This window comes from Uranotaenia lowii, chromosome 2 (assembly GCF_029784155.1).
Source record: "Uranotaenia lowii strain MFRU-FL chromosome 2, ASM2978415v1, whole genome shotgun sequence".
In the NCBI taxonomy this organism is placed as follows: Eukaryota; Metazoa; Arthropoda; class Insecta; order Diptera; family Culicidae; genus Uranotaenia; species Uranotaenia lowii.
Window position 1 is genome coordinate 249,437,926 of NC_073692.1, and position 144,179 is coordinate 249,582,104.

The window sequence follows — 144,179 nt, forward strand, 5'->3', positions numbered from 1 at the left end:
TCTTGGAACTTTATGATTTCAATAAAAAATTTTAATTTCCGGAATGGATTTTTTTTTCATTTTGATTCTTTAAAAAAAACTTCAATTCTGAGTTCTGAGTCAAATTAAATGTTCGATTACGTTTTTTTTTGCTATAATTCATGCTGAATATTATCAAATTTTCGAAGGCGATGCCAAAATGTTAGGGAAACATGGAAAATCGAGAAAGCGTAGCTTTTAGTCGTAAACGACCGCTTTTTGATGACTATTTTGTGGCTAAAATTCATATACACATCTGGTCAAGCAATGTAACATCTCATCAGAAATTGAGCTATAATCCCATACAAACTTTGTTGAGTGACTCTTCTCCTAGTTTTTTTCAAATAGACTGAGAACAAATTCTAGCAACTACACTACAAGCTTCTGATCGACACACCGAAAAAAGCATATTCAAGTTTCGCATGCTTGAAAATTTGCTATTCCTTCTGGGATTCCCCATGGAAATCTTTCTAGTTCCTTTTTGTTCGACTATTTTGTGAACAATCTTTGTGAGCTTATCAATTCTGAATCCTTCTTTATACGATAATCTGATAATTTTCTGTTCAATTGCAAAATAGTTATATAGACTGCCTGTCATGACAACAAACAGTACCGTAATCCGGGGTATGATTGATCACTTTTTTCAATATTTTTCGATTAATTTTCCTGTTAAGGAGAATGTGGCATGTTCCATATTTTTAAAACCAGTACTGGCCTCCTATGAACGTAAAACATGGTTGCAGAAATTTATTTGACTACTTTAAATTTGATTTAAAAATCGATTTAGTCTCTGTTCAGAATTTGATGTATTGGGGTTACATTGATCAGTCTCCATTTTGCCGGTTTTAAAGAGTTTTCTTGACCATAAAGGATACAAAACACCTTCATAATTGTTCACAAATTCTAATTTAACAATTTAATCTTGCTTTTTAACGTTTTCTTTTAAAAACATTTATAATCGAAAAAGAAACAATGATGCTGCATACATCTAGGGGCTAAAATTATAATAATTGCTAAATAGTTTTAGCTTCAAAATACAAATGAAATTTTACCTTCACACATTTCCCTAGGCTCTTCCACTATTTCCAATTCTATTTTTTCTTCAAAGCTAGTCATTTGATAGGATTTCTATCCATTTGTCCAATAAGGGCTTACTGTGGCTTACTCTTGGAAAATGTCCATCCTTTATAAATATCGAAAGTTTATCATTGAATGACTAGAAAAATAGCACTATAACTATGCATATACAAAGAATAAAAGTTGTTCTTTCACATTCAACCACTCGTTTGCTTCTGAATACTTTTTGATATCATCAGGAGAGTTGTTTGTTTGCGAGCCTTGGAAAAAAATGGATATTTTAAGATATAGAAATTACATTTTTACTAACAGAAAACAATATCCATTACAAACCAAATTTCGCCTATTTGATACTCAATTAATAGGCTTTCAAACGTAGAAAACAGTTTTCAAAAATTTAAGCTATAGACTTAGTCATTGATGATAATGTGGAAAAATTCATTAATGTAAAAAGTTACCCGGGTGATCAAAGTTACCCCGTTTTACGGTACTTAAATATCTGAACGCTTGTGCCAAGTGAATGTGATGGAAGTGGAACTAAAAAAAAGTGAGATTCTTATTAACGTTCGATAAAAGCTTGATTTGGAAAACTCATCTCCACAAAGCTAGTTCCGTGATAATTCTTCCAAATGTTTCATATGAACGATATTTTTACGTGATATATCCTCAACGTTTAAGGAGCAATTAACTTTTAAGGATGCAGACACTTTCTCTTAGACATTTCTGAACCATAAGCGCGCGTTCCAATCATCATTCCATACTGAAGACCCACGAGAAAAAAAAAACTAAAAATTGAGTTTAGAAAATCGGCTGATTGAAAAAATGAGATACAGTGTCAAAATTTAAAGTCTTTAATTTGAGATGAGATTCTACCAGAAGATCCAGGATAGCGGTAGCTTTCATATGGCCCCTTATATTTAACGAGTTAAATATCGAGCAGCTTTGAACGGTTGAAGCTAAGGGATTGAAATCAAGAGAGAATTCTTTGCATTTGGAGTGGTAATGATCAAAATTCCACAACTGCTTCACAAATTGCAACATTTTGCAACAATTAGCACATTTTCACTCTCTCTGAGCACTGGTTTCTCTCATTTGAACTCAATCCTTTTAATTCTCTCTAAAAAATTGCCACAAATTACCACCAATTACCACCAGTCATTGGCTGCACAATTTGTGTGATCATTGACGAATTTTCTCCCTTCATTTCAGTTCCCCGCGTTGAAGCGCTTCATTCGATCGGCAGCGATAAAGTTACTCGAGTCGATGTAAAAATGCAAAAGCGATGCTTGACATACCATATATTCTTACCATATTCTTACCTTCTCCGGCAATTGATCATATTTGACGTCACATCCGGAAATATTGAGAGCATTGTCCTGTGTCATACTCAGTGGGGCTTGGGGCCATTGAGCTCCTAACCAACAAATAGACAATTCTGAATAAAAGAAATCTAAAGCACAATTTATCTTAAATCTGGACGCATTAAAACGGATTTATCTCGGAGCTATGTGAACAAAATAAAAATGTTAACTTTTCGGCGAACACAACTTATCAAAGATTGGACACCCTGTTCACTGACCTCAGCGGCCATTTTGTTCCACCATCTCTTCGTCTTTGTTGCATCCCGTGCATCTTACCATTCTTCTCCATCTTCTACTTGACCATTGCCCAATATTTTTAGATAGGGTGGAATTGAGGGCAGTTGGGTGGGTTGATGTCCTTTTCGACAAAATCCTCTCCGTTGTCCCGATAGCACTGTAGTACCTATTTGCTGTATTGGCAGCTTGCCAAATCTGGCCAAAACATTACTGGTCCATTGTGAAATATAATGTACGAAAGAATATGATTTTTCAGGCACCTTCCTTATACATTTTAGAGTCTATGGTCTTGTTTGTTACAGAATCGGGCTGTAAATACCATGTTAAACACTTTCTTGCAAAGTTATAAAAATTTTGGCCTGGAAGATGCCCAAAATCCTTCTAATTGTACGTTTCGTCATCCATAAAGATGCAATACGATCTTATAGGGCCAGTAAGCTTACTGGCCTGATAAGATAGTATTCCTTCGCGCAAACGAATCCTTCTTACGGTGCACCGCTCGGCACTTCAAACTGTTCGAAACAAATAAAGAATCCTGAAAAGGTAGGGGAAAACTGTACAAGACGCACCAGCGGGGTAAAATGGCCCATGCCATTCTTTCTCAAAAATACACTATACTATGGCTTCGAATGATGTTTTGAATTTGAATTTGAATTTGAGCTTTAAAACTTTTTAGAAAACCCGCATATCAAAACAAAATGCCATTCTTTTTATTTGCTGACTCCCAAATAACGAAAAGAATGTATAATTATAACCAATTTCGTCCTTGTTAGAGTTAAAAAGGTGCACCAATTTTTGATAAGTTTAGCAATAGTATATGATTTTTTTGCCAAAGTATGGTTAATTTACAAAAATACGATGAACATGTAATTAAACATTTGATGTTTCAATTATTACATTCCGTATAATCATTGTTCCATTTCTTATCGCCCTTTCAGTATGGTGCGTTCTGTCCACTAGTTTTGGCTTTCTACTCCGCGGTTTGTTTTCCGGCTGTTTAAGTTTTTTACAAAAATATAATCAAAACCGTGTTTTTATTGTATTCTTTCTGTTTGATAATACGTAAATCTGATCCCTGAATCGTAGTAATCTTTCAATTCGGTTCTAAGATGATTGGTATCGCTGTAAATAGCGATTATGCTTAACTGGTGCGTCTTGTACAGATTTCCCCTAACTACTCATGATTCCAAATTTGCGGAGATATTCCGGCTGGATTGCACCCACAGTCCTTTTTCATATCTGTTTTCTACTCGTTTGATGTCCTGTCCACTAACCCGCAATAACAGAATTAAGCTATTGTATAATTACATTTTCATGAAGAACTAATGAAATGAAAGGATACATATCTTTAAGCTATCAAATGGCTTCAGTCTAGTATTTTATACCGACCCATGTACATGCACATAAGGGTAATAATAACAACAACACGTTTGCTAAAACAATCAAAGCATATATTGAAGGTGGATTTGTTTCTTTCAGTCAGCTTTTACCGGTTTCTATTATTTGAGAACAACGATGATTGACACATTTATTCCACCGATGGTGATCGCATTTTTCCTGACTATCACTGGTACACTGGCTTATCCGGCCATTCGATTTAAGAATAATTAGACAAATTTTAAAATAAAAACACCAGCGTAATATAAAACATAACAATTTTACCACCGGTGTTAAAAAAAACCCATAAGTTGCCAACAAGTCATGGCTTACTCCTTTGGTTTCTAAAAGAAATGAAAATATCAATAAAAAAAATCTATACTGAGGTTGCAAGGAATATTTGAATTGTAGATTATAATCTATTTGACAATTCTCAAATGAAAAGTATCCTCAACATCATGAGTAAATATAATTCCGCAAAGTTTCAAGTCTTGCAGTCGTTACTAAAAAATTTCAATTTATTCTGTTTTTGTTTAGGCAGTAAAATTAAAGCTTGCGCTGCCGATCGCTGCGCTAAATTACTTTGTCTTACTTTGATCACTATGGTTTTTACGTATCTCAACATCTTCAATATAATTGTTTTATGCCATTTAGCACAGAAGGCTTAAAACATCGATAACAGTATTTTTTTGTTTGGACTCAATTGAATCTTTCAACGTTTTTTCAAAACCAAATACAGACCCCGTTCGATTTTGGCAACATACTCGAACATTTTGTGTTGCCAAAATTGAATGTTGCCAAAATCGAACGGTATTTTTTCTTAATTTTTTTTCTATCATTTTTACAGAATAACTATTTTTTATTATCGTTAATGTTATTTTTAGTCAATTTCCGACAATTTTAGTCCTTTTTTTTATCATTTTTTCACATATTTTGATGCATTTTGCACTACTCTTGATTTGTTTATAATCTTGGTTATTTTTGTCATATTTGCTGTTTTTGTCATTTTTATCACTTTTTAGTTGTTTCTTTTCACTTTTAGTCTTTTGTTTGTATTGGTTTTTTAATTTTTTTAACTTTTCATCTTTTTGTCATTTTGAGGTACTTTATCATTTTTTTAAAAAACTTTTGTTCTTCTTGTTGTATTTTATCACCATTTCAAAACATAAAAACGTATTTATGGTGTTTGTTTCAATTATATTGGTCCTGTTATAGGGAAAACTAAAAGGTAATGTTGCTTTTAAAAACCGTTCGATTTTGGCACATGTGCCAAAATCGGATGTCGCCAAAATCGAATGTTGCCAAAATCGAATGTTGCCAAAAACGAACGGGGTCTGTATACTCAAAAGATGGACAATGTTTTGCTGCATACATTTAGGGGTAAAAATTGTTCAACAGTGGCACAACGAATTTTGGTTCATTTTTCTACTGTATATTATTGTTTTAATTGGTAAATGTTTTACTAGTGTTCAATATCTGATACCTGTTCAATATCTAGTGCTTCTACCCTATCTACATATTTTAGACGATCCTCTTGATACAACTAGGCAATAGCTTATGGTGTTTGTCATTGATTTATTTTTACAGATTGGATTACTATATTTACAACACCATATCAGCCTGCAATTAACGCTATTTTCATGCTGTCAATGCGTTATCGAAAATTCAATGTTGTCCGGCCATATACAAGTTTCCGATCATCAAACTCCAAATTATATATTCAAAGTCAGAAGTTCATATAGATAATTTCATTTCATTTTGTTTGTGTATTCACACATAATCCTCGTTTTTTCGCTTGCCGCGAGTATGCTACACTTAGAAACACAATTCAGATGTTATAAATTTAATGATGAAACTTTGTTCGGAAAAATTAAACCCAACACTTTGGGTAACTCGAAGATAATAGATTTGTAGAATGTGGTCCAGTAAATTCTGAGGTATGCCGGATTTTGTTTTTTCCCGGCTTAAATTTGCTAGCGGTCCTTAATCTGCTAAGTTCTCAACATTTTAATCTTTATAACGCTAGGGGCTAATAATTTCGAATACATCTTCAAATCGAGTTCCAATTTATATTTTAGATATGAAATGCAAGTTGGAGATCTGATTTTAGATGCTCGGGATAGTCAGGTGTGGAATGTTTGGAAGGTATAACTCAAAGTGACGAAAGTTTATTTCTAAAGCATTAAAATGCATCGTGCTCCGGCATTTTTAAATCTTAAACCTTAAAAATTAAAGTTATAAGTTTACTTAAACCTTGAAAAGTTGTGAAGGATGTTTTAATAATGCCAAGAAATTTTTACATAGCTTTAATTGTTCTTATACAAGAAATATCGTATGTACTTATATGTTTTGTTGTATTTTTTCTTACGCACATTTTGAAGAAATTTAAAAAAAAAGTAAACAAATGGGTATTGCCAGTTGTACGTTCAGTTTTCACGTAGGGGAGATGGGGGCATAATGGCCACCTTAAGGAAAACGGTTATTTAACCATAGAAAATAGCTATAATATGGAGGTTACATTATTGTTTCGTGTTCAGACACTTGAAAAGCCTATTCCCTAACGGGCTGAAACGTGAAAAACTAGATGAAAACGGTAAAAAATGCATTTTAAAAAATTTTGCCAAAAGCTGAAAACCAGCCACTGTGGAGGCATAATGAGAACCCCCCCTGAGGCAGTATGAGCACCATTAATCAGAGCAAGATGTGCGTTTTTGCCGGGGAATCTGGCAGCGAATTCAATTCGATGAAGTCAGGTGAGTCGTAGATTCATCAAACAAAGCAATAACAAAATAATCTAGGTCTGTTTGTAGAATACAAACAATTCACGCACGCTCATACATTAAGTGCTTTGTTCGGAGGATGATGCTACTAGCCGTATAATGCAACAATAAAAAAATCGATCTTGAATTGTGAATGGAAAAAAATCACCTCGAACAGAAATCTAACTCTAGGCTTTTTATTACCTCTCCGACACCTTATCAATAGGCTAAATTGTCGGATGAAAACTAGTCAAGGTGTGGCGCTATAAATCAATTTAAATTCGCTGCTAGATTCTACGGCAGAAAAGGCTCATTATGCCTCGATAATATGGTGCTCTATATGCCCCTAGTCAACAAATTTAAGTAAAAACGTGTTTTTAAATTGATAAAAGTGAAAAATCAAAAATTTTATGATGGTAAAAATTGAGAAACAATGTGTACATCATGTTGCAGTGCGTACATTATAGATCAAGGTTATTTTAAGATCATAAGAGCTTATTTCGTGGTGCTCAAAAATTATAATATTTTCGTAACTTGAGAACCAAGCTAGTTTTTTTTAAATATCTCTGTAAAGATGATAAGGAGATTCCTTTTTTTGTGAAAAATTAATACTATAGGAAGTACGAAACAAATCCTCATGAAAATTTATTTAAGAAAATACGCACTTTCGTAGAAAAGCGTAGTTCTCATTATGCCTCGGGTGCTCGTTATGCCCTCATCTCCCCTAAATATGCATTTACCTGTGAGTGCCATGAGAGGTAAATCACTCATTGTGCCGTATTTTTCGTTGAGGTCTGCTAAGAGTTGGCAAATAAAACCTATCGCGTTATCAGCAGGGATTTGTGATTCACTTATTGAAACAAACATGCTTTAAAACTCATGTGTTTTTGTATGCTCACATTTTATTTCCTTTGATACAATATATTCATATCTAAAATTGTACTATAAGTAATTGATCTCCGGGTTCTACTCAAACGGCTACAAGCATACGTCAAACACATGAATTGGAAAAATTATTAGGAAAACAAACGCTATATCTTTCTTTAAAACCAAAATTTATTCGTAATATCTCACTTGCATCTTATAGAAGAGTATTTGTCAATTCCAGAGAGAGTTGTTACTTTACTAAGGACTACTTCCTTCGAATAATGCTCTAAATTCACCACTTTTTGGCCTTGGTAAACTCATTCTTAAACTTTGATTTAACTCGGTTAAACTTAAATCAGAATGAACCTTTTTTAAACTTCCGCTTTCGTCACTGGAATGAAAAAACAATGCAAAATAAATCAATTAACAGAAAAAAATGTTTAAAATTTAAACAAACTCACCTAAAATTATTTAAATTATTTTCAGCTTCGACTGCTAATGCATTTACCACAGCACTTATTTGATTAGTTTCTGCATTTGCCGATTCCGATTCCTCCTTATGAGCCATAATATTTGGATTTTTTCCTATTTTGTTAAGCCTGTGAATGAAAGGGGTAGAGTGTTCAGAAGGGCTTAAACAAAAACGCAATTGACGTGCCAAGATGACAAACCTCTCAGCTGCTACAGTCTCCATAGTTTTCCTCATCAATGGGTATTGGTCCAGAACAGCATTGAAATGATCAACACTCAAAGAGAATAAATTGCAGTAGGTTTCTGCGCGAACACTTGCAACTCGCCTAGCGTTAGTTAGAAGACATATCTCTCCAAAATAAGATCCATCTGATAAAGAAGTTGCAACCTGTGGAGTACAAGACAAAACAAAGCAGATTTTAGATTAAGATCAAATGCTGGTCATGTGTAAGCTATGTACCTCTCCATTCGCCATTACGATATCCACGATTCCTTCTTGGATAAAATACATTTTTGATCCTATTGTTCCCTCCTTAATTACAATATCACCTACAAATTGAAAGGAAAACAGTTTTAGAATTGAGTTTCCCAATGTATATGGGAATGTTGTCGAATTACCAGGTTGAAATACTTCATATCTTAATTTAGTTACTACATCTGATACAAAATTAGAGTCAGCATTGGCAAAAAAAGGCACTGAAGCAACCAAAGACCTGTGAAAAAAGAAAGACAGAAGTCATGAGATTTTACTATCTGTTTCAAAGAGTAATGAAAGTCGACATCTGTAAATGGAAAGACTTTGCTCAATTATTCTATAAATCACTTACCTACAATTGTAGTTTATCACATCTTCTCTTAGTTTTTCACTTAGTTCGCCTAGAATGCACTCTTCGTCGAAGAATTTCCCTTGATATCGATGCTCAAAATATTCTGTGATTCTTTGCCGCATGTCTCGTGGTAATTTGCGATACGCCATGTATTCTTCGACTTGCTTCACCTAAGAAATAATATGGAAATGTTGGTCAGGTTTTCAGAATATATTGTATGTAATGTATCTTAACGATCAGGAGAAAGTTAAGTCAACATTTACCTTTTCACGATACTGTCGCCTGCTGGAGTCTAAGCTTTGGATCAAATTTGTCGCGTGTCCGAGAAAAAGTGCATAGCAAGTTGCTCCAGATATCATAGAAAGCATTGTCAACCACATGTCTGTAAGCGATTGAGGCGGAAACCTGTGAAAAGTATTATTTTAGATATAGAGTTGGAATTTAACCTTCAACGTTAGGTTTAAAAATGCTTTCATTTATTGATTCATACTAAACGTTACTCAAATGTACTACTTGGGAAATTTTTAAACGTCATATATTCATTTTTTTCAGATTCTAATTGAATAAGTATTTAATGTTTTCCCGTACATCGATACAACTAGAAATTATAACTTCGTTTACAAACTTAGAACTGGATTATAGTAGTTTCAGATTCTATATTCAGATTACAAATTCAGATTTACTTTGGCTGTTTTAGATTTTTCAGATAAACTATTGGTTAGCAAAGGAAATGTATTCAATAAAATTCAGGTTTTACCTGCCATATCCAATGCACAGCATATGAGACATCGCCTTAAATAAAGCCCATGAATATTGCTCCAGCCAGTACGCCTCCTGAAGACAGAAAAGACACATAAAAAGATAACAAAAAATAGAGTAGAGATATATTTTTTTTAACAACACGAAACAACTACGTAAGAACGCCCGGAACAATTCAGTCACGCACTGGAAAACCATTCTGTTTGGAAGTTTTACTAACCTGTAGTTCATTGATAGCCACCCAGGAATTCGACGGAAATCCTTGCAGCATAGGAACTAAGAATTGCAAACATCCACTCCAGTGTCCTATGAGCAACATCATACAGATAAGATTGAATATCCGCATAAAGACGGAAGCCATATTCAGGAACTAGAAGTGGAGAGTAGATAAGCCGTTAGCTATTGATCACGCTGGAGCCGATTGATAGCTGGTGATAATGCATTCGGATTAATCCGTTAAGCATGATTTATTGTTATATATTTTTAACAATATTGAATTACTACAAAGAAAGTAGCTATGCATTCTCCGGAATTTTCATACAGCATATATCCAGAAACATTTACTTCATGCTGAGTCTGAGGAGCCAGGTGTTGGAATTGTACAATTTTATGTTTCTGTTTGCTGATACATGCGTGGTTTTGGTTTGTTTTGTATTAATTTCCGTTACTGGAATATGTTTGATGTCAGAAAAAGACGACTTACGAATACTTCTAATTCATGCATCTAATAGAATCACGTTCTATATGTAAAAAATGCTCGAATCACACACCGCTTTGAAAGGCATTTTTATTCGGGAAAAATTGGTTAGGTTTCTGAGAAGTGTTAGATTTAGTGTCATTGCCTGTACTAGGAAATGTTTATCTAATTGAAGTTTGTGTCTTGCAAGATAAATAGAATTGAAAGAAGACAATTGCAAATCTTGCACTTAAGAAATCGGCCAGTGCAATTTCTATCTATCACTAAACTGGAGTTGCCCTAAGTTTATTCATAGGTAAGGTTCAAATTAGAATATAATCTTTCCAGTAGAGGGAGCAAAATAAAATTAAATAAGGATACATGAATTAATAGTTTACATTTTTTCGCATATCCATATACCTACTGTTAAATTGGACGTTAGGACGTAAGTTGACCTTAATAGTATTATTGTTAGAATATATTTTATCATATACCACGGTTTATTTGAATTTTCTCCAAAAAAGATTATTATAGACAATTGAACCGAAAGTGAAAAGCAAAATATCCCCAAAAGTTGTACCTAGTAAAATGGTAAGATAGCTAGATTCTTTAGGTATACTACTCCGTTGCTTGCATTTGTATTAGTAGGCCAACCAAGTAAAAGTTATAGAAATTCCACAGAAATGTATGAGGAATTTAAAAAAAAATAGTTTTTGGATAAAACTTCTTATTTTTTAATTTTTAATTTTTTTATTTTAATTTTTAAATTTTAGAATTTTTAATTCTGCAAAAAAATATAACGACGTTCACCAAAGTATTTTTAATGTAATAATTTGATTTGCCGTCAAGTTAAAAAAAAATTGTTTTGGGTAAAATTTCTTAAAACTTATTTTTTTTTGTTTTTGTTGTATCTTAAATAAAGAAGCATTCATTACTAGTTGTAACAAGTTATATGGCACGCATATTTTACAACTAAATTTGAAAAAATACTTTCCGAAAATTGAAAATTTTGCGGAAATACTGCTAGATTTCCAAAGAAAAACTGTCGCGAAGTCAGAATATTGAAAGCTTTTTAGCAAAAATTTGTTAAACAATAATTGTCCCACAAGTTATTTCAAGGAATGCGACTGATATAAATTTAAACATTTTGTTCAAAATCCCATACATATCGTTCGAAAATTCATATCTATTTCTGACCCTGCCTTTACACAGCTCTGTGGGTTGAGGGTTGAGGTTGAGGTTAATAATATACCTTCGCATTTACCTATCTTAGTAAAATGGTACCCGATGTTTAAATTCTTCAGTATCCAAATATATAGTGTGTGTAACTTAGTAACCCAAGTCTCTCGATATTCGAATACTTACCGTTTTATTGCCTAAAGTCATCAGGCAGAATGGAACACAAGATCAAATCGGAAAATTGCTTAAACTAAATAGAACGCTACCTAAGATTAAGTAGATATGGGGTCCTTTTCGAATTTCTCAAACCCTGGGACGTAGGCCAGCATCTATCAAGACTGCCAAGTGATAGATGATTCCATATAATGACGGCCCACCTCAACTACCTAGTACGCGATCTAACGGTGTTCCGTGGAACCTTCTGTTTTCATCAAGAGAAGAACCGCCTCTGGGTAGTAAACAAGCTAAATTGAAACTGCCTAGATGCAATCGAAATTTATGTTTTTTTATCGTCGTCGCTTGGGTTGTCAAATAACATGTGTTGGTTTGAGTGAAACCGTTTGATTGAAAACAATTGAATTTCCGCAGCGCAGATGTGTGTGTGTGATAATTCAAGTTAACTTTTAAATGAATAGGAATCAAGTATCAATGTGTGAAATTATCTTTACCGTTTAGTTTCACGGAACCCCGTAGATAGCGCTGCGGAAAGGGATCCAAAGTCAACCTTTAGTTGACATTCTTGATAAAGACAACTGGTCTTCGCCTAAGGACTAAAAAGTTTTGTTATGGCTCAAAACTTGTCCATAGTTTTATGAAAATTTTAATTTGACATTTACACGAGTAAATTTTACCTTTAGATTTTTATGCAAAAATTTAAAATTTCATCTGAAAAACGAACATGATTTTTCTTTTAATTCTTGCACCGAGCCATCTAATCGTTTTGTGCCAATTTACAATTACTCTTAAGGAAATGTGCTGTTGAAGAACTTTGCCCTTGACCGTAATTTAAAATCTCTTCTGATAACTGAGCTATAATTATTTGAATGCTGGTGCATACATATATCCTTTAGCATTGAAGGCGGTTCAATAAAATTCGCAACACTGAAATTCGAAGGAAAACATCTATGAGCAAATTCGTCGAGCAATGTATCCTTCGTTTCTGGCGTTGCGTTTTTAATTGAACTGCCTTCAATGCAAAAAAGACATAAACCCTTTTCAACAGGCTATACACGGTTATCCAAAATGGTAGTAAGTAAAGGCCTTCGACAAAGTTGTTCAGCATAAAATTTCCTTCGGAGAATTTAGAAATTTAGTAATGTAAACGTTATTATTTTCGAATTCTGCAAAAAAAAATTGATGATTTTTAAACCAATAAGAAACTATTGAGTCCTCAGGGTGTGATTTTTTTTAAATGATCCCAAATCGGCTCAGTCTCATGGAATCAGAAAAGGTTGACACTAGATTTACAAATTAAAAATTTTAATTTTTCCGAAATCTGAGGTCCAACGTGTTATTTTTTTAGATTTTTCAAATGAGAATAACAAATTAACGAAAATCTAAGCCTTAACCCTTTCCTTCCCATGGTAGCACAGGTGATCCACAACTTTGCACAGCTCACATTTGAACTGGGCGCTTTGGATCAACACCATTTTTTCACCGAATGTGTAGATATGAGTGAAGAAACATTGCACGAGATTTGAAGTAAATTGGTTCGCTAGGTTTTGCTTGGCAGATCAAAATCTGCAAGGAAATCGGATTTTTTTCGAATTTAAATCAAGTCCTCATTTGTTGTTCAATAACTTGACAAGTTTTTATAATTTCTTTCAAATAAAAATACTGACGTACAGAAGGTTGGTTATGCAAGCAGAATCAAATGATGGTTTACTTAGATTTCAACTAAAACATATAAATTTTTGAGTAAGTAAAGTGGATTACTGGTGATACACTGGGAACAAAACGTACTTTTCTTCTTGTGAAGCTTCTTATGAATACTCATGAAAATCATTTCGTCAACAAAAAAATCGCTTCAGGATAGTTATTTCATCTGCTTAAATGACCACATGTCTCGAAATATTTGTAAAAGTTCGTGATTTTCTCGAAAAACGGCATGTTTTGTTATCCTTGCGCAAAGTGTCATGCATGGCAGCCATTGCTCAAGGCAAAAATGAAAATTTCAAATATTTCAATAAATAGACTTTCGAAGGATGCGTATACCGAAGAAGTTTTTTATCAAATAGGATCGTATTAGTTTGTGTTCAATGAAGTGATGAAATTCCATGTTTTTTGCAATTATTTCCTGTTTTTCATTTGCACCCTATGTGTTGTTATCTTCCCAATGGAGCACATATGATCCACCTCAAAACCCAAATTTATCAAATGGATCATTAAAGTAGGCTTAAATTATGCATCTTTTGTTCTAGAACTTTAGCTATAAATCCATATTTCTATTTTTAAAACGTGAAAAACCTCGTGGAAAGGAAAGGTTTAATTTGGCATTCTGTATCCCAAAACTCGCTGGACAAAATTGTATCAATTTAGTCTTTAAGTTATCGAAAGTTTTGTGTTCAATTTTGAAGAATAAAGTTTTATTATTAAATTAAAATATAAAATTTGGTTATGCTCCGAATAGTAGAACATTCGCGACAAGCGAAAAATTAGAATTCTCGCATTTGGTCCACAGTATGTTAAGGTAAGCTAGTTTTGTTTTAAAGATCTATATGAAAATGTTTTTGTTTTTGGTTTTGCTTAAATGTTTTATTTGCATGCAATGCCAACTTAATTTCATATATGGAGCTTATTGTATTGTATTCTCTGACTATAAGAGCAAGTTCACTGGTGTTGGGAAAAAGTGGTAGAAATTTTGACATTTTGAAAATTTTTCCATGCAAAAATGTTTTCAAGATCTTTGTGCATTGTATTTTTTACAGCACTGTTTCTATTTCAGCCGTTTGTGATAGAAATATTGCTATTTTTGTATCACAGCATGCGAAACTACAACACGTGTTGTTAAAAAACTTGAATGCCACAGATCTTGGAAATGTTTTTGCATGGCAAAACTTTCAAAATGTGCAAAAAGTGACAAAATTTCTACCACTTTTTCCCAACACCAGTGAACTTGCTCTAAGTTTGCTGAGAACTGCAAATTTATTGGAGGAGGTGGAAACAATTTCTTACGTCCAAACAGAGAAGTCTTTTTCATGAAAAAACCTAGCAACGCTCCCCACAAAAATCGAGCTATGCTCTGACATATTGTTATAACGAGAAGGTAATTAACTTTTGAGATTGAACCCTAATTGTTATACTTGCTATCTAGAATTTCGAAGGTCTGTAAAGATAAAACAACTCTGCTGGAAATACATAACTGGAAATCGACAGGTGTTATCAAACATACTTTGCTATGACTCTAAGTTTAGTTAACCATTAATCCGTACGGCGCGACGTTTCAAATACGAAGCGAAATCCGTTCTATTTGAGGCGCTTAGAGCCAGAAATGTTTAAGTACAAAAATCATAAATTTAGGAGAACTACACGATTTTCCATACATTAATCATCATCTGGTGCAAATTTCAGATTTTTAGTATTTTATTTTTATTTTCGTTTCGACTTTAAACTTCCAAAAAAAATTTAAAAAAAAACGGGCAAATCGAAAAGTTTAAAGCGAGTTTTCTCGAATATAGATTTGATGCAGCTCGGCTATAGAGTTGTTTTTGACATTTCTTACGCACACTTGCTTAGCGTGTACTGATGAACCGGGACTATTAACCTCAAAAACTCTCGGTATAAATTTCAGTGCAAAAACTGGGCAGCCATCCGACGAACACTGTCGTTTTTGAGATCAATGTTCCCAAAATTGGAAAGTGGCAAATAGGACTATACTGCGTTTAAAAAAAGGCTCTCAAACTTTTCATTATTGTAGCTTAAAAATAACTTGATATCATTTATTTAATGATTCGGTATGACATAAATAAGTTTATTATAAAATCATTCGTTCATCAAAGATGAAAAATAATAGAGACATTTGTAAATTTGTTAATTAGAACGTACTCAGTATTTGGAACAATACTATGTTTTTAGGACAGCTCAAAGTCGATTGTTTAAACACAGATTTGTAGAGCACCCGATCAGAAGAAAATATCATAATTACTACATGAAAGTTTGAGTGCAAAGCAGGAGATAATGCAACCTTGCGTACAAGTACTTGAGTCCAAAGTAAACATTGAACGAAGATTTGCATGCAAGACTTTTTGTTATAAATTGAGTTATTTTAACATCCTACGACTACATTATATCTCATTTTGATATGAAAAAAAAAGAATATCAAAATATCTCATCTTGATATGATTTGGTTTTTCTCTTCTGATCGGGTATGCTTCTGCTCGATGGCTCAAGGCAAACTGTAAGAACTTTTACTTTGAAGCATGTAAACCTCGTAATAGTTTCATGTTGTATTTTTGATATAGACATGAAAACTATGATTTGTTTTTAATTTTCCCTGCTTTTACGATCTGAGGAAAAAACAGAGTTGTAGATGGTCTTGGTGATTTTTAGAAGCTCATTTAATGATGAATTTTTTGGAAGCAATAAACAAATGTTGTGTAGCACAACACACAAGCACACCTTGAATTTTAACAACTTTATATACAACATTGCATTGCCAGCGCTGATTTGCCGAGAAAGGAGTGATCTATTTCAAACTTGGCTTGCGTTTCTCAATCTTCCAGCTACAGAGATAATATACAGTACAGAAGCATAAAAAAGAAGCAAAAATTTTATAACAGAATTTCATGCAGCATGAACCACCGATACTGTTTTCTTCCACGAGACTTATAGTATTAAAAGTTACAGTTTAAAACAGAAGAACTTTCTATTTGGTTTCGATTGGAGTTGGTTTAGCTTCATGCTCGAAAAAAGACATATGATTCATATTCATATATGATAACTCGCTGTTTCCATTATATACAAAAAGTAAGAATTATTCGAACTGACTAGGTAATATTTATTGATTCATCGATTGGCTACACACTTTCTAAGCCGTAGGAAAAAGCTTTACAGCAACGACATGGCAGTTCGAGATAAGTGGACGCAAAATTTGCCATGTCACAGTGGTGGAAAGCAATAAACTCGAGATAATGGATCGACAGAACATCGATTGTTCTTAAAATCATAAAAACAAAAATGTTATTGGAGTTTAGGGATAACTTCAAACTGGAATGAAGTGTTTAAAAAATAATAGTATAGTCAACAATCACCTAGTTCATGAAATTGATAGTTAGAAATCAATGGAAAAATTGCAATCTGAGTCTCCATGCTGAATCTCCAACATGCTCTGAACACAGGAAATAAAGTCAATTTAAAAAATTTCTCACACATTTCTCACAATAATATGATTTGTTTCTTTTTTTTTTATCTTGCTTGCTTTTTTTTATACGGCTCAAGCATCTTTGTACTTTGGAAAGTGACTTTTCTCCGTCTATGGCGACCGATGAACAATAGTCATAAATGTAACCTGATTCTATCCCTTGCCCATATTTTAATTTCTACCAAAAAATTTTTTCTGTAATTCAAAACCTCCGCGAAATTTTTTGTTTTCATTCCATTCTCTTTTTCATCGTTGAATAAGTTTTTGAAACGTGATCTGCGCCGTTATTGATGTTTGAAAAGAGAGCATCAGTTTCAGTCAGTTTTCGGCACAAAAGCTAAATATTTAGTTTGCTTATTTTGTGAAGGAGGTTTTGCTCCTAAATTTTGGCTGAGGTAGCGAAATTGAAAATTTCCGCTTTTGTTTGGTTCTGCTAATTGAATACATCTAGCTTCTATATATTGTAGGTATATTTGTTTCAAACTGATAAATCATCACTAATAGAAATATGATTTTTGACATTTATCAAGTTGAGGAATCATTTGATATCATTCTGACTCCAATATGAGCTCTAAGCAGAAATTGTCACTTCGAATGGTCTCAGTAAAGGGAGTGCATAATGGAATCAGATGAAAGGAGTATTCATAGAAGAGAAATCCAACAAAAGTTGTTAAACTTTTTAAATATTTTCAACATCCTTTACTCAGCTTTTTGATTTTAAAGTTTTTGACATATTTCGTTTTCACAATAAAGTTGCACAAATTTATAAAGATGCACGTTTGGCAAACTTCTGTCATAAGAATTTAGCATTTCTATCCTGCAAGCTTGAAAATGGTTTAAACTGGTGGAAGATTTTGCACCGGACTAGACACAATGACCAATCTAGACTATGTCTGTAAATAATTTGAGTCAAAAGAATTGAGATGATTGAAATACTATAGATCCAGTATAAATGTGTACTGTAAATCCATGTTATTTAAATAATCGGTTTTCGTTATATTGAACCACAATTAGCGATAATCGATTAGCGCTTTTAACTTGAAGCGATAAATTTTTCAGCATATTTAGCGGTTTTATTAAGGATTGCTATATTTGAACACGTTAGCGATTTAATTAGCGGCGCTAGTTTTTCAGTTCGCGATGCCAAACACTGGTTTCAATCATTGTGAATGCGTGTGAAAAGTCTCTCCCTGGAAAAATAGTTGAACAACCAGAAAAACGCCCCTGAGGAAAAATATTGAGAAAGACGCTGAGAAATAAAACGCACCTTTAGTATTTTTTGGTAGATTCTCAGCTTTTCGAACTGCTTTAAGTTTTATGCAAAAACTGTGAATGTCCGTACAGCACAATTTTTAAAATCAAAACATTCATAACGGACAGTTTTAAACTGAAGTTTTCACAAAAGATTTTCATTTTTTCGTGTCAATTTGTTCTCTTTGAAGACCAATGGATAATTCACGCCAAGTTTTTGTAAACATTTTGTTGGAATTCTAATGAGAGATCTCTGATTCGGAAGGTTTGTTTATCTAGTTTTAGAAAACCCGTATTCAAAAGAAATCGGCCTAAGAGGACTAAAGTTATTGATAAAAATTGGTTTTTCATGTGTCTCCCGAACAAAATGTATCAAAATCCCATAAAAACTTCAGGCTCGTTGAGCGACTCCTTCCCGTGATCCGATCTGTCCCGAATTTGGAATGAGATCTTGCACTAGGCCTAGGATCAATTTTAGCCTGCAGCACATAACATTTCACAAGTTTGATATTTTCCGTACAAATTTGTGACAGTTTTGTATGCAATCATTCATAATTTTCTAGGATTTGACATTTAGTCCGGTTCCTTGACAGTCAAATGTCAGGTTTGTTATGGGTCCACAAAATCCCGCAAGTTGATGAATTGGTAAGCTAAATTCTAAATTTGACAATTGTAAATTTGCCTGTTGAAAGAAAACAAAAGTTTTCATCACTGGAGCAATCATGTATGGACAAGATTACAAGCAGAAATGTGTTCAGGAGATAATTTTCCCGTTTATCGAAAGATATTGGGCAATAGTCAAGCGTACATTCAATCAAACAAAACATCATCTGTGGTGGAAAAAATGGCCGATACGTTTGATGTATCCACTGTGTAGAAATTGATGTGAGGTATTCGACAAAAAATTCAAAAATTCATCAAAACTGAAAAAAAACATTTTTTTGGTATTTTTAGTCACAAAAATTGACTTTCCGGGTTGGGATTCCGTTTTTAGGAAAACCGGTAGCTTTATGTGGAATACTCAGAGTGTAAAATTAATGCATATTTATAAGCCACCTAAAATAAGGTTGCCAGTATCCGGAACAGGCAAACTCGGGATTTTTCATCTAAAAACCTGGAAAATCCGGGCAATATCCGGGCGAATTTGGCCAAAATCAAGGAATTATTCACTAAAAATGAAAAGAAAAAAAAAACACTTGAAAAAAAATAATTGAAAAAACATTAGCGGATTTTAAATCGTCTTTAAACTTGCACAAAAAATCTTTTTTGTTCGTAAAAAAAATAGGAACTCAATTTAAGATTTGTGTTTAATTTAGCAAATAAAGTGAGTAAATTCGGGCAAAATCCGGGATTTTTTCAACGAAATCCGAGCATTCGAGCTGAACCGGTTTTTGTCAAATATCCTGGCAAGTCCAGGTAAAACCAGACAATTTAGCAAGCTAATGTAAAACATAATTTTTCACTAGGATGTTCCAGTAATTTTTAAAAAGGGTGGTCCTGAAAATAATTTTAAAACAAAAATAATAATAATAAAAATTCAATTTCACTGAGTCATAAACAAAACGAAAAAATGATTGAAGGATCTAACACATAATAAGTAGAAGTGACCAGAATGATCCACAAATCGTTGCGCGTCAACACGGATGACGGAACATTTGTGTAAGGGGTGTTAAATAAAAAATGAGAATGTTTTCAATACCTTTCAGTAACTCAAATAAAGAGCGTAAAATTATCTTTCTCCAAGAAAAATTGTTCTTTGGGCTCCCTAGAAACAGTAGGCGTGTTTGGTTTTGCTAGTTTGAATTTAGTCAAAGCAAAGATGGCGTCGAAACAGCACGTGCTCCGCGAACGCATTGTACGGTTCTACGAAACGCATTTCCAGCAAGGAAAAAAAAATCACGGTGGAACATTTTAAGGAAGAATGTACCTGTCAGTACGGTCCTGGGTTCCCGGAACGTAGAGCGGAAGGTCGGAAGTGGTCGTCCGGTGACGATAATGACGAAGCAGAGGAAGACACCGTTTAAAAAGCTGTTTGACAACAAGAACGCAACCAGCATGCATGACGCCGGTCGGAAATATGGCTGCTCCCACGTATTGATCCATCGTACCCTCAAAATGGAAGGAATCGTCTGCAGGAAGAAGACGAGGTCGCCGGAGTACACGGAGGAGCAGATTGAGACGGTTAAATCACAGTGTCGGTGGATGACCAAAAAATACCGCGGGACGTAATTTGTTCTGGCTGGCTGGCGTACCTTGAGGAGAAAAAGATACCGTTCTTGCCGAAAGATCGTAACCCAACAAACTTGCCCCAGTGCCGCCCAATAGAGGATTTCTTTGGCTCACTCAGTGCCTTAGTGTATAAAAACAATTAGAGGGCCAAGGACACGAAGCAACTGACTACAAGAATCCGGAAAATGGACGTAAGTGCCGTACAACATTCTTGTGAGAGCATCGCGACGAAGTTGCGTCGAACATCAGACCACGGCCCTTACTCAAACATTCACTGACATTTTTTTTTTGAAGAAAATACATTATGTTATTAATAAAAAATACTGAAATCGATGAAAAAAAAAACAATTTTTTTATATGTGATTGAAAAAATTCTCATTTTTTATTTAACACCCGTTATTTGATAGAAAAAAAATCTCTGAGTTAAGAACTTTTAACCTCGAAGGTGGAAAGGTTGTACCTAGTGAAAATCCTGCGATGGAGGCTGAAAGACTTCTATAAATTACTGAGCAACGAAAATTGACGTTAGAAAAGCTCATAGAAAACGAATTCCGTAGGTTTGCCTAGGCAAAGCCAATTGAAACTTTATAGGCTTTTATCGAATCGAACTGGAGAAAACATGTAAAGCCGATCGATTCATCGAAATGTATGAAAAAGCCTGTTTTTTTTATCATCGCTAAAAACTACCTCTGTGCTGAATGTCTTAGTCATTAATAGTACGATGTTGTGGGATCACAGGGAAATCATGAACAAATAAACAGATTAATAATTTTAGAATTTGTTTTATCTTCCATCTCTATCATATGATACTGAATATTGCAAACGAAAGGTTTTTCACCATATCGCCAACGTAGTGTTTTCTAATGTGATATTCAAGCAATATTTAAATAGTTCTGTAATCTGTATTATCATCATTATTTATACTAGCCTGATATTTATTCATACTAAATGAGGAAAATCTCATATAATATTTACAATAGATATATCACAAAATTGAAATGTTCATTTTTTAAATGATTAAATTTACAAACAAAAATCCAATTTAGTTTAAAGCTGACATTTCAACTAAATAGGTATAAAATCAACATATACTGTGTTTGCTTACGAATTCGTAAATATTAGTGAGAATTACAACTTTGCAGACGAATATATTATTAAAATAGAACAACATGCGCGACATAGACCATGAACACTTTGAGTTAGAATGGTCCAATGTGAATCAATATAATTAAACGAAAAAAAAACCAAAACAAAGAAAAATTCATACTAATGACCAAAGATAACACCAACAATGATGAACAAGGTTTCTAGTTGGCATCGTCTTTGCATTATCAGAAGCAACAATGTTAACTATCGTTGATAAACATTCAATTTCATGAGCATTATGATTTGTCTTCAACATTGTCGAGCAAACGTGGAGTAGACTCGCATGTGACATACTATCATTTTTTAAATCCATGAATTGAAAATAAAAAATAAAACGAAAAATTAACTTGCGATTTTCAATCTTATTCGAACAAACAAAGTAAAAATAGACAAAACTATTAAGCAACAGGCTCGAAGCTTAAAATATTACCTTAAAAATAAGATTGCTCTTTGAAAAGCCCGTCTGTTCTTTTCGAAAAGATCTTCCTCTTCGATCTGAATGTTTTTTTTGTAGATTTTGTAGGATCTAAAGGGTTATAAAATAGTTAAGGAGAGAGTAGGTATTATTAAAGCAACATTAAAACAATAAAGGAATGAACCTAAAAGCTTGCCTGGAAAGCGAATGTTGATGTGTGTAGAACTGTTTTAATGATTCCTGCAGCATCCAATGAGTGCATTATTGTGCAAAAGATCATCTTCATTTCGGCATTGACATTTGTATGTTGGCAAAATATGTTTTTGTTGTCCTTCAAAGTAATGTTGGATTGTGTCCAATGTACAAAAGCATGATACTTAAAATGATTTGTCATTGGATACTGCAGTGATCTATACTTTAAGGTGAGATGGAGCTTATTAGATACTTCTGTAAATGTTTTTTTTTAATGACAGACAAAAGCGCAACCTTTTTGGATGAATTTTGTTTTGGATTATTTTCGACACTTTATTTACTACCTTGTGACATTCGTGTCTATTTTTGGATGACATGTTAGGCAGAACCCAATATGATTTCTGTGTTGTTTCGGGAGATTATTCATGGCTACTGCCAATCGAAACTATCATAGTCAAAAAAATAAATTTAATCATAGTTATGATGTTGAATTGAAGCACACTCTTTGAACTGGTATTTTCAACAATAGAAGAAAAACACCTGTATTCTATCTGCCCATTTCTTTGAACAGTATTCAGTTTTCATGTACTGTAGGCCCGTATTTCAAAAGTTTGCCAGAAATGGAATATCTGGAACATTTCTATGTGTCTATTCCGTTTTTCGTGTTTGCAGTGAAACACTACTAGCTGGTAGGGCTTCGACCAGAAATTTTTAATAACGACATTTCAATCTTATGAAACTGCTGATGATATTTTTTGTGGGGTTATAAACTAATGATCTTGTATGCCTCCAAGAAGTGCAAATGGTCTTCAGATCGGTCTGGTCATCGTACTCTTTCAAAATGCCCAGAAAACAAAATAACAAGCAAAAAAAAACAAACCTTTACCAAATATGTTTAATCTGGTTTTGTTGTAGCAAACATGTTATGACAATTTCATTCATAGAAAAGGGCCATATTATTTTGGAATTCGAGCGATCGATTTTCTCAATCAGAAATTGCAGAAACGACCTCATCAGAATTTAGTGTAATACTGTGTAGATTGTTTCAAAATTTGTTATAAGTACAAATTTGTGAGAATGAAAATGGTTCATGCCAGAAAGAGAGTTTTTTTTCCATTTATTACTTTCATTTCGAACTTTGAAGGAAGATGTTTAATGAATAGCTCGTAAAGTTAAAATCGAGCCGTGCCAACAATATACACAGTGCATCAAAGTAGGTACATGTGGATTACTATGATGAGGAAGACTTGTGTGAGCATTTTAAATTTGTTGAATTGATTTATTGAAACATTTTATTGATTATTAACACTGCATTATTTTGGATGATAAGCTGAATAAGCTTTCTAAGATCATCAGATCAAGAACACCGAACTTTCTCGTTTGAGATTTTTTGTTACTTAGTTTTTAACTCAATTTTTGGCAAAAAAAGCGCTTGGTCTAGCGCTGAGTGAAAACACATACTGATAATCATTTTCCTTTAACTTCACTTCCTACTTCGGCACACAAACTGTCTTTTCTCATTTTTTTAAAATAAGTTTTCCATGGTTACCATGACAGCATCCATGAGATTAAGCATTTGGGCTTGTTAGGTTCATGTTGTTGTTAGATCTCGAAATAAGTAGACAACCAAAGTTATTTTCCGGAAGCTTACTATAGCGCAAATAACAGACTTTGAAGTTAAAATCAGGTTCTATCATAAAAATCTAGATAGTTTTCAGTCAAGGGTTGTATTTTTTTATCCTCGACGGACCATAGTTGGCCGTGGCTGTTGGTAAAAATTAGTAGTAGGTTTGTACTTCAAAAATATTCCGTTCACAACAGAATTCATAAAATTCACATGGCTGATTGTGGTGTCCGTGGGAGAAAATTTGCAAAATGTTACATCAGCTTTTCAGGAGTAATACCGTTCAAGATAAATTCAATTCTGGGTATGTTTTTAGTTAAACTTCAAGAACAAATTTCAAAAGAAATAAAACGAAGAGTTAACTTCATACTTTTTAAAGCCTTAACATTGTTATTTTTATGAATATACATATACAAATTATGAGGTCGGTAGGCAAAGTTCTGAATCCTGAATTGTTTGATTGTACCGATAAGTTCCGATGGAGTAGATGATATGATACTTATTGACGCGGATGATTGCAAATTTACAGTCTGGGAGGGTAATGAAGGGTTAGTTTTGCAATTAAAACACATAACTTTCCAATGGTAATGCTATAGAGAATGGCGATATATGTATCCAGTTTTGACAGATTCACTATGGCGTTTTTTTTTTGATAACTTATACAATGGAAAGCACAACTTTCGGAGAGGGTTCTAATACAAAATTATCACATTTATTATTATATGTTATGCATTGGACTTCTGTTCACGAACCAATCATTGTATTGTAAGCAAAACAGTGTTTCACGTATAAGTTCAAACATAAATCTTGTGTAGCAGTTTTCTACAAAAAATCAACATGCTGTGTATTGCTCGGTTCATATTATATTCTTTAGCATTGTTGGTTTGTTTAAAGTTGACTGGAATCAAAGTTGTACACAAAAAGCTATTGGTACTTACGTATACTTCTTCCCATTGTGACACATAACGCACCAAGCGTGAGAGTCGCAACAACCTCACTAACGACAAAAGCTTCGCTAGTCTAAGTATTCGAAGTGCTCTGCCAGCGTGTAGAATTTGAAATGAATCTGAAAAGTCCTGCAATCAAAAGAAATGGTTAGTCGAAAGGGTCAAACATCATTTCCATGATTCCACTGTATGCAAAATACAATTATGACGGAATTATTCTTCAAATAACGATTTAATTGTCAGCTGATCAAATTTACTATTTAACTAATTGTGGTTATATGCGAATCAAAAGTGTTGAAAATAATGGAAAATAAAATGCTATACAATTGATTCTAGTTCGATGGGTGATTCGATACAGTTTTTTACACTTTTCGATTTGTAATAAACATACATAACATGTGTTCAATTGATTGATTCACTAGCAACTTCCAGCGGTCAACAATGTCGTTGATGAATTGGTTGTTTTGGACATTAAATATAAATCAGTTTGAATCATTGTTTAGACTTATTCTTAACTTCTTCTTCTTATTAATTTCTCACGGATGACATTACAAGCCTAACGTGTTAGTGTGTTCGTTTTTTATTCTTTTCTCAGCGAACAAGCTCAACTCGGCTGGCATTTTTTATCGTTTGCCCCAAGTAGAACATCCATCGTATTTCAAATCAAACTTTTTAAATTCTATAAATTAGATAGTTGGGTATTAGTTTTGAAGACGAATTGGCCAATCCCATATAACAAGAATGAGCGAGAGAACAAGAAAGTTTGGCTTAAAAACTTGTAAACCTGCCAAAGTTAAAATGTTCCACTAGGAAACAATCGAAGCACAGAAGAAGGGAATGCTTCATTTCGGATGACATCAAAGTCAAATGTGTCTTTTTATCTTTTGATTCCTATCTCTGTTCAATACTGTCCGATTCATAACTCAAGGGATCTCACTTTTTTTCCTTTTCTCTCTGTTTTGTCTGTTGACTACAAGGGCTTTGCCAGCGCCGTTATTCAAGTTGTTGGAGGGAGCATTAGTCAACCAATTGAACCAAACCATTGAACTTTCTTTTATTTCAATCAGCTACATTCTGCATCAAAGTATTTTTCCATGATACTTTTGAATTTCTAGTACTGTCAAATATCAAATTCATGAAACAGAGATAAGATCTTGTGGTTGTTGGTTTAAAAATGCCAGCTTTAAACAAAATCATTAGAGCCTGTTCATATCATGAACACAGCCAAGACTGAATTTTGAATTCAGAAAAGAGTTTGGTTGATTCTTGTCGAAGCGCTACAATTATTTTTCAAGGTGTCATTCATAAGATATTACTCTTCCCTGTAATGTTTGTAATTTTCTCATTATTGACAACATTATATTTTTGAAATAAAAGAAACATAAGCAAATTTGTTCCGTCATTGTATATTGCATCGGCTTTGGTCAAACATGTACCTGATTATTTTTCTGAATCTAGAAAGAAAGGAAAAGAAAACAAAAAAAAAATTACGGTAATATTCGTTAACTTGTCGAGCAGGCAAGTTCATTGATAAATGGGTAATATTAAATTATCTCAAGCAATGCAATAGATTAGAGCTTTCAAAAGAACCTGCTTCTGGGTAACAGATCGCAAAAATAAATGTTCAAAAATTTAAAAAATGACCACATAGTTTTCAGGGTAGATTAAGATTTTCATAAATTGTTTTCAACACATGCCATGGGACTGATATTTACAATGATGAATGAATTCGCAATACAACGGATAAGCTGGTATAAAGAGTGCGATATTTTCAATTCAACTGTGCATTTTTATTATCAAGTGTAATTCTTTGTTGATTACGATTGCAGTTGACAAAAATCTATGTAACATCTACGCATGATTTTGAAACTTATGATCGAATCAACGCAAATAAAAAAGACAACAAATCTGTGTAGACAAATAAGACAAAATATTTCTAGAAGAGCACCGAACTATGTTTTCGTATGTATTAACTTAACACAGATCTGTTGGGGGATTAAACATCAACATGCAGGAATAATTATTCGAATCAAACACAAATAACTTTCAAAATACGTACCTGGTTGAATATGAGGAAAATGTAATCTAGTGGTATCGATGAAATTAAGTCAAGAAAAAACCATGTTTTTAAATAATGTTTTGCGATTAGCTTAGGATCTAATATCACTTGTTCAGCATTATCTTGTTGCATAATGCCTGAAAATTAAAAAAAAAAAATATCAGAATTAGAGCATGTTTGTGACTGTTGTTTAACAGGGATCCGACTGAATACGATAAGCAGCAGAAACAAAGTTACAACTTTTTCAAAAACCTGAACTCGTCGAAAAGACTCTAAGAACAATTAAAGGCAAGCTAATCATTCGATAACTTTATAAACCTTTGAACGAGAAACAAATACTCAGCATTATTTATCCATTATCATTCTTATATGTCAGCGTGAGTAAAACCCAGGAGGAAAAAAAATCAGCGAGAAATCGAAGATTTTTAGTCAATCCTCCCTTTCATCGGAATTCGGAGTTCGGATATGTATTCTCTCTAGGCTGTGAAACAGGAACACATTTTCATCAGAATATAAGAAATTTATGGAATTTTAACTTGGTACAAACATTGAATTTTGATATTTGGAACGAGTCTAAATAAAGTTAATGGAGGCATACTGTTTTTATTGTGTTATTTCGCACATGTGCTTCATTTATTTGAGCTCATATGGAATGATTATGACCCAGTGAGTAATTGGTAATATAAAACATACATCATTGATTATAATATTCCAGGTTGAATCCGGTTGTTATAAATAAAAACTGAAGTTTTTTAATAGATTTTCTTGATATTTTCAGGAATGATTTGAGAAATCTATAAGTTCTCTATACAAATGCTTAGATACCGGCCATGTGAACCTGTCAATGGTAAGTTATCATTGTACGGCATCGCTAAGTTTTAAAACTTAGCTCCGCTTTAGTTAGATTATCTAATTGAGTCAATGTAAGCGATCGCTAAATGTGCTGAAAAAGTAAGCACTATCAGCTAAAGCGTTTATCGCTATCCGTTAATTGATGACTAATTAAGAGGTAAAATAAACAATTATGTTAACATTTTTATCTGATTTATTGTTGTTTGGATGTAACCAGGCAACGAAAAAAAAATCCTAGCACTGGAAAATTAACCCATCAAGGCCCATTAACACTTCATGTGAAAACTAATGTGAAAAATCTTATTTCGTTAACTAAATAACACGACGAAACTAGGTTTCGTTACAAAGTGGAATCGATGAGGAATGGTTTAGAGATGAAATTCCAGTCGGACTCGTTCCCCCCGATTTACTTAGAGAAATTTTAAGGAACACTTTTCGGTAGGCACTACTTACAAGATCGGTGCTCAACTGTATATAAATAAACAAAGAGGAGGATTTTTTGGGAAAAAATATACGAGCTTTTTATGATAGAAAAATTGTAGCCGTCTGACAATTCTTCATAGAACCAGCACCGGTATGCGTTCTGATTCTACGCAATGGGTCACACAAAGGGTTTTCGACTGTAGTTTTCCGTTTGTTGTACGAAATTAAATTTTTCATGCAGAAAACATTGTAAAATTAAAGCATGGATCACACAAAATCTGGACGCATTAAAAAGGGTTTATCTCGAGCATTGTAAACGAAATTAAAATGTTTTGTAATCAAAATGTAGGGTTTTTATTGCACTTCAAAGAAAAAATAAGAAAAAAATTATACCGATGTTGTTTTAATGAAAATTCTAACTTTTCGTCGAGAACCACTCATCATAGTTTGGGCACCCTATTCACTGACCTCAGCGGCCATTCACTGCCCTCAGCGGCCATTTTGTTCCACAATCTCTTCATCTCTGTTGTATCCCGAGTCGTCTAGATCTTCTGCTTGACAATTGCCCAAAATTTTTCGATAAGGCGGAATTGAGGGCAGTTTGGTGGGTTGATGTCCTTTTCGACAAAATCCACCCGTTGACCCGATACCACTGTAGTACGTCTTAGCTGTAGTAGCAGCTTGCCAAATCTGGCGAAAACTTTACTGGTCCTTTGTGAGATCTAATGTACGAAAAAAACGTTTTTCAAGGCACAAAAAACCCGGGGTTTTTCGTCCGCAGCTGCAAATACCTTGCCAGATCAAACACTTTCTTGCAAACTTATCGGCAAAAACGAATTTGAACTCGGCAGGGACATCACCCCGACCAGTGGCTTTGTAAAATTTTTGGCCAGGAAGCCGCCCAAAATCAGATTTCACGGTTTTTGAACCAGACCATGTCGGGTTTTTGACGTGGGTGTCCAAAATTAATTTTCGCCTCGCGGCTTCCATTACGTGTAACTTTATTGGAACAAAACGAATCGTTATGAAATTTTCAGCACTGATAGAGGAAACATTTCCGAACAAATTACTGTCAAAACATTCTAGATCCGACATCTAGGAGCGCTATGGTATAAAAAACAGTGCGTTCCGATTTTGAATGATCCATGCTTTATTAACTTAAACTGTTCACAGGTGTTATTCGACGAGCAGTGGGCAAAATGCGAGGCACGACTTTCAACAGATCCTGTCAACTTATCTGCTCTGTCGACGACATTGATATAGTAGGCAGGTCATCTGCGGCGGTGGAGGAAATCTACCGCAAACTAAAACGCAGGAAGCAGGAAGCTGGAAGGATTGGGTAAATGATTAATACGCCGAGACGAAGTATTGTGAGTTTAAATAATATTTTAGAAACGTCGCTGATGAACTGGCAACAAAACACAGACTTCCTACAATCTAGTACTTCACTCTTTTTTTCTAGCATTCCGTTTAAACGGCACCATTCATCTAGTCTAGCGATGAAGAGCCAAACAGTCAACAGTGCTATGGATCTTCCGGAAAATCTTCAGATCATCGGCGGAGAGGAGTGTATCGGACTGAAGTGTTGAGCACACGTCGTTCACGAAGATTATAAACAGCAGGGGTCCGAGGTGGCTCCCTTAAAAAACTCCAGACGGTGTGGCGAACATTCGTGAGCGCGTGTTTCGTATTCTGGTGAAAGCCTGACGGTCGATTAGATATGACGCAATCCACTCGAGTGCCCAAGCCAGTAATCCTAGTCGATTCAAATTTGCGACCAGTATCTTGTGCGGCACACGGTCGAAAGCTTTAGCAAAGTCAATATAAACTGAATCCACCTGGCAACCTTCCTTCATACTTTTATTCAGTGAACTTACGTAGCACATAAAATTAGTAACTGTTGACCTTTTCTTGACGAAACCATATGGTGGAAAACTACTGGCCAATATCGATATTGAATTCAATATCGATATTGGCCAGTAGTTTTCCTTGTTCTTGTAGTAGTTCTTGAATTCAAATCGATATTGGCCGGTAGTTTTGCACACTGTGACCATTTCCGGATTTGTATATCGGAGAAATAGCCGCAACTTTCCATGCATTAGGAAACGATCTTTCGGTTAACGATTGATTAAGGATACAGCAGATCGGGGCGGTAAAGATGCAGCGTAATGTTTCTAAAGAGCGGGAGGTATTCTATCTGGACCAGAACCTTTAGAAGGATCGACTGTGGACAATTCATAATTCATAAATATCTTGTTCGGCGAAGCACGGTGAAAGCAAATTTACAACATAAGATTGTAACGATGCGAGGTAGTGGCAGTCTGCATCAATACCGACAGAACAATACACATTTTGGAAATAAAAAGTTCGCGAACAAATTGACCGATTCGGTTTGATTGGAGGCAAGACACCATTGAAGCTTACATCTACGGGTACGGGTGCGTTTTGTTTTCTGCCTTTAAAATGCTCCCAAAATGATGATAAATCTCGTTTGAGGTTTTCTTCGAGTCGAGAGATGTCGGTAGAAAAGGTCGTTTAGATGTTTGGATTCTGACATCTAAGCGGTTCAAGTGATTTTCTGTGCGGTTCTTGTTGAAACTTTTGCGAACTTTACGTAGCTGATTTTAAAATAACTGTACATTCCTCACCAAAATTTTTGCAAACATGTATAAAATTTCGAGAAAATTTCAAAATTAATTTTTTTCGAAATTTATACATTGAGTTGAAACTTTTGGTTAAAAATCTTTTCTTCAAAATTTTTGGAGTCATTATCTATTTTTGAAGAAATCCTTAAAATGTAAATTTTTAAGTTTTTATGAATGATCATATTAATGAAATAAAAAAATGTAAGTGTAATTTGTTCGCAAATCTTCCAAAAAAGATGTTTTCGATCCCCAATGATTTTTTTTATAGTGCGTTGGTCTTTTCTTTAATGTGGCAAATTTCAGAGATGCTGAAATTTTCTTTGAAAGCTATAAAAAAAACACACCCTGAAAAAGATTGCATTTGGATGGCATTGATTTAAAATGTTTTTTTTTTATTTTTGTTGCTGTGAATAATTTTTAGTTTGTTAACCTTGATAATCTTTTTGGTGTTTTAAGGTAAAGCTAACGTGTCAGTCGGATCACCTCATACAAGAAAACGACTAGGTATATTACCTGTTCTGAAATTGACAACAATGTCAACTAAAAAAATCGTATCACTTAAGCAATTGAAGGCAATCCATCTCGTACTGAGGTCATCATTGAAAAAAGATATGGCGACGGGCAAAATAATTAAATTAGCCACAAGTAGCAGCAGCATGCACAAGTCCCAGTAAAACCTATGGAAGGGAAAATTTTTAAAAAAAATTGTTTACTAAAATTTCGCGATTTTTTTTATCTTCAATACAAACCGAAATGAACTGCAGGGATGAATCACCCAATGACCGGCCGTTTTCTGTCGAATTCGTTCCTTGACCAGAGCTTTTTTGCTTCCAAAAAGCTTCATGGCCAGGCGATTGTCTGTTGGCTGGAACCATGCTTGTAGTTGGTTCTTCAGGAAATTCGATGATTGTTTTTCCGTTGCCGGTGGTATACTTGGAAGTGGTTCCTCCTTGGGCGTCCCGTAAAGGGACACATCATCGAAGTGTACCTAAGAAAAAGGATTGGGTGGTTTCTGAAGTTGGTTCGAGACCTTAGAATGTTTCCATTGCCATTACCTTTGATTTTGCCATATCGTTTATGTAATCATTAATTAACAAAGCTTCGTCATCTAATGCGGTCACCAGGGAGTCTGTGCAGGTGTTATCAATCGATACCCTTAAATCGTTTTCATTTTGATTTAAAAGATTCGAGTGAAACCTTATGGAATCAGTGCTGGCGGCATTGAACAATCTGAAAATGTAGGAGAAATAAATAAGGGAGTTATACAAATGATTAAAGCAAATGAATTGGTACTTATTATTGTAATTAAAATCAAAACTGAATTGAAATATAATAAAAACTTAAAAATAAAGAACCAGCTATTACCAGTTTTAAATGCAAATCCTCATCGAATAAGCGATTGATTTGAAAAGAAGCATACTTATCTATAAAAATTTACCAAGTAACTCGTTTTGGCTTGATCAAATCATAAAAATAATGACATTTATGTAGTTATCAGCTTTTTTTACACCTAGTCAAATTTCAGTTGAATAAAGCTAAAAATTTTATGAGGTATAGTCTAAATGAATTCGTAGATATTTTGCGCAGCGAAGTGTTTTTTTTTTCGTTTTTTTTCAACTGTGTACCTTAGACCACAAAACTTGTTTCAGTAGGATACTATAAGAGCATAGAAGGTGTAGGACGAAACCATCGCCCGCAATGCTGGGCTAGCACCTCCCAGAGTTTTACCTTCGCTATATTACCTGTTATTAAAACTCTCCACGTTTATGGGTGGAACGTAGAGATATCTGCTTCACTTGTTAAGTAAACGGGAGTCATTTAAGTGACTTATTTTCCTGCCCAGCAAACAATTATGTAGGTATATTTCTAAACAAAGTTTCATATACCGTATACTGGGAGAACTTTGATCACCGGGGTAACTTTGATCAACGTGAAATTTTTGCAGATAATCATCATTAACTAAGTCTGAAGTTAAAATATCTGAAAAAAGTTTTCTACGTTTGAAAGCCTATGAATTGAGTTTAAAATAGATTAAATTTTGTTTGTAGTTGGAGATTTTTTCAAATTACTTAAAATATAGTTTGAAAATTTTTATAAAAATCTCTTTTTTCGAAGACTTGCAAACAAACACCTGTCCTGATAGAACTTAGAAGAAAATGGGTTGTTTCATATGAAAGTTTAACTTTTTTCCATTGTATAGGTAGGGGAGAGTGGGGATACTTGATCCCCTTTTCTTATTTTCACCATATCTTTTTTGAAAAAATTAGCAACTCGCCGTCTCTGACATTTTCTGACAGCTTGTAACTTCAAGTTTCTATGCTCCAAAAATTAGAACGATACTTGAACCCGTTGATGAACAAGAAGCATTTTCGTGGGAGTAAAAAAATTGCGATTTTTCTGAAGTTAGGGGAGACTTGATTCCCTTTTGAAGGAGACTTGATCTTTTATTCAGGAAGCCCTAATCCTTGTATAAAAATCAAACAAAACCCCAAGATAGAATGTTAATTGACTATTTTGGTCATGTTTGTCCTCATTTCACAATTTATAGCAGACATAAGAAGAAAATTCTATAACTTTGTCTCAACGCTAATAACATTGCATACTTAAAGGCGCTATTTTTTATAATTAAGAGAAAATTAATTATTTTTGCTCTTTTCTTCAGACAAATGTTTGATAAATATTAGTTTTTGGATGAATATTAGTAATTTCGTAATCAGCAATCATAACGATCAATTCAGAAGAAGAATATGCCATTTGGAAGGGGGATCAATTGTACCCAACTCTAGGGGATCAATTGTACCCATAATCCACATTTTAGAAAACTTTTTCTGAAAAAAGTTGAGAGTTTTCCATTGCTTTGAAAATATGGCATCATGAAGTTCATTTTACGCTCGAACGATTGATATATTGGAACAAATATTTTTTTCATAATTTTCCCATGTAAGGAACATTTTAAAGTGATGAAAAAAGATCTTCAAGTTACATTTTGTGAAATTTTTCAAACAAAGTTCAATTACTCAAACAATTATTTTGTTAAAAATTTTTAAACTACAAGCATTGTTATTTTGCTCATTTTGGCACATTTTTCTAGAACATTTGATCTTTGTAAGACATTCCAGTTTCGAGATATAGCTAAGGAATCAAGTATCTCCAGGGATCAAGTATCCCCATTCTCCCCTATAGTTTTAGAGTTATTTTTACGGTCATCATATGATATTTTTTGGATATTTGAAATAAAACGGACATTTTCTATGAGAAAACCTGTGTAGAACAAATGGCTAAAAACCCTATCAAATGGTTGAGTTTCAATAAAAAAAAGAACATAGCAACAGTGGGAGGACCTAGGGAATTGCATGACGGTAAAATTTCATTTATTTTTTAGGCCAAAAAATATTGAAAAATGTTTAGAATTTTTGCCCCTAAATGTGTGCAACAACATTGTCCATCTTTTGAGTATATTTGTTTTTGAAAGGAAACGTTAAAAAATTCAATTGAGACCAAACAAAAAATTACTGTTACTGATGCTATAAGCCTTCTGTGCTAATTACATCAGAACAATAATTTTGAAGATGTTGAGATACGTTAAAACCATAGGGGAGAATGAGGATACTGGATCCCTGGGGATACTTGATTCCTTCGCTATACATCGAAACCGGAATGTATTATAAATATCAAATGTTCTAGAAAAATGTGCCAAACAGAATAAAACAACAATGTATCAAATTAAAAAAAAAATGTTTATTAGTTATTGAAATTTGTTTTAAAAATGTTTCCCAAATGATAAAATTATAATAAAAATATTTATCCCAATATATCAATCGTTTGAGTACTATATGAACTTCATAATGCCATGTTTTCAAAGCAATAGTAAACTCTCAACTTTTTTTAAAAAAAAAGTTATCCCAAATGTATGTTATGAGTACAATTGATCTCTAGTGTCCAAAAAGATGAATTTTTCTTCTGAAAAGATCGAGATCATTGGTGATCGGGAAATTACTAATATTTGTCCAATAACTAATGTTAATCCAGTTATTATCTGTTAAATAGGACTCAAAATAATGTATTTATCTAAAAACTAGAAAATGGCGCCTTAAAGTATGCAATGATTTTAGGGTAGGGGACAAACTTTTAGAAATCACTTTGTCTATTACTTACAAACTATGAAATGAGAACTAATATGGCAAAAATTAGTCAACGGACTTTTTATCTTTGGAATATGCTAGATTTCTGCCTAGGGTCAGGGCTCCTTGAATTATGGATCAAATCTCCTTGAGTGAAGGATCTAGCATCCTTGAACTAAAAACATATCACAACTTCTTTAGGGGTTTAACACCACACCACCCCCCCCCCCCCCCCATGAAGATTTTTTCCAAGTAAAATTTTCACCGAAGTAACAGAAAATTACTTGATGTTGAAATGTATTTGAAAATAAATCAGAAATTTTTCTCGCCTACACGGCGGAATTTAGTCTTTAATCACCCTTGGCTTGAGACATTTTGATCTACAATACTATTTTTTTTTGTAAAATCAATACTATTCGACCTTTACGAATTGAAACTAACTTTGATTCTAAATTACAATTCAATTAATCTTTTATATAGCAAGTCAAAGCTTCACATACATAAACCCTACCTCGTCTTCAGAATTGGTTTTTTTAAGAAGTGTAACTGAAAAAAACGAACCATTTTTTTTTTAAATCTTTATTTTAATTACAAATGTTATGCTGATATGCAAAAATCTTCAAGAAACCAATTTCGACTAAATTTTATTAAGTGTTTTTTGCTTTTCTAAATGCTCAACACAACACATAATTTACACAAGGCCACAAAATTTGCATTTTTCGGAGGTGCAATGAATTGGTAATTTAGACTTATTTGGGTACCTTGAATCTGAATATGCAATTTTTCTATCAGCAAGTTATTAAACTGACTTTAAAAGAAGTAAAAAGTATTTGAGAAATTTCTGCATTGTTTATACAAAAACACAAATCAAAAAACTACCATTCAAAAATAAAAGTTTTAAATGAATTCACAACTTTCCTCAAGAATTCAAGTATTTTTGAGTTCTGCGAAAAAAGTTATGAAGCTTTATGTTTTTTTTTTACTATTTTTCATTTATCAAATTTTTAAGAAGTGTTAAACTAAACTGAATTTTAGATATTTTTAAGAAAACATGTAATATTTTTGCAGGTTTCAACAAATGTGTTAAATGAAATCAAGTTTTTTTACACTTTCTACAGTTATGTCAAAAATACTTGTAATGAAATCTTTCCATTTTTTTAATTGTTGAAGTTTACATTTTTTAGATATCATGCGTAATTTTCATCATGATAATAACCTTTCTTTTTTTTCTTTATTATAGAGACTTTCAGCCTCGGGCTAGTTCGTCTCTTTATAAAAATATCCCTTAATTGGATGAAGAATCAGATTTTTTCGTATATGTAGGTTTGTTAGTTTATCAGTTTTCAATGTTTGATTTTACTTAAAACTGAAAAAAATATATATCAAAGCTCCTTATCACCAAAACTCAAAGTGTTCGGCCAAATTTGATAAAAGATTCGAGTTCATAACGCAAAAATATATAAATTCAATCATTGAAAAAAGCACCAACATGCTGTTGCCTTGAGTCATCAAATCAATTATGTAAATTCTTATGGTGAAACGTGTTCATTAAAATAAACCTCATGAAATGTTTAAAAAAAACTTATCTTTTTCATTTTCATATTTTGTATAAATTTTCAAATAAATTAACGGAATTTAAAAGTACAGGTTTTTTCCCCAATTCTTTTATTAACTTGCCGAATTTTTCAGTCGAAATATTCAAATTTTTGGAATAATTTTAACAAATTTGTTTTTCTTATTTTGAATTTTTGTGTACTTGACCCATAAGCCCTTGAGTCTTAATTTTTAATAAGAAAAACAAAGTTTCAACCTTCTGTTCTTTCCTGGACCCAATATTTCAATCGAAAGTGTCAAAATTCTCAAAGTTTGTAACTTTAAACTTTAAAATTTGTGATTGAAAATTTAAAAAAATTTCATCAAATTTTTAAGATAAAATCGTCTTTTTTGAATCAATCATGATTTTTAAATTAATTTTTAAAAGTTTGAAACATGATTTGAAGTAGGTAGCAACTTTAAACTTAATTTTATTGAGAAATGTTAACTAACTTTGTATTTGCTTTGTTCTTACAATATTTGTTGTAACTTGGAACTTCTTATCTTTCAATTTTTATCAGTTTTCATTGATCATCCATTTCCTAACATTTCCTTGTAAGTATAACTGAACATGAAGTTATTATTTTGAACATCGAAAATTAACAATTTAAGCCATTTATTTTTCTATAAATAGGTTTTTTCTCTGACTTCTTTCACTGGCACTTTTCAAATAATAATGAATATTTCTATTCTACTTTCTATCTAATTAAATTAAACCATCAATCATTGAATAAATTCTCCAAAGTTCAAATTGTTTTTTTCAGTTTTCGAAAATTTACATTTTTAGATGGCGATTTTTTGTTAAAATTCAAAACACTACAGCGGAATTTTTTAATCACCTTTCAGTTGAAAGTAAAAAACTGAATTTTAATTAAGATGAATAAAATTAACAAATATTATCATTTTCCTAAAAACTAATCATGATTAGTTTTTTACCTGATTGGATATTTATTTTAGAATCCAGATTTCTTTCAAGCTCTGTGTTTTGGAAACGTTTATTTTAAATTAGCTTAGAAATTCTTTTTGAGAAATTTCCAGTTCAGAATAAAGAACATAATTTTGAAGAAAAAAAATTATCAATGACTTACCGAAAATTTGAAACTTTCATTCCGGTTATGATTTGAAAAATTTGTTTTTTTATCAGTCCAGTTTATTTTTAGTTTGTGTGATAACCATGAGTGAAAAACGGTGTTAGAAAATTCTTTCATTTTTGTGTTGTTAATTTTTGGCATTGCTATTATTTTTAGCTAAATTTGAAATTCGAAACCACAAGCCCCCCCCCCCCCGCCCCCCCGCATGGGCGGATCCTTCGCACGGGCCTGATTCAATACAAGTATTATTCAGATCTTACTTATGTAAATGTACTTAAGTCCCTTGGCATTGATTTTTTGGCTCAAACGTCGTTTTGCAAACTGACTAGTTTTATCATTTAAACTTGATTTCATATGTTTGGAACTATGCTTTTCTGCTCCGTTCCGTTCCGTATGTTGAATAAAATAAAGTACAGAACAATCGAAATTAAAAAAAAAAAAAAAGAGAAGTCCCTGTTCAATTGGTGGTGCATTTTCCAAAATCTGTTGGGACCAGGGGACTGAGATAAACGGAGAATCATCGTCAATGGTCAAACAAATTTTGCAGCCAATGATTGAATTTGTCATAATTTGTTGCAATTTGTTGGAGAGAATTAGAAGGATTCAGTTAAAATGAGAGAGACCGGTGCTCAGAGAGAGTGAAAATGTGCTAATTGTTGCAAATGTTGCAAATTGTTACAATTTGTTAAGCAGTTGTGGAATTTTGATCATTACCATTCCAAATGCAAAGAATTCTCTCTCCACTGCAATCCCTTGGTTGGGACAGACCACTACCGTCAAACGGGGCATCATGCAACAGCAAGGTTAGATGCAACATTTGTATGTCACAGCTTTTAATTTTATATAACGTAGGTAACCGAGTTATCTTTTAACGAATTCAAAATGATGATGACATAATTTTCCACATCTTAAGCTAGTATTTTAATGTTTTTCATTTTCATTCAAAATTTAAAAAATCCATCAATAAATGTAAAAATTTAAACATTTTTCGATGCCGTAAAAACATTACCCAGTTTTAGGCTTAACAGCGAGAAGCCAGAATTTAGAAATAAAATTTAACTTAAAAAAAACTTTACCCAGTATGACAAATTCACTTAATTATGCGATTAGAATTTTTTGTAGTATTTTTTTACCCCTAAATGTATGCAATATCCTTGTGTTCAGAAAAACTGATAAAATGAGATTCAACAGAACAAGAAATGACTGCAATTATTGTTTTTATGCGTAATGGCTTTTATGGCATCAAAAATCACTATTTAGATTTTTCATTAAAATAAAAGTTTGTTTCAAGTTACCCCTTTTTCTAAATATAGTGAAAATCGCTTTTTTTAATTAAAAATAACTGAAGAAACCAATAATTTTTTTGACCACATCTGTATGATGTCCCACTAATCTTAAAACTTTTGATGCAGAACAAGAATAAAGCAAGATATCCAGAATATAAGGCCGGTGATTATCCTTTCAATTCATCTTTTGTTTTTTTTTTTTCAATAACATTGATCAATATTAAAAAAATCAAATGGATTTGAAAAATAAAGATAAAAAAGGTACTTAGCTCTTGATAAAAGATATTTAAATCTTTGGACATCTTCTAAATATTAGAAACTCCACCGGTAGGAAGTAAGATAAGGTCTTGTTTACTTTCGGAGATTTCCACAGATTCGGATCGTTGTCCGAATGGTCAAAACTGACCAGTAAGCAGTAATGATGCTCACAAAACTTACATTAATATATTCTTACCATTTTCGATAAAAATGACAAACTTTCATCCCAAGCTTCCTAACAGCGATGGGCACTTACTGCTAGTTCGGAAAACCGACACTTGTATACATATGTATGATGATGATGATGATGTGTTTTCCAAAAGCGCTGGTCAGCCTCGTATGTGTTTATTCAATCAAAAAATACAAATCGTTTATCCGAATACCAGAACAGTGATTAATTGATGCTCAAAATTAATTATATGGGGGCATGTGTCTTGGAAACAGATTCGCTGCACTGTGTCTGAAAGAGTTTGTATATTCCTCCCCTTCACCGTGTAGTACTGTAGTACCTAAGGCTTTGGCGCATCGGCTTTTGCGCAGCATCAATGGTCTTGTTTTTCGAGTTTCCATCAATATGTTTCGGTTTTTACTTCAATTGATGGTTATTTTGGTTTTACTTTTCTGCTGTAATATAAGCCGTCTGTAATTTTCTTCAATACAGGTAATATTCGAAAATTGATGAACCTCGTGGTCTCTGCAGGGGATCGAGTTATGGGAAATGTATCCATCCACCGGTCTATTTCTGGATGCGATGATTCATTTTTCGAGGGTGTCTATTTCTTATGCTGATATTTTGATTTGATTTTCGATTTTGATGAGACGTTGAATAATGTTGAAAGTATTTTAATTGATTTTATAGGATGATTTTATAGGATGAATTCTTAAGATGTTTCATACGACGTAGTGGAAGCTCACGCGAGAAATGTTATTCTAAATGAACTTCAAGTGATTCTCAGAGCTCAATCGAACTCAAATTTCTTGATTGAAGCACTTACAGTAGTCAGTATTGTATGACGAAATTTAGAGAGTCACGTCACGTAGCTCGCAGAATAAGGTCTAAAGCCTTTTCCTCCGTTGCGGCATACCAGGCGACTTTTCTGCGTTTTTTAAATTCTTTACGGTATCGAAAATTTCTGATCTGTTTAAAGCCTGATTAACATTTCCCGTGAACATGAACGTGAAAAAATCTTATTTTGTCAATAACTCAAAAATGCGTCACAACTAATGTTTGTAGCATGGTGGAATTGATGGGGAATGGTTGAAAGATGGAAATCTAACTGGTCTTGTTGTTTAAAACCTTCTAAAACTGTTTTTATTCCGATTCCCCCGGTTTTCACCGCGGAATTTTCATTTTGGCCGGGGAATCGGAATAAAAAACAGTTCTAAGAGGTTTTAAACAACAATATTCCCCATCGATCCCACCAAGTTACAAAATCTAGTTTAGTCACTTTGTTTAGTTATTGACGAAATAACATTTTTCGCGTTCATTCTCACGAGAAGTGTTCATGGGCCTTCACACAAAACTTTCGGGGCTCCACTTAGCAAAATTTCGCTGTTACTTCCCGTTAGCAAAAATATTTTTTTACTGATGAGTTAGCAAAAAGCTAAATTTACTTGATTTTAGTAATAAAAAAGGTCATTTTACTTGATTTTAGTAAAACGAAGGTTTTTCAGCCGCTTTGTTCACAGACACCAGCCGCCGCGCCAGTAGGGAGAAAAATAAAAAGCTGTCGCGATTAAGTGCGGTTCCGGATGTTCGTTGCTGATAATTCTTGTGGTGGCAAACTCCACAACGAAATGGTAGCTGAATCGACACCGGATGCTTACAGGGTAAGGTCTGATCTTAAAGTGTTCAGATTCTATAATTTCTCAATTTCTAATTTGTGTGTTTGTTTTTTTTTTTCTACCAGGATAAAACTGCAACATGAAGCGCGCCACAGGCCGGTAATGAAGAAGGACCACAACTGGAAATTCAACAAGCTGCATCCGGCAAACACCCCGGTGCTTTCTTTGTCGAAGGTGGCATGGCATTTCGCTCGCCAGTAGGTGCGTTCCCTGAATAGGAAAAGTGTGAAAAAAACATAAAAAATGTGAAAAATAAATCATAAGTGAATGAAATTTGTGTATTTTATTCAATATTCAAACATTCCCCTGATTCTCCAGAGAAAAAATAGAGAAACATGAAATTACGGATCCGGGCAATCATTTTCTCCGGTTTTTGCTAGAAATTTGAGTAAAAACTGCGGCGGCTAACTTTTGTACTCGTTTGCTAAAATTTTAGTTAAAAAATATTGCTAAATTTATTGCTAAGTTTCTAGCTGGTCAAATTTGAGCAAAATTTTGCTAAATTCCAGCCTCGAAAATTTTGTGTGTTGTTACCGATTCATCAAAGTCAACATTCGGTACCAATTCAATGGAGGAATACACTCAGAGGAATTCTTATTATAAATTTCATAAGATACATCTTATGAACCGCTTTTTTGCGTCCAAACTAATTTTTCATAAGAGTCTTATGAAATTCTTTCAATTTTCATACGATGTTCTTATGAAAAATAGAAGAAACGGCATTGTGAAAAAAAGATGAACACATTCATTCATAGCATCAGTTATTTTTTCATCATCTAACAGTTCGAAGCTATCACCGGTTCATAGTTATTATAGTTTTCCTTCAAAGTTAAATGTTATTGTTATCTCCGGAATGGTAAGTTCGATTTGATGTTTTTGGTGTGAACGTTGAATATATTAGTAAACTAAAATACATTATTTGTTTACTTTTCAGCAAGCTGATCGGCAAAAAACGAAAGGTCGAAGATTGAGATGCAGCAAAAAAAAAAAACTTTGATGGAGCCGTCTATTGATGCGCTGCTGATGGTGACCATGAAGGATTTAATTTTAAACAAATTTGGCAAACAATAAAGTGAATGTTTTCAGCATGAAATATCTAGAATTTTTCTTATTAGAAAGTGATTTACTGTTTCCATAAGAATCTCTTATGAAAAGCAACAACCTCTCATTGAAGTAGGCGTTCATCTTCAGAATTCATTCGCGTCATAAGACAATCTTATGAATTTCATTTATTTTTCTTATGGCGCCACTTCATAAGAGAATCTTATGGCATACATAATAGTATTTTTCTGAGTGTACAAATATTTGTTTTGTTTGCGCGTGTTTGTTAATTTGTTTTTGTTAGTTTTGGCTCATTATATGTTTAAAATTTAAATTTAAAGTAGCTATAAAGCAGTTTGCCTAATATGTCGGAATCGGGGTTGATCGTCAAATGGCAGGTGTCAATTTACACATCTGACACCGGACCTAGAATATGCCCAAAAGGAAAAAGCGAGAATCCTGGGCTTATGCGTGAACGGAAGCCATTGGCTCGTTCACTTAATTAGGAACACGGAAACGAGAAACACGTCGAAATCCTCACCGAAGATTTCAAGTAGTTCGGAGTACTATGGATGTGCGGAGTGTCCGGCCAAGTGAGCCGAGGAAAAGGGAGGAACCGTGGCCAGAATCAAGTGAGGTCAGTTTTTACACTTTCGTCAACTTGTGTAACGCTGCGAAGTGCCGGGTGAAATCCCCAACCGTCCTGGGAAGCGTTAAGCCGTTTCCAAACGCTTTGCCAGGTTTTTAAGTGTTCCGTCCGCATTGCTAACATCACCACACCAGAAGCAGCTCCGAGCGACGCCCCTGTGGGCGGTGTAAAATTTCGGGTAAGGCCTGTCAACACTATCGGACCCGCGGCCAACATCTCTATTGCCGGGTTGCCGGTTACTTCGGTCTGGTGATCGGTAAACAAACCACCCACAATCCCGATCCAGCCACCGAGAGCAACATTATCGTCGCCAAGTTTATCCACGAATTCTGGCGGACTGAGTCGAGACAACAGCATACGAGTTCCTGACTGCAGGGATGGCCATCCCAGGTGCCGATGAGATTCCCCGATGACGGCAGAAAAACGGTAAGATTTTACGGAAATGTGCGCCTGGAAGACGCAATAAAAATACGAATATGTAAAACGGACATGCACAGTTTTCGTTGCGTCACATTGTTTCATTTACCCCGTTGTAACTTCTTCTTTTCTCAGCCGATTTTAATTCTGTATTAAACATTGAATGTGGCTTCAAAAGTATGAAGAGAATTCGAATTTTCATTGCAATATTTTTATAATGTGCGTTGTTAACCTAAAAAACTTTGAAATTCCGATGCGTCACATCTTTAAAAATATCTCTAAACATAAGCTCTAAGCGTCCTGACAAGCTGTTCCCTATTCTTAAAAGTTTACGTATGGTTATTGAACAGGTACCAGATATTGAACACAAGTAAAACACCAACCAATTAAAACAATAATACATAGTTGAAAAATTAATTAAAAATTCGTGTGATACTTGATGCATTTTCTACCTCTGTTCAGAATTTTATTAAGAATTTCGGACTCTTAAAGCCACAATCTCCGAAACGAGAAAAGGTAAATGTTCAAATTTTGGCTTGGTTTTTTCGACTGGATGAAGAAAACAGCCAGACAAGTAAAATTTCAAGATAATAATATGAGTGTTTTCAACTAAGTCTTTTTAGATGATTTCTGGAAAGTGGCAGCCTTTATTATCTTTATTTTCTTAAAACATTAAAAATTAAATTTTTCATTCATTGGATCACAGAAAACGCAAATATTTCGATTATTAAACGTTCAATCTTACAGTACTCGTTTCGTAAAGAAATGCATGTACCAGTTATTGAATAAACATCGGTTGGTGCTTGGACTTGGTTGCTAGCACAACCAAAATCGCCCCTGCAAAGCATACTATCAAGCGAAATACCCCTAAATACATATATACAATGATATTCAATGTTTACGTGTTCAATAATTAGAACATTGCCTGTTTAATAGACTGAGTCGATTTTGGGTCATTTTTTAATATCTTGAACCCTGGGGTCTTAAAAGCTTCGTTTCGGTTCAAAACTCATCAATGATTTTTTGCAGAATTTTTAAGTGACGTTTACATGAGTAAATTTGGACTTTTCGGTTTGTATGGAAAAAATGAATATTTTGTACTGAAAAATCATCTTCATTTTTCTATGCAACCGAGCCTGCTGATGGTTTTCGTGCCAAGGGTTTGAGCAATTCAAAAATGACCACAAATCGACTCAGTCTACTGTTTAATATTAGAATCATTGTGTTCAACAAATTTTTCCGGGAAAAAAAATATATCGATTCGAAGCTGAGAAACAAACTTAAGCGACACTATCGATTTTTTTTCCGAAAAACCTTTCGTTATTATTAGGTGGCCACAAATACGGTGAATCACAAACATGCTGTTCAATATTTAGTGTTCTTACTCTATCTCTTTTCTGATGTTTGTTTACTTTTTGATTCTTTTTTCACAGGGATTTTAAACCAGGTAGGTTTATTCATCCCGAAAAAATGTGTATTTACCAAACAAAAGTACATACTGTTGATTTCCAATAGCATTAAATATAAACTTTTTAGAAAGCTACTATGATATACTCACACTCAACTAATAAGAGAAAGAAATCAAAAATAAAAAAAATAATAATTTAAAATTAAAAAACTATATAGAATCAGCTTACCTTCCATTTAATTTGAAGCTTCTTTTCTTCTTCGTTCTGTTTAGGCTATTAGTATTCGGAGACCCGGTGTAATATTGACTTAAGATGTGATTCGAGTAGAGATTGTACACACTGTTACTGTAGCAATTTGGGTTGTTTTGATTATTGTTGTTCTCTGTAGGTGCACTTAGTTGTCTATTAAACTCAATATTTTTGCTATTCAATTCACTAACTTGGGCGTTCAATTCGATAATACCCTTCAATTGATTGGTTTCACTTTGATGGTTGCTACTACTACTACTACTTATGTTTATTGTGTTACTATTGTTATTGCTTTTGTTACGGTTATTACTATAAATATTTATGTTAGCACCAGAACTAGAGCATTTTTTGTCGTAGTTAAGTTTGTTGAAGTTGTTATTTTTATTATTAGATGAATCACTGTTGCTGTTAATCCTTGATCTACTAAAAACTAGGGTGCCGCTACCGTTCAATGATTCAGCTGGTGTTATGGAACAGCCTTGCCGATGTTGAGAAAGTTGTTGCTGATGAAAGTGAGCTAAACTGCTTGATTGCTGCTGTTGAGAACCGACAGCCGTTGCAGTATTTGACGAAGAATTTGTTGATGATATACTACTACCATACTGTTGCACAAATGTGCTGTTGTCTGAGCTTAGACCACCCTGTAAAGAATGGAATGATCCCTGGCACGAGCTTAGCAATGCGTTTTTGCTTAACGAAGGCTTATTGGAGTTATTTAAAGAGTATGCCTGTTGAAGAACACTTTTACATCCATTGAATAGTGGTGAATTTCTTACACTATTGTTTGAATTGTCATTCGATTCACTTAGCATGTGCTGATGCTCCGTAACGTTACTCGTTGTAGGGGTATTCAAGTTGTTACTGTTATCACTTCCGTAATATTTCGCATGATAGTCACTGTTTCCTCCATTGCCTGCATCACTTGCAGAGCCACTAGCAACACTTTTATGACCACCACTACAATTATTGGCCGACAATGATTTAGCACTAGTTTTGATCAAATTAAAGTTCAAATTATTTTCATCCGGAGCCGACGATGCTTTATCCAAGTTATTGTATGTATTGGCTGATGCTTCGGATTCCGATCCCCTGCTTGTAGGCTTATCTGGAAAAGTTGAGAAAAAATAGATGTGACAAAGGAACAAAAAATTCGTTACACAACACACAATGTCAACTATTAATGAATGTGACGAGAGAGAGAGAGATAGAAAGGGAAAAAAAAGAACAAACCACTGCCGAGGATGCAACATTATAACTACACATAATTTAGTACTACATTGTCCTTTTTACCGCCAACAACGCGGTGTCTATAGATGAAACACTTTGGCCCAATCCACTGGGCATGGCATGAGCATTTGTCGATATACTGAAATATTCATACACCCACGCATACACGAAGAAGTAAACAGGGCCCTCAAACGATGCGAAAACTTTATAAAATATTTGTACCTCTGGTCACAAAAGGTGCTTTTTGTGTTGTTTTTAGGAGCGCTGGAATGTGCTAACCGAGAATATTGGATTCCGGCAAAACGCTCCCTTGCTAGGTTATGTAATCTTAGTTGGATGGTTAAAGTGCGCACTATTTGGATCCTGGCGAAATCCTTTTTTTTTTTGTTTGGTAACGAAAAGAAACGCCAAAACCACAGTTTTCACTCATTCAACAAACCACTAACCACAAACATGCCGCCAAACAGAAATCGCGCCTAAACACACGTGATTTTAAATTTATTGCAATTCAAGGTGAATGTCGAGATAGAGAAGAAGAGACTCTTCGCAGGAGGATTACACAGATATGCACTATGTAGGTACACCACGGCACGGATGAATTAAATACTGAGCTTAATTGAGTAAATACGTTTATGAATAAATATGCATATCTACCGAATATGGATTGGGTGAACAATGGTCTAATATTATTAAAGATTGCCAACGGAAAAGAAAGACACATGCAGTCTAATAGCATGAACAAAAGAAAATACAAGCCGTTATCATTACCTGCTAACGTAGTTGTTGCTGAGCCACATTTTGTTGTACCTTGCTGTGCACTACTGTTACTACCATAAACTATGTTACTATAACCAACGTTCACCGAAGACTGGTGCAGCTGATTTTGATAAAGTTGTAGAAACTCGGAGTTTTCCTGACTGAAAATACATAGAGAAAATAACGTCTTTACATGTACATATCAAACAGTCGATCGCATTTCTCCGCACAGAGAATTTCAAAAAAGAAGAGAGCAAACATTATTATTTTATCCAGATGGTTGGTCGGTCGGTCGGTCTGTATTCAAGTTCAATTCTGGAAGACTGGAACGAACGAAATTGGCAAACAACCATCCAGAGAGCAGCACAGCACGGTGGCCACGAGAGCGAGCGAAATCTGCTCAAATTTGCCTTTCCCAGAAGAATAAATAAACATTTTAAATCGAAGCGAAATATGATTATAAAATACCTGTACATAAACAAAGAATATACCGACACCTATATGCATGCATACAGCACGTATTCATCTTTCCCAATTAATAAAACATACGCTGAGACCAGGCAGCGGCGGCTGTGAGTTTACAATGGGATCAAGAAATTTTTAATGTGCACCTTTGAGGCTAGGCGAGGAATATTGACAGCATCTATTTTCGGAACTAAACGGTTCGGTCATATAGACAAATTCGACAATAAATTGCATTAATCGAATCACGAATGTCAATATTGCTGCTGTTAACCTATATATGAATGTAACTGAAACCGACGCTTATTCCTCCCACACTAATTCTGATTATCTGTTCAAAGCTTTCTGATTATCTGTTCGACCGACGAGAACGATGTTGATGATTATATCGGTAGTTCCAAAAGTTTCTAGTATCCATAGCATAGTGGATCTCCTTTGAAGGTTGAAATTGAAAAAAATCTCTAAATATACAACGTTTGAAATTTTAAAATTCAAGAATTGATATCTTGAAATCTTGTAACAATGTTTTGTTCATCTACTCTGAACCTAAAGGGTGATACGGTCAAAATTTGGTCAAGAGAAAACGCGTGTAAATCGGTGAAATCGTTTATTTAAAACATCAAATTAAATTTCTTTTTCAAGTTTAATTAGTATAAAATTCAGGAAAAATATTCAGTTAGGCTTCCGCTTTTCCAAATCCGAATTGCCGGGCCTTACGCTTAACCCCTGCCATCAGATTATGTACAGCCACCTTGTCCACCTTCTTCGCCGCAGAAAGCCAGTTTGCCTTGAATTGCTGCTCGTCCTTAGCAGTTTTTTTGGTCTTCTTTAGGTTCCGCTTGACAATAGCCCAGTATTTCTCAATTGAGCGGAGCTCTTGCGTGTTGGGAGGGTTCTTGTCCTTGGGAGCCACCTGCACGTTGTTGGCGGCGTACCACTCCATGGCCTTTTTACCGTAATAGCAAGATGCCAAATCCGGCCAAAACAGTACGGGACAACCGTGTTTCTTCAGGAAAGGCAGCAGACGTTTATTCAAACACTCTTTCACGTAAATTTCTTGGTTGACAGCTATAAAAATGCTGCTTTTCAAGCCACAGGTACAGATGGCTTGCCAAACCAGATATTTCTTCGCGAACTTTGACAGTTTCATGTGCTTGAAAATATCTGCTACCTTTCCCCTTCCTTTTGCCGTATAAAACTCCTGTCCTGTTGTGTACAGCCTCCGGGATCGCGCTTTGGCCGTCATATTTTGTTTATCATCGCGATTTGGAGTCACTACCTTCTTGTAAGTCGATAGTCCGGCTCGTTTTTTGGCTCGATGCACGGTTGTAGATGATACACCTAGCTTATTTGCGGCATCTCGGAGAGATACGTTAGGGTTTTGCTTGAAACTACCGGCAATTCTCTTTGTCGTCTCAGCGGCTTCCGGTTTTCGATTTCTCCCCGATCCAGACCTCCTGGCTGTCGACAAACGTTCCCCAAACCCTTTAATTACATTTGTAACGGTTGATTTGGCAACTTTTAGCGTTTTTGCCAGCTTTGCGTGCGAGTAGCTCGGACTTTCGCGTAGCGCGAGCAAAATTTTGATACGCTGCTCTTCTTCCTTGGACGGCATTTTGACAACTGAAGAGTGAATTCCAAAATCAAAATAGGAGCAACATTCTACGCACACACACCTTCAAAATGAGGGATGTTCATGTTTTTTAAATACAAAATTGAAAGAAATACGTCAAGTTGATATTGACCAAATTTTGACCGTATCACCCTTTAATCTACTATTATGAATTTTGATTCCGTATTTGAATCATGAGCCCAAATTTCAATTCTAGTTAAAACAGATTTGCGAGCTCGGTATTTTGTCTATGGATTAATTTATGTATTTTGATCGCGGGCAAAAAACTTTCGTTTTTTTGTGTATAATTTTGATTGCATAGATTTGATTAAATTTTCTATAAAACTAGCTAGTATTGTTATGATTACTAGTGAAAAATTTTACGACAAACTGCTCGGTGGTTATTCAGATAACTTCTAATCAAGAAGATCATTGAACAATATTTTTGGGTGCCAAACGCGTATTCTTTTGAAGCTCTTTGCAACAGTCAGTGACAAAAGTTAGTGACCAAGAACAATTTCATCCATCATTTGCCTTGTAAAATGGATGTTTTATGAAATAAACTGTACTGAATGATACCATTTGAGTCTCTTGAGACTACCATGAGCTAATTTTTTTCAAAAAATTTATTACCAAATACGTTAGACTCATTTTAATTCTTATCTCCAACACTTAAAGACTCAAGAGTAAGTAACCTTAAAAGAAAAACGGATAAATTCATCAAAATTTGAAAGTAAAACAAGTCAATACCTATTATCTGTTCTTAGACTAGCAAAAACTATCAAATCAAGCAACAACAATGACCACTTTTGGTATTCTCGAGTGCATATGAGCGTCGTGACGCCTATTAACCTTCCTTTGCTGTTAGGGTCCATATGACCCAAATTGTACTTTCACGAATCGATATCTCAAGAACAGACATGAAATTTTGTGGCTTTTCCTAGAATAAGGAGCTCTACAATTTCTCATTTTTATATTTTTGAAAAGAGTTAACAGAGTCCCTCAGCAAAAAAAAGGACAATTAACCGGTTAGGGTCATATAAGTAGACCCGAATTCTTGTTTTAGCTATAAAATCGAAAATAAAGAACCGATTTTCATAAACGCTACCATTTTTAAATTGCCCAGATGTCCGCTATCATATGCTTTAAAAAAAAATAAGTTTGGATTTTTATCGTCTTCAAAAAACGGCCTTAATGCCAAAAAAAACTTAAAAGTGCACCCATAGAAGAGGTTGCAAAAATCCAATGCCTATTTAGCATATCTCTGTGCCGATAATGCGCTGAAATGTGCACTGTGCCGAAAACGGTATGTTTGAAAAACCGTAACTGGCATAAGGACTCGGCTCCCAACCAAAATGATGACCACTACATTCAAGCGAAACAAGAAAAACCTATTCCTGTTGGATAATTCATCCCAGAAACAAAAAAAATAAAAATTAAAACCACAGCGCCGTAGTGAGAATCGAACTCTAATTACCAATCATAGCGTCTTGCCAGACCGGCATTTTAACCAGTGTACTATTCAAGCTTCATGCAGGACGAGGGATATTTGTCATAGGCTTTCTGTCACCGATCAATCGAAAAAAAACGCACAACGGCGGCTTCCCGGCGTTTGGCCTTCTTTCAATGCATTCCTTTGTCTTGCGATGGAAACGGGAAAGGGAACGGGAGTGAAGGAACGGGAAACCCATTCAATGAGAACTGTGCTTTGCTTACTGCCTGCTATTACATACACACGCTACATATACACTGCTGCCAAAGCCGGGCAGCTTGTTTTGTTATGGAAACGGGAAAGGGAACGGGAGTGAAGGAAACGGGAAACCCATTGAATGAGAACTGTGTTTGCTTACCGCCTGCTATTACATACACACGCTTCATATACACAGCTGCTAAAGCCGGGCAGCTTGGCCGGTGCGTGGTTGTTTGCCGGTGAATTGAAGGAATGTTTTTTTTGTTGCTTTTACTGCATACACACGCACAGCTTGGCCGTGGTTTGCCGGTGCCAGTGGATTGAATTAGAAGGATATTTTTGTTGTTGCTTTTGCTACATTCACACGCACAGTGCTCGGTTCGCTGGCCGCCTGGTGTTGGCCGGTATTTATTTCCATCCTTCTTCGTCTTGTGATGCGATAGGGAGGGACGTGCAAACGTTTTTATTTTGTTTCTTTCAGACATACGCAATTCGGTTAACTTGGGAGATTAATGCCAGTGGGAGCAAATCGAATCAGCACCGGTCGCGTTATCTTCTTGTACCAATGATGCTATGTAATTGACTACACGCCATTGGCACAGAGGCTGAATTTTGGGTGTGGGTGTTTTACCTCAAAGATAACCCATTTTGTTGAAGTCGTATTGAAAAACTTCTGATTGATATGAATTCAGATAGATTGGGAACACATATTTGAACAATAAATGTGCTTGGAACACAGCTGGTTATTTGAAAAATTTCCAATGTTTTTCGAACTATATTTTGATGCCTATCATGGAATTTTTATTAAAAAAAATTACTTTTTTGTTCGATCACATTCATTTCCAATCGATAGGGATGAATTTATAATGAATAGACTGATAGGATGACCAGTTTCAGTAATGAATCATAGACTTTAAACATATTGAGTATCGATTTTTGCTTTACGCTTTTCGTTACACTGAGCACAACTGTTCTGAAACCTTAAATTTCATTTTTAATTATATTATATGAAGTCAAATACGACAGTCAAGAGTTTGAAATCTGCGCATTTGATCCATTTTATGTTGAGATACGGATTAGCGAATATTTGAAACCTCTTTTTGTATGTGTATCGCGGTTCTTTGTGATAAAATATCACAAAAAAAATTAAAATTTAGTTAGTTTCCATTGGTTCTCATGTTTCTATAGATTCAAACAGTTATCAGCCCAGTTTTAAAATATAAGCTGAAAGCACAAGCACAAAAATAATGGATTTCAAGAGAAAAATCAATAATTGTTCTTTTCCATTTATGACATATGATATCAGAAACCAAAGACTTTTTTTTGCTTCAAATGAATCTTTAAATTAGTCAAAGTTTAGCTGATACCGGGATGGTCACGATCTTGGTTCATTAACGTCATCTTTTTTTGAACATTTTGTCTTTCGGCTTAATTTTTAGACACCAAAAAGATTAAAATATTTTTTTTTCTTCATAAACAGATAGTGAACATGTAGACGATTCCAACGTGGAATAATTTATGAAAACAGGTTCAGTAGTTTTGCAGATACAGCCAAAATAGTAATCCGGGTCTAAATGACACTAACCGGCTAAATGTCATTTTTTTTTAACTGTGAAGGAAGATTAATTTAGGTTTGTGGATAATGCAGATACAGACAGTACAGTACACGCTCAGATCTCTTGTCAGAATGAATTGTCATAAAAAAAAATTATATAGCTTATTCTCAACCCTTATGACATTGCATACTTACGGGCGCAATTTTTTATAAACAAGAGAAAATCAATTATTTTAGCCCTCTTCCTTCAGATATGAATGTTAGCTATTGGATAAATATTAGTAATGTCGTAATCAGCAATGACCACTATCCATTGAGAAGAAGAATCTTTTGTACCCTTATATAAAAGATCAATTGTACCCAAAATCAACATTTTAGAAAACTTTTTCTGAAAAAAGTTGGGAATCTTCCATCGCTTTGAAAATATTGTATTTTGAAGTTCATTTTATACTCGAAAGATTGATGTATTGGAATAAATATTTTTGTTATAATATTTCCGTGTTAGGAACATTTTAAAATGATGAAAAAAGATCTTCCAGTCACATTCTGTGAAATTTTTCAAACAATTATTTTGTTAATTTTTTTTGAGCTTCTACCATTGATGTTTTGTTCCATTTGGCACATTTTTCTAGAACATTTGATCTTTGTACGACATTCCAGTTTGGAGCTATAGATAAGGAATCAAGCATCCCCAGGGATCAAGTATCCTCATTCTACCCTATAAAACATTCATTTACTCTCGTACATAATGAGAGATTTTGTCGGCCTAAATACCATATTGGAAGGAGTTATCACGTGGATAACCCAATTTTTTCACGAAAAGTTGCAGGTCATGTTGTAGAATGACCGAACAATCCATTTGGATAATCGTTGAGTTGAGGAACTTCATGCTTTAGGATCTAAAGGCCTAACATGCAATCAATAACATATTTTTTGTTACCTTTTGAAGCGCAGCCGAATTTCACCAGGTTTTCTACACAATGTTTGCAAACTACGAACTCGCTCAGGATAGTTACTTTCGTGAGTATGTAAACCGCACTCAAAGCGAGCTTAAAACGAATCCCGCTGCTTTTTGGTCATATGTCCGTAACCGAAAAAACTACTGCAGGATCCCAGTTGATATGACATTCTCCGGCAAGACAGCAGAAACGTTTACCGACTCCGCAAACCTATTTGCTGAGTTTTTCCAATCAGTTTTCCTGAATGACGATGGACTCACTTCAACTGCATCACTTGAATCTTTACTGTCATACAATATCCGTTTACCTACTCTTACACTTGCTCATGTTGACGTTTATAATGCCCTTATAGCAGTAAATGTTTCGAAAAGACCAGTACCGGACAATTTGCCACTGGTGTTCGTAAAAAACTGTGCCTCCGCAATAGCGATACCTCTAACAAGGATTTTTAATATGTCCCTGTCATCTGGAATTTTCCCGCAGGCGTGGAAAATAGCATCGATCACACCTGTGCATAAAAGCGGCAGCGCATATTCCGTCGAAAACTACCGTCCGACTTCAATCCTTAACTGTTTTGCGAAAGTACTTGAATCTCTAGTGTACGATGCTATATATCCGTCCATAGCTGAGTTAATTGATGGCGCTCAACATGGATTCATGAAAAAACGCTCAACAACCTCAAACCTTATGGCATTTACAAATTTTGTGGTACCAAAACTCAAAAAACGTCAGCAAGTGCAAACTGTATACATCGATTTCTCCAAAGCTTTTGACCGCGTTCCTCACATACTGGTAATAGACAAACTTAGACACCTTGGACTTCCTGAATGGATAACAAAGTGGCTAGCCTCGTATTTGAACTCCCGCTTGGCCTATGTTAGAGTCAACTCTTTCTGCTCTTCGAAGTTTTTGATACCATCCGGTGTTCCCCAAGGCAGTCATCTTGGGCCGTTAATATTCATACTGTTCGTTAACGATTTGTGTGACATGCTGACGTCGCATAAACTATTTTATGCAGACGACCTAAAGCTTTTCCGACAAATTACATCACCGCTGGACAGCATCATGTTGCAGAATGATCTCGACGTTGTTATGAGATGGTGCGGTTTGAATGGAATGTTGGTGAACGTTGAAAAGTGCAAAACAATGAGTTTATCAAGAACCCGTAACGTGCATCAGTATAACTACACAATGGGTGATACCGTTCTTGAAACTGTTGACACAATTAAGGACCTCGGTGTTACCTTCGATAGACGGTTGAGATTTCACACGCCTATCACTACAATAACCGCGAAGGCTTATGCCATGCTAGGTTTCCTCCGTCGCAACACAATCCATTTCAACGACGTGTATGCACTTAAAACACTTTATTGTTCGATCGTCAGAAGTATACTTCCCAAGTAACACACAAAATTCAGATTGGTTTTATAATTTTTGAACGTTAGTTTATAAAGGACGTATAATATCCTTTATTGGTTTAAAAAGCATTTAATGATAACCTTTTTACAACTAGTCTCTAGGACATCTACACGCGTATTATATATCCAACTTATAAAACAATATTAAACTTTTGAGATTTGATTTTTATTAGGCACTTTGAGTGCCTTATAAAACATTTTTATATTTGAAAAGATGAACGATTTGAAAATGTTTGAGTATACCTTCCTATGAACCTGTTCAGATTTATAAAAGCCATTTCAAACCAATTTCTAGTATTCGTGTTCTTATACGGTCATTACAAGTGGCTTAGGTTTTAAACAGGCAAATAAATAACTTTTCGTGGCGTCTATAAACCGTTTATGAGGAACTAAAACTTCTATACGCTGTGAAAGTTTTATAAAAGTTATTCGGTCGAATTATTGGCTTACAACAGTCAGTCGTTTCTCAATCGACAAAAGGTCAACAATGGAAGGTTTTCTGTGGAAAAATCTGTAATTTCGCATCATCTGAGAAAAATAAAGAACGAAATTCATCCCTCCAATTATCAGGAACGGCATGCAGCATAATTTATTACCTGATAAGAGTGCGTAATGTTGTGGAGGAAACTCAGGTGTAAGTGAAGTATTTTGTTTGTTCTCAGCCGCAGATTTGTTTTATTTTTTCGCGAAATTAATCAAAAGATTATCCTAAAATTTTAAAGTGTGCAATAAGAAAAAACATATGGTGCATTATGTTATATTTTTCAACTCAATAAAAAAATGAATGAATGATTTAAAAAAGGTCTTTTAATTATCCGCCAAAAATATTCAAATCAAAAAGGTTCTATAAATGCTTCAAAAAAACTCATTAAGCCTGAAGCAGTTTTGAAGGAAAGACTCCACAAACGTTTATAAAACAAAAAAGTTATTTAAAAGAAAAATAGTTTTATTAGCAGTTTTCAGAAAGCAAAATCGTTTTTTAAGAGTTAAATAACGACTTTTATCAATTTCATATATTAGCGCCATTTGTTAGACAAATAATGGTGAATTTATAAATTATATCTTTCTATTTTTGAGAGTAACTCTTATCTCTCAACCCATACATTATAAACTTAGATATCCTTATTGCTGAGATAATATTTTAAAATTTATTTACAAACCAAAAGATGATTCAATAGTTGAAAGCAAAATTTACCCGATCTATTTAATTGGATTTTTATTGTTTAAAAGAACGATTTACAGCAGGCCCATAATTTTTTCCCCATTTTCTCATACCTATTCGCGGTAAATTTGAAAGCGCAAGTAAATAAACAGTATGGGAGAGTGGGGAATCATGGGCCACTTTTTTTCGTTGTTCCATAACTTCTTCATTATAAAAGATAAAATGAAAATAAAAAATGGTATGGTTTTCTACATTTTTAAGGTATCATGAGAATTTTTTTTTTAATTTTTTAATAAGTTATTTTCCCCAAATTCTGACTGTTTGAAAAAAAGCAATATTTTTTTGGATTTTGAAAAATGGTGGGGAATCGTGGGCCACCAAATCCAAATTGACCAAATAACATGCAAAGTTTATGAGTTGACCCAAAACTGTGATTTTCTAATTCATTTCGTTATTTAAAAGCAATTTCAGATGATAAAATAAAAAAGAGAGCTGTGTATGATCGCATAAATTCCAAAACCTCGCTCGCTAACGTTTTGGCAAAAATTTTATATAGGATGGACAAAATATTTTTCATAACTGTTCATTTGGCATAAGAAAAATTTACAGATAGGTAAAACGTATTTTAAGTTCTGAATGTGTAGAAAAACATAAAAATATAGGTGATTCAAGATGTGTGGCCCACGATTCCCCACAAGCTATGATTTGCAAATTGGTTGCGTTTGTGTGACTTATTGATGTTTCATCAAAAATTCCTTTTCCACGTGAAAGATCATGACAAAACAAAGATCATAAGCGTATGAGAATATTTTTGTTATGTACTTTAGGTTCCTCATCGATGAAATTAGCGGGTGTTTTTTTAATTATGTAAGTAATTTTTTTAAAGTTTTTTTAGCTTAATAAATAAAAGAAGCATATGATGCGTATTTCAGTCAACAACATATAGGAATACATGCTCACGCAAAGCGACGACGATGACAGTTGGTTTGAGATTTTTATCTCAAAAAACATCTGAGATATCAAAAGTGGCCCACGTTTCCCCATGGCCCACGATACCCCACTCTCCCCTATGTATTGAGCATTCCGGCTTAGAAATAGCATTGAATTACCTTAAAACAATTAAGATATCCTTTTTGCTTCGTTTTTTTCATTTTTGATTTGAAGAAGATTCAATTGTTTTGTAAATTATTATTGAATACCCCATTCCGGAGCAGAATTATTTGTAGATGAAAATAATATAATAAATAGGTTTTATAAGCGAAATTCAAACAGAACTCTAAAAGTTGATTTGGATTGGCAAGGTTTTATTATTTGCTCTGCAGAACCTACTGCAGAAGGGCCTTTTTGTGCTACTAAGCGTTGTATTGCAGTTTTATAGATCCTTACATAACCGGACGCGGTTTTATAGTTTTATTTTATAGTTGGTATGGAGTCCCTTATAAAACCTAAATTGTTACTTGGGTTGAATACGCAGCACCAGTTTGGGCCCCGTTTCAACTGACTTTGAATCAATCTCTCGAAGTAGTCCAGCGAGCGTTTGTTCGCTTTGCTCTTCGGAAACTTAACTGGAATCCCGAAGTCAGGACTACCTATGAACATCGATGTAACCTGATTCATCTTGAAACGCTATCCCGTAGAAGAAAGTTCCGGCAGTGGTTATCCACATCTGTCTTACTGAGAGGCAATATTGAAAACAACGATCTCCTGGATTGCATAAATTTGTGTGCGCCCGCTGCGGAATCAAATGCTTCTTTGGATTCCATCTCATCGAACCACGTATGGCTACTACAATCCAATAGACACATGTAACCGGTATTTTAATGAGTGCGCTAGAATTTTTGATTTTGGTATGTCTAAGCAGTTATTTAAAAATAGGTTAAGGCATCTCTTAGAATAATAAGTCTGTGCGAAACAATATTTATTTCGAAGACTAATAAATAAATAAAAGCTTTCTGCAGCATAAAGTTTTACGACCATTGTATATATAACATGACTACAAACTTTTCGTGAAAAATAATGGTTTTCCATGTAATAATTCCTTCCAAAATGGTATTGAATCCGAGAAAATCACTCGATATCGTCAAATTTCAACTTCATTAAGCATTTTAAGAGGCAGTTTGAGAATTCTCTGGAAAACACAAAATTTCAGGAACAATATAAAACCCGAGATCTGAGAGTGTAACTGTATCTGCAAGTCTTAAATAATAGGCGTCGCGACGCAGTTATGCACTCGAGAATACCAAATGTGGTCATACTTGATGCTTGATTTGATAGTTGTTGTTAGTTTTAGTACACATAATATGTATTGACTTATTTTAGAAAAGGTGAAAGAAGTAGTTGCTACTGTGAGGGATAGTAAGCCTTCCTGGCGTGAGAATAAACCCCAAGATCTGTCCCTAGTTTCTCAGGTGAAAATGTGTTGATATGAGATGAGGATGGTGGTGTTTAAAAGTGCTGCTTACGAAAAGTTTCCTGCTCAGCAATTGATATCAGTGGTTGTTTTAAAAAAGTGATGGCCATGTCTTGTTGTTGTGGAAAAATAATTTTTGGGCTTTGGCGATCGCTATAGAAATCTCGGCATGCTGCGACCAGAAAAATGGTTGGCACTGTTTTGTGGGCCGTTTTAAAGTTTACGGATTCTTTAATGCAATAAATATAAGTATCCTTTCATTAGAGAATTACAAGTATCCTTTTCAAATGGTACGAGGTAAGATGTTTTTTACAAATATTAGTTAGCTATGAATTGATGGTGAAATTTTAACATTATGTCAATAGTTCATCTATATCCATGCATCTGGACGATGGATAATTTTCTCTATTCGATTTGTTTTACTTATTTTCTACTCATTATTAGTTCAGAAAAGAAGATATGTTTGTGTTTTTATAAAAAAGGCTTACCATCAGTTTTTGTTTGTATTTTATATAAAAATTTTATCAACACTTATTCAACTTTTTATGAACAATGATCAATTAGGAACTATTTTTGTAAATGGTGATAAATGTAGGGAGAAAAATATATCAATGTGGGTCCATATGTGTATGTATTCTTTTTGGCGCTGAAATCTTTTAGAATGGAAAAATTCTAAGGATTTTGGTGCTGTATTAATAATTTCTCTGCTCTTTCAAATCTTTCCAAAAGCGAGCAATGGCGCTATAACCATGGTCGATGACCTGAGATGAAGGTACAGGGATCCAAAATTAAACAGTGTATGATGGTTAATGAAGAATTTCTTTAATTATTGTATTGTTAAATTTTGGACTTTATGTAGAAAAACCTCATTTCCATCCCCTGAAGGAAGAATCGCAAGGCCCAACACCAAGGAGCATAGAAATATCTTAGCATCTATGTTCCCAACGAATTAATATCAAATAAACATGGGAACGTATGGTACTGTTGTCCACGTTTCTTCCTCCCCTGGTTCCAGTCGTCTCTGCGTCCAATACTGCACAGTGGGCCCGGCCTTGATAAGATGAATAGTGAATGTATTTTTACTATTCACCGGGATGCTGACAAGATCTGGCTGTGTACGTATCATAAGCATAAGCAAGCATAAGCATAAGCACATAATATGTATTGACTTATTTTACTTTCAAAATTTTGATGAATTTACTCTGATTCTTCATACGATTACTTACTTTTGTCTCTTTAAGTTTTGATGATAAGAAATAAAATGGGTCTAACATATTTGATAGAAAAAAAATAAAAAAAAAAACAACCTCATGGTAGTCTCAAGGGACTCAAATAGTATCAGTCAGTACAATTTATTTCATAAAACATCCATTTTATAAAGAAATCGAGCAGAATGATTGTGCAAATTGTTCTTGATTACTAACATTTGTCACTGACTGTAGAACATTTTTTCCTATTTCCTGGAGCCTGCCCTTCAAAATATCCCACAATTTTTCCATTTGATTGTAGTTTTGACAAGTTTGGCATGCATTACGCCTTTAGCAGAAAAATAACAAAATTGGCATCCGACGACCCAATCAAAGTTTTCGCATAATGCCACGAAGCCAGATCCATCAGGAATAGTGTCTGAAGTTCATGAGCCTTAAGCCTAGTTCACAGAGGCAACTGGAGCTGTGATTTCGTTTGCTGAGACTTGTTTATGTTTACATCTTGGTTGCCGAATGTCTCCCATACTTGTCGGGAGACTTGAAACGTGCATCTCATAAAATTTAAACATAAACAAGTCTCAGCAACCGAAATCGCAGTTCAAGTTGCCGAGTGTGAACAAGGCTTTATGATGCAGTTGCTTTTGTGAAATCGTTACATATGTACTGTGACGTGTGACTTACTGAAATAACCGTACCCACATATCATCAGCCATATATATGAATAGTTTGCTATTCATCCTTTTCTTTTGCAACTTCCCAGAGCACCTGGGAGGAACTTGCCAACGGAAAACTTCTGGCCGGAGATTCGCTAGGCACCTACTTTAAACCGACTAACTACGTCTCATCCATTACAAAGCATCATCGTATTATGTACTTTTATTTATTCGACTAAACTGCCTGCGAATAGACGAATAGTAAATTAATTTAGCCCATGTGAACATTACATTACCAGCATGTTTTACTGATAATCAATTATCTCCAAAGCTATCAAACTTTATTCACAAAAGACTGTGTTGCATTTTTTTCGAGTACAGTCCTGAGTTTTCAATTTTGAGTCCTGATTAGCTCTGTTGAGTTTTGATTTCTTTATATTAATCCTGAATTTCGATTCTTCTCTTGATTTCTTAACTAAATAGTTATGATTTTGATCTTTGAATTTTTAATCTGAACACAAACACGAATCTGAATCCTAAATTCTGAATATTGTTTCACTTTTGAATGCTAATCTGAATTCTGACTAATATATCTGATTTGTTATTTATGTTTCTCTTATGTTATTTTGTATTTTTCCTGTTTTCTAAAACGGATTTTAAGATACCTACTTTGTTTTTTTTTTTTTATTTGCCCATTCATTCATTCCATTTTCTTAATTTGTTGGTACGATTTTCCGTACTTGTGAGTATAAATGAAGCTTTGAAACAGACTTAATTCGTTATTAGTAACAACATTTGGTAGGATCTCCGCTACTTTTTTTAAACTGATAACTAATTACCGCTTAATAAGCTTTGTTAATAGAACGGTGAATTCTACTTGCTTGTGCGTTTTAGTTCGAATGGATTGTTGAGCTCTCTTGATTTGGATGTACGGTTTAATGTTTCAAATTTAAAACAATACTTACCTGTTTTGCAGATAATTATTGCAATAAGCTCCCGGTCCACTAACTCGTCTTTGGATTTTTTTAAATGGCATTTTAAATGTATTCAAGCCACGAAAGCGTCCCAAGAATTCCAACTATTCCAAAGAGTTCAACTGCTTCTGGGTACTGTGAATAGATGGAAAAGAAAACATTTTAGTTTGATAAATCATCGTTTTATATTCTGTTTTATATGATTAATGATAAAGTGAACTGCGACTGGACGTATACATTTAGAAAAAAGCATTTAATTTTAAATTTGGGAAAGTTTCCCTCACCAGTATTTTTCCTATAATTACCTCCGGTATTACGCATAATCATGAAAACGTTATTAAATCTTTGAACTATTTATGCAAAATCTCTCTAGAATTCGTTTTTTACATGAATTTCTTCATCCGTCAGACAGAACACTACAGCCGCATTGCATCAAAATACGGTTCTACAGATTGCTATCCTTAGAGCTTAAGTGCCATATTTATAAGAGCAAATGATCGTAGTTTTATTATGGAAAGTTTTGAACGGTGTACAAGAATGTAAATTTCAATTTTTACTTATATGATTTCTGCAAAAAACCTTAAACTTCCACTCGATATGGAAAATCGAATTAAAAAAAAATTACAACGTTTTTTCATGAACAAACTGCTTCTAAACCAATGCAAAGAAATTGGCACAATTGAATGTTATGTAACAGTCCTCGCGATCACTTAATAACTAAAATTACGACACAATTAGGTACTAGTTTTACAGCATAAGCATATAGGAAAAATTCTTTTAAACCATTAAGGACCGCGAAAAAATCTAAGCCGAGAAACTCCAAAATTCGGCAGCCCTTTTCTCAGAAACCACTACACTGGACCAAATTCTATAAACTTAGAAATTTTGAGTTACTAAAAGTCATATGTTTACATATAGTGTAGTGTGGCATTCGACTGCCCCAAATTTGTATGGGCAATTCAAAACCTATGAAATGTTATGCGCTGCAGGCTAACGGCTCAACGAGTTTGTATGGCATTTTCAAAACATTTTGTTCGGGAGAAACATGAAAAACCAGTTTTTCATCAATAACTTCGGTACCCTTTGACCGATTTCTTTTGAATACGGTTTTTCTTAAAGCCTGAACTATGAGAAATATTTCATTCGAAGACTGCATTTCGATAAGATGTTATTAGGCATTAAAATGGGTTATCTTTTTTAAAGGTGGTATTCATTTCTTTTAATGAGTCGGGCGGTCGAACATATTGATACTTCATTAACAGAGATGGATACCATTTAAAAAGTTAGCCCATTTAACTCTTATGGAAATGCAGACTCCGGATGCAATGCATAATTTTTTTAAAAGTCGGGTTATTTAAAACACTCTAATAAAAATTCATTTTTGAATTTAAAACATTTGAGTTATGCTTTACAGAGTAGCTCACTAGCGGCAAGCGAAAATATGAGATATCTTTGGTACCCAATGTTTTAAAGAAAAAACACCAGGGTGTGTCCCAATCAGAATTTTTATTCAAGTTCAATATTAGGAAACTATGACAACCAGACTTCACGAAAACTTAGTGCATGTGTTCAACTTGTGTGTCAAATTTTAGGCACAAGTTCACCTTGAATTTTTATACAATCCAATACATAGGTTTTTCAAAAACAGAAACCCGAGCATATAAGTTGTACCCGAGTGTGTGCACCGATGTTCGACGTCCCTCCAGGCAACAGTTACAACATGTTAGGTGCTTCGACTGCTTCAATGAGTTTTGTTGTACCAATGTGACACTTGAGACTGTCTAAAAGTCTCACGAAAAATATAAAAAATAGTGTGACTAGGCACTAGTAGCCAAACTTCAAAGAGGCATCCTTACTCAGCTTCCAAGCACCGGGCGAAAACTTCACTGAGAAAATAGTTCCTTTTTCATTTGTTGGCAGTGGCACCACACTTAGGGATCCTGGAAAGTTGTCTTTAGTAATTGTACTGACCACACAAGGGCGGGCGGGTCAATTGAAATAAAGAAGAAAGCATATTAAGACGAAGCTGATTGCGACTAGCCGCTGATGTTCCATATCGCGAGTTAAAAAATTTAAAGAAGTTTTGAACTTTTGATATCTTTATTGGAGAAGAGACCATTACGACGAATCATTTCCAAAAATGTTATTGTTATTTAATCAATTTTATTTATGATTTTGTTGTTGTTTCGTTCAATTATCAGAACATTTTTGATCTAGAAGAAAAATCTTTTCAATTCGAGAAAACAATCTAAACAGTGATGGTTTGAATCATTTGACTTAATTTTGAATCATTTGCTTATAACTTCTTTTGAAAACATTTTTCCCAGAAATGATGTTCTAAACTTTAGTAGAACTAGATCTTAGCTGCAACTTTTGTGACCAACACAAACCTGTATCTCTTATGCCTTATGAATGAGAAATCGAAAAGTTTAAATTTTTGAGCAATGATCGTAATCACAATCATTTGGATTAGCGGGTTGGATTAAATCCTACAATTCATACCACATTGAAGATACATATTTATGACATACAAGAAAGTTGTAGCTTAGATCTGTATCTACTAAAGTTTAGAACATCATTTCATGGAAAAATGTTTTCAAAAGAAGTTATAACCAAATGATTCAAAAATAAGTCAAATGATTCAAACCATCACTGAATCTAAATAGCATAATTTCGTAGAAATTCCGTACAAACGTTGCGATAGTCATCGGCCTGTGGCATCTGATACTGTGCGAGTAGGTTATACATCGATTGGCTCTGCTTAAAACAAAGCTCAATCAACTCCATCACACTTCAAAGGTCCGAGCCGTTTCAAATAAACGAATTATAAAAAAACTCCATCACAGCTGTGCCAGAATGTCCACAGTTGATCGCTCCTCGTGTCTGGAATATCCGTTAGGTTCTTGTTGGAGCAAACATGACCACTTCACACTTGAGAGCAGGTATTTTGCAATCCCAAATTGGCATACTGGCGCAACTGTGCAAGAAACAAAATCAACAATAACAAAGTCACGATCGACGGCGACGAGCTGGAGATAGTCGAAGACTTTGTCTATCTCGGCTCACTGGAAACCGCAGACAATACCACCAGTCGTGAGTTATCAGCGGAAGTCGTGTCTACTATGGACTCCACAAGCAACTGCAGTCGAGAAGACTTAGCCCCACACAAAGTGTAACCTGGACACAACGCTTATTAGACCTCTACGGCACGAGTCGTGGATATTGCTAGTGGAGGACCTGCGCACACTCGGAGTATTCGAGCGACGAATGTTAAGAACCACCTTTGGAGGCGTGCAGGAGAACGGAATGTGGGGGCGAAGGATGAACCACGAGTTCGCGCGACTCTACGGCTATCCCAGTATCCAGAAGGTGGTGAAGGCTAGACGGATACGTTTGGCAGGACATGTTGCAAGAATGCCGGACGACAGGTGTTCGCTGCCAATCCGGTAGGAACGAAGCGAGCAGGAGCGCAACGAGCGAGCGCTTGAGAAGCGTCCCACTAGCGTATATGGGATGCCCGAGAAGTTGGAGAACGGTTGCCACGGACCGAGCGAATTGGATGAATATACAAACGTCAAATCCGTATTGTTGTACGAGTGTGAAACTTGGTACAAATACTCGGTGACGACGCGAAAACTGCAAATATTTGGGAATCGCTACCTGCGGAGTACCGGCCACGCTTGGAGCCCTGTCAACTGGATCTCAAATGGGGAACTACATCGCCAGTGTCATCAAGAGGCGATAGAAATAAAGATTCGGGAACGTAAGTGGAAGTGGATTGGGCACACGCTGCGAAGAGATTAGAACGAGATTCGCGGAGAGGCGCTTGAATCGAATCCAGAGGGACATCGAAGGAGAGGCAGACCCAGAAACTCGTGGCCCGAGCCGCCGGGAGGTAATTTGCTTAGAAGAATTTGATGAAAAAAGTGGTTCAACTCTTTGACGTCGTTCTTCAAAAATGGCAAAAAAGGCAGCCCGATTTGCCATATTTTGTAGCCCAGAAATGTGGGAATCTATCCAACGTAAAATTAGAGTGGAGTTATGTGTAGTTTTTTTTTTAAAATCTCTAGTTGAAGTTATAAAATTCAAAATATTTATCGTTTTTTGCAACTAAATTCCATATACAAAATTTCAACTTTATTTCAAATCACAAATTTTTATTAAATAAAGTGTAAAATATGCCTAACAAAAATATAAAAATAATTGCAAAGCAATATATATTCGCGATTTGAGTATCTATTAATTCGTTTTTCAATGTAAGCAAATCTTTGCGAATTTTCCAAAAAAAATTCAATCTTTTCTTAGCATTTCTTTGAGAACTCCGAAACGGGTAAACTTAAGACTATCATTTTTATGGTTTCATTTAGCTTGAAAATGCCGGAACACAATGAAATATTTGGATAGATAATTATGAGCGCTTTAAAAATCGACTTTCTGCCAGCTTTTCTGGGTTTTGGACCACTGTGCTCCGGATCGTCAACAGTGGAGGTCTTTTACCACAGCCCTATGCGCCGGAGAATCTACGGGGGACTATTAAGTAAGTAAGTACAAATTTCTTGTTGAAAATATTTCTCCTAGTTCGCCAGGGAAACCCAATTTGTGCTGCATGTCAAACGACTTTTCTGTAGATCGTGACCGAACTTCTATCTTGTACGCTCCAGAGTTGGAGAATATTTATCAAGATACGTTTTCGTATTGAGGCTTCAGAAAAATAAACTTGAGTACCGTAATCCGGGGTAATATTGATCACTTTTTTCAATGTATTTCGATTATTTTTTCTATTAAGGGGAATATGGCATGTTTTTTATTTTTAAAACCAGTACTGGACTCCTATGAACGTAAAACATGGATGCAGAAATTTATTAGGCCTCTTTAAATTTGATTTAAAAATCGTTTTCGTCTCTGTTCAGAGTTTGATGCTTTGGGGTGACATGGATCAGCCCCAATTCTGACGGGTTTAACGAGTTTTCTTGATCATAAAGGATAAAAAAACACCTTCATAATATTTACAAATGCTAGTTTATCAATTTAACTTTGATTTTTGACGTTTTATTTTAAAAATATTTATAATCGAAAAAAGAACTATGATGCTGCCTACATTTAGGGGCAAAAATAAGTATAATTGCTAAACAGTTTGAGCTTCAAAATACAAAAAAAAACCTTCACACATTCCCTCAGGGCCTAGGCCCTTCCACTACTTCCATTTTCATTTTTTCTTCAAAGTTAACGATTTGATAGAATTCCTATCCATTTGTCCAATGACTATAAAAATAGTCATCCCGTTTGCTTCTAAATGCTTTTTGGTATCATAAGGAGAGTTGTTTGTGTGTGAGCCTTCGAAAAATAGATATTTTAAGATTTTTAAAATTAGATTTTTTACTAACAGAAAAAAAATCAAATGCAAACCAAATTTTGCCTATTTGATATTCAATTAATAGGCTTTAAAACGTAGAAAACAGTTTTCAAAAATTCAAACTATAGACTGAGTTATGATGATAAAGTGGAAAAGTTTATTGTTGGTCAAATTTACCCCGGTGATCAAAGTTACCCCGTTTTACGGTATTTGATATGGAGCCCTTACAGGCCCGTGCGAAAGACCCGTCCATGGAAGGGATTTTCGAAATCCAGATTTAGCTGTAAATAATAACAACATCAAAAATACACAATAAAAGAGAAAATTTCATTCTAAAACCATTTTCTTACTCATGACCATTGCACAAACTGGAAAAATAATTAACTTTACTGATACGATTCAAAATAAATCAGAATCCAAGTTTCAAATCAACGCGATTTCGGGTAAGCTATTAATAAATAATTCGAAAAAGTGATGCTTTTTCTAATCTATTATGTATTAAGTCAATATTTCCGAAATACAGAAAACCAATGCGAATTGAAATTTAAACACCAGAAACCAGAATTTAAAGCTTTGGGCATAAGAATCAGTACAAAGCAATAGAATAAATACATAAAAAAAACACCACAATTAAAAAGATATTAAATTCGAGTTTTAAAATAAATTTCAAATCAGGTCAGTAATAAACCATGATCAAAAGTTGTAAAGCAAAATGGGAATAATTGTTGATTATTAACCATATTAATTTACAGTTCTGACAATCAGCTTTGAGTTAAATCAAATATTTTTAACTGATTAAATAACAAATCTACATGAGAAGAAAAAAACTGATTCTGAAATTGTTTATAATATTTTATTCAATTTAGGAAGAATATTTCAATAGTGATAATGATGATTCATGATCGAAAAAAGTAAAATTCGTCAGTTTTTCAAAAATTTGAAAAGACAAGTATTTCTGACATAACTAAAGTTAGTTTGAAAAAAAAAAAAAGATTTTATTTCATATAATTTTTTTTTTAAATCTGGGAAACGATTCAATTTTTAGTTTTTAAAATATCTTTAATTTGATTAAATTAATATAAGTTCAAAATCTATTATTTCTCAGGATTGAGATAAGTAAACAATTAAAAAACTTTCATAACTTTTTTCAGAGATGTTAAAATTTTTTGGGTCTAGGAGGAAGTTGATAAAAAACTTAATTTTTAAATTTGATTTAAATGCTTTAAAATTTTGTCAAAAAAGTGCAGAATTTTCTTGAATATTTTTTTTTCTTTTTTTTCAAAAGTTTCAGGGCACCAATAGCTCCTAGGTTCTATGCACCTCACAAAAAAAAGAGAATTTTGTGGCCTTGTGTAATTTATCAAAACCCTTTTGAATGTGGAGTTGAAGAACAAGAAACACAAAATAAAATTGAGTCTGAAATTTGTTCCATGAAGAAAATTTCGTAACTGCATAAAAGTAAATAACTTTTCACCCTTTTTCGAAAGTTATCTCAAAAACAAAAGATGATTGAAGAAAATCAATTGCATTTTTCAAATCAGCACCCCTAAATCAATCAATATTAGCTCTTAACTTTTTTGCACCTCGAAAAAATGTGAATTTTGTTGTCTTGTGTAATTTATCCACTTTTTAATTTTGAAGTGTGTTGTTTCGATGTAACTGATAAATCATGTAAAATTGGACAACCAGTGCAATTGGTATAATTTACCTTCCAATCATAAACCAGTTAGACGGGTCTTACGCATCAAAAGTATGAAGGTACACATGCATTTGAACCACCTATTCACTTTCCAATTTTGTGCTTCAAATTATTCGCACTTCATGTCAGATAGTGCAGGCGGGCGGAACAATCGAAAATTTCCTGTCAAACCTGACATCGCCAACGATGGACTGGTTCGATGCGCATATTCAAGACATAACCTTGCTTTGTGAAATGCGTACCTCCAAGGTAGAAAACCTGAATTCTGCAATCGTGAATCGGCTGTTGTGGCCTCAAAAAGTATAAAATTAAAATATACAAATACAAAATTCACCTTTTTCCGAGTTGCAAGGAAATTAAGAGATGATTTTGAATAAACTTGAAATACTTCGGAAAAAATCCAAAAACTAGAATTGACAGACAAAATGTGTCAAAGGATTCAAATTTATTTTTTTTTCTCCTTTACTTTAGATCTGTGTAATTTATGAATCACTAGCTGACCCGGTAAACTTCGTTTTACCTTTAACTTAACACATTTTAGTAAATGTTTAACTTCATCTACGCATCCTTAACTTCTTCGTGCTCGTGATTCAAGTATGCTTCTTACCCGAAAAACCTTACCAAATTTCACTTCATTCCGACGACCGCCCCACAAAAAGTTGGTCAAAAGTGTTTTTTGTTGTTTATACTCAGTCATACGATTGAATATCTTGGAATAAAACTGAACTGAACTGAAAATTTTTTTTAGCCAATTCAATCAACTAGCAGTGATTTTTAAGCTTTCTGATAATAAAAAAGTCGATATCAGTAAGTATCCAATCAGTTTGATTATCTTATATTATCTTCTCAAATATTATCTTCTACCTTGAATAATACAAATATCATCAAAATATGCTGATGAAAATCCTTTTATTTGTTGTCACAAGTCACTTCTAAAACCTGTAATCACATGTTGAACTGTGACGCAATTTGAGTACAAACCGTTTTAATATTCTAATTGATTGAAATATTGAAGCTCCAACAGCCTATTGTTCGTGAAAAATTAAAGATAGAAAAATTGACTGGTCCATGGTGTCAAATGTATTAAAGAAGCAAATAAAATAATCATTGTAAATGTTCATTTTTAAATTTTGTCTTTTGGCCATCAATACTAATGTTATGAAATCGCTTGGTACGTCTTTGTACCGGAAAATAATCACATTTTCGTAGGTGATGGAAAGAATTAGAGAAACATGAGCTATCAAAGAACGAAAGAACATAAGCCGTAAATATCATGAGAAAAAAGATACAACGGCTCATCGGCAGGACTCGCTTTTGGCCATGTTTGTTTTTGTGAAATACTCCTGTGTGAGTCCGTTTATACGTGATGGTGTTACAAAGAAAACGCCTCCATTTTTATATATATAGATTTTTCGGAGATGTTTTAGTAAAAGATTTGATGAATGATATTTTCGTTCTCAGTTACTATTGTTTTTAAACTTTAAGAATTTTTAATGTTTTTTTCGGTTCGCTTTGAACAATAATCAAAACAGATGCTTGTTATGCTGCCCACTATGCATTTTAAATCATCATATTACATATATAAGTCTCATTGTGATCAGCGAAAAAAAATGCGGATAGGCTCAGTATGTTTATACTTTTGGAAGCAAATAGCGGAAGAGTTTCTACAGGGCCAGTAAAAAATAATGGGTCAATGAATAAATAATACAGTAGCCGTACTTTTTCAAAACGCTTCAAAACTGCAACCTTACTTAGTTATTGATAAAATGGAATTACCTGTATAACAAGAGACATTCTACGAAACCAAAAAAAACATCAAACAAAAAAATTCAAGATTAGCTCAAAATTTCCTCCCACAACCTCAATTAATTCCTTCATTTAGTTGCGAATGCTTCCGATGATGCTCGCTGGCACTTTTCCCTTAAATTTTATTGTAGATCCTATAAGTACCATTATTACTAAATATCCGGTACAACATCGTAAAGCTGAGAGTTTTCCCTACAAGATAAATTACATGAGATGTCCCTTTAGGTAGGGCTAGGTGGGGTAATTATGAAAACAATTAGTCAGTTTTTTATACTATCAGCCCAAACAAATAGCTGGAAAGTTACCAAAAATTAATGACTGGTTCCCTTCTTCATTTTGAGATTTTTAGCTTATTTTTAAGTTGCAGCTTGGGGGCGTAAAATGTTTGTTCATAATTACCCCGTCTATTCATAATTTCCCCCATTGTCTATAGGATAATTATGAACACTGTTACTGAAACCACATCTAGACAGTGCATGGTAGTGATTTATGGATTTTTAAAGTTTACTGTTGAGAAGTTATAAGTTATTTTCAGTTTTTCATAGGTGGGAGGCATATTTTTATAAAATCACAGATCCACAATTCTAAAAAAAAACTTACAAAGAATTGTTTTAGGCTTATTTTCAATATTTGAATGGTTATCGAAATTTTGACTGTAAAAAGTAAATTTTAATCATCATGCAATGCTCTGAAAATAAGTGTTCATAACTACCTTGTATCTTGAAAAATATGGGGTAAAAATGAACACTTCTTTGTGCGTGGGTGGAAATTTTTTTTAACAGAAATTCATATCACAATTCATAATTACTTAACGTAAAACTTTCAAAAATAACATTTTATCTCCATTCACATTGAGGAGGGAGTCAATTGATAAGACACGTTTCGAAACGATTTTCATTTCTCTGAGACATGAATTTTGTTAATAACTGTAACTATAAAAATTATATAGTTGGGTTTGAAATTACAACTGTAACTTATCAATAGAACGATAGACTATGAATTTGATCAGTTTTGAGACCCTACAATGACGGCACGTTTAGGCTGTTTGTTCGGAATTACCCCTTGTTCATAATTACCTACCCCACTTAGCCCACTTAGTTTGGAAGGCGAGTATTTTGTACTCTGAAGCCCTAAAAGCGAAAAACAGCTTTTTACAGATGACAATGCAACGGTGGGTTTTGAGGAATTCGTCAAGCTCCAAGTCTACTGAAGCTGTAAATTCACCTGACCAAAGCCAGAAAATTTTTGAGGAATTTTATGAAGAGATTAACTACCGTAATTCATATATGTTACTTTTAATTTATCGGCCTTAGCGGTGAAAAGTGATGTCCTTTTAACCTTCTATCCATCTATATAAAAAATTTCATCATCCCTACTAAAAAAAAGGACATCAATTTTCACCGCTAAGGCCGATAAATTAAAAATATCATTTTTTAGGAATTTTCTATCGATCGATTACTCGATTTTTTTTTTTGAAATTCCATAGTTTTTCCCGGTTTTCCCCCCGGGTAAAAATGATTTTTTTGGTATTTATTATACTCGTTTTTAAATTTAAAATCATGGTGAATTCAATGTAAAGCTCTGAAATGTCCAACAAAAAAAAAAGTTAACAATTTAACTTAGAACCGGTATAAAATCATGACAAATATTTTGACGTCTCTCAACACGTAGTCTTTTCGCATCAAATTGAAAGGTTTTCATAAATTTTTAGAATAAATCCAACGAAATCGACATTGTTTTGCTACATAATTTTAACAATTTGGCAACAACAGTTTAGCTGACTCGATCTTCAAATTTTCACTGTTTTGAGGTTCTTTTGAACCACTATGAATATTTCAGTTTTTCCAGAATTTGTACAGAGTTGAAAAAAATGTACAGTTTATATAGAAATATGTAGAAAATACATCGAAATGTAATATTAAATCGTCTTGTCAAACTTGAATGGGAATTTGTCTTACAAAACTTAAATTCATCAGATTGCAGGGAAATATGTAGTTATTTCTAGTGTAGTTAGTTTCTTAGTGCACTTGCGATTTGAGGCTTCGTTCCTCAGATCAATTTAAACGAAAAACAGAACAACAACAAAACCAACAACATTGAAAAAATATATATATATTCCTTTCGTCAGGAAAATGTAAATCTGCTTAAAAAGTCTAACGCTACCAAAATAATTCTGCATGAACTTTCATGTATTGTTTCAAACATGGACAATTCTTGAAAAGTTACCCAGCCAGAAGATTCGAACCACGACCTTCAGGCAAAGTTGCCGAAATCACAGAAAAATCTATAAAATCTAATTCACAGAATGTTGAGCCAATTTTCATCACGCGGCGCGCACACCAGCATAGAACCATGCCTGCTGTATTAGAATTCAAAATTTCAATATTTGAAAATTTGAAAGCTCCCGAAGTAGACCAACAAGATGATAATAATATCTTGTTGAGATGTGTTTGAGTTACAATTTTGGTATGCTCTTCTAATCGGGTTTTCTATAAGTATCAATGCCCAATGCCTGTTTAGCAAATCTCTGTGCTGAAAATGCGCTGAAAAGTGTAAGGAAGAGGCGGGCTATATGCGCATATTGAGGAAAGCTTTCATTTTCTCCCCATATTCCAATAGATAGGAGTCTGAAAACTATATGTACATGAGCGGACATCTGTTTTATATACGTTAGAGCACTTCTTCTGATAAAATCTCTTACAGCTCTTTTAGCTATATTTATATTTATTAGAAATGGATGTTAAGCATACGTCAAGGCTGAAATTTTGGTGAAATTGTATACACCACTAGTTCTTTTGCATGAAACATAGTTAGGTATGCCATATGGCCATATTTCATGGTAATATTTTGTTCATATCGTATTTTCATCGGATTAGTATGAAGTTCTGTAAGATTATGATTATAGCGTAGATTTAATTTTTCAATGATTAAAAGTAAAAAAATTATGACCTATTTTTTCATATAGGCATTTAACCTGCCTGATATGGGCATTCATAACCTGTCTCTTATTCTAATATCTCATCATTTACAACTTTGCCAAAAGCTTCAATTTGTTGAATTTCCGATTTCCAGATGAATAAGAAAGAAAAAACATTAACATTTTTGTTCACCGAATCTACAGGCACGATAATTAAAGTTCAATACATTTTAACAAAACTGACAAAAATCTTGTTTGAATTTTTAATTTTTATTGGCTTTATATAACAATCTAATTTCCTCACGCCATGTTTCAATAGCGTATAACCCTCAAACTGCACTGCACTGGTTAGATACGTTGAATCTCCAACCATATCGCCAATTGGTTGTATGCGCAACATGCGCATTTAGGAACACTTCCCCCTACTGTGCCAAAGATGATACGATTAAAAAGCGAAATGATGTTTCACATTCAAGTGAAACAAATAAATAACATTTTATGGGGTTTTCATCCTATCGGATAATTCATCCCAGAAACAAGAAAAATAACAAAGTGCCGTAGGAAAGTAATAATCGAACTCCCAACACCATTTTTATATCGTCTTGCCAATCCGACACGATATCGGCGACATCTTAACCAGTGTTGTACTACCTGAGCCGGATGGAAGACGAGGGATAATTGTCATAGGTACTTATTTGACCACTTATACGATTTTTTTTTCAAGTTATTCTTCTACTAGCGGTCCAAATATTTTGCGCACGATTTGACCACCGTAATTTTTTTTTATTAAACGGTGGACAGCTTTTCTAGCTTATAGAAAAGGTTTCAGCCCGTTTATAAATCAGTTAGATGAACCAGTCAGAAAAGTTTACCTATGTGATCACTTCCTCAATGCTCGTTTCAAATAAAGTATTTACAAAAAAAAACTTCCCCAAAGCAATTTTCGAATTGTGCTTGATAAAACCTCTCATATTCTTTAACTTCATGGAATCAATCATCTTCACTTTTATTCGAACTTTAGCCACCTTTAGCTCTCTGTTAGTTCTCTATAGGACTTCTTAAGGGCCCCCCCCTTTATGGTTTAACACTTCCAAAAAATCGTTTTTTTTATTTTTTTATTTTCTTATTGTAAAACATTTCAAGAATGTTGTGTCAAATTCTCAAGTCAATTGAAGCAAAATTGTAGAAATTATAGGCCTTTATCTCCTCCTATTTAATACTGCAAGAAAGTAAGAGCAGAAATTTCAAACGCGTTTTTCTCGAAAGCACATTTTTAAAGTCCGTGGACATCGTCATTTGAAAACTACTAATCCGATTCTTTTTAAATTTGGAACATGTTTTCTACATATAAAATACCAGACCCCAACGTTTTTCTTTTTTGTTTTTTTTTACTTTGGGGAGATTTTACAGGTCAAAAATGGCGGATTTTTTCGTAAAAAATCGTAGTTTTTACTTCAAACAGCCACAAAAATTTCATAAAAAAATTTTTAAGTTAAATAAAAACGTTGGGGTCCAGAAAAACATCTATTAAAATATTTTGCTCTGATTTTTTTACTTCAGATGATTCTGTGCTGAGATACAGTGTCCACCGCAAATCCTGTTTTCTAAAAGGCATCCTCAAAAGTGCTCCGTCACCGGCTCATTTTTCAATATTTTTCTACGAAAAAACTCGCGAAAATGAGTTGACAGTTTGTCACTAAATTTTGCACACGTGAACATTACATTACTAGATAGTTTCAATGTCATCAATTTCTATCCATGCATTCACAGTAATTCACAAAACAAAGTGTTGTCTTTTTTTCGAATACACCCCTTATGAAGAAATTGAAACTCTATTTTGATCGAAATCATTTTAAAATTTTAAATCTTCTCAATTGAAAGAAAAGTTTATGTTTTTTTAATCTGTTTTTAAAATGCTTTGAATACAGCGTTTCAGAAGCTCTTCGGTGCGAAAGAATTGAAGGATCTGTAATTTTTTTTTATCTTTACTGACAAATCGTGGAAAATTCCAAAAATGTTTGGATTTGAGAGGTTTTTTTTTCAATTTGTCGATGTTTTCCAACCTTGACATGTCTTCATTGTTAAGTTTATTGTTTGGAATCAACTTTGGTTTAAAAACTTTGCATTTAGACAATTTAGATTGTTTTTCATTAGTTGGCTGATTTATGAAGCTCAGGAAATTCCTTTAAGTTTTTTGTATACAACATATTTTAGAATTGAATACTGTGAAAAAACGTTTTTGTCTAAAAATCATTCTCTTACACTTCAGTATGTGTATTCCTAATTTCAAACATTTTACCTGCCCTGAAGCTAACGTTTATGAATGTTACACAATCGCACTTTTGTCTTCTTAAGCAATTTATGCCACTCGCATTTTTAACAAGTTTAGTCACTGTTTTCAAGACCATCTTCGTATGTAGGTCGCGATAATTCTATTTGTTTTTTCCCTCTAGAGTCCCGTGAGAATTGTTATATCTATACTATAACGTCCATGTTTAATCACGCAAATCCCAAAAGCAAAACTATCCTTCAAATGTACCATATGTCATATCTGCGTGAAGAAAGGATTCCATGATTTGCAACATCACATAATTCATTCCGAGCCCACATTATTTCATGATTTTGCCAGCCCGAAAGGTCAACAACAATTGTTCCACCTCCACTGGAAAAAAATGTTTCCATGTTACACCGTCCGTCCTTATGGTGAAAATGGTTACGTAATATGCGAAAGTTTCGCCAATTTCACATACATTATGGCGCTAAGTAAGGGATTTTTTCGTTAGACTTACATTGGAACATGATGCATCTGCGATGATAACGCTCAGCGGAGATTAATCGCAATATATTTATTTTGCTTAGTAGGAAAAGTCACAAACAACTATTGCAAATTGATCTATTTCACTACTGCTGATGATATTAGTTTTCACGTAATAAAAACAAAGTGTTGTCAATTCTGTTGATTATGTAATAACATCTTCGTTCATTTGCCTTAACTTTTTCAGCACTTTGGTTTCACACATTTAAATTGACTCCTGTTCCGTGAATGATATTGGATTCGATTTTCTTATTTTATTACACAATGACTGGATCTTTCGATAAAAGAGGGCTGCTAACTTTTCTTTTATCTATTCATGGAGATATACAGATTGCTCTCCTTTCTATCATAACACACAATTCAAACTAATCGATTACTCGAGAGCAAAGTCGCTGCTATATTTCAAAATCGATTTAAAACATCTTCATTTTGTTATTCAACACTAGAACTTTTCCTACACAAATTCACAGCATTTATATTCAAAAAGAAAAGAGATTTTTGAATGTTGAATCGTGATGCAACTGATTTCAGAAATTACTTGAACTATCCAACATCACATAGAAAGGTTCTACACAAGTATCAAACAAAATAAATCACAAGAAGCTGAACAATTCAATTAGGACACTCCGACTATTGGTATTACTCCCAGGAACCAATCAAACACTCTTTGCCCACGGGATGATTCCAGATAGTGATCGATACTCCTGACATATGACGTTTGATTATTTAATCATAAAAATCAAAAAAGGTCTCTAATGTACAGTATCCCGAAAGCACCTTAAAGTGATTTCTATACACGGTGACACACGTACGGAGCGTAATAATGGCGCTCGTGGACTGTATACATTCACAAGGTTGGGGCTCTATTTAGTATTGAAAAGCACATTGTCTGCATACATACAAGCATTGTTGGTGTATGCGAAACCACCCTCACAATGGGCTGTAGACGGTGCTTCAGTTCGTACTTCTCTGCTTCAATACCATAGGCACCCACTACTCACCACCTTCATTATCATTACAAACACACAGCCAGATGTGAAGTGCACTCACGAAATAATTAATCTACCTGTACTTTACAGCATCACAAATAATCTATGGAAGCAGGCTAATTATGTTTCAGACGACGGACGTTCTAATTGTTGGTCATCCGTATATGTAATTTGCATTGTCTCCAACTCCAGTATGAATGAATCAGTCAGTCTCACAAGAGGTGACCCATTCCCAATCCAACAGTGGAAAATAGTGAGCACGTCTGACTGTATGTCAATGGAAACGAATTCATATGGTGGAACGAAAGTATCACCATTAGCTAACAACCCACTGCCTAAGGACCTCACTACTAAAACATATGTCAGCAGGATACGAGACGAGAGAAGGATTGGAACAGCGCATGCGTCGTTTATAAGTACATCTCCCACACAGCTGTAAAACATCTTGAAGATCCTCAAAAGGTGCCCGCCAACTAATGATGATGAGAGTCCTTGGTATTTGGGTACTGAACTGATAACATAACACTGAGCAAAACACTCGTTGAATTATTTCGCAATGATTAAACAAAAAGTTGCTTCAATAATTTGCCTTACCAAAATACAACTTATGATTTAAAATTTACTTCATTTCATACTGGAAAATGGGCATAACGAGCACCGGGGTAAAGTGGGCACCTCTCTTTAATACGAAAATACATATTTTCTAAAATAGATTTTCGATTGGCGCGAAAAACTGACTTGTGGCTTATTTATAGCTCAATCAAACGTGATTTAGGGATGCCTCAAAGTTTCGATTTTGTACCCTAAAAATTCCCTAAAGAAGATGGGAAAATCGAAATTTTAATAATTAACGACTTAAAAATGCATAAAACGTCCAGATCTGGTGGCGCCGATGTGGTCTAGCGGATAGGCTAGAAAACTTTTGTGTTGGTAAGATGTGAACTGACTATATAATAAGAATGTTCAATCAGTTGCCAGTTGGCCAGGAAGATAATCACCGTAATTTATGTTTGTTACTTAATTTATCGGCCTCATCGGTGAAAAGTGACGTACTTTTTAGTAAAAACATAAGAACATCAAGATAGTTAGAAGAAATGAGAGATGGTGAAAATGAGCGGGTTTAATTTATTAGAAGCTTATCATCACATACCACATTTTGTTCGAGCTCGGGTCAACTACTAAGAAGACTAAGGCTAAGAAGGTAGATACAGGTAGAGTTGCATTGTGGTGCTTCTAATAATGCTTCTAGCGGATAAGTAGCTTGAGTTTGGTAACCCAGGCGTACTGGGTTCGATTCCCAGTATTAATAAGGAAACTTTTGGGTTCGAATCCCATAAGTTGCCCACAGGTAAGATGTGTTTTCATTATATAAATAACTATAATTAATATTTCAGAGGAAATGCATCTGGGGTTAATCTGAAGAAACTATTGCAAGCGGTGTTGGATGAAGGTTCGATGCTTCCCTCGACAAACCATCGGCCGTTGAAGCCTGAGAAGCAATTCACAGACATAGACTGGACCTTGCTATCGATGGGGGAACCATACATACAAGACTTAAAAACGAATTGGACGAAGTACTGATAAATACACAGTGCGAAAGGGCCTAAGATCCTGGGAAAAACCTTTGACAGGCGCCTCCTCAACCTTGCCCCACACTGCAGGTAACACTAAGTCGTGTACGCTTCATCGAAATATTCAGCAGAAAACGTACCATCTCAGACCGTCACACTATTTTAAATGCCGGAAATAGCATTGTCACCAAGTCAACGGGCAACGTGCAACAATTTTCAACTTCAATGGCTTCTAAAAAAACCTACATCCACAGATAATCACACCTTTTATGCATCAAAACTTTTAAAATTAGAGGGACATCAAATTGACGTAGTAACTTGCAACAAACTTAGTTTTTAATGACAAATCCAATGGAAACGTATATAAATTCAAAGTTTTTCGTAAATTTTTGATGCCATAAAAAGCATTACGTATAACAGCACCAATTGAATGCATTTTACACCTCTCATAACTTTTTTGATGGTTTTTGCTGCCAGAAATTGCAATATTTTTTTTTGAAAGCGATCCATTCAGTCCCGAATTAGCGCAACGAGTTTTAATTTTGTATGGAAATTTGTATGGGAAAACAAAATTTTTCATTCTAAAATAGCCAGAGATGTACTGAAACTTCCAAAAAAATCAACTTTAGATGAAAAATATTCCTTGATTCTTGCAGTACAATTCAAAGCACAAACCTAATTTCAACCCCAGAATAGTTATTCGATGTTTTACAAAAAAAATCAAAATTATTTTTTTAAATTTTTTGCGTTTTTGTCTGCTTATTCGAAAGCTGTGTAACCATAGGGTGGAAATAAAAAATCTCAATAAACCGCTTTGCATTGCCAGAGAATTTATTGATTTATATAGCATTTTAGCAACATTTCATGCAATGCAATGCATGCTCTAGCAAGCAAAGTATTGCCAATTTAAATACTTATCAATGGATTCAGAATTTTTAGTATGAAATGCTTATAACTTTTTCATTAAATTCTTAGTTGCTTGTCATGCTTGCAAAAAATGGAGCTTAAGGAAAATCAAAACCAACAATCAAAGACCGATTTCATTTCAAGCTTATTTGAATTTTTTAGATGACTCAATGTGCAAAAATTTCTTCTTCCATACAAATTTCCATACAAAATTGACTTTGAAAATTGAAACTCAGGAATCAACCAAATCATTTCAAATTTCACACTGATGCTTGATGACCCAAAAGGCATCGAAAAAACATATGGGAGCAAAAAGTCATTTTTTGCAGCGGTCTAATGCTGCATACATCTAGGGTAGAAAAAAAATCACTAAAAATTCTACTAGCCGAAATCATAAAAATAAATGTTTCGATGAATGAAATTTCAATGCTGACAAACGCGTGATGCAGAACAATCATATTCCAGCACATGGAAACGAAATTTACAAGGTGTCTCTACGATTTGCATTTTGTTGCATGTTACCCCGGACAGGTAACTGAATTATAAAAATATTTATTTAAAAATGTTTGTTGTTTACTCGATGAATATTTTTTCACCAACTGTGTTGGTACAGGATGATTAAACCAGTAGAACGTTTGCAGGTGATATCATTGAGCGTTTATTGGAGATTGTTTAAAACTTTGAATGAAAATGAAAAACTTCAAAATACTATCTTAAGATGTGGGAAATTATTTCATCATCATTTTTAAATACTTCAAAGATAACTGGATTACATTATATACAATTAATAACTAAAGCAGGTCTGTGTATACAAATGTTGCATATAACCCCGCTCTTGCATGATGCCCCGTTTGACGATACTTTATTAGGGGAAAACTGTACAAGACGCACCAGTTAAGCACAATCGCTATTTACAGCGATACCAATAATCTAAAAACCAAATTTAAAGTTTTCGGCGATTCAGGGATCTGATTTATGTCTTCTAAAAAAGAAAGAATATGATAGAAACACGATTTTGATTATTTTTTTGTAAAAAAAAACTAAAAAGACAGAAAACAAACCGCGGGGTAGAACGCCAAATCTAGTGGACAGAACGCACGATACCATAAGGGTGGTAAGAAATGGAACAATAATTATACGAATGTAATGATTGAAACATAAAATGTTTAATTACATTTTCATCGTATTTTTGTAAACTGACCGTACTTTGACAAGAATCATTTATTATTGCTAAACTTATCGAAAATTTTGGTTTTCAAAATACACTTTTTTAAATCCTTATAGGAAAAACGCCTTCAGGTAGGCAACGAAATAGTTTTTTTTTAACTGATATCGCGGCAAACTTTTTAACTCGAACAAGGACGAAATTTGTTATAATGCATTTATCGTAATTTGGGAGAACGGCATTTTGTTTTGATATTCAGGTTTTCTCAAAAATTTTAGCATTCAAAATTTGAGCTTAAACACGTGGTCTTGTGGGCATTCTGCCCAAATTTTGATGTGGTTAATTTTATTTAAAATTTGTGGAAAGTAAGAAAAATATAACAAAATATGTATAGTTTTTCGAAATTGAATACAAGTGTAAAAACGATAAGTTGTGGTTTCATCAAATTGCGCAGGTTGGTTTACCATAAAACCTTATAACTTAACCATGAAAAATAACCAGTTTCACGCTGATTCCATTAATCCTTCTGTTTCTAAGAACTTAAGTCTTTTTGTGAACTTTTCATCTAATAAATGATGAAAAACTTTGTTTGCTACAATAAAAATGAAGAAAAACATCATTCGAAGAAGAAGACGAAAACGAATGGCATGCGCCGTCTTACCCCGCTGGTGCGTCTTGTACAGATTTCACTCACCATTCCACCTCGTTGTCGCACCTACCGCTGTTAAAAAAGCTGTAAGCATTGCAGAAAAATCCAATTAAAAATTATCTCTCTATCGAACGCAAGAGAAATATTTCAAAAATACACTGAACTGCTCTTCCCAAAAAAAGATTGGATAGTTCGCTTAGAAGATCAACAATGGTATAGTTAAAACACTGACAAAAGTTAAAGACTGAAGCTTAACTGGGAGATGAAGAAATGCGTTCGTGCAGAAAATCGTCAAAGAAAGATACAACATATTCAAGAAACATTTTCAAATAACTTCAGGTTTTGTTGGATTCCCGGACACCCCGGAATCCATGGCAACTCTTTTTTCTTCATTTTTAATAGCCGTTTCTTTTTCTTACTGCATCCTAACTCCAGTATCAATTCATCTCTGGAGAATCTCTCGTTGTATAATGACATTTATACAAATAATAAAAAACACACACGTTGTTGATAGATTTTTTTTACCAAAGACACATCATAAATAAAGAGGTAATGTTAAAAAATCTTAAGGGCTCTACATATTTTTCCAAAGCAAGGCCAAAACAAATTTCTAACTATACGTTTTATGGTGGAACATTTGAGATAAGTGTTTGAGCATTATGACACGGGATTTGAAAAACACGACACGGAATGAACCGCTTAACAAGATTAATATGAAATATGGAGAAGGCCCATCATAACCGTTCCTTGATCGGCCGAACCAACCACAATTGAAATAAAAAAACTTTCAGATACAAAGTATCAAATCTTGAAAATGGATAACAACTTAAAATTTCGATTATTTATATGTGGACGAGCTGAAAGCAGTATTGGCGATATAATTGGTGTAAACCTTGAAATCCAGCCGTTGTTGCTAAAAAATAACGAAAAGATTTTCCGCTCGAACGATTGTCCTTTTGTCGAAAAAATAGTCGACTGGTAACGGAATAGTTTCAATTGATAACTGATGAAATAACCAACCTACATGAAAAACGAAAAATGATTTTGAATCTATTTATTATAATCCATTCAAACAGATCGGGAAGATTGCCACAAACTGATAAACACCTGAAATACACCTAGATATTTTTGAAATACAACGATTTGAAAAACAATCTACAGTTTTTAAAAATTTTATAGCTAATATCATAACTATTTTAAATAAATGTAATGTAGTTAAGTATTTGATATTGAAGAATTAAATCTCTTTAACAATTTTGTTGAAGAATGTAAATGGTTAGTTTTACTTTAAAAAAATATCTTAATTTATTTTGATTTAAAATTTCTTGAAAATTTCCGATTTAAAAATAAAAAAGGCAAATTTTTTATTGTGGTCCAAAAAATATGCTTTAGTAACTTTACACTTTTTCAAAAATAAGGACAATTTTTTCTAAATAATTTTCTAAAATCTAAAATTTTCTAATTTTCTAAATAATTCTAACAATTTTTTCAAAAAGTTATACCATTGACCATGTTATACTGTAAACATGAGCTGATAGAAAAACGAATTTCAATTCAACGGCCTAAAACAGTGTTCCGAATATCACTCATTTTCAATGATTGTTCCTGATGGCACTTCGTGACTGAACGTACAGCGATCGGGTTTTGTTATTGATTGCTACTGGACCTATCCGATCATCGTTCGTTCTATTCATCGCTAAAATACAGATCACTTCGCACGATGCTTGTTGTCAAAACAGTGCAGCACCATCAAATTGGAATCTCACCAATGAGCGATGCATACGGCGAATCATGTTGGTCTAAGATCAGAAGTGAATGTATCAGTCATTGAGTAAGTGAGGCAACCGATCATAAGGAAATGTTGTTTGATTTTAAACATAGTCAATTAATAAATTTATTTGATTTTACAGCGTTTTTTTACACCAGTAAGAATAAAATCTAATTGTAGTTGTGTTTGTTAGGGAAAGATGTTCACTTCCGCCGTATTTTCAATTTCAAACAAACCAGGCGGATACTGAGTGAGAGACATTCAGAATGGATCAGTTTGTATCTCACTCATCTCCGATATGCGATAGTTGCAAAACCAATGATTCTGAAAGATGCGACTCGGTTGGCATTGCTGAGTGAAGCGCTGATCGAGATTGCATACCAGTCGGGTGAAGCAGTTGCGAGAGGCGCATTCCTATTATATAGTCAGAATGTTTCAAATAAGAATCGTATCCTGAGTGTTTATTTTGATTGATTTTCGGAACACTGGCCCAAAATCAGTCAAAACCAGTTCTCAAATTCCCTGCTCCTCGGAAAATATAAATGAAGTTGTCTAATTTATTTGGGAGTATGTCTTTTGAAATTTGGAGACGAATTTTTTAAATTTATATTGTTAAAGCCCAAAAGCACTAATTCGTTCACATTCAAACATAAATAATTATAAATATTCCTCGCGTATCCGGATTCGACTATACTTATTATCCCTTCTTGGCTTGGCATAAATTTTTCAAACATCACAGTTGACATGGTCCATAAAACATAATAGAAATGTCTCAAATCACCCCGAGTATTCAGATTCAGAATTTAGATTTTAGATTCAGATTTCAGGTGCTGATTTCAAATCAAGATTTCAGATTCAGATTTCAGGTGCTGATTTCAAATCAAGATTTCAACTTCAGATTTCAGGTTCAGATTTCAGATTCAGATTTCAGATTCAGATTTCAGATTCAGATTTCAGATTCAGATTTCAGATTCAGATTTCAGATTCAGATTTCAGATTCAGATTTCAGATTCAGATTTCAGATTCAGATTTCAGATTCAGATTTCAGATTCAGATTTCAGATTCAGATTTCAGATTTCAGATTCAGATTTCAGATTCAGATTTCAGATTCAGATTTCAGATTCAGATTTCAGATTCAGATTTCAGATTCAGATTTCAGATTCAGATTTCAGATTCAGATTTCAGATTTCAGATTTGAAACTGTTTATGAAACTATTTATGAGTACTAGGAATTACTTGTGCTAGCTCAGTGGCACGAGACTCTTTGACTTAGGCTCAGAGTCGGCGAACCACAGGGTAATTGGAGGGGTTACGCGTTCAACGGTACAGCAAAGGCTCGTTTGTTTTGTCTCATAAAAATTATAAAACTGTATTGTAAGAAAATGAATTATTTATTGAAAGAAAATGAAATCTACTGAAGGAAAATAAAACCGGTCTATTTCAATTTTAAAGTGTGTATTTTTGTAATGTGTAGTGTGGGTGAATGGGGCTTGTGCACTTATCTTTCTGCTTCTGCTGCTGCTGTCGGCCGGCGAGCGCTCGCTGCTGCTTCTCCGCTGCTGTTTGCTGGATGCTGAACTGGGTGGTAGCTACGATGTTGGCGATCAGCGATGACGCGTTGGTCCAACCGCCGAACAAAATGGTGGCTTGAAGAGTCAGTCTTCGGGAAAACTCTACTGACTCCAACGTGGAGTGGGGGGGGATCTCACAGGCGCTTCCTTCCTTGACGTGATCGACCTACCCAGGCTGACCTGATTGGTAGGAACGAGAAGGGCCCTCCTTGGGATTTAGGATCGGGTCTTCCCCGACCCGAGGGATAATCCTCCTTAGCAACTTATGGCCCGCAGACCAGAGGATCTCGACGCTCTTTTACGGGTTAGACGTAATGGGCTACTGGGCCCACTAGGCCGAAGAGTGTGATCGGGGCTACTCAAACGGCTTGCCGCTCGAGTGGCGAGAAAGGGTTTTTTTTTATTAAACGGAAAAAGGTCCTATGAAAGGAAATTCAACAAGGTAAGTGTTGGCCACCGGTATGTGGAGCAGGTTCAACTCTACCTGAATAAGGCTGGTGCCCTGCAAGTAGTCCAAGATGGCCACCGTGACACTTTTCACCACTTTCTTACTCCACTTTATCGGTTTGATCACACTCGCGCCTGTTTTACTAATGACCGTTGCCGGTCAAATTGAAATAAACTTACCCCTTTTGTGCTTTGGCAAAATCGCGCCAGTATCAAAGCATTAACGCCGCAACCATTTTCCTCGACCAACGATGTTGCATGCAATCTCCTTCCATTTGCAAAAGAAAGAATTTTCCTATTGCATTCAACCCACTTTGTGCCATGTTGTCGAGGGTGTTAACAAATTATGTTCTTATTCTTATTTAAATCTAACAATATTTTATTTAACCCTAACAAGAAATAAAACAAATGAACATTCACTCAACTTTACAATGTACCAATTTAAAAACAACAAGAATTTTGTAACAAACGGTTACAGATTCAGATTTCAGATTCAGATTTCAGATTCAGATTTCAGATTCAGATTTCAGATTCAGATTTCAGATTCAGATTTCAGATTCAGATATCAGATTCAGATTTCAGATTCAGATTTCAGATTCAGATTTCAGATTCAGATTTCAGATTCAGATTTCAGATTCAGATTTCAGATTCAGATTTCAGATTCAGATTTCAGATTCAGATTTCAGATTCAGATATCAGATTCAGATTTCAGATTCAGATTTCAGATTCAGATTTCAGATTCAGATTTCAGATTCAGATATCAGATTCAGATTTCAGATTCAGATTTCAGATTCAGATTTCAGATTCAGATTTCAGATTCAGATTTCAGATTCAGATTCAGATTTCAGATTCAGATTTCAGATTCAGATTTCAGATTTCAGATTCAGATTTCAGATTTCAGATTCAGATTTCAGATTCAGATTTCAGATTCAGATTTCAGATTCAGATTTCAGATTCAGATTTCAGATTCAGATTTCAGATTCAGATTTCAGATTCAGATTTCAGATTCAGATTTCAGATTCAGATTTCAGATTCAGATTTCAGATTCAGATTTCAGATTCAGATTTCAGATTCAGATTTCAGATTCAGATTTCAGATTCAGATTTCAGATTCAGATTTCAGATTCAGATTTCAGATTCAGATTTCAGATTCAGATTTCAGATTCAGATTTCAGATTCAGATTTCAGATTCAGATTTCAGATTCAGATTTCAGATTCAGATTTCAGATTCAGATTTCAGATTCAGATTTCAGATTCAGATTTCAGATTCAGATTTCAGATTCAGATTTCAGATTCAGATTTCAGATTCAGATTTCAGATTCAGATTTCAGATTCAGATTTCAGATTCAGATTTCAGATTCAGATTTCAGATTCAGATTTCAGATTCAGATTTCAGATTCAGATTTCAGATTCAGATTTCAGATCCAGATTTCAGATTCAGATTTCAGATTCAGATTTCAGATTCAGATTTCAGATTCAGATTTCAGATTCAGATTTCAGATTCAGATTTCAGATTCAGATTTCAGATTCAGATTTCAGATTCAGATTTCAGATTCAGATTTCAGATTCAGATTTCAGATTCAGATTTCAGATTCAGATTTCAGATTCAGATTTCAGATTCAGATTTCAGATTCAGATTTCAGATTCAGATTTCAGATTTCAGATTTCAGATTTCAGATTCAGATTTCAGATTCAGATTTCAGATTCAGATTTCAGATTCAGATTTCAGATTCAGATTTCAGATTCAGATTTCAGATTCAGATTTCAGATTTAGATTTCAGATTCAGATTTCAGATTCAGATTTCAGATTCAGATTTCAGATTCAGATTTCAGATTCAGATTTCAGATTCAGATTTCAGATTCAGATTTCAGATTCAGATTTCAGATTCAGATTTCAGATTCAGATTTCAGATTCAGATTTCAGATTCAGATTTCAGATTCAGATTTCAGATTCAGATTTCAGATTCAGATTTCAGATTCAGATTTCAGATTCAGATTCAGATTCAGATTTCAGATTCAGATTTCAGATTCAGATTTCAGATTCAGATTTCAGATTCAGATTTCAGATTCAGATTTCAGATTCAGATTTCAGATTCAGATTTCAGATTCAGATTTCAGATTCAGATTTCAGATTCAGATTTCAGATTCAGATTTCAGATTCAGATTTCAGATTCAGATTTCAGATTCAGATTTCAGATTCAGATTTCAGATTCAGATTTCAGATTCAGATTTCAGATTCAGATTTCAGATTCAGATTTCAGATTCAGATTTCAGATTCAGATTTCAGATTCAGATTTCAGATTCAGATTTCAGATTCAGATTTCAGATTCAGATTTCAGATTCAGATTTCAGATTCAGATTTCAGATTCAGATTTCAGATTCAGATTTCAGATTCAGATTTCAGATTCAGATTTCAGATTCAGATTTCAGATTCAGATTTCAGATTCAGATTTCAGATTCAGATTTCAGATTCAGATTTCAGATTCAGATTTCAGATTCAGATTTCAGATTCAGATTTCAGATTCAGATTTCAGATTCAGATTTCAGATTCAGATTTCAGATTCAGATTTCAGATTTCAGATTCAGATTTCAGATTCAGATTTCAGATTCAGATTTCAGATTCAGATTTCAGATTCAGATTTCAGATTCAGATTTCAGATTCAGATTTCAGATTCAGATTTCAGATTCAGATTTCAGATTCAGATTTCAGATTCAGATTTCAGATTCAGATTTCAGATTCAGATTTCAGATTCAGATTTCAGATTCAGATTTCAGATTCAGATTTCAGATTCAGATTTCAGATTCAGATTTCAGATTCAGATTTCAGATTCAGATTTCAGATTCAGATTTCAGATTCAGATTTCAGATTCAGATTTCAGATTCAGATTTCAGATTCAGATTTCAGATTCAGATTTCAGATTCAGATTTCAGATTCAGATTTCAGATTCAGATTTCAGATTCAGATTTCAGATTCAGATTTCAGATTCAGATTTCAGATTCAGATTTCAGATTCCAGATTTCAGATTCAGATTTCAGATTCAGATTTCAGATTCAGATTTCAGATTCAGATTTCAGATTCAGATTTCAGATTCAGATTTCAGATTCAGATTTCAGATTCAGATTTCAGATTCAGATTTCAGATTCAGATTTCAGATTCAGATTTCAGATTCAGATTTCAGATTCAGATTTCAGATTCAGATTTCAGATTCAGATTTCAGATTCAGATTTCAGATTCAGATTTCAGATTCAGATTTCAGATTCAGATTTCAGATTCAGATTTCAGATTCAGATTTCAGATTCAGATTTCAGATTCAGATTTCAGATTCAGATTTCAGATTCAGATTTCAGATTCAGATTTCAGATTCAGATTTCAGATTCAGATTTCAGATTCAGATTTCAGATTCAGATTTCAGATTCAGATTTCAGATTCAGATTTCAGATTCAGATTTCAGATTCAGATTTCAGATTCAGATTTCAGATTCAGATTTCAGATTCAGATTTCAGATTCAGATTTCAGATTCAGATTTCAGATTCAGATTTCAGATTCAGATATCAGATTCAGATTTCAGATTCAGATTTCAGATTCAGATTTCAGATTCAAGATTTCAGATTCAGATTTCAGATTCAGATTTCAGATTCAGATTTCAGATTCAGATTTCAGATTCAGATTTCAGATTCAGATTTCAGATTCAGATTTCAGATTCAGATTTCAGATTCAGATTTCAGATTCAGATTTCAGATTCAGATTTCAGATTCAGATTTCAGATTCAGATTTCAGATTCAGATTTCAGATTCAGATTTCAGATTCAGATTTCAGATTCAGATTTCAGATTCAGATTTCAGATTCAGATTTCAGATTCAGATTTCAGATTCAGATTTCAGATTCAGATTTCAGATTCAGATTTCAGATTCAGATTTCAGATTCAGATTTCAGATTCAGATTTCAGATCAGATTCAGATTCAGATTTCAGATTCAGATTTCAGATTCAGATTTCAGATTCAGATTTCAGATTCAGATTTCAGATTCAGATTTCAGATTCAGATTTCAGATTCAGATTTCAGATTCAGATTTCAGATTCAGATTTCAGATTCAGATTTCAGATTCAGATTTCAGATTCAGATTTCAGATTCAGATTTCAGATTCAGATTTCAGATTCAGATTTCAGATTCAGATTTCAGATTCAGATTTCAGATTCAGATTTCAGATTCAGATTCAGATTTCAGATTCAGATTTCAGATTCAGATTCAGATTCAGATTTCAGATTCAGATTTCAGATTCAGATTTCAGATTCAGATTTCAGATTCAGATTTCAGATTCAGATTTCAGATTCAGATTTCAGATTCAGATTTCAGATTCAGATTTCAGATTCAGATTTCAGATTCAGATTTCAGATTCAGATTTCAGATTCAGATTTCAGATTCAGATTTCAGATTCAGATTTCAGATTCAGATTTCAGATTCAGATTTCAGATTCAGATTTCAGATTCAGATTTCAGATTCAGATTTCAGATTCAGATTTCAGATTCAGATTTCAGATTCAGATTTCAGATTCAGATTTCAGATTCAGATTTCAGATTCAGATTTCAGATTCAGATTTCAGATTCAGATTTCAGATTCAGATTTCAGATTCAGATTTCAGATTCAGATTTCAGATTCAGATTTCAGATTCAGATTTCAGATTCAGATTTCAGATTCAGATTTCAGATTCAGATTTCAGATTCAGATTTCAGATTCAGATTTCAGATTCAGATTTCAGATTCAGATTTCAGATTCAGATTTCAGATTCAGATTTCAGATTCAGATTTCAGATCAGATTTCAGATTCAGATTTCAGATTCAGATTTCAGATTCAGATTTCAGATTCAGATTTCAGATTCAGATTTCAGATTCAGATTTCAGATTCAGATTTCAGATTCAGATTTCAGATTCAAGATTTCAGATTCAGATTTCAGATTCAGATTTCAGATTCAGATTTCAGATTCAGATTTCAGATCAGATTTCAGATTCAGATTTCAGATTCAGATTTCAGATTCAGATTTCAGATTCAGATTTCAGATTCAGATTTCAGATTCAGATTCAGATTCAGATTTCAGATTCAGATTTCAGATTCAGATTTCAGATCAGATTTCAGATTCAGATTTCAGATTCAGATTTCAGATTCAGATTTCAGATTCAGATTTCAGATTCAGATTTCAGATTCAGATTTCAGATTCAGATTTCAGATTCAGATTTCAGATTCAGATTTCAGATTCAGATTCAGATTCAGATTTCAGATTCAGATTTCAGATTCAGATTTCAGATTCAGATTTCAGATTCAGATTTCAGATTCAGATTTCAGATTCAGATTTCAGATTCAGATTTCAGATTCAGATTTCAGATTCAGATTTCAGATTCAGATTTCAGATTCAGATTTCAGATTCAGATTTCAGATTCAGATTGCAGATTCAGATTTCAGATTCAGATTTCAGATTCAGATTTCAGATTCAGATTTCAGATTCAGATTCAGATTTCAGATTCAGATTTCAGATTCAGATTTCAGATTAAGTTTTCAGATTTAGCTTTTTAGATTCAGAATTCAGATTTAGAAATTGTATTCAGATTTCAAATTAAAAGAAAATATACAGATGTTGAAAAGAGCGAAGGAGCATTTTTGCGATGAAAAAATGGTTAACGTACACCATACTTTGCACCGCAACATTTCAATATTTAGGAGAAGTAGGATCGGGATAGAGGTTGCACAATTCCTTATCCTATACATTGAAATATGGTTGAACCTAAATTTTTATTTAAATTATTTTATGAGCTTTTTTTATTTCGGCATATTGGTAAACGTCTTTCGAAATGTCTCGTTTCAAAAAGATAAAAAGCCGACCATAGTCAACTGCAATAAGCTTTTCACTTCGCCCTTTGTGTGTATACTAATGTTAGACGGATTAGTTGCGACTTCTGTATTTATGCACATAGCTCACAAAAAGATGAAAGTTTTAGTAAGTTATTTTTAGCTGAGGCGATTTTCAATGGAATCATGTTTCAATCTCTCATCCTGATGAAATCGTTTTTTAAATTGTCCACTTTTGCTCTTAAAAAACTTATTTTAAAATGTTAAGGCGATAGAAATTTTCAAAGCACGCCCCTGCCAATTGGGTGGTTTTTGTTAGTTCTAAAACCGAATTTATTTTAGTACTGTTGGTTATGCCCGTTGCTACGCATGGCTACTATTTTTCAAGCGTGTAGCACGTAAAATTTTGTAAACAAAAACACCGTTCTGCAAAGCTTGCGAATTTAGAAACAAATTATTGCCGTTTTCGTTTTTCTCCACTGGCGCGGGGCAAAACTTTCTCCGAATAAACAAACAGAATCGTCACCCGGGACGATGCAAATATATGGTTGCTATAGTCAACCTTATGCTTACCCCCAACACTGACAACTTCTACGGGTTGCAACCGCCTGCTTGAGGTTCAAACCTCGGGCAAAACTAGTGGACTTCTGAATTAATAAACGAACACAAAATCAGCAGTTCGGGCAAAACTCGTGGATAACTAGGTTACCACTGGTAATAAACGAAAACACTATATGATGGAACAACGATTTTAGGAGTTATTGTGGCCTTCAAAAATGAAATCTTTCGTATTTTTCGCAGTGTTAGTGCACATTTTATTCCTGTTGTCAATATTCTACATCTATTTCCAATCGCCCATTCAAGCTGATCTTCCCATTGGGCGTGATAGCGATGATTCCGTTGCAAACCGGTACGTATGAATATTGATTCTCCAATGTTAAATTGGTTTTGCAATTGATCCATTTGAAGATGTTTCGGTTAGAGAATGTTCACAATTTGTGAGATTTTATTTTTTGTTTAACTGTTTAGCATTTTACTTCATTATCTTTGATTTTACTCCTGGTAAACTGCCACAGCATGTTTATTTTAAAGAGGTAGAAATGAACTCAGCATTCCTTTACAGGGTGATTGTTTTCGTTGCTGACGGTTTAAGGGCCGAGTCGTTTCTCAAGCACCAGGCTAACAGGACAAAATATTTACAAAGCATTATTAATTCCAAAGGAGCGTTTGGAATATCGCACACCCACGTTCCAACGGAATCACGCCCAGGTCATGTGGCATTATTCGCAGGTAAATGCTACAGTACAGTACCCTATAATCAGTCGGTAAAAATGTATGTATTCCTTTGTAATATACTTTTCTTGATTGTTTTTTCCCAGGGCTATATGAAGACCCAAGTGCAGTTTTCAAAGGCTGGAAAGAAAACCCAGTCGAGTTTGATTCAGTTTTCAACCGCAGTTACTTGTCATTCACCTGGGGCAGCCCGGATATTTTGAATATTTTTTCGAATAAAAATACACCTAGTCACATCTACGCAGACTTTTACCCTGCTGAAGATGAACAATTTTCGCAAACCTCAAACACTAGTGTGTTAGATATATGGGTATTCGACAAGGTCAAACAATTCTTAAAAATGTCGAAAAATCGAGAAACGCTGCAGACCAACAAAAAAGTCGTATTATTCTTACATTTATTAGGTCTAGATACATCGGGACACGTCCATAAGCCGTATTCAAGGTATTTTTTATTTGTCTTATTTCAGATTCACTTTATACTAAGCTGGGTTTGTAGTTTATTTACAGAAAATTTAATGATAGTTGATGAAGGAATCCGTCAAATATCTACGGCTTTAGAAGAAGCTACAAATCATGATGGAAAAACAGCTTTCATTTTTACGTCTGACCATGGGATGACAGATCGTGGGTCCCATGGCTCGGGACAAGCCATGGAAACTGAAACACCTTTTGTGGCTTGGGGAGCAGGAATTCAGCATTGGAAAGATTCATGGGTCAATGATTATATGTAAAAATGTTTGTAAATTTTTTTGGGACATGTCTAATGATTTGCGTTTCAGAAAAACCAAATACATCGACGGAGTTCTAGTGCCATCGTGGGATATAAATCAAGCGGATGTTGCTCCCTTGATCGCATCGTTATTAGGTCTGGCAATTCCGAAAAATAATTGTGGGAAGCTGCCCCGTCAATATTTAAATACTTCAGAGGTAACGGTTATAGTATATACATATTCTTACACTAAAAATCATGATTAATTATTACTTTATTATAGGAATATATAGCTGAGTCTTCTTTGAAGAATACCGAGCAATTATACCAAAAATATTATCATTTGAAACAACAGCATGTTAAAAAGTTATTCGAATGGAAATTATCGAATAAGGAAACCAATTTCAACATTGTGCTAGAGAAACTTCGAAATGATATAACTGAAGCAATGGAAGCTAAAAACTATCAACAAGTGGTATGTTAATTTTTTCCCACGATTTTTATCCTTAGAGATAATTATCAGTATTTATTTTCATATATACAGAATCATTTTTTATATATTTTAGATTTCGCTGGCGGATGTCATGATTGATGTTACAACGGATGCCATAGATTTTTATCACACTTATTACAAGTATGAACTTCTTATTTCGATGACTATTTCGATGGTCGGGTGGATTTGCAACGTCGTCCTCAAACTATTAAATAAGCCTATCAAACTAACTTTCACAAACTCTCCGTACAACATAACAATATGTGGAATTATGTTGCTTATTGTCGTTTTCAATACACGTAAGCTTGCAATTATTACGTTATATATATACAGCCCCCTTTAAAACCAGACCAAATGATCTCAAATTACTAACAACCAACGCCAACATACTACTTTTAATACTTTTTCTTCTTTACTTTAATACTTTTCTCTCCGGTAAACGTATCTACACGTACGTTTCGCTTTCGAAAGTCCGTTTTCTACAGTTCCTTTAAAATATAACCTTTTGTATTTACAGTTCAAGGAACCCCGGCACTGGTAATCTTTTATTTTGTTCTTCCTTGTATCATTTGGATGCCAGTTTTACCAAATCATCAATTACTGACGGAACTGATTAGTTTTAAAAGTGTCAAACGAACGATTACTTTTATTGGATTACTGGAGCTATGCGTAAGTATTATCTGATCTCATTTTGAACGGAATCTAAACTTTCGGGTATTGTAGAATGGAATACTTACTTTCATTTTTTTTTTTTTTTCAAATATCGTCCAGTTAATGTTAATGTCAATTTCTGTTAACAAATATTGCCTAGATACCTTCATTTACAAAATGTCTCATTGTTTTCTGTTGTCAAATCAAAAGTTTTCATTTTTCAATTCAACTTGAACTCGCAATAGGTGTTAAACCGATATTTACGCTCTATTATTTCAGGTGTTTTCATTTTTCCACCGGCAAATACTCAGCTTGTTACTTGTTATGATAACAGTGTATTTGGTGTATTGTCTCAAACAACGTTCCTACAATATCAACTCATGCTGGATCATTGTAATAAGCAATTTAGCTTTGTCTACATTTCCAATGATTCCCGTGGTGGACAAAGATGCACACAACTCACAGCTGCTGTAAGAATATTTCAAAAAACATCAAATACATTTAAAGCACAACATTAAAACATTTCTTTTCTAGAGTTCTCGGTCTAGTCATGTGGTTATTAACAAGTGCCTATATTGTGATTAAATCGTCCGAAAATCTAGTATTTCTGATTGCCCAAAGTATTGTTTCTATTATATTGGCCACAAACATGGTATTTTCAATTATATTCATTGAAAAAGGACATACGCTAAATATTTTAAACCAAACAATGTCATGGGTTTTACTGGGTAAGCAACGCAAATAGTCACTAATCAAATACATAGATCGAGCTCAATTCCGAACTCCTAAAATAAGTTTTACCCATCTCTTATTGTAGTTGTTGCTGTAATCATTCCATTATTGAGTACCACGAATTTATCCAACCGCATTAAAATAGTTATGCTGAACATGGCCTGTCCATACTTAATGTTATCTCTATCGTATGAACCATTGTTCTTGTTGGTTTACTGCATTAGCCTGTACTGTTGGATATTTCTTGAAACCAAACTACAGGCTCAACAAGAGGTTAGTAGTTATTTGAATGCATATCGAATTCCTTTAAAGGTTTCTACGATTTGACACCTTTTTCTAGTTTATGCAACAAAGTTTAATAACCACATCTTTTTCGCAGCTTTCCAGATTTTCATTTCGATCAAATTTTCCTGTTTATAAAATTGTTGATGTAGAAGACATCCGACGTTCGTTTATGTTTGTAAGTACTTGCGATTATTTTTTTTAGTTTCTCGACAATTAATTATTTTCTCTCTTTCAAGGTTGTTTACATTCTAATTTCGTTTTTCGGTACCGGAAACATGGCCACCGTAAGTTCATTTGATCCCAACTGGGTTCGATTCTTCGTGACGACCTTTTCTCCGTTTACCATGGCTGGACTGATTGTGTTCAAACTGATCATCCCTATCTACATCGCGATTTGTGTTCTTAAAAGTTTGCAAATCATAACAGCGGTAAGCAAGATTACTTTTAGCTACAAGAATTTTAATACTATAGTTTAAAAAACACGTACGCTTAAATTACACGACTACCAGTATTTTTTCATACTTTATTATGTCGTGTAGTGCGCCAAATAAATAAGAAATAGTGTAGTTTTGTACTATGCTCAAACATACTTTTCAAGATAATGTATTGTATAAACTCTTACATTGAACATCTATTTCATTTGGTGATCAAACATTTTTAAAATCTACGGAGTTTTAATTTGGTCTGATGTATATTGGACACGGTGTAGGTACATATTGCATTGGTTGAGTGCAAATTTTTTATTCGAACTTTCGACAGCTGACATACAAAGCTGTTGAAAGTGTTGTCATAATCTCCCATAAGCTTCTTATTACGATTTTAATCTATGTTATGTTCTTTTTCAAATAATTTTCAGTTTTACTCCTTTTTTTTAATCAAATTTTATATTCCAGGTTAAAGCGGAATCGTTGTTTTTGCTGATATTCATTGCTTGCGATCTCATGTGCCTCCAGTTTTTCTACTTGATTAAAAACACCGGCTCGTGGCTTGAAATTGGGTCTTCAATTTCGCATTTCATAATCATGGAAAGCACAACGATAATGTTGCTGCTGATGTATGGCTGTGCAAAATTTTCAACAGAACTGTCGCTTGTCGATGACATTATTATCCGTCGAGGCTTGCTGCCTTACAGCAGTAAAACCAATAAAGACTGAGTAAGTAAATAGTCCCCTAATGTTGTTTTTTTTTTTTTCATTATATCACAATCAATGCTTAGACTTTTCTTTTATTTCAAACATTCAATAGAAGTATGTTTTCTCGAACATACTTAGGGGAGATGAGGGCATAACGAGCACCCGAGGCATAATGAGAAGTCCATTTTTCTACATAAGTACGTATTTTCTTAAACAAATTTTCATGAGGACTTGTTTCGTACTACCTATAGTATTAATTTTTCACCCAAAAAGAAATATCCTTTTCATATTTACAGAAATATTAAATAATAACCAGCAAGGTTCTCAAGTGACGAAAATATTATAATTTTTGAGCACCACCAAATAAGCTTTTATGACCTTTAAATCATCTTGATCTGAAATGTACGCACTGCAACATGATCTACACATTGTTTCTCAATTTTCAGCATCATAAAATTTTTGATTTTTCACTTTAATCAATTGTAAAACGCGTTTTTACTTTAATTTGTTCACTAGAGGCGAACAGAGCACTTTCAATAAAGGCATATTGAGCATTTTCTGCCGGGGAATCTAGCAGCGAATTCGACTCGATGAAGTCAATTGAGTAATAGAGCTACAGCTTAACTTGTATCGTCTGACGATTTGGCCTATTGGTAAGATGTCGGAGAGGTAATCAATAGACTCGAGTTCGATTCCTGTTCGAGGGGATTTTTTTTTGCACATACCATTCATGATTGATTTTTTTTATTGTTACATTATACGGCTAATAGCATCAAAGCATCATCCGTCAAACAAAACACCAGAAACATAATGTATGAACATGTGTTAATTCTTTGAATTCTACAAACAGACCTAGATTATTTTGTTTTTGCTTTGTTTGATTAATCTACGCCTCACCGTTTAGTGCATTCATGATCATAAATGATAAAAGAAGAAAAAAAAAATCACCTCCACCAGGAATCGAACTCGAGCCTACTGATTATCTCTCCGACATCTAACCAATAGGCCAAATCGTCAGACGATACAAGTTGAGCTGTAGCTCTATTGCTCAATTGACTTCATCGAGTCGAATTCGCTGCTAGATTCCCCGGCAGAAAATGCTCATTATGCCTTCATTAATGGTGCTCATACTGCCTCGGGGGGTTTCTCATTATGCCTCTACAGTGACTGGTTTTCAGCTTTCGGCAAAATTTTTTAAAATGCATCTTTAAACGTTTTTATCTACTTTTTCAAGTTTCATCCAATTAGACAATAGACTATTTGAGTGTCGGAACACGAATCAATGATGTAATTCACATATTACAGCTGTTCTCTATGGTTAAATAAGCATTTTCCTTAAGGTGCCCATTATGCCCTCATCTCCCCTAACTCGAAAAATGTGTAGTAACATCAGAAATCGTAGGAAGAATAAAGAGTGTTGCCAGCGCCCTGTCGAATCCCTCGATCGGTAGTGTCCGATCATCACACTAAGACGTTTAGACGTTTCGAAATGTCAATCGCTTGTCACGGAATTAGGGGTAAAAAGAAATAGGTTTTTGGAAAGTGACATGGTGAGCAAAGAATGTGAACGAACGAAAATCCGAATCTTCAACTCAAACGTCAAATCCGTATTGCTGTACGGGTGCGAAACTTGTTGCACATATGCGGTAACGACGCGAAAACTGCAAGTATTTGTAAACCGCTGCCTGCGGAATATCATCCGCGCTTGGTGGCCTGGCAACTGGATCTCGAATGAGGAACTACATCGCCGGTGACATCAAAGGGCGCTAGAAATCGAGATTCGGGGACGTAAGTGGAGATGGATTGGGCACACGCTGCGCAAAGATGAAAACGAGATTTGCAGAGAGGCGCTAGATTGGAATCCAGAAGGTCATCGAAGAAGAGGCAGGCCCAGAAACTTATGGCGGCGAAACCTAGCCGCTGAAAACCGAACTGTCGACGATAATCTTGACTGGGACCAGACGAAGACGCTGGCTCCGGATCGTCAACAGTGGAGGTCTTTTACCACGGCCCTATGCACCGGAGGATCGGCGCGGGATGATTAAGTAAGGAAAGTTTGCCTGTGAATTTATAACGAAGAAATATGACCTCCTGGCAATGGATGATAACGAAAGTCTGGCAGAAAGCGAAATTTCTGAGCAAGGAAACGGAAAGCAGCGTATTACCGAATGGCTTGATGAAGTCGAACGATGTGATGGTTTTGAGTTTTGAGACAGCTCGCTCCAAGGAATCTAATGCAAGGCTCAGTAAGATACCAGGTAATTCAAAGGAGATTCGAAACCACGAAAAATTAGCAGTTTCAAGGCTTGGAACTGGACTTCCGAGTGTGGGAAGTTCCCCATTATTTTTCAACCGTCAACCCACGACAATACATTTCTCGATCCTCAGCGCCGGCAAACTTGTCGGGAATTATAGATTGGAAGAATGTTGTGAGAAACTCGTCGCATAAATCAGCATACTCGCAGTTGATAGTTGGAGTCCAGCTCGTAACTGCAAGACTGGCCACTAGTCAGTCGGCAGGCGACCCAGAGATTCCCTAAACAATCCCTAGGGTCGACAAGCTTACTGAATAAAAATGCAAAATGCAGAGAATATTCGGAGGAAGAAACAACTCCACCTTCTTGCTTAGCACATAATTTATTGAGTTGCACAATCCAAGCTTTATTTTTCCCCACCACTTTCATCACTAAACAAAATATGGTTGCATCTGACCTGTTTTCTGCTACCACCTGAATCCAACCCTTGTTGTGGTTCAACCTCGGGTACGAAGATGTCGGAGCCTTGCACCGACGCGGCGATTTGGTAATGACATCCTCGGTGAAACGACTCTTGTAGAGGCGTGGCGATCGTACGGTGAGTTGTGTACCTGGCCCCACCTTGGGTGCTGAACCAGACACGGAGTTGTTGTTGGCATGATCCTAAATTCGCTGGTGGGAATTCAACCCAAACCAGCGACGGATGCGATGCGACAAGACGGCTGATTCAAATCTGGATGTCGGAAGATTTGAATCCCCAAGGCCACCAAGGGATTTATTGTAGTATGGCGGCAGATATAACCTTCAAACAGCGTCGTACAGACGGGAGTCACGAAAATCGAGAATAGCGGGGTCCTAAACTCAGGGTCTCAGGATGAGTAATGGGGTTTATCGGCGAGAGCGAAATGACGGGTTCTACCTGATGTCCAAATATTTCAGCTCCTGGTTTTGTAACGAATTTTTTATTTGGTTCACTGTTGCTTTGCTAGAATTTGAATCCAAAATGCCGATGGACGTTATTATGGGCAGGCTTTAAACTCCAGCCGGTCATTGCTGTGACCTCGCGGATTTTCTTGGCTCGTCTAATCTGGTTGTTTCGCCTCTTCGCTTGCTCAGGTAACTTACGGTTTATAGTGGAACCAGTAGTGATGGCTGCGTGGTTTGCGCCTTCTGGTGAATGGTCTCGCCTTCTAGAAGAATAGTTCAACCCTCAGAAATACTCACTGCATATAATAAACTACAAATCTACGTACAAAATCGCTGAGACCTCTTTCGAGAGACTGGCAACGCTTCCATAACCAAGGATGGATTCCCGAACGCATTGAGTCGAGTCTCTGCCCGGAGGTTGAAAAAAATCGTACAGCTGACTTAAACACATATTTAGTCTCTTCTCGGGTGCGGCTGTTAATCCAGGATAATAGATTATGTCGCAGTAAATCGGCGAAGGAGCTATCAAGGATTTAATCAATTTAAGGCGAGAAGGTCGAGATAGTACGGAAGAGAAGCGAAGAAAGGTTCTCAAAGTACCGAGAACCTTTGCTACTACGTCATTCACTTGTTGAGTCCATGTGCGTTAATGTTAATTCCAAGGTTCTTGACTGAGGTTAAAGGTGGCACAACTAGCGTTCCTTGTTAATTTTCTTCTTCCGATTTTCAGTCATTGTTTACTCCAGCAATCAATCGCTTCGCAACTGAATCCATTCGTTCGCGAGTTGATGACGAAGCTGTTGATCAATGCCCAGACTCAGACCCTTAAGGAAGAATGCTACTAGAAGGACAATTCCCGGGATAAAGACTAAGACCCATTTTTTATTTAAAAAAAAAAAATACACAAATTAAGAAGAAAATAAGCAAATAGTGACATTGATTTGGTTTTTGGGCACCTCTTCCTAGAATTAAATCCTAAAATAATTAATTTGTTTTTAGTTCAGTTTTTTTTTTAATTTAGTTTTAAGACAGCCTTAGTTAATTTTTTTTTTACCCTAATCAGCACTAGGAGTTTCAATTTGACACCACAAGCTCAAATCGTTATCTTTTGGCGTATTAAACCGATTTAAACAAAACTTACATCAAAAAAAATCTTGTAATGTCAGTAAAATATGTTTAGAACATTATATACAGCTAAAGTTACAAGTTTTCTCGTTATTCAGCATGAAAGAAAAAAATCCGAAAAAACATGCCTCACGAAAACTGCTGTAGTTCATATGTTACACGTCCAAAAAAATATTTGCCTTATGCATATGAAAGCTGAAGTTAATGTCTACATCATGAAGATAAGAAATATTTTTTTAAATTTTTTTTTAATGAAATGGTCACAAAAAGTTCAAAAAAGTGGTCTAAAAAACCTACTTTTCATACGATTGCTAGTAAATACTGTTTGAGCGATGGTAGAGTTTTAGAAAAAAATATGACAACAAACCAGGCGCGGATCTAGAGATTGCTCTTAGGGGGGGTGATTTAGTAAATTTTCAAAAAATATGGCCAAAATTTTTCAGTGATTGGGCAAAATAAAAACTGGGACAGGAAAAATGTTGATGATAAAGATGAAGAGAATTCAGCAGCATGTAAATAATGTTGAAGACAATTAAAAAAAAAAGTTTGTTCAAAGAATTCTGTACATCTGTTTGTGGCTGGATAAGTCTTAGGTAAAACGCAGACAAATGTTTTTCACTGGTATGAAATTGAATTTACGATTATTTATCTAGTTGGGGATATGGAATGACCATGGAATGTTTATTTTTATCAGGTTAGAAATCCATGAGCAATTTAACTTTGAAAATCGTACTTTATTTATTTTCAGTCAAAACTAAATCTGTAGGTATGATTTCAACTTACTCAAATGAGCATCTCTGGTTTTATGGTTAAAACTACGTCTTATTAATATTGAATCTATTACAATATTCGGGTAAAAAAGCCATTTACACAAGTTTCAATTATATTTAATTGAAATATTTTCTCTTTTGAGATCCAATTTGCTGGGAGTTTTGAAAAACAAGTCAATGGCTTAGTAACAAGATTTAACAATTGAACAGTTTTATTCACTCCATCAGTGAGGTTGACTACAAAGAGCGAATAGACTTTACAAAGATAACCTTGCTAAGTTTTGGAAAAAAAAACTAGTCAACTGAATGTTTCCAAATGCTTTGCACTTGCGTATCGTTTTTCTTTTTCAGCACTTCGACTTTTCAAATGCTCGGAGTATGGAAATGAAAATTGTGGTGGAGGTACCCAGTGTCTAGTTAAAATGTTAAGCTTTGTGATATCATCAATAAATGAGTAAGGTTTAGGAGCCTTTGGAACAGCACCTTTATCTGTTTCTTAGACTTATGCATGACTATCAAACGACGTTTCTGGTACTGGCGCTTAAAACAACTCTGGATATCGGTTAATTAAAAAAACAATCTGCTGTCATGCTTACGGAAATTCTTTAAAGAGTGAGGTGCAAGCTTTATCCTTTTCGCACGCAAGAAGCCAACACGAAGTTATACACGCGCATACCGTTTATAGGTACTCAATTCAAGAATATTTTTAAGCAGCTATTGAATTCTTACGCACGCCTAAAAATGGTAATGTCAATGTTTAAGATATATTGAAACATGGACAAATTATATTTCATCTATATTGAGTTAAAAAATTTGTGACCATTTAACAGACGATTTTTTTCCGCCTGGGGGGGGTGATCACCCCCATCACCCCCCCCGTAGATCCGCGCATGCACAAACTTTATTAAAATTCTAACATTTTGCTGTCTTTAGGTTTTTGATGCAACGAAAATTGAAACTACTGGAATTTTTCAAAGTTCACTACTTTGCGCAATTTTTTTAAAAATTGAAATTTCATTTCTTTTTGTGGTCCACCGTCAGGTTGTACCCGGGTTTTCAGTGCTTTCACTTTGTTTAGACCAATCAAAAGTATATTCATTGGAAAGCAATTTTAATCTACATTCTAGTGAGGTGCAACAAATCACGCTGTGAGATTTCACAAAAATATGAAAATTATAAACGTAAAATCATTCTTGAATTTCTAGAACTACAAGCAGCGCGTCCAGCAAAACGTGTTTGTTTGCTCTCCGAGTAGGAGGAAGTGTTCCTAAATGCGCATGTTGGGTAATATGCGCATACAGCCGATTGACGATATGGCTGGAGATTCATCATATCTAATCAGTGCAGTTTGAGGGTAATACGCTTTTAACACATGGCATGAAAAAATTAAATTGTTATATAAAGTCAAAAAAAATTTAAAATTCAAACAAGATTTTTGTCAGTTTTGTTATAATATATTGAACTTTAATTATTGTGCGTACAGATTCTGTGAACAACAATTTTAGTGGTTTTTCTTTCTTATTCATCTGGAAATAGGAAATTCAACAAATTGAAGCTTTTGGCAAAGTTTTAAATGAAAAGATATTGGAATAAGAGACAGGTTCTGAATGCCCATATCAAGGCAGGTTAAATGCCTGTATCAAGAAAAATAGATCAGTCTTATAAATTTTTTACCTTCTATCATTTAAACATTAAATCTACGTTCAAATCTTGATCTTACAGCAAAAAGAGAAGAACTTCCTACTGATCCGATAAAAATACAATATGAACAAAATTTAACCCTGAAATATGGCCATATGGCATACTTAACTGTGTTTCATGCAAAAGAATTAGTGATGTAAAAAATTCCACCAAAATTTCAGCCTTGACGTATGCTTAGCATCCGTTTCTACCATTTTCAATTAAATAATTTCAAAATATTGCAATTGTAAATTAAATATAGCATAAAACATAAATATGCGCATTTAGCCCGCCGGTTTCGGAAATCGGCTATTTTGACTTCTTTTATTATAAAATTATTTTCACAAAAACTGTAAGAGATTTTAACAGAAAAATTGCATTTACGTATAGAAAACAGATGTCCGCTCATGTGCATATAGTTTTCAGACTCCTATCTATTGGAATATGGGAGAAAATGAGGGCTTTCCTTAATATGCGCATATAGCCCGCCTCTCCCCTACGTACGGTGGGTGGTGATTTGGTCAGAGAGCGAAGCCGACAGACGAAATAACGATGCGTGTCGTGCATTTCTTCGTCTTAAATAGATTTTACTTTTGTGGTGTCAAAATGACACCCAAAGTCGAAAAAGGGAGTTTCTTTGTCCAGGCTTCCAGGGTTCGTCCATAAAAAAAGTAAAGATGCAATATTGAAGACTTTTGAATTCATTTAGGGTCCCCGAAGAATTTTTTGTATTTTGAAGCTTCTGAAAAAAGTTACAAGCCTTCAAACTTGCAATGGTGTCAAAATGACACCCTAATGCGGATGAGGGTTAAACTAATTTGTAAATTAGTGTCATATTCTGTGGATCTCTTAAAAGGATACATTTCCACTGAGATTCACACGTTAACGTATATGTAGTTAATTTTCTCGTCCATTCCTTCGCATATAGTTTTAAAAAAAGTGGTTCCTAGCATGAGTAGAGTCTTTTTCGCATTTGTTATTTGTATCCTGTTGACAAGCTGGGAACAGAAGCGTCCATTACCAGGGGACTCAATTGAGTTTTTAGGTGTGGGGGAGTGTGAGTTCATAGAACCAGAGTTGTACAAGTGTAAGTCACTAGCGTAGTTTGGCGTATTGGCATTTCATGAAACCTTTTGGTTCTCGTTCAGTTTACAGGATCAAGTCGTACAATTCGTGAACGTGTGATATTTCAACTTATACTCAGGACAATACACTTAAGTAAAGTTGTTATATTACAGAGATAAATTCGCAATTACAGTTATTATTTGCTCAATAAGCTTATGTCATTATAGTTTTGAAATGCAGCTAGACATTAATTTACATCTATTCGTTACGTCTTGTAATCGATTTGTACATCTTTTTGCAAACGTGGCGGGAGTTCTCTATAGATAGCTTCAGGAACATTATCTGAAAGAACAATCAAAATTAATACATCATAGAATGTCAATCATCGAAGGCAAAGTTTTTTCATACCATTGCATCTGTAAACAAGATCAGACCAGATGATCATTTCTTGCGAGAAACAGAACACTCCCAAACGTCCGCCTTTCAAGGTTGAATCGTAAATGTTTCCGGAATCTGCCACCATTTTCTCTCCATCAAAGACTCGCAGACGAATCAAGCCAATTTTCGGACGATGCAACAACAACCACCGGTAGGCCGTTCTTTCCTTCCATCCAACATTTCGTGGATCTTTCCACAAAAGTTTCACTTGATCTTTGGTGTCTCCGGTGTGCCACAAGCTATTACGCAACATTTGTCCTGGTCCAGTATTACTGTCGATGAGCTTCAACTGAATGCCCGGCTCTGCAGAAGCCCTGAACGGCGTTGCCTGCCAATAGGTTTGAATGTTCTTTTTCCACATCACAGCATAGAATTTGTGATTGTCTTGATAGCTGAAAATAAATCCGACGTAATCGTCATCGATTTCAGTATCAACGAAAAACGTTCCTTCGAAATCGACTCCTCCGAAAGCATCGTATCTGGAATTGAAACAAAAATTCAAAGGAATGCTTTGGGAAGGTAATTGAGATTTGTTTTACCCAACGGCAAGGCCCGGATCGCTGTTCTGGGTTTGAACAATTTCGGCACCTTTGTTGTAGATAACCCAGTTGGGATCAATTTGTGAATCTCCCTCAGGATCCAGCACTACGGTTTGGTATGTGCGGAAATCCGTTGAGAAAATCTTAGAATTGTTCGGACAGTTGTCCAAATAGTTTGGAATCAAATCCAAATCGAAATCTTCCTCACAAATATCGCCAACGCCATCATCTACAAAAAAAAACAGAGAATGATCAATAGATGTATGAATTGATCAACGTCCAAAAATTAAAACACACTGTTTGCATCAGTTTGATCGGGATTGTGTACGATCGGACAGTTATCCTCGGCATTGTTAATTCCATCGTTATCGGCGTCAGGATCACACAAATCTCCCCGACCATCACCATCCGTATCAAGTTGGTCAGAATTGGCAAGCTTTGGACAGTTATCTCTACTGTCTTGAATACCGTCCCGATCTCTGTCAATATCACTGTCGCAAGCATCCCCGATAAGGTCGTTGTCAGAATCCATCTGTTAGTTGGATGACATTTTGACAATGTTGAAGCTGGTTATACTGGTAAAAAGTAAATGAATTAAATACCTGATTGAGATTGGCAACAACTGGACAATTATCACAAACATCTCCCACGCCATCACCGTCACTGTCGAGCTGATTGGAGTTAGCTTTTTTAGGACAGTTATCTCTTTCATTAGGTATGCCGTCGTTGTCAATATCGGGATCGCATGCGTCCCCAATTCCATCGCGATCCACATCATGCTGATCGATATTGGCTACGGTAGGACAATTGTCACAAGCGTCTCCCTGTTTGTCTCCTCCATCTTTGTCCGTATCCAACTGATCTGGGTTGTGCACTAACGGACAGTTATCCTATAACAACGGTTAGTTAAATAAAAATCTCGAGACTCATAACTTAACTGAGGTTTAAATCTAACCGGGCTGTTGAGGATACCGTCGTTATCAGCATCCTGATCGCACGCATCTCCAATGCCATCCTTATCAGCGTCCTCTTGTCCGGAGTTTGGCACATTGACACAGTTATCCTGACGACATCTACTGTCCGAACAGCCCAAGTCGAAATCAGCCCATCCATCTAAATCACGATCCAGGCCGCAATGGAAACCGTCACCAGCCCATCCTACCTTACACTTACACCTGGAGGTGGGTATCATAAAGAGGAAAAAACAATGTTATTATTACTGTTACTCAAAAGTTTCAATTATCCAACATACTTGTAAGTGTTGCTACCGGCGTGCCTACATGCGGCATTTTTATCGCACATGGTTCCATCCGGGCACATTCCTTCAACAGCAAAACATCCGTGCGTAGAGTTTCGTATGAAACCTCGACTACATTGACACTCATAGGATCCTTCGGTGTTGATGCACATGGAGTTTGCGCCACACCTTGCGGTTCCGTCAGCGCATTCATTTATATCGTTACATTTTTGCCTCTGCAGTGCGTATTCGAAAGTTGCGGCGTACAGTCCCCCACTGTGAAGACCGCCAAATCCAGCAGGACATGGCTCGCAACGGAACCCGGGTACCAAATTGGTGCACCTTACTCTAACATCGCACGGCTCGACCAAATCACACTGAATTTGTTATAAAAAACGGAATAAAAATTTTGTATCCTGGTAGTTTCACAACCGAGAAGGTTTTATCATAGTATGTAGGTTGAATGAGAAGGTTCGAAATTTGGTAAAATTGACAAATGATTGAAACACACTTCATACCTCATCAATGTCCTGACAAACGGTTCCGTTTCCTTTGAATCCAACGGGACAGGCACCACATTTATAATACGGTGGATGATCAAGTACTGAACACTGTACACCTGAAAGTTTACGCAGATAATAATTTCCCTATACATACAAGTTCAAGCTGGAGCCATACTAACCTGCGGCGCAAACGTTATCTTCGCACACATTCCTCAAACGACAAGTTTTACCGTCTCCTTCGTAACGATCCGGACAGGAACCACATTGGGCACCTTCGGTTGTATCGTAGCATTGAACATCCCTGGAGAAAAAATCAAGGTTATAAACTGTGTCTTGGGTACATGACCTGGCATAGTCTGTTATTGCATCTGTATCTCGTGTTCGAATTCCAATGTTTAAGAACATTTTTGTCCATATTTGCAGATTTCGTTCCAAAGAAAACATTTCATCTTATAAAATCGATGATCTCATATTCAATAGAATATGTATAAAGCACTGTAAAGTAGTCCAGTACATGGTGAATATGATGATGAAGTGTCTCTTGAGGGCGGGTGTCAAAATTTTTATGCGAATCAACGGTAATGTGATTGTTGAAGATAAAATCGACATTTCGTGCGAAAACCTGGAAGAATCCGTGCTGAAAACGGGACATGAAGAATACATTCTGCAGAACTAAGTATAGAAAACATACATGATCCGAACCAATCCACAGTGGTCAAAAATGCAAAAAACGTGATCGTTATAACTTATAACTTTTTTCGTTTTCATTTTAGCTTATTGGTGTCTTCGGAGAAGTTTGTCAGTAAAATCAGCCCTATAATAAAAAACTTTTATTTTTCTGATTAATCCCCCTACAAGTGAGATAAAATTTCTAACTTCTCTGTTATACGTTTTAGCTCTTAAATGTCTTCTACAAACTTGTTTAAAATCAAATTTTCTACAACTTTGTTGCAGATGTCAAGTTTCTAAAATAACTATTCTCTGAGTTATCGGCTAAATAAGAAACTTAACCTGTAAAAATCAGTTTATTAGTAATAAATTTTTTTTCAGTTAATTTTCAGCTTAATAATATGCTCCACAAAATTGTTTGTCTTATTAAAATACACCACTTTGTTGAACATTTCATGTTTATAAAATGTAATACTACAGAGCTATGTTAAAAAGATTACCGAAAAAAGTGCTTTTTCACGCCTTATTTAACAAACACCGGGCAACATCGGGCAGCCCGCTTCAGATGCAAAATGAAGTCAAAGATTTCGTCTACAAGATGCAGGTACAACCGTCTGTATCCACTTGTATCCAAGCGAGATACATCAATTTTACATACATTCTACTACGTGTGTTTTCTTCTAGCTTTTCCCTGCGCGGTGTCAGAAGCAAAGGTTTGGAAGCGCATTTGTATTATTAGCATTAGGCTACAAAACTAAGCTCTCTTGATATAGATTATTAGCACAGAGAACAGACGTACAAGCTCGAACAAAAAATCTTCCAAAAAGTGTGTAAAATTTCAAATGCTGACATTCAAAAAATACGTTAGAAATTGACTTGAAATAGTGCAATCTATTGTGCCGTTCAAAAGTTACAGATCAAATTTTCAGGTGGCCAGTTTTCGAAAAGACCCAGCCAAAAGAAATAGAAAAATTGTTCAAAACTATCGTTGGAAATTTTACACAAGTTTCGTGGGCTAGCTTGTATGTCTGTTCTCTGTGTTATTAGTATATTTGAATAAATCTGCCTTTTGGCTTTTGACAGCGCACGTGACGGTCGTTGTTTCACAGCAGTCCGCGTGGTTTCATTTTTAACCGAGCAGTGCCGTCTATGTCCCGTCAGCGTTTAAGCAGATCCGTAGTGCGTATCTGTTGCCCTCCAGCTAGTAGAGGATATATGGTATAGGATATCTATCTTAATTGAACGCATAATAGGCTGATGCCTGTAATACAAATGCGCTTCCAAACCTTTGCTTCTGACACCGCGCAGGGAAAAGCTAGAAGAAAACACACGTAGTAGAATGCGCTATAGTTTCCTAGAAATCGTTGTTTTTAATGCAAACATGGGAAAGTAAAATTGATGTATCTCGCCTGGATACAAGTGGATACAGAAGGCTGTACCTTCATCTTGTAGACGAAATCTTTGACTTCATTTTGCATCTAAAGCGGGCTGCCCGATGTTGCCCGGTGTTTGTTAAATAAGGCGTGAAAAAGCACTAATTTCTGTAATCTTTTTAACATAGCTCTGCAGTATTACATTTTATAAACATGAAATGTTCAACAAAGTGGTGTATTTTAATGAGACAAACAACTTTGTCGAACATATTATTAAGCTTAAAATTAACTGAAAAAAAGTTATTACTAATAAACTGATTTTTACAGGTTAAGTTTCTTATTTAGCCGATAACTCAGAGAATAGTTATTTTAGAAACTTGACATCTGCAACAAAGTTGTAGAAAATTTGATTCTAAACAAGTTTGTAGAAGACATTTAAGAGCTAAAACGTATAACAGAGAAGTTAGAAATTTTATCTCACTTGTAGGGGGATTAATCAGAAAAATAAAAGTTTTTTATTATAGGGCTGATTTTACTGACAAACTTCTCCGAAGACACCAATAAGCAAAAATGAAAACGAAAAAAGTTATAAGTTATAACGATCACGTTTTTTGCATTTTTGACCACTGTGCAATCGTGTAGCAATCCCTAGCCCCAAAATTACTTCCATTAGCAGATTGGGGACGTTTTCGAACAAAAAGGAAAATAAAATTGATGTCTAGAATAAAAAAGAGCATTTTACTGTCTAGAGGTTTGGAGGGACCCACCACTTCTGAAATATCACCGAAACTTTATATAAAAAAAAAAGTATGCAAAGGTCAGTTAATCATCAAGGCCATTTTAACCCGTTGACGCACAGTGTTTTTTTAACAACACTAATCAAAATCCAAACATCTTGGAAACGCTTGAATATTTTCATGTGATGTTTTGACAAAAAATATCCTGAGACTACAGGAAATTAGCCCATTGTATTTTTATTACGATATTTAAATGTATGTGTATAAGATATCGAACAAAGTAAATATGCAAAAAATTGCCAAAAATCAAATTTATTTATTTTTTTTAAATAGGTTTCGTTTTTATTTCTTTAGATTTGCAAAGTCTAACAATTTTTTAATCTCAATCAATCACAAACACGTTCCTGCACCCAATTAACAAGGTTTGGATGAAATTTGCTACATCGTATTGAAATGAATTAAAAATTTCTAAAATTATTTTTCAACTTTAGTGGGCCATAACTTTTGCAATACTCAATATAACGACTTCAAACCTGTTCAGTTGTGTTATTCGAATTAAAATGTTATTATTTCACTGAATCAATAACTGCTATTCTGATTATAAAAAAAAGTCATGCATTCAAGCGTTAACTTATGGTTATTTGTATTCTGTCATTTTTTATCAAATAAACCATAAAGTGGATTTTTTATGTCATATCCTAAAAGGATGCAATTCAGTAAACTGATTGCTAATGAGTTTAAAAAAAATAAAAAGACAAAATTTGAATTGTTAAATGATCTTAAAACTATATGCTTTTGAACAAACTCATTTAAATCCAAAAAAATGAGAAACTGAAATTATCAGCATTTTAAGATTTAAAAAAGGGGTGGATTTCTATTTGTGCCGGTCACTGTATCTTTCATTTTCGTTTCATTTTATGGAAAAAGGTTGGGGTCCTCCGAAGGATGAATCACGAGCTCGCGCGACTCTACGGTAAACCCAGTATCCAGTAGGTGGTGAAGGCTGGCCGGATAAGCTAAGCAGGACATGTTGCGCGTATGCCGGACAACTGTCCTGCCAAACAGGTGTTCGCTGCGAATCCGGTAGTAACGAGACAAGCAGGAGCGCAACGAGCGAGGTGTTTATGCCAAGTGGAGCGTTATCTGGCGAATGTGGAATGGCCGAGAAATTGGAGAACGGTTGCCATGGACGATTAATTTGGAAGAATATTGTTCATCAGATTATGTCGTGAGACGGAAAACTATATAAACAAAATAATTGGGTTCTCCGAATAAAGGATCAAGTCTCCTTTAACTGGAAGGATATCGCTAATTCATCTACTGTCTCCAGTTTTGTTCTAATTTGTGGAGCATATAAATTTGGCATTACATGCTGTCAGAAAATGCAAAAGACAACGAGTTGTTAATTTTTTTTTTATTAAAGATATTATGATGAAAGCAAGAAAATGGGATCGAGTTTCCCGTTTCTCCCCTAAGGGAAAGAATAAAATTTGACCAATCTCAGCAGGCTAACTTTTTCGTTAGTTTGTGAATCTGTTAAATTATATGAACTGTAATCAAGTCTGACCTGAAATGTGTTAATATCCAAAAATTTGTTTGTAAAATTGTTCGGAAAGGCCAGTTTTGGTAAAAGGATATTTTTGAACTTTTATTTATAAAACTTTCGTTAAGGCGGGATTCTTTAAAACATTGCTGTACAATTTTTAATAAATCCAGCTGTCGACAAATTATATCTCGTAAATCAACACAATCAACGTAAATCAACGGTAAGACACAAACAATGTCCAGGTGCTGAACCATCTGAGCAGTGTACGTGTAGGTACGTAAACTTGCGAGAAAATAAATCACAAGAGATTTGAGCACGAAAAACATGACATGGACGTTACGTCACACTTTTAAGAGGTTTTTCTAGAACTTTGAAAAGCGTTAGTGAAAATAACAGAATAGTTTTAAAAATGCTGTTGGTCTTCAAAAGAAGTATAGGAAATTATCAAGTGGAGCTTTAAGAAGACGCAGAAGACAGCTAGGATTTGCAAGTGAGAGCCGAGATGAATGATTGAAGAACATTTTTAATCAAGTGAACAACAAATGTAGTAAGGAAAAAATTAAAGCCCTGTCGTAATTGGATGGAAACAGCTAAACCTTAGGTAATTTGCATTTACAAGAAGATTTCTGCATTAACTGTAAGATGAGTGATTTAAATAGTTTCGGTTTTATCTTGTGAGCTCTATGTAACAAAAGACAGGGCAGCAGCTCTTCTTACATAATTTTTCAGAATTTTTGATGGCAATTACCTCTTTTGTGATGTAAGTAACACAACCATTGAACTTTGTATGAGGTGACTATGAAATAGATTAGTATTTATGTATAACATTCTGGTTTATAGAAAGGTCTTAGTTTAGTTCGACATGTATAAATATCAACCATGATGCTAAGAATTGTCTGTTCTAATCGTGTCCAACAATGTCTTAAGATTGATCTGCATGGACTTCAGGAATGGTAGAAATGTAAGCTGTATGTTTTGAGTGAAGTGTATTACATTTCGAAGCATTTATCATGCATTTTTCTGATACTCACCATGCTATGCTATGTATGTACATCCAACGAAGACATTGCATGATTTTTTGAAGCGGTCTTTGGCGCCATGCAGTTTAGTAGGGCATTGTCCAGAACGCTCAGTCTCTTTCTTTCAAACCTGAAATTGTTAATGGTATTGATCCACACCTCATGTTAATATTCGATTAATTGGAATGAAGAAGAAACTGTTATTATGAAGTTTGTTAAAAATAAGTAAGACAAGTTTTGTTAGACAACATGTGCATTAACCATTTGAAAGGAAAGGTGAGAAATATGTAACAGATTCCAAAAAGCCATTTCAATTCTATCGAACAAGTTCACTCTAGATCAGATTTGAGTCTTAAAACATTAGAGCGCTTGCGAGTTTCGGAGGACGAGCCCGTCACTCGAGAGATAAATCACATTTTTGGCACATTTACTCCTATGTACTATTACGCTATTACCGGGAAACTCAAGTTATCAAATTCATAAGCTCCATATGTTGAAGTCAATAAATATAATTTTATTTGCTTCTGGAAAAGTACCAACTTACTCCACACAAAGTTCAAAGCACTGCTTAGGCTACCAATACCAGAATACAGCCCTGAAATGATTACATAGGCTTTGCGTACAGTCTGTTAACGAAACTAACATATATTAGGCCATTCCTAATGAAATTAACCACAAGAAGACTGTGGAATGGGATTACCCATGTTAGGACTCTTATATCTGTTCCCAGATACCTCGTTTATCAATCCAGAAGTGTTGACAAAAGCAATAGAGATAGAGTAGAGAAGGAAGTAAAGGGTGATACGGTCAAAATTTGGTCAATACCAACTGGACGTATTTCTTTCAATTTTGCATTTAAAAAACCTGAACACCCCTCATTTTGAAGGTGTTTGTGTGTAGAATGTTGCTCCTATTTTGATTTTAGAATTCACTCTTCAGTTGTCAAAATGCCGTCCAAGGAAGAAGAGCAGCGTATCAAAATTTTGCTCGCGCTTCGCGAAAAATCCGAGCTACCCGCACGCAAAGCTGGCAAAATCGCTAAAAGTTGCCAAATCAACCGTTACAAATGTAATTAAAGTGTTTGGAGAACGTTTGTCGACAGCCAGGAAGTCTGGATCGGGGGGAAATCGGAAACCGGAAGCCGCTGAGACGACAAAGAGAGTTGCCGGAAGTTTCAAGCGAAACCCTAACCTCTCTCTCCGAGATGCCGCAAATAAGCTGGGTGTATCGTCTACAACCGTGCATCGAGCCAGAAAACGAGCCGGACTATCGACTTACAAGAAGATAGTGACTCCAAATCGCGATGATAAACAAAATACGACGGTCAAAGCGCGATCCCGGAGGCTGACGAAGTGTGACTGCGTGGTAATGGACGACGAAACCTACGTCAAAGCCGACTAAAAGCAGCTTCCGGGACAGGAGTTTTATACGGCAAAAGGAAGGGGAAAGGTAGCAGATATTTTCAAGCACATGAAACTGTCAAAGTTCGCGAAGAAATATCTGAGCCATCTGTACATGTGGCTTGAAAAGCAGCATTTTCATAGCTTCCGGGTCTGTCAACCAAGAAATTTACGTGAAAGAGTTTTTTGAATAAACGTCTGCTGCCTTTCCTGAAGAAACACTGTTGTTCCGTACTGTTTTGGCCGGATTTACGGTTAAAAGGCTATGGAGTGGTACACCGCCAACCAGTGTTCCGAATATCACTCAATTCTCATGAGAGACACTGAAACGTTTTCAACAGCGAAAGCAAAACCTAAATTGTCGGTTGGTTTATCTCCCAGTGGGGCAAAGATTGTGTTCGACAGCGCTGCTCCGAGAATCAAAGAAATAAAATTTTAAAGAGAGACGTTTCTTCTCCAGTTGGAATTCTCAACTGAGTGAGGAGCTACCTGATTTTCAGTTTCTTTTTTCAGTCAATAACTTTTCTTGCTCAATCACTCACTCACTCACTCGTTTACTGATCGATGATCGAATGCTGTCTGCCTGATACATCTTGCTTTGTTGTTGGGGAGGATTAAAATAGTCATTCAAACACGCAGGCAGTACGTATGAACATATGTTTCTGCCGCTTTGCCAGAAAGTACGCAGGCAGTATGAACCGATTCAAGGCCGCATTGATTGAGTTTGAGTGAGTGAGTGAGTGGATTTTCGAATTGGATCTTGTATCAGTCAGTGTCTCAATCACTTCTGATACACCAGGTAGTGAGCTTGAGAGATCGACTTAGATGCGAGTCTGCTCTCGCTTTTGAATCTTGTTTACATTGACTTCGCATTGTCGCTCTGCCGATTCTCTAGGGAACAACAGGCAGCAGCAATCGGCTTTGAATGTTTCCAACTAGAAACCTATCATGAGCGTTTCTTCCGAGTGATTTTCGGAAGACTGCCGCCAACAACGTGTAGGTGGTTCTCATGGACAAGAACCCTCCCAACACGCCAGAGCTCCGCTCAATTGAGAAATACTGGGCTATTGTCAAGCGGAACCTAAAGAAGACCAAAAAAACTGCTAAGGACGAGCAGCAGTTCAAGGCAAACTGGCTTTCTGCGGCGAAGAAGGTGGACAAGGTGGCTGTACAAAATCTAATGGCAGGGGTTAAGCGTAAGGCCCGGCAATTCGAATTTGGAAAAGCGGAAGCCTAACTGAATATTTTTCCTGAATTTTATACTAATTAAACTTGAAAAAGAAATTTAATTTGATTTTTTTAAATAAACGATTTTACCGATTTACACGCGTTTTCTCTTGACCAAATTTTGACCGTATCACCCTTTAGAAGAACTCGTAAGTGCCTGCGAAAGCGATGGACTTAAAAGGATATGATTCAAATGACTCTGTCAGTGTGAAACGCTTCTGATGAAATCATCATTTCTGCTCTTTTCACCGAGGTGTGCATAGCTGCCAGTTCAAATTGGATGAGGACGTTTAGATGAGCAACTCGCGGACAGAATCTGGCGTCATGTCTTCTGCCTTCAAAACCTGTTGTATTTCTTATGAATCAGTCTAAATCACTAGAAATACGCCGATTTTTTTTTTTACAGTCAGGTAAGTGGTATTTGGTCGAAAAATATTTGTAGTCTTGCATATTCCGTAGCATTCGTACTGGCGACTGACACTCGAGATAAATCTAACCATGACCAATTCTGATATGTTAATTACCCATACGTATCCCCGTTTGAATTTCTGAATTCAAAGTGTGCTGTTTGATCATTGTTAACTTTTTTCGGTGCATGAATCTAATGTACAGTCATAATCGATATTCAACCTTTTAATTTGTATGTTTCATTAGTTTGCTACTTGTTATTACACACAACAACGAATTTTATCTACAATTCAAACCCAGCTAAATACATTCAAAAAACTTCGGCTAATATAGAGTATAAATAGTTTATTCCACTATCGTTCGAAATACGAAGTAATATGTTACACGTTTAAAAGTGTCATACGATCATAATTTCTAATGACTATTAATAATCCTCAAATTCATTAATCTCATGAGTTTAAACTTCGAAATAGCCCTCGCTTATCGTACAAACCGAAAAGTGTAAATTCATAGCAAAAAAAACAATATTTATATTAGCAGTGCAAATTTGCGGTCATCGCGTGAACTTTTTTCGAAAAATACTTTTGGCGTGAGAAAATCTCGTGCAATAACAGATTGCTACGTGCTATATATGTAGGTGTATTTAGAATCTACCAAAGTGGATAATTACGAGAAACATGGTCTATCGGCGCAGGTCACTCCTGGTTTACAGTTGATTCCGTCACCAACATAGCCTCGCGGACAGTGGCCACATCTAATACCGGTTTGTGTATCGTAGCAGTGTACTCCTGAGAAAATCCAAACAAAAAAAATGGTTTAGCTGTCGTATCTTGGTATGATGTTTTATAAGAATGGTAAACTTCAATATGCAGAATGTTAATAAGGGTGGCATCCAAAATGACCATCTCGAATTTCAAACAAGGAACTTGCTATGCCCCAAAAACTGACCTGTGCAAAATTCTAGCTCCATCGGATTTGATTTAGAGATGAGTAAAGCGCTTACGTTTCGACCCTTAAAAATCACCTAATGTGGGACCAAAGAAAAATGGGAAAATTGAAATTTTAATGTTGATCCCAATGAATTAAAAACGCAATATCTGGTGTTATTTCGAAAAATTGACAATTAATTGAAATTATGATGCACACACATTAAAAACTTAAAACTTTTCACAAATATAATCAAAATTACTTAAATACAAAGGTACAAAAGCCAGGTACAAAAAAATACAGAGTGACGTAAGTTTCTTATTTTTCGTTTTTGTAATTTATCGTTATTATTTTTATTTTAGATTATTTTTGCTTTTTCCATTTTTTGTAATTTTTGTTATATTAATAATTTTCGTTTTTAAGTTCATCGTTTTTGTCATTAAGTCATTTCTGTCTTTTTAAAATAATTTTGAATTTTATTTTTTTTTGCAGTATTTTTTTTGGAATATTTTATATTGTGTCCATTTTTTTTTTTTTATTTTAATTTTCATTAAAAAGAGTGTTTTATGTGGCATTTGAAAATACTTACAGGTCATCGCGTAATGAAGATTTCTTATAAGCAAGCATTTTTTTATTGTTATTTTTCTCTTTTTCATTATTTTTTATAACAACCTCCGTGGAAAATTAATGAACCGTTCTAGTGAAAAATTAAGTTTCAGATGAATTGTAAACGTTCAAATGGTTAGCAAGTTGTGATTCAGCTACTCTCTGTTTTATGAAATTATAGTTTTCTGAAATTGGTCCATTGTCATTTTTTAGAAGATGTTACACTTTCTGACCTATAATTTCAAAAGAAGCCGGAGTTCTTTAGTTCGTTGCCTCAGATAACTACATCTTTTAAACTGAAAAACCAGCTCCACAGAACGTCGAAGGTGCCCTGGCCGATAGTGTGTAACCTAAGTGACTCACGTTTACTTAACAGAAAGATGCGAAGATTTCTACGATCCACCTGTAAACGTGAGGAGTTTTTGTAGCAGGCCTCAACCGATATTTGCAAATAAGTTCAGTGATGGTTACTGAAGGATATTCATTAACCACCAGTTGTGCACTTAGTGCTGTCAAAGCGTTTTTTATATGAATTTTTGAGACTACCGAGGCAAAACTCCTTTGAAATTCTTGGACAGCAGTCCGAGCTGCTTTCAGGATTTTCCGGGAAGTAAATTGGGGTTTTTTCTCGATGTCAATCTTTGTGTTATATTTTTGGGGTCCGGCCTTGAAGTAATTTTTTAGGTCCATTTCAATATCGGAGAAATAAGATTTTCCAGCACGAAAAAAAAAACGTCACTTTCGAGCACAGCCTACCAAGCAAGCCTCTGTATAAATCTACGGAGTTCTTAAATAGAACCGAAAAATCCATTTAAATATAACTTTTTTTTAAATAACAGTAGATCTCGACATTTTTATGATAGACACTTTCAGCGTTTTGAGGCATCCCCCAATCAAGTCGTATTAGGCTGAAATTTGCACAGGTCAGTTTTCGGGTCAAGTAAAAAAAAATATATATGGCCCAAATTTTTAAATCGATGATGACAATTTTCCCAAACGTCCATCCCGAAAGCCGAATGAAATGAATCCTAAAAGGTGTGAATCCATGGTGTGTGAAACGAAAGACAAAGTATTTCTACCACTGATTTTATTCTTGAAATATATTCATTGCAAAAATAGCTCCAACACCTTGTGAATAGATAACTTATACATTGTTTAAGGTACAATAATCTTACCGAGAAGCTCTTTCAATATTACCTGGGAAACACGGATTACTGGTCTGGCAGCTTTCTCGAAGCGGTTCCGGCGATTTTTGGCATCCGGCACAGTTCTCGATCAAACTTCTCAGATGCTGAATTTCATCACGCTGTCTGCGGACTTCTTCGCGCAGCTCGCGAACCATCGCTATGAGCTCATTCAATGATTTTGACAAATTTTCTATGTTTCATGAACCGAAAAAAATACGACAACGATAATTAGAATGAGTTGCATTTTCACTTCCTGTGTTCTATGTTGTCATTACCGTCGCAATCACCGTGAAGAATTGGAATATCCCCCCGGGTATTTGTGTTTCGAATCTCGTAACGCTCCTCACGGTATTTGTCATTCCCGCGGTACCAATTTCTCACATCACGTTTCTTGTTCCGCTCAAACGGAACGCCGTCTTCTGTTGCGAAAACAGACACAAATTAAGTGCAGTCAGTTTTGCACGTACATTCGACTGTTTAAAACAGAAAAATTACCTTGTTCGAACGCAGATTTTTTGTTCTTCAGCAATTTATCCACTGAACCTGCTTTCTTGGAGTGCTTTCGCTTCAACAAATTCTGGCAGCTGGTCCTAGACAGAGCGCTTTCAACTGATGAATCCAAATGCAGCGGATACTTACGTTCTCGGAACTATACAAAGTTGAATTGAAAATTAGTTTTAAAAATGTCCTTAAGTTATCTCATCCTAAAGTACCAGTTTCACGTTTGGCTCATCCAAGTTTATATAAAGCTTGGATAAATCAATATCCAAATCCAATTTGGATCCTTCCTTACAATCAATGTAGAGTGCAATGGAATTTTGCCTGAACAGGATAGCCAATGAGCGTATCGTGGACGTCTCGTTCATGCCCGGTATGTCCAAGAATTTGGAATAAAACTTCGAATTAGTGTTAACATCCACAGTAACTGCAAAATAAGAAACAATGTGAAGAAAACTTTAAAAAAATCTGTTAATTTGTAGAGCCACAAAAGAATCTACCTCGTTTTTCTTTGCGATCCAGATAGAAAGAATATTTTGTTTTTGCTGCAGGAAAATCGATCATAAAAAGTGCTTCTATGGAAAGTCTGAACTTTCGCCGAGGGCTGAAATATGAAATTAAAAAAATTATAATTAACCTTTCTTAACCCAAAAACCAAAAAAAACTCACCGGATATGTCGTAACGAGATGATAAAATCATTTTTTATGTACTGTTCAAGCTCATTAGATGCAACTGAAATAGTGTGAAAATAGTGTTGAATTCTCAATCGTTCCTCACGGGCAACAGAACACATGTGACATACCAGGATCCAAAGAAAGTGACAGGGCATCGTTAGCTAGCCACGCTATGCATAGTAATACAAATAGTTTCTTCATATCGTTCTGATCACTGGAAGTAACAAATTTAATCAGTTAACAGTTTAATAGTACTAGACGAATTTAAAAATTAATCGAAAACATTTGATGGAGAAGGAAGTTGGTCATTGTTGTAATACCTGAAATTTTTATATTAACCACCCAAGAAACACACTTTCACACTTCCAATTGGCTTATTGGATTTATTAGAATTTATCGTTGTTTTATGGAGGTTTATTCCATTGGTTACAGTTTTATCATTGTTAAATTCTAGGAAATGCTTGTGGTATTTCATTTGTCAGGTTTTAAAAACAGTGGCCAAACTTCTGTTAAAGCTAGGATAAAATCTCCTTAAACCACTCCATGCTGTAATTTAAAGCCATCATTAAACCGAGAGACAGGTTTCAATCATGACAAAGGAGCGTTTTTGTTTCTTTCTGAGAAAAGCTGTGGTCTAGTTGTGATAAAACTCCGATAAAGGTTGCTGGAGTTTGAACCTCTCAACCTTCAAAAATTCAAATTTCACAACTTTAATAACTGAAAACTATTAATTTTCAACAAATGCCGTGTATGCCGTGTTGTGTATAATTAACAGGTATCAAATAAAAAAACACCATGTCGTTCAATGAAATTAACTTTTTGCTTAAAAATATATTGATCGACAATTCATACCTAAAAGTTCGTTAGTTAGTTTGCTTTTCTAAAGCATAGAATGCGCTTTGGCTTTTATAATAACTCTATGCGATGATTTTAAAAGAGTTTTGCAACCTGAGATAAAGTTAAAATTGTTACTTGTTAAATTCAGCGCAATATTCGAAACCTGTCAGAAGTTATAAGCATTCGAAAAAGAGTTCTTTTTCGGGACGTTTTTCATTCACCTTTTTCGACTTTTTCGATCCATCATGATTTTTTAGTTAATCTATGGAAAGTTATAATATATGGTTACAAGTAGCAACTTTAAAGCAAAATTTTAATGTTTTGATGTGCTTTGTTTTTTTTTTTTCAACATTTACAACAAAACATGGAGTTGCATAATTTTGAAAAAAAAATCCAATGGCTTACCGGATTTATTGTGCATTTTTGGTATTGGTATTATTTCTAGCTAAATTTGAATTTCGGGAAAAGGGATTTGATTAGGAGACACTTTTGCCTAGTGTGGAGGTTTTAACGAATTATACCCTGAACTTAAAAAGTCTGAAAAGGAAATAATGCTAATAAACCAAAAACATCATAAGAATCGGAAAACGGGATTCAAAATTTTAGCCTTTGTGGAAAATAATTACAGAAAACGGTTTCTCAATTGCACAGCCAAAAATTCTTTACGTTTTTTTTACTTACTATGTTATAAATAATATATATTTAAGTACCGTTCATAATTGTATAGAAATTGGAAGCACGCGCACTCTTACTTCGGCTTTGAACTTCCATAACTTTTTACTCTGATGATAATTTTTGATCAAATTTTTTACGTTAGATAGATCCACTATCACACTATTATATCACAAAATTTAAGCTTTATGGAGTTTGTGTGGCCTGAGATACAGTAATTCTACGAAAATCGGACTTTTTGGACTTTTCTCATTTAAACTGCAATATCTCAGAAACTACGATACATTTTTTATTGAAATTTTGCAGAGTGATTGTTGAAATATAAAGCTAGCATGTCTGAAGTTTTCGAAAAGTTCTATCGATGAGATCAAAAGTTACGCGAGGTGCAATATTTCAGGCATGAACCTAGAAAAATCGTTTCCATCTAACAATCAGACAAAAATGTCTGGTAAAAGCAATGAAAAAAAAAACATGGAGTAATTTATCCATTCGTGTTTTGAAATCAGAATCTCGCGATATCGTTTTGATTTTTTGGTTGAAATAGATTTACTGGTTGTTAAACAGAGAACATGATTTTCCTATGGAAACATACGTCCAAAATTCTATAGAAATCGCATTTCTAGGTTCATGCCTGAAATATTGCACCTCGCGTAACTTTTGATCTCATCGATAGAACTTTTCGAAAACTTCAGACATGCTAGCTTTACATTTCAACAATCACTCTGCTAAATTTCAATAAAAAATATTGCGTAGTTTCTGAGATATTGCAGTTTGAATGAGAAAATGTATGTATGTATGTATGTATGTATGTATGTAGTTAAACCCACCAGTGGCTGATAGGTCTTTCGACCCGAGTCGATACGGGAAGTCTCGATCGCACGTTCAAATATTGTCCATGCTTAACTCACCAACAATATTTGCAGAGTGCAACCAAGGGGTCCGTTACCACTGGTTTGGGATAGGTTTGACTCACCAAACTCTCTTCCGACTGTTCGAAACAAATTTAGAATTTTGAAATGGAACCGTAGTATCCTTCTCATGATTCCATATACCGAGATACTCCGGCTGGCTTGAACCCACAATCCATTGTATATCAGTCTTTCGTTCGCTTGGTGACCTATCCAACCCCCCACGAATCCCCTTGAATAGAGTTAAGCTATTTTAAATATATCAATATAATACATTTTAAATATCTTACCTTTTTACCATATAAATAAAAATACATTTTAAACATCTTACCTTTTTACCATTTGAAAAGGATACTCATCTTCAAACCATAAAAGGCATCGTCAACATTTAAAAAGTTTGACTGGTCGCAGCATGCAGAAATTTCTATTGCGATCGTCCAAACATAAATTTTTTCCCTACACCAGCATGTTCACCAGTTTATTTTGAAAATAACATTCAAAATAGTATAGCAATTTCATGCTTCCAACTTGATGTCTTCATTAAGTAGCATCCAAGGATTTGGACTAACAAACACTTTTCACTAAATGTGCAAAAATGCAACCACAACCCCTCGTTTCATTCATCCGTTTTTCGGAAGCAGGATACGAATTTCAACAAGGTGAACATTGGGTAACTTATCCATAAGCCTTGCCCATGGATCTGATTTCCGTGACCCGAAACACTCTCTGCACTTTAAGTTCACACTTTATTTTGAAATATAAGATTTATATTTTTCAGAGCAAAATTCGAAGCAAACAAAAACACGTGCTCTTCGTTTGACAGCCGCCTACTCTTCAAACGTTTAAACCGGATTTTGGCTAAAATATCCTTTTCTGAAGCAAGGAATCAAAGAAAAAAAACCTCGACCACTCCCGGGCACGGCTTACTGAGAGACCTCTTTTATATATTGCAGTTTGAATGAGAAAAGTCCAAAAAGTCCAGTTTTCGTAGAATTACTGTTTCTCATGCCACATAACTCCAGAAAGGTCAAACTTTGTGATATAATAGTGCGATAGTTGATCTATGTAACGCAAAAAATTTGATCAAAAAATATCATCAGAGTTAAAAGTTATGGAAGTTCAAAGTCGAAGTGACGGTGCTCGTGCTTCCAATTTCTATACAATTATGAACGGTACTGTACATGCTATCACTTGATCAGTTTTGAGACCCTACTATCGGAATTAAACCTTGTTCATAATTACCCCACTTTGTCCTACTTGATAAGGGTCCACAAAATGCACCTTTTAACCTGAATTTGACCGAAATAGTACAAAAATATGGGCTAGACGGATACGCTAAGCAGGACTTGTTTCGAAAAGCCGGACGACTATTCTAAATAACAGGTGTTCGCTGCGAATCCGATATGCAATAGACGAGCAAGGTGGTTAGACGTGGTGGAACGTAATATAACGAATGTGAGATGCCCAAGAAATGGGAGAACGGTTGCCATGGACCGAGTGAATTTTAGGAATTATGCCAATCAAGTTAAGTCATGAGACGGAAAGCTATGTAAATAAAAATAGAACGAAAAAATGCCCGATTCACTCATTTTACAGTATATCTAATCTCGGAAACAACTAAGAGGTCGTTCAGATACCACGTGGACAGAAAAATGAGATTTTTGACCCCCTCCTCCCCCTCCGTGGACAAGCGTGGACATTTGGAAAACCCCTACCCCCCTCCCCGTATGTCCACGTGGACAGATTTGGAATAGTTTTTTTTTTAAATACCTATAATTTGACAGATAGAAAACACCATTTTTGCCTTTTTGTTGCAGAAATGGCTGATTTTGAAAAAACCGAATAAGAATCTCCTGAAATATTTTTTTTTTAATTTCCAATTAATCATATTCATCACTTGCTTTCAAGTAGCTACTAATTGTTTCAACTTAAACTGGAAAGCTTTGCCATTTTAAGATTTTGATTCAAACATCTTGATATTAATTCACATTTAGAAAATATTTTGAAAGTAAGAATGTCCACGTGGACATGACCAAAACCCCTACCCCCCTCACCGTGGACATTTCCATACCCACCTCCCCCCCTAAGTTGTCCACGTGGTATGTGGATGGCCCCTAAGTGTATCTCCGTAACTGCTCAAACGCATCGCTTAACCTTCTTTTGATACCAAATTTGTAGCACACAGTTTGTACACAAACATGTTTTCCAAATTCATTACACATCCCTATTCATTACACAAAGAACAAGTTAAGTTTTTTAAACCAAATCAATCTTTCAACACTTTTTAATTGGCAAAATTCACTGTTGTTGATTGAATTGTAATAGTAATATTTTGCTTGTTTTAAAAAACTAAGATCAGATCATTGCTTTTACTTTATTTTCCAACAATTGACATACTGAAACAAATGTTTTTTTTTATCATGTGGAAGCCAAAAAAATATGAAAACAGATTTTGAAATCACGTTTTGTTTAATTTTTTATCCGGAATAATAGGTAATTTCTGAAACTTTTTCTAATTTTTTTAAATGTGTTTTCTTTTAATTTTCTTAATGTGTAATTTGGTGTGAAATGACTACCTGTTAAAAGAAGTCTCTATTTCATACTACTGAAGATGTTATGGTAAACAGTTGTTTGAAATTATAGGTTTTTCATTGATTCTTTTTATTCGCAATTTTTTCATACTTGAGAAGCATTCTACAAAATACATAAATTGATTCTTTTTATTCGCAATTTTTTCGTACTTGAGAAGCATTCTACAAAAACATAAATTTTATCCCCGAAAACCAGGATTTCAAAACGAAAAATCGCTAGCAACCCTGCAATGAAGTTGCGATCATTTAAGTTGTCTTGCATTATAAATAATTCGCAGGTTCCTTCCATTCATTCAGTTGTGAAAATGCTTCAATAACTTAATGAGAAATCTTCATTTCATCATCTAAATGAGGAATTTTATCAGACTGTCTGTTAATGTAGAACATGCTTTATAAGTATTTTTTTTTTTCAATATTAACCGTCGAAAAACCGCCTTAAAGTCGATTCCCATGCAAAGCAGTAAAAATAATGCAGACTATACCGCACTTCATTGATGAATTTATTTGAATTTCCATATGGCAAAACAAGAAAAAAACTGTATATTTTTCACTACTCATGTACTGTTTTCTTCTTTTTCATTCCAGGAACAAGTAAATGCGCTTCATCCTTGGTCGACGACTAGGAATGGTGTCTCAAAAATTTTAAACAGTATAATGAAAAAAAAAATTACAAAATAAAATGAATATTAAATGATTAAGTTCTCCAACAAACTCTGAATGTTTACTCAAAAAATTCCTGTGTACAGATGAGTTAACTTAATGTTTCGTGGGAGTAGATCATTGAAAATAAAATTTCATTGTAGTTATTATATTTATACTAGATTTGAGAATTAGTGAACTGAATTTCAATTCAAATTTCATTTACATGTTTATGACCGCGAAAATGGTTATGTCAAATTTTAAATACCGACTATACTATTGTCGAAAATGGTTTTTGTGAATTTCAATCCAATTGTACAAGTCCCCAAAGTGCTCACAGTTTTGAGTTGTTTATCCTTAAAAATCTTGTAACGGAAGTAAACTTGAAATTGGCACTTGATATCTCTTATTTGCACAAAACAAAAAATGGATGTCCCAGAAAGTTGATTTTCGACCAATTTCCATTATGACCTCACCACTTTGACATTTTTAAATAATTTATTGTACCTCCTTTCCTAACGGAAAGTCAGAAGAATTCCAAGGCTTCCAGAAGGCGCTTGAAAGCATCTCTGAACCAAGGTCGATTGTATTAAAATTTTGCACTGATTATCCTTTTTGCTAACAAACTAAACGAACATGTTTTTTATCAATTTATGTATGTTGTGAGACGAAGTACTATAAAATAAAAAAAAAAAAAATATGTCGGCTCATAAAATTTTATGATTATTTGAAAAAAAATTAATAATATGTAATTAATATTACTCATTTTAAAAAAAAAAACGATGATCAACGTAAAACCTTCGATTCGAGATATTTCAGGTTAAGGCAGAGAACCTTTGCCGGGTTAGACAAAACAAACTTTCTACTAAAGATGAATATTTCTGTGGTACCGATTTTTGACATCGATCGACATATCATGGTCAACTCTCCTATGCCCCCTTCTGGTAATCTCGTTCGATTAGCAGCTCGATCGAGGGGATATCCAAAACATTCAAAAGATGATAATCGCTCCGCGGTGCATAATTTTATAATTTTTGTCAGGCGTCACCGTATATAACACCATGGATAACCCTGAACATATTTTAGAGCACTGTCTGTATGCGCCTCAACATGAAACTTTGAACAACAGAAGGAAAAAAATCGAACCAGAGTTTTATCTTTGTGCCTTATTTCCCACATGAAAAATGAATAAAAGAAATCCAACGTCCGTCGCCATCGCCTGTATCTCGAGAAAGAAGTCGCGCAGGTATGAAACGCGTGGGCGCTTAGTTATTTATGTGGGTATTAAAGAATCACGCTGAAAACGGTTTTGATTTTATTCTCCTTATACCTTCGCGTGGCGGCAAAACCTAAACCAGGTCTGGCTCATCGAACATAGAAACTAAACATATGGAACTTTGATGGCCTTCTGTCATTGATATGGACCATATCTAGGGCTAAAACCAATGTCATCTTCTAGAATGGGCTTTTAATAATATTATAAGTGTTCACACCAGCCGGAGGCTCTCCGGATTTGGCCACAGTGACACAATAACAGCACTCGCATCGGGAACAACCCAACGTTACACGTTACCTGATCTGGATTTTTCAAACCTTTTTCTGCAGAAATCGCTTGAGTCAACGTTCGCTTGAGCGCGTTTCGCAGAGCAGTGTCAGACAAACCTTTTAATGTTTTCCATTGTCACTCCCAATCCAATGGTTTGTTATATTTTATTTTCAAACTTTACATGATTTTCCCCCCTTCGATATGTCGCACAGATTTCACCATAGCCCACCAATAACCGTGAAAATTTTCCATTTCAAACTACAATAGTTCACATCAACTTACTTGGACAATGCACTTCACTATCTAAGATCAACTAATGACTAAACTAGATTGCAAACACTGTATTACACAATTTAAAATTTCTTAAGCTTTTTCAGTTCGGGAAGCATGCATCAATTAAACTTGACTTGATGCTATGAAACACGGCGACGCACTGAGGTCCCATTTTTCTCATCTCTTTTCATCTGGTCTCTACATCCGAGAATCGAATCTCGCTGTGTATCTGTTCAGTTAGATTTAGCCACATTCGCGCTTGCCATCATCGCATCGTGGGCAGCTCAGCATCCATGTAGAAAAAAAACGTGTCGCGCGCTTTCCGTCCGCCAATATACTTAAGTGTGGTGTGGAAGCTTAGCTTAGCGCGAGCCTCCTGCTCTCCAACATTCACAATATAGATCAGAAGCATTATTATATCAATGTCTATTACCATCTGCATTTACCATACTCCAAGTCCTAACAAGTTTTACAGATAGCAGGATAATGAGCCAAAGTCGTAAAGTTTTCAAACCGTTCCCGAGTTGTACGGCCCTTGCGTCTGTGTATTGAATTGAAACCGATCTATAATACAGGTGCAAATCCGGTCGGTAATTCAAGCCTTATTGAGGGTGCATATGGTAATTTCTTTCCTCAAAATCGGTGGAATTGGATGAAAATTTTTCAAAATTAAATAAAATCACTTTAAAAAATTGAAGATCCTTATCGTTCAATCACCATTCCAGTTCTGATTCCCGCCTAATGATTGATTTCTTTTATCGAGATTCATTTATCGATTTAGATCCCAGATTTTAGGATTTAAGATTCAGATTTCAGATTCAGTTTTCGGATTCAAATTCAGATTCACATTTCAGATTTCAGATTTCAGATTCAGATTTCAGATTCAGATTTCAGATTCAGATTTCAGATTCAGATTTCAGATTCAGATTTCAGATTCAGATTTCAGATTCAGATTTCAGATTCAGATTTCAGATTCAGATTTCAGATTTCAGATTTCAGATTTCAGATTTCAGATTTCAGATTCAGATTTCAGATTTCAGATTCAGATTTCAGATTTAGATTTCAAATTCAGATTTCAGATTCAGATTTCAGATTCAGATTCAGATTTCAGATTTCAGATTCAGATTTCAGATTCAGATTTCAGATTCAGATTTCAGATTCAGATTTCAGATTCAGATTTCAGATTCAGATTTCAGATTCAGATTTCAGATTCAGATTTCAGATTCAGATTTCAGATTCAGATTTCAGATTCAGATTTCAGATTCAGATTTCAGATTCAGATTTCAGATTCAGATTTCAGATTCAGATTTCAGATTCAGATTTCAGATTCAGATTTCAGATTCAGATTTCAGATTCAGATTTCAGATTCAGATTTCAGATTCAGATTTCAGATTCAGATTTCAGATTCAGATTTCAGATTCAGATTTCAGATTCAGATTTCAGATTCAGATTTCAGATTCAGATTTCAGATTTCAGATTCAGATTTCAGATTCAGATTTCAGATTCAGATTTCAGATTCAGATTTCAGATTCAGATTTCAGATTCAGATTTCAGATTCAGATTTCAGATTCAGATTTCAGATTCAGATTTCAGATTAAGATTTCAGATTCAGATTTCAGATTCAGATTTCAGATTCAGATTTCAGATTCAGATTTCAGATTCAGATTTCAGATTCAGATTTCAGATTCAGATTTCAGATTCAGATTTCAGATTCAGATTTCAGATTCAGATTTCAGATTCAGATTTCAGATTCAGATTTCAGATTCAGATTTCAGATTCAGATTTCAGATTCAGATTTCAGATTCAGATTTCAGATTCAGATTTCAGATTCAGATTTCAGATTCAGATTTCAGATTCAGATTTCAGATTCAGATTTCAGATTCAGATTTCAGTTTCAGATTTCAGATTCAGATTTCAGATTCAGATTTCAGATTCAGATTTCAGATTCAGATTTCAGATTCAGATTTCAGATTCAGATTTCAGATTCAGATTCAGATTTCAGATTCAGATTTCAGATTCAGATTTCAGATTCAGATTTCAGATTCAGATTTCAGATTCAGATTTCAGGTTCAGATTTCAGATTCAGATTTCAGATTCAGATTTCAGATTCAGATTTCAGATTCAGATTTCAGATTCAGATTTCAGATTCAGATTTCAGATTCAGATTTCAGATTCAGATTTCAGATTCAGATTTCAGATTCAGATTTCAGATTCAGATTTCAGATTCAGATTTCAGATTCAGATTTCAGATTCAGATTTCAGATTCAGATTTCAGATTCAGATTTCAGATTCAGATTTCAGATTCAGATTTCAGATTCAGATTTCAGATTCAGATTTCAGATTCAGATTTCAGATTCAGATTTCAGATTCAGATTTCAGATTCAGATTTCAGATTCAGATTTCAGATTCAGATTTCAGATTCAGATTTCAGATTCAGATTTCAGATTCAGATTTCAGATTCAGATTTCAGATTCAGATTTCAGATTCAGATTTTAGATTCAGATTTCAGATTCAGATTTCAGATTCAGATTTCAGATTCAGATTTCAGATTCACATTTCAGATTCAGATTTCAGATTCAGATTTCAGATTCAGATTTCCGATTCAGATTTCAGATTCAGATTTCAGATTCAGATTTCAGATTCAGATTTCAGATTCAGATTTCAGATTCAGATTTCAGATTCAGATTTCAAATTCAGATTTCAAATTTAGATTTCAGATTCAGATTTCAGATTCAGATTCAGATTCAGATTTCAGATTCAGATTTCAGATTCAGATTTCAGATTCAGATTCAGATTACCGATTCAGATTTCAGATTCAGATTTCAGATTCAGATTTCAGATTCAGATTTCAGATTCAGATTTCAGATTCAGATTTCAGATTCAGATTTCAGATTCAGATTTAAGATTCAGATTTCATATTCAGATTTCAGATTCAGATTTCAGATTCAGATTTAAGATTCAGATTTCATATTCAGATTTCAGATTCAGATTTCAGATTCAAATTTTTTCATGTAGAAAATAAACTTTTATTTGTTGTTATGGAATGTTATTCGATATTTCACAACTAATTTCGTTAGAAAAAAAAACAAGTCATTGTAACTTAATATAGATCGGAAACAGTGCAACAAAGGAAGTTTGTATTCGAATATTTTCGGACCTAATGGGGACCCTCAACACACCAAAAAAAAACTGTCACACCTGCCTACTCGCCAATAAGAAGCAATTGGTTTGTTGATAGGCAGGTACCCTACGGATAGACAGACGCCTGGCAAAATACAGCACGTTGAACATCGAAATTGAGTTGTGTCATTCGGCACTTCAATGGGCAAATCACACAAGTTGAAATCTGTTCAACTAATTAATGCAAAAAAAAAAAATCATCACAGTGCGGGGGCGTTATGACTCTCCGCGGAACAGCAATAACGATTTCTGATGGGATTAAACTTGAACTTACTTCCCGCTTGAAGCACTACATATTACTAACTTTCGTCGAGAGGAACAGTTGCAAAGATGATAAAATAACATGCCTTTATTTTTATGAAAATATATAATCATACGCAAATGATATTGGTCAATATCGAGGTGTTGATAGCTAAATGATTGAACTATAAGACTTCAAAATTAATTCATTCGATCAAATCCGATCAAAACCGTGGATTGACAATGAATAAATTTACTAAGTGTTGAAAGATTTATTTTTGGCGATCTTACTTGTTGATTTTTCAATTTATCTCATTCTACAACAACCTGGTTCTATATTTCATGACTCATTGTAAATCAACTTTATCGAACTTTGTCGAACGGAAAAATGATTCATTCTAATTCACAGTACAGTGATACATTTTATGCAAATCTGGGCTACCTCTATTTTAAAAAGCGAATTAAAGTTGCAAATGTTACAATTCTTTTTTTTTCCATAATCAACTTGATGTGCGGGCCGTGATAGACTTGGACTACATGTTCGAAATATACCTTTTCCTAAAAGCTATTGATCTTCGTCTATAATTCTTTTTATTTTCATATTTCCCTTTCTATCCTCCTTTTTCTTTAAAATTATGGAAAAAAGTGTTAAGTTAACAAGTTTTAACATTGTAAAGACAAAAAAGACTTTGGCTCCTTAAAACCTAAAGGTATGAGCCGTTGCATATAAAGATATTTATAAAGAAAATGTTTTTTACAGAATTCAGATTCAGATTCCAGATTCAGAATTCAGATCCGGAATTCAGATTCAGAATTCAGATTCAGAATTCAGATTCGGAATTCAGATTCAGAATTCAGATTCAGACTTCAGACTTCAGATTCAGATTCAGAATTCAGATTCAAAATTCAGATTCAGACTTCAGATTCAGAATTCAGATTCAGAATTCAGATTCAGAATTCAGATTCAGAATTCAGATTCAGAATTCAGATTCAGAATTCAGATTCAGAATTCAGATTCAGAATTCAGATTCAGAATTCAGATTCAGAATTCAGATTCAGAATTCAGATTCAGAATTCAGAATTCTGATTCAGAATTCAGATTCAGATTTCAGATTCAGAATTCAGATTCAGAATTCAGATTCAGAATTCAGATTCAGAATTCAGATTCAGATTCAGAATTCAGATTCAGAATTCAGATTCAGAATTCAGATTCAGAATTCAGATTCAGAATTCAGATTCAGAATTCAGATTTAGAATTCAGATTCAGAATTCAGATTCAGAATTCAGATTCAGAATTCAGATTCAGATTCAGAATTCAGATTCAGAATTCAGATTCAGAATTCAGATTCAGAATTCAGATTCAGAATTCAGATTCAGAATTCAGATTCAGAATTCAGATTCAGAATTCAGATTCAGAATTCAGATTCAGAATTCAGATTCAGAATTCAGATTCAGAATTCAGATTCAGAATTCAGATTCAGAATTCAGATTCAGAATTCAGATTCAGAATTCAGATTCAGAATTCAGATTCAGAATTCAGATTCAGAATTCAGATTCAGAATTCAGATTCAGAATTCAGATTCAGAATTCAGATTCAGAATTCAGATTCAGAATTCAGATTCAGAATTCAGATTCAGAATTCAGATTCAGAATTCAGATTCAGAATTCAGATTCAGAATTCAGATTCAGAATTCAGATTCAGAATTCAGATTCATAATTCAGATTCAGAATTCAGATTCAGAATTCAGATTCAGAATTCAGATTCAGAATTCAGATTCAGAATTTAGATTCAGAATTCAGATTCAGAATTCAGATTCAGAATTAAGATTCAGAATTCAGATTCAGAATTAAGATTCAGAATTCAGATTCAGAATTCAGATTCAGAATTCAGATTCTGAATTCAGATTCAGAATTCATATTCAGAATTCAGATTCAGAATTAAGATTCAGAGTTCAGATTAAGCATTCAGATTCATAATTCAAATTCTGTAAATTATTTTATGGCATATCGGTGAAATGTATATTCTTGGAGAAAAAATATCAGAAATGAAATTGATGAAGATGGATAGAAAGTGAGAAGAAAATTTACAGATGTTGAAAAGAGCGAAAGAGCATTTTTGCGAGGAAAACTTATATAACGGTGGTTAACTTATCTTAATAATTCAAATTGAGAATTGAAATTCAGAATTCAGATTCAGAATTCAGATGCACAATTTAGTTTCAGATTCGGATTTTATCACATGTTGAAAATTCTAAATCATGACGATACTGAATCCTGCCAGAAAAAAGATGGAAGTAGGCTTTGCTGCGGTGATGACGGGTGTGTTTTTTATAGCAGCAAAATTAAAAATAGAGAAAATTTCCGAAAATTAACGTTAAAAGTGAAGTGAATCGAATTGTGTGGACCTGAATTTTCCGGATTGGATAACGTACCTGCATTGAAATGGAATATGGCTGGAAGAGCTTTCCGGAGAAGCTTAATTCAAAATCATGGCAGATTCGGCAGCAGTTAATCGCTTACAAGTTTCCTCTGGATGTATCCCATGTCCAACTGGCGCAGTAATGGTCGTTTCATGGTGAGATCTGTCCATTTAATTTAGGTTCATCTCGAAGAAGTGTTGAATACTTTTGTAAGTTTAAACTACATCACTTTTCCTTATTCATCAATCCTATCTGCCAGGTAGGATTTTCCAACAAAACGAATAACCTTTCCCTTTCCTGTCTGAAACAGCATCTTTATATGTAGGGTCGTATGAGTTCTCTGCACCTGAAAAGTTCATTTAGCTGTCAGACTATCCCTATATGATTACATTGACTTGCCACGGTGTGCATTGTGGTACCACACTGATTCTCAATAACAACACTTGAAATGAGTATTGAATCCAGGTACTCATTTTGGCATCTTGTGTTGGGCTTGATTATTAGTTGTACCTCATGTATCAGCTCATGTATAGTCACCCTATGCTATGCTATGCTATGCTATACTGAATCCTGCCAGAAAAAAACAAATTTCCAATCAGTTGATGGTTTGATCTTATTGGAAACAATCCAATAAAATCATTTTGTCACCAGAGGACTCTGTTATAGATTTTGATGCGGTATCGTTTTGAAATATGTCACTGTAAAAACGATAAATTAAACTCGAATATGAATTGCGCCACTAGATGGCTCTACTCATTGTTGTGCGAAATAACTGGTTGGTTGTCAGAATAATGATGAAGTTGTTATAAAAACTGTTTAGTTTGTTAATAAGTCATTAATTTGTAAGCCACTGTCCTCAAATGCATGACATCGATTTCCTAGATTTATGATTTTCTCAAAAAAAAAAAAAAATACGATTCGGCTTGCGGTTCTTCATAAAATGCGAATTTGCCGCGGGAATATCTATTATTTTCGTAGAGATCATTACTACTGAAAACTATTTCTAAGCATGGTTTTAGCTAACAGTCTAAATGAACCATTTAAAACGCAAGTTTCGAGCTCTTTATCAGTTTAATTTTGTCTGTTGTTGAATGTTAAATTGATAAATCATCTTTATTCACAACTATTTTCTTATTCGAGTTTCGAAGCTCATTATTCAACAAGTTTCATACTGAAATCGATTGGTTGTCAATTTTAATTTCTACAATCTGAATACCGAAAGTTCTTACGCAAATGACGAAAAACGAAGATTAACGAAAACGAACTTATTTGTGCTCTCAACTGAAGATATAAACTCGAAAATTTCAAGCTCGTCATGTGAGCTTTACGAGTCCCCGTAATTTTCAGTATAATGAATCTCAAAGTTTTCTCATGAAGACTCTAATGATTTACTGTGACGTTGCTTTTCATATAATCCTGCAAACATCTCGTTTTTGGATATTAGAAATCACCGATGGGATTCGAGTAGGTTAAAACGATAAATTTCGACTGAACAGTTAAAAGTCGCCATCAGAGGGCTCTGTTCAAGATTCTGAACTCAAGTAGGTGGTAAACGATGAAAACAAATATTGCCACCAGAGGACTCTACAAACTCTCTTTTTGCAGCCGCCGAAAACCTTCCGATTTTATTTGTTTGTTTGTATTCCGTAGGTACTGAAATGATGCAGAATGATGGAAACAAAATAAATTCATCAAAACGGGCATTTAAAAACTATGGCATAACAACAGGAAATCCAACACTGAAAATCCAATTTTGTGGATCCGTTAGAATTTAGAACTTCTGTTTGTGCGGCGAATATGATAATCCGGATAATCCTAATGTCTGTTCAATCAACTCTAGTCGAAACGGGTCGAATCAAGTAGAAATGGATTGACAGTTGATCACCTGTCTCTTTCCAATTGACTTCGACCGATTTCTACCAAGTCGAAACTAATCCTGCTGCCGAGCTGGATTGGTTTCGACTAGTTTCAACTTGCTCCATTGAACATCGACCTGACTAGTTTCGACCAAAACATTGGCTCGTTGAACGTCTATCAGTTAACAGAAACCAGTTGAAACCGATTTTTACTAACGATTGAACGAAGCTCTAGTCGATTTCGATGACATGGAATGTGTTATACAAATGTAAAACCATTATCAGAGAGAGAGAGAGAACTCTGGTGTCACATTTTGTAAATTTCATTCTGTTTAGATAACCGCCATCTTTGAAAGATGAAAACGAGAAAAACGTGTTTTAGAACAATTTACTGAAGGCCATTTTTACTAAGTAGAAAATAAAATCCCAACTGGATTTCAAATTTCATAATGGCAACCCTGGCAACCCAAGTCTAGTACTAAAATATTCCATAGCAATCAACTGTTATAAACCAAAACCAAAATCGATTTCATTCGGGACAAACTCTTTTAAAATTCACCACATCTAATGAAATATATATTCTGCCACCAGATGACTCTGTGAAGATTTTTTTTTGTATCGATATATCAAAAACCTTTTACAGAGTCCTCTGGTGGTGGAGTCATAATATTTCATCAGTGTGGTGAATATTTTCAGGTTTCCATGTTTGAGAAGGGGATACATGTATTTCATATTTCAAAGCTACTCTCAAAGCTCAACGAAAATCCATATCAAAACGCACAGCTTTTCAAACCAAATATTTTAAGTTGTTAGTTATTAGTGTATTTTAAGTTTCAAACCTTCATCATGAAAAGTTGTAAATGGTGTAAATGTAACACAATAAAGCTAAGCTTTAAGCGGCATCTGAGGCGCATTCGAATGCTGGTATACAGCTTCGATCGTCTGATCCAGGATAGCTAGATTCAATTCAAAATCAATGAAAATATTGACAGCTTTACAAACTGACAATGAGGCTGTAAGCTTTCGGCGACATTTAAATAAAAAGTTATACAATCATTATACATTATACATTATAAATTCTATTTCAAAGTAAAGATTCAAAGCTATACAAACTGACAATAATTAAACTGTAAGCTTTCAGTGACGTCTCAGGCGAATTCGATTTTTAAGCGAAGCTTTAACAGCGTGCTCTGGTGTCAAAATTTGCTTACCGATTGCTTCGGCTAGCTTAACCCAGATTAATTCGTTGGTATTTCCCGTGGCTTGCTGGCCGCAAACAAAAAATTGAATATTCGAGACGTTTTTTTTTATTAAAAATGTCATTAACACATTAACACATTTTCAATTCAAAATAAGCTTTACAAACTGACAAATAAGCGACATTTTAATTAAATATTCAAAATGCAAGCTGACGTCTCAGGCAAATTCGAATTTTTGGAGCGAAAGCTTTTGCAGCGCTCTCTGGTGTCAACATTTGTTTACCGATTGCAGGTACATATAGCTTCGACCAGCTGAGCCAGATAAGTTGCTTGCATATTTAGTGGGCAAGAAAAATTTCGCAGAAATCTTTGAAATATCAAATATCAGCTTAAAGCATATTCAAAACAATTTCAATGAAAATATTCAACGCAAACGCTGCAATGAAGCTGCAAGCTATTTTAGTGCCAGCTCGAATTTTAGAGTAAAATATTTTACAGCGCTATCTGGTGTCAAAATTCACTTACCGATCGCCAACCAAAATAAAATGAAATTTAAAGTATTTGAAATGCGCTTATGCGAACACAAAAAATGTCTTAAATGGTGATAAAAAATTGCTTTTCGTTAAATAACACATTTTCAATTCAATGCAATTCGAAATAAAGCAACATCCTTCACTCTGTAAAAAGTCATAGTTTACACACATAGTTTTTGTTATTGTTACGAGACATTTTTAAAACAATTGCACAATTAGAAACACATATTCAATTCAAATTCAATGGAAATATTCGAAGCTTGAAGCTTTTAGTGACGTTTCAAGCGAATTCGAATTTTTAAACTAAAGTTTTAACTAAAACAGCGCTCTCTGATGTCAAAATTTGCTTAACGAATACTGGTATTTTTCGATCAGCTGAGCCAAGATAGCTAGATTGATAGGTATACTATGGTAGGTATAATGGCCAACCAAAAATTCCGCTGAAATATTTTCAAAATGTCAGCTTCGTGATAGTCACATGTTTTTTTTTTATCTTTTTTTCAGATTTTCAATAAAAATACAAGCAGCTGACAATAAAGCGAGATCTCAGGCAAATTTGATTTTTTAGCGAAAGCTTTTACAGCGCTCTCTGGTGTCAAAACCCACTTTTTTCCAGTTGCCTCCGCTAACTGTATAATATTCCGTTGCTTGGAGCAAAAATGTTATTTAATTTATTAATTAATTATTAATTTAATTATTAATTTAATCGATACATTTTAATAAAAATTAAACAATACACATTTTCAATTCAAATTCAATGAAGGCTTTACAAAATAACAATGAAGCTGTACGCTTTTGGAGAATTTTAAAAAAAAACGATCAAAAAAACATTCAATTGAATATTGAATTTATGTTATTATGTTATAAGTTCGAGATATTTTTTATAAAAATTAAACAATTAGTATTCCATTAATTTATTCATTCATTCAATTCAATCCCATTTCACAGAAAAGATTCAAAGCCAATAAAACTGTAAGCTTTCAGTGACGTCTCAGGCGAATTCGATTTTAAAGCGAAAGCTTTTACAGCGTTTTCTGGTGTCAAAATTTGCTTACCAATTGCAGGTACATATAGCTTCGACCAGCTAAGCCAGATAAGTGCTTGCAAATTTAGTAGGCTAAAAAAATCCGCAGAAATGTATGAAATATTTAAAAAAAAATCAAATATCAGCTTAAAGTAAATGAAAATATTCAATGCTCTATAAACTAACAAGCTGCAAGGTATTTTAGTGTCAACTCGAATTAGAAGATTTTACAGCGCTATCTGGTGTCAAAATTTGCTTACCGATTGTAGGTATATATAGCTTCATCCAGCTAAGCCAGATAAGTTGCTTGCAAATTTAGTAGGCTAAAAAAATACCGCAGAAATGTATGAAATATTTTTAAAAAAATATCAAATATCACCTATACATATTCAAAACAATTTCAATGAATTTCATTCAACGCTCTACAAAATAACTGCAAGGTATTTTAGTGTCAGCTCAAATTTTAGAGTAAAAGATTTTACAGCGCTATCTGGTGTCAAAATTTGCTTAACGATTACTGGTATTTTTTTCGATCAGCTGAGCCAGGATAGCTAGGTATGGTAGGCCAACCAAAACGAAATAGTTATGTTTTCATTTATCTTTTCTTTCTTCCAAAAATTCGATTGACTTTACACATTTTGAATGCAAATACCAGCAGCTGACGATGAAGTGACATCTCAGGCAAATTAGATTTTTTTAGCGAAAGTCTCTGGTGTCAAAATTCACTTTTTCCAGTTGCCTGCGCTAACTGCAGAGCCAGATAGGTATAATATTCCGTTGCTTGCATATAGGCGGTTATTAAATTCAGCAGAAATAATCGAGACATTTTAATAAAAATTAAACAATCAGTCTAAGTGTAGTTCTAAACATTTTTTAATTCAAATTCAATACTTTACAAACTGACAATGAAGCTGTAAGCTTTCAGCGGCTTTTGAATAAAAATTAAACAATTTAAAGTACATATTCCTTTCGGTTTCAATGAAAATATTCGAAGCAAAATCTCTGGTGAATTAGATTTTTTAAGCGAAAGCTTTTTTAGCGCTCTCTGGTGTCAAAATATGCTTACCGATTGCTGGTATATGCCCGGATAGCTGGCAAAACAATATTTTGAACAATAAATGGAACAACTAGTTTAAGTTAATTGAAAATATTCAAAGCTTTACAAACTGAGCTTTTAGCGACATTTTAATAAATATTAAACAATTTGAGTTATTAGGCAAACACTAGCGACACCATGTCCTCCGTAGAAAAGTTTAGATTAGTTAGGGAGCTTTTGGAAAGCTTTTGAAAATGGCCATACATTTGCCTTAACTACAAAACGTCAAACATTTACCTGTTAAAATCTCAGATAAAAGAAAAAAAAAACATTTACCTGGCATCGCGGATCAGAAGTACAGGTGAATTCGGATTTTGAGCGAAAGCTTTTACAGCGCTCTCTAGTGTCAAAATTTGCTTATCGAATCGAATCGAATAATGCTAATAGGTATACAACTTCGACCAGCTGAGCCTTCGTATAGATAGTAGGGCAATCAAAAATAGAAATTAGAAGTTTTAAAAAATATCAGTATTTTCAGATTAGTTTATGTAGTTACTAATATAGAGATCTATTCCGCAGAAATGTAGAATATTTTAAAAATATTAATTTAAAAAAACTACCTATTTAAAAATTTTGCAAAAAAATATAACGATGCTAATTAGTGCATTTGAAATATACGAAGCGCTTATGGTTATAGAAAAAATGTTTTATACGTTCATGGCGTTCGTTCATCAAGTTTCGAACGAAACTTCAACAGCGATTTTCTTGAAGCATGCTAAGCAGCATATACGACCTATAGAAAACTGACTGAAACTTAGTCAGATTTGTTTTGACAGTTCTCTTTGGTGTGTTTGGAGACATCTGGTGGCCCAGCCAAAAGACAAAAATTGTTTCAAATAGGGTGTTGAGATTTTTACACAACTTTCGTGGGCTAGCTTGTATGTCTGTTCTCTGTGTTTTTACGACTGCGTTTGAAAAACTGATTTCCGAATTTTCTGTTGAAATATTATTTATCCAAACAAAAACTATCCCGTATGCGGAACATTGAAAGCTTTCGTACGTAAATCTGAGTAATTGCTCAACTCAGGCCTCAATTTTCCATAAATAGTCATTTTGCTTGAAATCGTTCGAAACTGCTTCACTTTACTCTGCGTTTACTCGATTGTATTCATCGACGTTAAGCGAAATACTTTACCTTCTCATTTATCTATCTTGCGACATCCAAGACGAATTATAATTTTATAGCGAAAGCTTTTACAGCACTCTCTGGTGTCAAAAACGGCATCTGATTGCTGGTCTTATTTCGATCAGCTGAGCCAGACGCCGTACATTTGCGCCATTCGCGCGCGAGATATCAAACAGATCGGTCATTTGCGTGTTGTTCCCGTGCGTGCCGGTTTGTCGTTAGAAAAAAAGTGGAATTTCTTTGAAAATTTATTCGAAAAATGATCAGCGTGAAAATTTATCCGAAAAGCGACTTTGTGATTCTCGGATCATTCGTTAATCAGTGATTATTTTTGTTCGCGAAAGAAGCAATTCAAAAATGAAAAAAATGGCGTCAGACCGTGTATTCGCGCGCGAGATATGGTACAGATCGGTCGGTTTTACTTGCGTTTCGTTTTCGTGCGTGACTTTCGGTGAAAAAAGTGAAGTTTATTCAGATCAAGGCCTTTGTAAATCATTTTAGTGATTTTTGGATCATTGGTTCAGTCAGTGCCAGTGCATGATAATAGAGAATTCGTTTTCAAGTGGTGGTGCACCGGTGCACTACCGGTAGTGCACTTTTTATCGTTTTCATGCTCGTTTTCACGATAAGTAGTGCACTGGTAGTGCACCATAAAGTGGACGGTGGAACACTCTGAAAATATTTGGTGTTGCTTGCGCTCACACCAATACTATCATGAATTTTGAAAACACGTGCTTCCCGATGTAAACAAATATCAGCTGGTTGGTTTATTTCTATACCGCAAAAATTGCGTTCGAGCTGTTTTTTTCTCTTTTTATCCCGAAGAACGGAAACTTGTTCCGGATTCAATACCAGTGTCGTTTCCAACAGAGGCGGAGAATTTCACCTGGATGGCACGTTCCAAAGCAAACAACGCTCCCTAGAAGAAATGTGTCCAGAAGGCTTGCTGCAGTCGGTTCCAGGCGACGCCGAAAAAGAGCAGCAAATCAGAGTGCAAAAAGGCCAACCCAAAGATCTGGTGGAATCGCCCAAACCGAAAAGTATTCTTGTTCGGGAGGGTCATATAAGTTGGTCTTCACAGCAAGAAGCGTTCAGCTGCATCGAAGCTACTCTGCTACCAGCAAGCTTCGAGCTGTGCCTTAGGGTGACGATGCTCGGTTGCGCCAAGTCCCGGATTCCCACCCGTTGCCCTTCAAAAACGGTAGTTCGATACTACACCCGCATTGGGAGCTTGAATTTCGTTCGTTTCGGTCTGTTAGCAAAATTTTCTTCCCCGACTTCCGCGATCCGAGTTCCAAGATTTTTTTTTTTTGTAATCTTAAATGGAAATAGGTACTCGAACGAAGGATTTGCGAGTTGCAGTTACCTTCAAGCTGGGGTAACTGCAGTCTAGCAGCAGCAAACATAGACCGCCCAGAATCAGCCGATATTGCAGTTCATCAGAGCCAGAGGCGAATCTACTAAGCAAAATAAATCTGAAATCTTAACAATTCAACATAATACATAAATTCATGCTAAAATTTTCATATTGTTTAAAAGACAATGATCAACTAAAGTAAATTTCATTTCAATTTTCGAAGTAAAACGAAAACAAAATACCAGCTGTAATAAATTTTTGACAGCTTGATGTTTTTTGTTGACACTGCCGATTTCACGCACACCTTCAAAGGAGAGTGCAAAACTCGATTCATGCTCGTTTTCAGCGTGGATGGTGCAAAACTTTCGGGTGGTGAAAACGAATACGGTATAAGTTTCAGATGAAAAGGGGGGCAATTGATTGTGGCAGAGGGCACTGAATCTGCCAGTGCGAATTTGTGAGCCGGAAAGTTTTTTTTTCGAATGAAGATGTTAGTGATGCGTGGAAGGGATATCCATGGTATGATGTGATTTGTTTCAGTGGTGGGAAGGAGCTTTAATTATTTCTGTGCTATAATAAAATAATATTATGAATTAGTTTTTTTTACAAAATGTCCTTACAATTTTCAATCTCGCTCTAAATATGAATCGGTTTCAAGTTTACACTTATTTTGGTTCAAATTTTTGTAGTATTGTTAATTAAAATATGCATATTTAAGTAAAATTAAGAAGTTATTTTCAAAGACGTATAAAAATGTTGAGAAGAAATTTAAATCAGTTCTTGATTTCACACAAAACAGAAATCCAATCGAGAATAATAAGGTTTTTCATTAAGCGAAAAACATTGTTAGCTGAGTGAAGTTCAATGGAAGGAAATCACCTAATTCGGAGTTGACAAGGTAAGTATTGCTCGTCAAAATAGTATTATCACGTATTATTATTACACAATTTCTTCATTTGTGCCTTGTAATGTATTCCATGATTATTCCAGAACTTACACGCTAAGAAAATTGTACATACTGTTTATGTAAAAAGTACATACTTAGAAGTTCGACAACTTTTACGTAGAAGTGAGTTTCAGAAATTACATACTTAGTCAGTTCTTTGTGTTCTACAAAACCCTCTCTGTAGAAAGAACAGCAATTTTAGTAAATTTGTAGTTGACGGCGTTTTGCATCTCACTCGCACCACCAAGAGTCAGTCTATGATTTGCATCCAACTTGCGCGCACATAACAACTTTTGCAGAACTGCCCGGTGGATCTTTGCGAAAACATCGAAAATTGTTCGCTTCTTCGGTAAGTTTAGAAACATTTATAACTGCTGTATGTTTTCTTTATAATTCTTCTCCATAATTTAAAGATAGTGGTTGGTGTCCTCTGGATCCAGAAGCGACATGAAACCGGACGATTCCACAATCTGATTTCAATAGTCCCAGCCGCAGTCAAGCGGAATAAAAAGGGTATGTACTTTTAATTATTTATTTTTTAACAATTTTGCTAACTATTTTTTGCTTCTACAGGATTTCTAACTTCTCCGGCCAGTCGGTTACTGAATGCCATAGAAATCCAGTCCCAAATTCTTGCCTAATGACACCAGCTCAAAGAACTGTTCCGAACTGGCCAATCAGGGTGTCTTCCAGTTTATCCACCATAGTATGGCCAATTAAACAGGATCCCCCGCGAAAAACTGTTCAATGAACCAACGAAGACAGTTTGCTAAAACAAACAGTTGGCCCGGAAATGATGGAGGTGATATCCAATCGAAAAAAATCAGTAGGTCCATATAGCTTTAAAATTATAATTGATGGACAATAAATAGCATACTCAAAAAGAAATTGAATTTATTTTTGAAAGAAAATATCCCTGCTTCTTAATTCCAAATTAGAAACTTGATTTTTTCCTATTTTATGTGATTTTAACATACTTTTCAGTTCACAGAGCTCTACAATCGTTTGCGTACTTTCTACATACTGGTATGTACCAGCCTATATTACATTATTTTCCGTACCACCATTTTTACATACTGGTGGCTTCCTGCACTTACGGGTTGTTTTGACTTCTTTTTACATACTTTTGTGTAAGATTTTCTAAGGGTGTAACAAACTGTACGCAATTATAGTTTTCACACAAAAAACAGGTTTTCCAAATAAGAATAAAACAGGTAGAGTAGAGGCTCCTGAGACAACGGCTTAAGGAAGCTGTTTTCATTACTTTAATAGAATTGCGTTCATTGTTGGTTTATATACCTACTGACATGGTTGAAGATGGAGTTCTATAACGTGGTGAGGGCTGCGTCTATTTTATTTACAATATTTTAAATTGTATACAAAACTGTAGTTAGTTTCGTTAGTAGTATCACAGAGAACAGACGTACAAGCTAGCCCACAAAAGTTGTGTAAAAATTCCAACGCCCCTTTTAAACCAATTTTTGATTTTAGGCTGGGACACCAGATGTCTCCAAACACACCAAAGATAACTGTCAAAACAAAACTGAAACAAAATTTAAGTCAGTTTTGAATAGGTCGTATGAGCTACTTGGCATATTTAAAAAAAATCGCTGCTGGAGTTTTGTGACACATTCGTCATGTTGGATATAAAGTGTATCCAAAACCCAAGCCACCAAAAGTCGCCTTTTTACTTAAAGATGGAACTCCGAAGTTCACATTTGGCTGAAAAAATGTTTTACGGGAACTTCAGGTGACTCTTGTCGCGTATAAGTTACTCAGGAACTTCCATCGCCCTTTGAAAGGTTAAACAATCGATAACGTAACTTCTAAGCGCTTTAAATGGAACTTCTTTCAAGAAGGTCGATAACGTTGCGTAACATTCTTAAACGCACCATTAGGATACTTGAAGGTGCTTTAAAGAACCTACATGGGAATTCTAAGCGACATGTCACAAAATGTCTTTCAAGAAGGTCGATAACGTTCGCGTAACATTCTAAAACGCACCATTAAGATACTTGAAGGTGTTTTAAAGAACCTATATGGGAATACTAAGTGACATGTCAAAAATGTCTGTCAATTTCATGTCATGGTATTTGTTTTGTTTATATCTGTACTGATATTTACAAATGGGATTCGATTCAAGATTTTTTGGAATTTTTCTTATAAATGTTAAGATATTCGAATAAATTTTTGATGATGCGAATTTTTGTTACTATTCATATTGTGTACTGAAAGTCCTTTAAACGAAATAAGGTACAATCTATTGACCAACATATTCAATCATCTCAAATGACATTAAGTTTAAATACTAATAACTACAGTGGCAATGAACTATTGCTGGATTGGTCGAGAGGCTGGTGAGTTTCATTACAACCTAGAGAGCAGCGGTTCAATTCTCTAGACGTCAGCAGCTGTTGTAATCAAAACAATATAAATAAAACCAATGAGATAGACCATGATAGACCGGCAACCTAGTAATCTGACATCTGAATGTCAGAGCAATCTGTCAATCGGATTTTTTTTTCGGCGCCTAGAAGTTATTTAACATTCTCTTAGAGTATCAGCAGCGGTCAGGTGTCAAAGCTATAATAACACTCCATTTTGACACTTCGACGGCGCACCGCAAGGTTTCAAACCAGGTGTTATCTTGCTCCTGGGTGTTAAAAAAGCGAGCCAGGAGTCAAATATGAATACCGACCAGCTCCTGATTTGACAGGTGCTAAAGTGTCTTGGGATAATTTACGAAAGAAAATAGCAACAAACAACAACAACACCTATCGGAGCGTCACCAGTGGCAAAAATGGAAACAAGTTTAGCACTTACCGGTGTGCTAATGAGCTGCTAAAGCTAAAATAAGACCTAGAATGTGTCCCGGGTTAACACCTGGGATAGCACTTACCGGTACTGGTGCTCTTAGAAGCTGAATAGTGTAGTATCTGCATGAATATGAGTTCTTAATTGATACTACCTTTGCGTTAGTATACTTCTTGTACAATCATAGTTATCGGTTAAAATGTACACCCTCGATCTCTATTGATGTTACTTAGTAACACACCCAACGACATGAAAAAAGTATTATTGTTTATTCGACCTCTGACTAGGATATCAAGCTGGTGTGTCGATTACAGCTGCTCTGGAGGATACTACATTTTGGCGACGAGGTGAAAATGGTAATTTATTGGGTAAGTTCGAATAAAATTTTAATGATTAGAAACGAACCAGTCGCTTGAATGCGAAGCAGAATGTTTGGTCTCGTTCTGCAATATGCAGTTTTATGAAAGTAGTAGAAATGGATCAGGCACTTAAATGTGCATAAGAAGGCTGATTCCATTCTGCCAA

The 144,179-nt window shown here is 34.7% G+C and overlaps 3 protein-coding genes across 10 annotated transcripts; 1 reads left to right on the forward strand and 2 right to left on the reverse strand.

The window, feature by feature from the left end:
- Positions 1-7,732: 7,732 nt before the first annotated feature.
- Positions 7,733-76,674, reverse strand: LOC129742272 (uncharacterized). 5 transcript variants are annotated; one of them, XM_055734149.1, is made up of 21 exons: positions 76,452-76,674; positions 75,360-75,839; positions 60,787-60,930; positions 46,705-46,853; positions 44,689-45,814; positions 31,806-31,980; positions 31,500-31,738; positions 31,264-31,427; positions 26,831-26,967; positions 26,208-26,225; positions 24,763-24,900; positions 22,024-22,119; positions 9,974-10,123; positions 9,752-9,828; positions 9,258-9,399; positions 8,995-9,164; positions 8,786-8,880; positions 8,628-8,716; positions 8,368-8,555; positions 8,158-8,295; positions 7,734-8,087 (listed from the first exon to the last, which is right to left on the reverse strand). In XM_055734149.1, the coding sequence occupies exons 3-21, from the start codon at positions 60,855-60,857 to the stop codon at positions 7,955-7,957; spliced, it is 3,495 nt and encodes a 1,164-aa protein (XP_055590124.1). In that variant the 5' UTR covers positions 60,858-60,930; positions 75,360-75,839; positions 76,452-76,674; the 3' UTR covers positions 7,734-7,954. The 5 variants fall into 5 exon arrangements, with proteins under 5 accessions (XP_055590126.1, XP_055590124.1, XP_055590123.1 ...); XM_055734148.1 differs by lacking the exon at positions 76,452-76,674 and having other exon boundaries at positions 75,360-76,224; XM_055734151.1 differs by lacking the exons at positions 26,208-26,225; positions 76,452-76,674 and having other exon boundaries at positions 7,733-8,087; positions 75,360-76,224.
- Positions 76,675-90,687: 14,013 nt separating this feature from the next.
- LOC129745135 (GPI ethanolamine phosphate transferase 1) lies at positions 90,688-95,619 on the forward strand. 2 transcript variants are annotated; one of them, XM_055738036.1, is made up of 15 exons: positions 90,688-90,743; positions 91,022-91,198; positions 91,412-91,578; positions 91,668-92,025; positions 92,080-92,310; positions 92,363-92,510; positions 92,576-92,767; positions 92,859-93,084; positions 93,303-93,454; positions 93,716-93,906; positions 93,971-94,164; positions 94,254-94,441; positions 94,548-94,628; positions 94,690-94,881; positions 95,347-95,607. In XM_055738036.1, exons 2-15 carry the CDS (start codon positions 91,065-91,067, stop codon positions 95,605-95,607), a joined length of 2,715 nt encoding a protein of 904 aa, XP_055594011.1. In that variant the 5' UTR covers positions 90,688-90,743; positions 91,022-91,064. The 2 variants fall into 2 exon arrangements, with proteins under 2 accessions (XP_055594011.1, XP_055594012.1); XM_055738037.1 differs by lacking the exon at positions 90,688-90,743 and having other exon boundaries at positions 91,009-91,198; positions 95,347-95,619.
- A 7,933-nt stretch (positions 95,620-103,552) lies between these two features.
- Positions 103,553-126,042, reverse strand: LOC129745134 (cartilage oligomeric matrix protein). Of its 3 annotated transcripts, none has more exons than XM_055738034.1 (18): positions 125,873-126,042; positions 118,526-118,611; positions 118,392-118,455; positions 118,223-118,326; positions 117,938-118,149; positions 117,720-117,873; positions 117,500-117,640; positions 117,235-117,414; positions 115,175-115,292; positions 106,305-106,426; positions 106,141-106,241; positions 105,638-105,999; positions 105,341-105,560; positions 104,988-105,275; positions 104,683-104,917; positions 104,386-104,614; positions 103,817-104,325; positions 103,553-103,750 (listed from the first exon to the last, which is right to left on the reverse strand). In XM_055738034.1, exons 2-18 carry the CDS (start codon positions 118,596-118,598, stop codon positions 103,674-103,676), a joined length of 3,189 nt encoding a protein of 1,062 aa, XP_055594009.1. In that variant the 5' UTR covers positions 118,599-118,611; positions 125,873-126,042; the 3' UTR covers positions 103,553-103,673. The 3 variants fall into 3 exon arrangements, with proteins under 3 accessions (XP_055594009.1, XP_055594007.1, XP_055594010.1); XM_055738032.1 differs by having other exon boundaries at positions 117,500-117,643; XM_055738035.1 differs by lacking the exons at positions 115,175-115,292; positions 117,235-117,414; positions 117,500-117,640; ... (4 more) ...; positions 118,526-118,611; positions 125,873-126,042 and adding an exon at positions 111,482-115,168.
- Between the last annotated feature and the right edge of the window lie 18,137 nt (positions 126,043-144,179).

Bases quoted from the DNA above. Each gene is read 5' to 3' on its own strand.
- LOC129742272 (XM_055734149.1), bottom strand. From the start codon at position 60,857: ATGCCATTTAAAAAAATCCAAAGACGAGTTAGTGGACCGGGAGCTTAT. The intron at 31,428-31,499 runs GTTTGTATTGAA...TCCCTTCCATAG, and splicing joins CATCCCTGCAGTTCATTTCG to GTTTTACTGGGACTTGTGCA. The intron at 9,400-9,751 runs GTAAAACCTGAA...TACTTTTCACAG, and splicing joins CTGTGCATTGGATATGGCAG to GTTTCCGCCTCAATCGCTTA.
- LOC129745135 (XM_055738036.1), top strand. From the start codon at position 91,065: ATGAAATCTTTCGTATTTTTCGCAGTGTTAGTGCACATTTTATTCCTG. The intron at 93,455-93,715 runs GTAAGTATTATC...CTATTATTTCAG, and splicing joins TTGGATTACTGGAGCTATGC to GTGTTTTCATTTTTCCACCG. The intron at 93,907-93,970 runs GTAAGAATATTT...TTTCTTTTCTAG, and splicing joins GCACACAACTCACAGCTGCT to AGTTCTCGGTCTAGTCATGT.
- LOC129745134 (XM_055738032.1), bottom strand. From the start codon at position 118,598: ATGAAGAAACTATTTGTATTACTATGCATAGCGTGGCTAGCTAACGAT. The intron at 118,150-118,222 runs GTAGATTCTTTT...CTTATTTTGCAG, and splicing joins GGATCGCAAAGAAAAACGAG to TTACTGTGGATGTTAACACT. The intron at 104,615-104,682 runs GTGTGTTTTAAT...TTTTTTTTGTAG, and splicing joins CGATCAAACTGATGCAAACA to ATGATGGCGTTGGCGATATT.